General features: G+C 39.5%; 2 protein-coding genes across 4 annotated transcripts; one reads left to right on the top strand and one right to left on the bottom strand.

Annotated features, from left to right (window-relative positions):
• Window positions 1–32,646: 32,646 nt before the first annotated feature.
• Window positions 32,647–99,141, top strand: EEA1 (early endosome antigen 1). 3 transcript variants are annotated; one of them, XR_008482893.1, is made up of 31 exons: window positions 32,647–32,768; window positions 40,580–40,672; window positions 43,186–43,308; window positions 53,971–54,098; window positions 57,950–58,004; window positions 58,148–58,213; window positions 59,060–59,099; window positions 59,907–60,014; window positions 60,096–60,217; window positions 61,643–61,798; window positions 64,287–64,403; window positions 66,383–66,721; window positions 70,114–70,263; window positions 71,272–71,391; window positions 71,620–71,823; window positions 72,484–72,684; window positions 72,889–73,002; window positions 74,208–74,363; window positions 76,117–76,256; window positions 76,801–77,131; window positions 78,563–78,664; window positions 79,755–79,949; window positions 81,176–81,358; window positions 86,969–87,154; window positions 87,559–87,690; window positions 89,489–89,674; window positions 89,981–90,219; window positions 91,667–91,787; window positions 92,128–92,226; window positions 93,330–94,835; window positions 94,868–99,141. XR_008482893.1 is itself a non-coding variant. In XM_054272799.1 (30 exons), the coding sequence occupies exons 1-30, from the start codon at window positions 32,745–32,747 to the stop codon at window positions 93,450–93,452; spliced, it is 4,353 nt and encodes a 1,450-aa protein (XP_054128774.1). In that variant the 5' UTR covers window positions 32,647–32,744; the 3' UTR covers window positions 93,453–94,861. The 3 variants fall into 3 exon arrangements, 1 of the variants encoding a protein (XP_054128774.1); XR_008482894.1 differs by lacking the exon at window positions 43,186–43,308; XM_054272799.1 differs by lacking the exon at window positions 94,868–99,141 and having other exon boundaries at window positions 93,330–94,861.
• Window positions 99,142–101,942: 2,801 nt separating this feature from the next.
• PLEKHG7 (pleckstrin homology and RhoGEF domain containing G7) lies at window positions 101,943–130,910 on the bottom strand. The gene is made up of 17 exons (XM_054279641.1): window positions 130,206–130,910; window positions 129,017–129,039; window positions 123,585–123,712; window positions 122,279–122,319; window positions 120,667–120,762; window positions 119,525–119,674; window positions 117,430–117,525; window positions 115,746–115,796; window positions 115,093–115,188; window positions 113,688–113,801; window positions 111,864–112,038; window positions 110,367–110,482; window positions 109,506–109,599; window positions 108,963–109,042; window positions 107,522–107,681; window positions 103,554–103,651; window positions 101,943–102,050 (listed from the first exon to the last, which is right to left on the bottom strand). Exons 1-17 carry the CDS (start codon window positions 130,908–130,910, stop codon window positions 101,943–101,945), a joined length of 2,331 nt encoding a protein of 776 aa, XP_054135616.1.
• Between the last annotated feature and the right edge of the window lie 13,269 nt (window positions 130,911–144,179).

Genomic DNA, 144,179 nt, shown 5'->3' with positions numbered 1-144,179 from the left:
CAGGCAGCCTAGGATACTCCAGACCAGGCAGCTTCAGCACTGTGAGACTACCTTGTCCTATTTCCATCAGGGTTTTTCAATGTGCCAGATAAAACAGCCAAACCAAACCTTTGGAAGAAGGCAGAAAATGGAATTTCAGTAAGAAGAGCTATAACCAAATGAAAAGTTTCTGAAAAACAATGAGTTAAACACATGTCTGGGAATTATTTAGCTATTAAAAAAAATAGACCTCAGATTTTGTCTTCATTTTTCTAGAAAGTGTCTGAAGTTTCTTAAGCTGCCTGATGGGAAGCAGTGACCACCTCAGATCCTGTAGGCTACTGTGTCAGGGGAAAATGTAACTATCTTTTATGGAATTATTTCATTCTGCTTTTCATATTACTAGATTGTTTTGGCACTGGGCATGTTTAAATTACATTGATTTCAGAAAACACACAAACAAAAAATCCAAACAAAATTGATTAATTAATTTCAAACCCTTTTATTTGAGAAATAATGTATGAATAAATACTGTCAGATTAATGCAGTATTAGATAAGGAAGAAGAGATTTTTTTTTCATTTGCATTAAATGCTTAGGGCAAGCATTCATGTCTGAGGCAGCCCAGCTGATGAATCCTGTGGTTTCATCCACATCATCAGCCAACCAGGCCACCTAAACTTTTTCTGTAGGTAGCCGAGAGTGAGACCATGAACCAGGCAACCAAAACCACCTGAGTTAAGAGAGTCCTGATCAGCCAGTGAAGGAACTTCCTCTCTGCTGGATATGGTGAGAATTGCATGTTTGTGAAGTGCCTAAAACTGGGTGATGCCAGTTATCCTTCCTATATCCCTTTTTAAACAGCTAATAGATTACCTTGAGTTTTCTCTGAACTGCCATGAAGACACTTTGTGTTGTTTTAATTTCCCAGGAGTATATTTTTATTTCTTTCAGTTTCCTAAATTCTCCTTAGCTAGATTTTATGTGCCATTCCTTGCACCATGATGATTAGATCATCAGAACAACACTTCATGATTTGGCTTATCATAGGTGCATCAAAACTGATGTACACTGGGAAATATTGCTTGCTAAATTTAAACATCAAGGTGAATTGTTATTTACATGCAAGACAGCTTTATTGTTATGATCATTTATTTATTGCACTTCTAGTGTATTGGGAGCTTTGCAGCACATATTTCTGGATGTGCTCTCTGCCCTTTGAATACTGCTACTTTGAAATTCACCTGAGGCTGGTTAATTTACTCTTGAAGCTTGACAGGTGATATTCTTTATCTTTCGAAAGTGAGAAAAACAACATTCACCATTCTTTCTGAGCATCTGGAAAAATGTATATAGCAGGTGTGAGCAATTGCAGTTTCCTTTCTCTGTTAATCACACTGTGTAGGAATATATACAGGTTTTATGATCTGATTGCCTTCTTCATGCAGTATAATTCACCACCACAGGGAGAAATACTGCAGGGAAGGTACTGTGAAAGGTAAAGTATACATTCTTCTTCAAGGTGGTGCATTTATCTGCTCAATAAACCTGGTTCGCTGCTTCCAAGAGCTATAGCCAGGCATTAATAGTGTAATTTGTGTCAGTCCATAGGGGCCTGGCAGCAGAGGAATCAGGACACCTGGCCACTGAGCCAGAGTCATGAGTACAGGCTGTGCTCCAAATGTGTGCTGACAGTGGTTCCCAAGGGATCCTGCTTTAAATGAAGGTGTAGTCATGCAGGCTGGCAAGAGAAAGGTGGGTAGGGATGGTGCCAACAGCCTCATGATGGTCCTTGCTGCTTCTGCATGTTTCTGGGCATATTTTTAATTGTATTCATCCAGGTCTTACTCAGGACTCAGGAAAATGATGGATGTGTTGTAGGTATATACCACTGCCTTCTTACAGATGGACTCAGTGGTAATCAGGAAAATATTCCTGAGTCCCCCAGCAAGGTGCATGGTATGCTTCAGATTGAGAAAGTCTCTGTGCATCAAGGGGAGACAGCCTTAGCTTTCCCAGGGGTAAGATGTAAGAGCAGTGTCCTGGTGTATGGAAAATTTGGGAGAAAACCTTCAAAAGGGTCCCCCCCCCAGAAAGCAACCCAGGCATCCCCTCCCCCCAGCTGGTTCTGGAAGAATTTCCTTGGAGTGAAGTGGAAAAAACCTGTTTATTTAACAGACCAAGCACTCCCCAGCACAAAAAATGAACAATACTGGATGACAAAACTCATTCACTACTCTGAAGAGATGGCAAATTCAGAGTCTCTCCAGTGGGTGGTCACTCTGCTATCAATCCCTCTGGCACTGGGAAAGGCTGCTGCCCAGAGCAGGCCCCAGCAGGCCACAAAGTGTGAGCTCTCGGTGCTCCCTGGGTCCCGGTCCAGAGCAGGTTCAAACAGCTCCAAAAAAAGGGAAAGGAAACCAGTCCAGGGAACTTCTCTGCCTCAGCTAGCTGAGCTAACTAAACACCAACAGAGAGCCATGTTCTGCCCTGTCTGTGCCCAGACACCACTGTGGAGGAGTGAGAGCAGTCTCTGATAACAAAGTCTGTGCTGCTTCTTCTCCCCAACTTCGCTCTCAGAACCAGCCTTGAAGGCACAGAATGTAATGTCCAGCATAAACAGAGCACCCCACTGGGGATACAAGCATCAGAATGTCACCCTAGGACAAGCAGTATATGCTGTAACTCTGCTAACATAGTGGTTATAATTTTCTGGAACATTATTCCAAAACTAACAACAATTCTTAATGTGGTACTGGATATTCTGTTGGGCCCCACTGGATGCAAAGGCATCTAGTCAACCAATAATGTCTTTATTAAGTTCTACTGCACAGATTCAAGGCTTTCTCTTGCTGAAGATGGCCACTTGGTACACCCTTATTTAAATGCACAGGCTGTCCTTGGAGCATGTTATGAAAGCAAAATAGATTAGGAAGATGATATTATTTGCAAACAAACTGAATAATAGTATCAAATCTGGTGGGGTAGCACTGTGCAGTCAGTTGAAACCAAGACTTAATAACTTCTCTGATAAGGGAAAGAGGGTATTCTTCTTAGCTGGCAGTAAACTTCCCTGCCTATATTTTTAGTCTGCTACTGTTTCAGTCTTTAAAAAAGAATTATATCAAGCTCCAGCTCTATTATATGTTTGCGAGCTCCTTGTTAATCTCTTGGGGTCTCTTGGAGCTCTGGATGAGGCTTTGATCTCCACTCCTAGCACAGAGCATCTTCTCCTTTGCTCTGTGCCTGTGCATCTGAGGTGTCCATCAGTCAGGGGCAGTTACATGCTATAGCTCCCAGTCTAGTGAATTATTGAAGAGGGAAGATCCTGCTGCTCTCCCATGCTCTATTCATCCTTCTTCAGGCTGCGTAGTTCCAGCTGTCCTCTTCACTGTCTCTAGATATAACTGTATCTAGATCTAACCTGATTCAACTTGGCAGCACTAAATAAAAACATAATTCCAAAAGAAAAGCAAAGCATGGGGTTTTTAGTGCTTAGTAAGTTGAATTGGCTTTATTGTACAGATAGAGCATCATAAATTGCACAAGAGAGGAGCTGAAGCTCTGTGTGTAGGAAAGGGGAAACAGACAAGGAAGGGGTGAAAATGGTGGAGCAGGACCATTGTGTCTTGAAGCACCCAGCCATTGCTTTAAGCAAACAAATCCTCTCTGTTACACCTCTGGCTGTACTCATATCATCTCAACACCTCTCTGTCTCCAGGCTTCCTTCTGCCCTGTCCATGATGTTCGGCTATTGCCATTTTACAGCAGAAGGCACAATCAGTGGGTCTCTTGACCTGACAAGAAATCGAAGTTAGTTGGGTGACTAGAGGTGAGTGTCTGAATCCCTGGCCATTCCTCCTTATCAGAGGGGGGAACTAATCTTTCATCCTCCCTCTTAATTCCTGCTCTTTTATGGTAACTCTAGTTCTGCTTATGAGCACACAAGAGTATTTTAATACTACACCACAAAGAGAGAGTTTTGGTATCTTTCTCCTGTCCTTTCATACATGAACTATTATAAATAATCTGCTAGCCAGGGGGCAGAATGCAGGTTGCCTTCATGTGTTGCTGCCCTGCTGTAATCTCACTAGTTAGCTGCCAGAATTTTCTAATTTCTAAAATAAATGTGCTAGCACTTGGATATCAAATTGCAAAACCCTGTTGAGCATATTCATATCCAGGAGTGCTACTAATTGAAGTTTTTATTACATTTTTCTTTGTATTCAGGACTACTAACATGAAAAGATATTATGCTGTTTGAAAGCTTGAAGCTAATATACACAAAAGATTAGCTTGCTTCTATATAATAACCATGTGTCACTTAAAAGTCACTGTGCAGACTGTACATGATTCTCAGGGACATGTTTAAAAGCAGTGTAATCAGCTTTCAGTCTGGTCTTTCCCTTTGCATGCATTTAGAGTAGTCAGACAAATATTCTACTCACTGGTCTTGCAGAGCTCACTTTAACTGCTCACTTATACAATCTTGTAGTGGCATGGTACAAAGGCAGAAAACAGCCCATATAACATCTTTAAAAGGAAGTAACACACTGGAGTTAGAATGCTTCTGAATGATGATATATTAAATACATTTGAAATTATCCCAAATAATTTTTAATTATCTACATTTTGGTCAGTAGCCTCTTTGTCTTATGGAGTTCATGCAGACTTGACTGTACTTTCTTTGTTCATGTTCTGGGAGTATTTTTGCAGTATGGAATACTTGGTATCCATAATACAAGCTGTACTAGTTAGCTATGATTAGTTACTTAAGACATTTGTTATTATTTCCATTACCTAATTGGAGGAGAATAATTTATAATTAGCAGGGTGAGTTTGGCTTCCTGAATAAGGCAGTAATTTGTGGGATGGGTCTTAGCAGGAATTGGAATTAGGACATTTTCCCTTTCCTTGATTATACAGGTCTTGTCCTTAGAATCAATCCTGGAAAGTTAAGTTATTCTTGACACTTTAGGTAGGGAATATCTTGATTTTAAATACTGTATTCTATTTTTAAAGGAAGGCAGCTCTGCACTTGACATTTACTGTGAGAAGTGCTGTCAGTACAGTTTGGTTTATGTCAGGATGTGTACAACATGTGCATTGTGTCTATCGCGTACTTGGATAGCTTTGATCTGTGGGCCGTGGCTCTTCAAGTCACCCGTCAGTTTGAACCTGTAATCACTGAGAGAACTGCAGACAGGGGGTAAAGGTTCAGCACAGGGTTCTAGATAAAGCTACTCCTTGCTCTTAAGGTGGCTTTTTGGTACCCTCTGTTCTGTGGTACATGTTGGGGAATGACTTAGGATTTTTGACAGTTAGGAGCCAGGAACTTATTGCTACTCCCACTTTTGGTTGGACTGGAAGTGTCTATAAGGATACATTTAATGTTAAAGTCAGGGTAATGATGAGAGTCAGGAATGGCTGGAGACTTCAGCTTCTGCTGAATTGGTATTGGAATATTATACTCTGGGTAGGAGTGTTATCTTTAACTCTGGACAAATGTCATTAGGTTGTTTAAAATATTATTTCAAGCTTCAGTTTTGGATTAATTTTAGTGAGCTATTCTTTGATGTATAAAGTTTTAGTTCAGTCTGTATTTGGCTTTCAAATTGCATTTGAACTCTGACCAGTAGAAATGAGAGACTGAGGTTGAAATAAAAAGTGACAGGACAGTGCATGGAGCCTCTCATTGGTCAGTGATGAGAGTGAATGTTTGAGTATTGCTTGGAGGGCAGTTTTGACCTCTGATGAGCTTATACAGAAATGGTAAGTTAGATGTTGCAGTGAATTATTTTCAGGAGGTGCTTGCTACTCTTCATGGATTACACAGACCGACTGGTGTGATCTGGTTTCTGACTCAGGTGTCTGCATTAAATGGATGCTGCTAGATGGAATTAATCAGGCCTTTTTATTTTTTTTTTAATGTTGGCAGTAGCACTAATGAGGATCAATTGCCTTAATTTTCAGCAATCTAGTCCTTATCTGGAATTTACTCAGATTGTTTTGGTCAGTGATTGATCTTCTTGTCAGTTATTTTAAATCATGTTTTGAGTCCTTTTGGCAAATATGGAAATACTGTGAAGATGAGAAACCTGGAGTGAAGGTAGGTTAGTTCATTCCAGCTTTGTTCAGGCTTGATCTAATTCTGAAGCAAACACTTTTCCACAAAATGTTGGGTGGAGACATCCCAAATTCTGTAGCTCAGCCAGTCTGGCTACTCCTGTTGGAAAATTTTATTTCTTTCATTCTTCTGTTCAGGTCAACTTTCTGCTTGTTTCTTCTTTCTGACACATGTACAGACTCACCTGGTTCCTATGCATTTGATAGAGTATTCCCAACAAGTTCAGGTGTGTGAAAATATTCAATAAGCAATACTTAATCACCCTGCCCCACACCTGAAAAGGAAATTGTAGTGGTGAAGAGGTTTGAACAGGAATTGAATCTTCCTTCTCTGAAGGCTGGTATTAACACAGAATTCATTAATCTGCAGCTCTGGCTCAGGCAGGCATTTTCATTGCTCTTTCCCCCTCCTTTCCCTTCATCCTCTTGGCTGCTTGTCCTTGTCTGGCTCTTCCTCCACCATGATTGTGAATATGACTACAGAATATGTTGGACTGAGGAACTGCTCTGGAGAGAAAAAAATATTATTATATTGGTGGTACAGATTATATTTCAGCTGATTCACTTCCTTAGGAGACTACACAAATGTTTGTGCTGGGAGGACACTGTGAGAACCAGGACTGGAGGTGGAGTAGGAATGGCTTCAGCTGGCAAAAGCCCAGACTGCTGCCAAAGCCTCAGTCCCAGGAAAGTGCTGTGAAAGCAAAGGCAAAGCTGATCAAGTGGCCAGATATGGTGTTGGCAGTGGATCTACTTGGAGCAGGGTGTTGGACTAGGTGAGCTCCAGAGGTCCTTTCCAACCTTAATTATTTTGTGGTTCTATGATTCAAACTTAAATCCTTTCCCTCCATCAGGCATTTGCATGCATTTCATTCAGCACAAATACTAAGCTAAGCTAAGATCAAAACTGTTCAACAGAGATAGAGGCCTTCTCAACATTTGGTATGCTCAACACTGTAAAAAACAGATCACATCCACACAAATTTTATTTATTAAGAAGAACTTTTCTTTATTCTTTTCTGCCTTATTGCACTATGTAGGCTGTTGAATTTTGATTTGTTACAATTTTTTAGTTGTAAATGTTGTGAAAGCTGAAAGGGTGATATCTAGGTACAAACAGCAGGTAACCCTGTACCTGCACCCCTGTCAAATTTTCTGTGATACCCATGCCTGTTCTTACCGTAGCCAATGACAAAGTAGGCAGTGCCTTATGTGGTATGGGACTATCCTTGAAAGCTCTGGTATCATCTCTCAAGGTCAGGGCCACAGTGTAGTGGTAGTAGGTTGTATAGTGATGTTGAACATATACATGTTTCATTCTTCCTTGCCATGAAGCTGTTGCTGACAGCCCTTTTTCTTTCCAGGTGTGTGGCCTCATGTGCAAAATGCAGAGGGAGCAAAAGAGAAGGCAGCACCACTCTAGCTGCAGTAATGCAGATACCAAAGTGTGTGTCCCTGGTGTGTCCCCTGGGATTCCAACTCTGTCAGCCCCTACTATTTTCCAATGAGATGTTGTCCAAAAAGACCACAACATACTGCACAAAGAGATCCAAGGCCAAAAAAGGAGTACTTTGTCCAGGGCTCAAAGAGATGTACCATGCTTTTTCAGCAACCTGCATAATATCAACTAAATAAACCCCATAAAATTCTTTTTAGTATGCATGAAAGTAAAAACAGGACATGTAATGCTAAAATGTAAATACAATGTGTATTATTTTGCTGTGTGGTTTGCTGCCTCATGTGGCTCTGCTTCCAGGTGTTCCAGGCGGTGGGAGAAGATCCTGTGTACTGACCAGCCCCTGCCTCCCTTGAGTGGGGTGAGCCAGGCTGTAGTCACAGCACCTCCACTTGTCAGTGATGTCACTGGTGAGGCAAAGCAATCCTGAAGGACAACTTGCTCTTTTAAAGGAAGGCAGGGAGCCATTGCACATTTAATGTTGGCATGATACATACTGATTATTTGAGCTGGAGTGGGCAAAATACCTTAGGCCTGTTGCTCAGGCTTTATGAGTTTATCTGGGTATTTCCGATAGCTTGGTGTCCCCAGCTCTGTGCCTCACCCAAGATGTGCAAGGTGCCTCTGAGTCAGCTGCTGCATCACCTCAATTTACATCATGGTTGTGGTCTGGAGCGTAATAGGGCTGATTCATGTTGATTCATCAGCAGCTCAAATCTCTATACAGTCCATGCTGGACAGAAAGCTGGGCATTATTTTTCTCCTTTCATCCTATCTGAGGTATTCCTACTCTTCACCACTCTTTGCCCTTAGCCAAGATTGACAATGGGGAGATTCAGCGTTCTGCAGTAAATTGCTAGAAGTTCTTCCTTCTCCTGCCCCACCCTCACCTCCCCCTCATTTCAACTGATTGTCTTCAGTAGCAAAAGCACAGTATCAGATGGGTCCTGCTGTGCTGCCAACCTGGGCATGTCTGCAGGAGGCTGCCCCTTCAGTTCTTGATAGCTCATTGAGGCAAGTATTTGGCAATTTTCTCTCCTTTGCCATTTTTTTTCTCCCCTAACTCAACTGGGTCCTAATCTGTTCTTGTGCCTTTTAACTTCATGTAGAACTGAAGAACATTATGACACAACTAGATTAAAAGTATTGCAAAATGCTCCTATATTTTCTGCACAGCAGCTGTGGACAAAACTCACAAAATAATATGTTATTATGAGATGCAGGGAAAAATAATACCAGTTTATACAGGTATATAATAATAATATAATAATATAATATACAGGTATAATATAATAATATAATAATAATACAGGCTGCTTCCTTGCTACTGTGAATACTCCTTTCTGACCCCCTGAGGATCTCTACAGGGCAGAGGCACCCTAAGCATTTCTCTAGCTCACCTCACCACTTTCCTCCTTCACCCTATACCCAGCCTTTCATTCCCACCCCTGCTTCATCCTGCTGGCTTTGTCCCTGCAACAGTGTGCCAGGAAGTGGATTGAATCCTCTTGCTGAAATGACCAAAGCTGAAGGGAACTTAATTTCTGAGGTTTATTTATACTCCTGATGGCTGCACCAGGACAGCACCATCATCCAGTTATCAGGCAGTGCCTGGCAGAAAAAGTGGCTCTGGCTGGATGGGAACCTCTCTGGTGGCTTTGTCTTTTAGAAGGCTGAGTTTCGTGGAGCTGCTCCTGCCTGACAAGGGCCTGTCAAAGGAGCTTCAGTGTAATAAGAGTAGGGGATCTCAAGAGGATTGGCTCAATGAGGCCTTGAAGAGGTGGTGGGGCAGGGTGAGAAAATGGGAAGATAGGTGGAAATGAGGGTATGAAAACTCAGTGCATCCAGACAAGGCTGGGAGTGCTGTCAGAATGGAGATAGGGTTAGAGGAAGCTTTACTGGGGAGGGAGAAAGCTGAGCATCAGATCAAGTAGAGGGGTGTTGATGGGGAATGTCATATTTTCCTAGACAGGTATAGATAGAAAAAGCTCTGACACACTTCCAAGCGTGGAGATGAGCTCATGTGCCTGAAAATCTGTCTGGTTCCTGTCCCTTTAATTTAATAAAAATAAGGCCTGCCCTTGCAAATATTGCCTTGGTCACATTCTCAGGCCGTCACAGCTCCAAAAGCCACGTGAATACAACCAGAAGTAGAGACAGAATGATGGCAGTTGGTGGAAAAATTCAAAGACAATTCTTCTTGCCAGCTTTCCTGAGGATGTGTTAAAAACAGGCCTCTAACTTCCTTAAGCAGTCTCTGCCCAGCAGTAGATTTTACATTCTCTGGGTTCCCAGAGTTCAAACACTTTTAATGTCTAAAAATGCTCACCTTGCAGTTCTATAGCTGAGTGCCTCTTGGCTTTCATCAAAATTAGCAGAGCTACCCAAATAGTAGATGTGATGAGGAAGAGTCCTTTTCTGTTACCTTTCTGCACATTTTCCCCTGATCCTTAGTGCCTAATGCTAAGTATGGCCAGCATTTGTGTCAGAGCTCTGTCCCTAGGCTTGCCATGGCACAGGCACTCTGTGGAGGAAGTCCCCTAGCCTATGGTAACACACAGACCTCGTGCTTTGGGTTAGTGAAGGGTAAGCAATGATATAAAATTGCAGGGAGGATCACTGGTTTGCAATCTCTCCAGGAAATTGTAATGTTCACTTAGACACTATCCTTAGCCTGAATATGTTAAGCCCCTGGTGAAAAGATAGCCACAATTTAAGTTAATTGTACAGTTACTGGAAACAATAAGAGTTCTCTTTGTAGGCAATCCTCCCATTCATGGCATCAGCTGGTTTTGTATCCCCACTATCTCACACCACAAACTAGTGGGGAGAAAACAGTAATTCTTGACTCTCTTTTTTAGGTGGAGGAGGCAACATTTTTGCCTTCTGTGCAAATTCATTTTCCCACAAGCTTGGATTTAACTGCAATTTTCAAGTGTCTCACAAATGATTATCACATGGGTCCTGAGAAATATCAGCAAAGGAACTGTCATTTTATTGCAAAGAACGAAAACAAGACACAAAAGAAGTGAAACTGAGGGACTTGGTGTCAGGACTTTCTGTCTTTAGTTTAAGGCTTAGTTTGTTAAAAACTGTTAAATAGGGAGCTGTTTTCAAAAGGCTTTTTGGTAAAATGCAATCCAATGGTAATGCTTCCATGTTTTTCTCTCCCATTTACACCACAGGGCTGTGGAATAGGTAATCAGGCAGCATTCTGTCTCACCAGTCCTTGAATCCTGAGAAAGGGAAAGAGAAATAGGCTGTTTGCCTCTGAAGTGCTAAGTTGCCTCCAAAGGATCCTTAGCTTGTCATTAATAGGAGAATGCTCTTCTTCAAATGGAAGCAACTGTTTTGGACTTTATGGACTTGGGCACCAATACTGGCAAGAGTTAGATATTGCTGTGCAAAGAACTTTTCCCTGGGCATTCAGAAGGAATTTTCAATAGCTCTGCATGTTTACTCCCCAAAGCAGGAATTTCTATGTGCTTTCTGTGGACAAATGCTGGTGAAAGCAGATGCCAAACCATGGCACCACATAAAGGCCAGAAAAACTGCTTAAAAAACCAGATTGTTCCTCTTCCCTTTTCTCAGTCAGTCATCCCTATTCTTATGGAAACCTTCTTACAACTGCAGCATAAGCATTTGTATGACTTTGTGGGGAACTATATTGCAAAAATTGCACATTTTTTCCCAGGGGCTGTTTTTCATCTGGATCAGTTCCTTGATCTGGTTAACCATGCAGCCACACAAATATTTATGATGGCACAGTACAAGAGATGATCTGGGAGAAATTGTGGGAGTGGGAGAAAGTGGGGAATGCTTTATTGGTAATCATGTTCACTTAAAAGAATACCAAACTGTAGCTTAAAGAAGAAAGGAATAGAAGTGGGATGACACATCTGAGAAGGGAGTTGAGGCATGTGCATTATTCTTCAGAAATGAAAACACAGCTTCAAATATCAAATGGTGTCATTACAGGGGGTGAATATCAGCTGACACAGCCATTTCCAAAAGTTGCAGTCTGCAGGCAGGGAGACTTTTCAGTGTTTCAGTCTGTCTGAAATGTCACTTTGAGGGAGCTGGGAAACAGAAGATCCAAAGGGCTGCAAAAGTAGTGATCTGCATGTAGATAACCCTGTGCCTCCATGTAATCCACAAGATCTGAAGTGTGATGCTATGTGAGATTGTTTCGGATAAATACGCTGGTATCTCTGTGTGTTTGTGGGTGTGCACAGATGGGTTCTTGCATGGTGTTCTTCTCCTGCTCTTCTCCTGTTCTTCTCCTCCTTTATTGTAGGTTTCTTTTGAACTGGTTTGTCCAGAAGAGCATGGCACACAGATTTATTTACTGCTATTTTCTTAGGAAGGTGTGCTACTTGCAGCGCTCTTCTGGGCCCTGCACTTTGCAGTGGCACAATAGCCTGTCAAGTCCTCACAGAAAGATGACGTGGCCCCTTGTTCCATGTTGCTGGTGTTCATCCTAACTTCTGTCACTTGCCACTTGGGCTTGTGTGGCTTTGGGAAAGGACCCTCTCTCTACCTGCCCATACCCACCCAAACTGACCTTGCTGAGCCTTTGATGGCCTCTGACATTTGCTTAAATATGTCTCAGTTTTATGCCAAAATATCTTAGTTCCAGTGCATTCAGGTTGAGAGGAGAGAAATTGAATAAATGTTATTTCCTGCTTCCTGAGACTCTACTGCATTTTATAAAACCCTTCAGAGACAATTCCTACCCAGAATGGAGCTCACAACATGCTTCAGCATTATTAAGCTAAAGCAGTTGCCAAGTCTATTCAGAGCCTTATAGCTATATGTGTGCTGAAACGCCTTCCTGGACAGAGGTCCAAAATACTGGGCTATGTCAATGCTGCAGTTTCAGCTCCCAGTTTGTATCTTTTCTTCTTCTACAGGACCCAAGGTATAACTTAGACACATCCAAGCTAATTTTGGACATGTTAACTCAGTTGCCTACAGCAGTCTAAGGAGCAAGGAGTTAATTAAAAATGTCCTGTCAAAAAAATCAAGGTAGATTAAGCAGCAAGGAGCTCCATGGTGCTGCAAGTTTATGACTGTTCCTGGTCCAAAACACAAAAGATTGGTTCTTTTCAAACAGTACAGTATTTTGAGGGCTGTCATACCTTTACATTGTGAGGAACTATGCTTCTTGAATACTGCTGAAATCAGTATTCTCTGTTTACACCCGCCTTTTAAGAGATTTTCTAGCCCACTGCTGCATAGTCTCACTCTCATAGTTGTACACAAGGTAAGAGAAGGGGTTTCTCTCTGTAGTCAGTGTTGTGGCAGGATGGACTATGTTCAAGTACTTTGATTCCAGACTAAATGCCAAGTCTGGTTTAGCCTGGAATGTCTTGTGTTAGTGTTTCCAGGGACACATGAACCAGTTCCCTTCAGAAATGTTTTTTAATGAATGAAGTTCTGAATATCCAAGTGACACTTCATTATTCACAGCTACTTTATTTCAGTAGATGCTGTTTCAGTCAGTATCTCCCTAGCTTCTAAGTGAATAATGTCATTATACCTTCACTTCTTCAGAGGCTCTCAGGATCAAAGATGTCAGCTACACTGTGATCTTCATTAGAAGGGAAAGACAACAGGGACAGGGCTGGCTCATACAGTGAAAAAAGATATTTTAAACTCTTTGTCTCTTCAGACCATAATAATAGAACAGTGACTCTCACTGGGTAATGGATGCAGGGTAAGAAGCTGAACAGGGCTGAAATCAGACAATTTGGTATTTTTCTTCTTTAGTGCATGGGGAAGGTGATTTCCAGATCATTACAAATGCTTTGTTGCCCCCACATTTAACTACATTGTAGGAAATCTGATGGGAAGAATGACCTTGGAATAGGTTTACAGTTCCAGCTGCTGCAAATTTAAGGGCAGGGTTGTTGGCTTATAAAGCTATGAGTGAAAAAGAAGCAAAAGTTAATCAATTGCAGGACTAGAAATATGAACAACCTTTTTAGTACTAATGTTGCATCTCTGCATAATTATATCAGGGCCCTGAGGGCACCCCCATTTCTGACTAGCCTTGCCCAGCCCTCTGGGGCTCCCCCCACACTGCCTACAGCCCAGGATCCCGTGTCAGCCCCCTGGGCTGTTGGTGTCTGCCCCAGATGCTTCAGCAGAGGCACTCTCCAGCTGCCCACAGCCCTGCTCAGCTGTGAGTGCCCCAGGCTAGGACCACCACAGGCCTATGTCCCCACAGAGTTACCCAGTGTCTGGGGCTGGGACTCTCTTGACTTTCCTGGTGCCTCCCCAGCAGCTCTGTTTTGCCATCTCTCATGGCAAGACCTCAGACTTTGCAGGGCCCTGACAGTCAGGTTGCCTTTGCTGGAATTCAGCCAGCACCTTTCTGAGGGCTTTTTTCCTGGTGCTTTGTCAGATACATGAATACATCTCAGCTGACTAAAAATATTCTTATCTATTATTCAATAATCTCTTCATCTTTCACCTTGCTGCTGGGTTGCTTTGTAAAACTTTAACAATAAGCTCATTTGATTGAAGTGGAGATAAGGAGTCAGCTCATAAGCGCAGATTTTTGCTGGAGAATGACCTGTGAAGCCCATGTGTATTTGGCCTGTCTGCTTGTTTCAAGACCTACAAACCCTACTGTAGGTAGTGCCCTAAGAAGGGTACTTGTTTATTTCCACAGGCATTTCAACTATGTAACATAGGACAAACATATTCTTTAACCTTTATTTAAAAATATCTACTACAAAAGCACTGAGCTCTAATACCCAGGAATAGCAAATGAGCTATTTACCAATATGAAGCAATGCTCTAAACAGAGTATTTTCATCACCATATTTTTTTTATTTGAATGGTTCTCTTTTAATCAGAATATTTGGTGAATGTATTTGACAATGTTGCCTTAAAGAGTTTATGACAGCCACATGTTTGGGGCTGGAAGAGGGGGAGGAAGGGAAGGTTACTAATGTGAGAAGATTGCAGACCACAACAACCCCCTTTCCTTCTTGTCCTGTGTTGGCTATTATGACACAGTTCTGGTTTTGGAAATATGTGGTTTCTATTTTTGCTCCTGAAAAAAAAGAAAAGGAATATATTTTTCAACAACATTGTGATAAGAAACTGTCATTGTCCAGCATGCACATGTGCATGCACTACGCACAGGTGGTGTGAGAATGTCTGTTTTGTGAACACCTTGTTCAGGAGCGATAAGGGAAGCCCATCTCTAACCCAGGCCATGGCAGTATGTGTGCTCTGAAACACTTGTCCTACGAACCTCAGAAACCTACAGATACTACAAAGTATCTGAGGGCTTGCCCCAGTACAGATTGGTGGATATCTGTCACCTTCTGCTACTTTTGTCACTGGTGTGATAGGTGTGATAGCAGTGGCTTTTCCATGCTTACTGAGGAATCTCTTCCACTTGAGATATCCCTCCAGGTTTCCTGTGTAAGCAGTACTGAAAAATAAACTATCTATTTTCTCAGGACTTCCTGGAATGATGGTCCCAAAGGAAGAGAGGGTTAAAAGCATTTTTTAAAAAAGACTTGCTAATTAAAAATGAATTAAAAATATCTTATTAAACTTCTTTAGCCTTAGCTATACTGAGAAAATATACTGATCTAGCACATAACTTGTTGTGAAAGTTGTGTTTAATATTCTAGGAGCATGTCACAAATTTCTGTCCTTGCTCATTCCAAGGACAAAATGATGTTTAACAAAATGATAAAAAATAATTTTACCTCATATATTTTAACACTGCATTTTCCTTGTATAGTGTTGAGCTTAGTTATTCTAATTTTGTCTTCAGTAATGTGTTTCTAATTTTGTTGTTGTGGCTGTTGTTCCCTAAGGATATTTGGTAATGAGATTCAGCATTTAAAAAAATGCTTAGATGTAAAAGACTTCTAATAATGAAATCAATGAAAAGAGTATTTCTAACTAGAAATCCTGAATACTTTATCATTAATACATGAAAAGTTGCTACTGTTTGTTGGGTACTGAGTTTTTAATTTCTGGTGCATGTAACCACTTAATTCTCCTGGGCATATTCTGTGCACATCTGGAAATCTTCATTCAAAGGGGTCAGTTGACATGTTTTCCACCAAAGTGTATGTCAGATGTGCTGAAATCCACAGGAAACCTTTTAAAACAAGAAGGCTGTGTAGCCAGTACAGTGTTATGGCTTTATGACCAAGAAGCTGGTTTAATTTGGAAGCAACAGCAGAAATCTCCTTTGAGATAGAAATAAGTGCAATTTTTCTTTCACTTACCTGGAAAAGTTGGTTTACTCCAGATCTGGAAGGAGGCATGTATGGCTAGGCAGGATTCAGGAACTTTCCAACAGTGGCTGTGTGCAAAGGTGATCCATATCTTGCTATATATTTTGCTTTCTCAGAAGATGGATTTTTCTCCTGGAGGAACTCCTCTCCATGCTTCCTTGTTGACAGCAGCTTGTCTGCTCTACCCTGTCTCCCCAGCATTTTTATCTGAACCATTGAGGCCATCTGGAGGTAAAAGGAAAGTCCCAGACCAAGAACTTTGGGATGGCCAGTGCTCACTTTCCCTAATGGCCACAGCATCAGCAAAGAAGAATCAGCAAAGGTGTCAGAGTGGTCTACACTCGCAGATTTCTTCATTGACATACCTGTAGATTACTCAAATAGGATAATGTGTTAAAAAAAGGATTATCTTTCTGGGTCTTGTTTTCCAAATATCAGCCCAGAGCAAGTTTTTAGAGCTGATATACAATAGCCTGAGAGAAGTACTTATGGTAGAAATTCTGCCAGCTCTTTATTGCCAGCAGCACCATGGCCACTTAGTCACTGGGGGACTTTGTTGTCAAGATGACTCTTTCTTTTGCAAATGACAGTGTGTTTGGGCAACACTGTTTGGTGCTTCTAAGAGTAGGGGCTCTGTGCAGGTTGGTGGTTAGCCAAGCCCACAGCTCCTGGGTGCCAATGTCTCCATGCAGCTCTGCCAGGAACAATAAGGGTGGGTGCTCAGGCAGCACTTTTCATCTTCAGGTGAGTTCACAGAGGGTGTGGGACCCAGATGCACTCACTGTGGGCTGCCACTGCACTCCAGTGGCAGCTCCTCTGTGGCTCCAGGCAGGAATGATCCTGGTGGTACATGGGACACATGCTGCCTGTCACTCCACATGTTGCTTGGAGAAAAAGCAGCACGTGCCCTAAGGCAGGACATGCAGCACAGCCCAGCTCAGGCAATCACTGCTGTTCATGGCTGCTGCCACATCATGCCTGCCTGGAGACAGGACTTCTCTATCAGACTAAATAGGTGAAAATATCTTTATTCAGATATTTTTAATGGAAACACACCCATGAAACATAAGGCTTCCTAAATCCTTTTCACCACTCTGTGTGTGACCGTGGGGAATTTTCTAGCTCTTTTTGATCTTGATTTAATTTCCCAGACTTGGAGCACTACTGGTAAAGAATACCAAATATGTAAAATTATATTGTGTGTCTGAGTAGCATTTAGTGTCCTCATGGAAAAAATGTTGACATGGCAAGCTCGTGACAGGGCACTCTGCCTTTGTGGAACTGCTGGACAGCCTTTCTGTGGACATGCCCTTAGGAGATGTTCAGAAACAATGGTCTCACATGCTGGTATGGACAGAAGCTATCAAGAATTTGGATAAAAAGGCAAATGTATTTACTGAGCCATTCTTGGTAACATAACAGCTTGCACGGTAATCTATTTGTTATAATTGGCCTGATTTAGCAGCAGGTTATGTTCAGCACATAATGAATAAAAACCCATGAAAAATAATATTGTGATCTAAGACCACTGAGCTTTAGCTAACATGGTACATTGCCTGCTTTCAGTTAGGCTCAATTCAATGAAAATTAGTGCCAGTTGTGTTTCATTAGTGCACCAAAAAGAGAGCTGTGTTGTTGTTTTCCAGAAAGTTGCTGAATCACATCACTATGCAGAGTATATTCCTCAAATGGCCTTTCTCTAATGATGGAAAGAAAAAAAAAAAAAACAAAACTAAAAAGAAAGCAGCAGCAAACCTATAATAAAAGTCAAATGATGAACCATATTATGAGAAAAAGTAATAGTATCCTTTTATTTTATTATATTTCTCATGCTGCATTGCCTTGGAGTTGAAGGGCATAGTGTATTCCTTTTCTCTTTTACTGCTGCATGGCTTGTGCTTAACTATTTATGTTGCAGTGCTAAGACCTGCTCTTGCTCCCTGGGAGAAACACACTAAAGTATGATTAGACCTAAGTGCATGGCAGGGAAAGCTTTTAGTACAATTTTTTATGTATAAATATTGCATACTTTATACCCATCCTTAGACTTTCACCAAAAGATAAGTTATCTGATACACTCTGGTGGCCAGTCTTTCTACAAGGACTCACCGATGCAACATGGTGAATAATGCATGTGTGTTTGGCATGTATTGTGCTCTGTTTTTTATTTCTGATTGTTATTTTTAATTTAGGAATGCATGTACTGATCGATCAAGCTGTGAACAGGTGTTTTTAGCTGCTAGTCCTTTGGTCTCTAAGACTGAAACTGGGTTGGTTTAATAACACCCAGTTTCTGTTAAACTTTCTTTTTCATCACAGCTCTCTATCTGTTAAAAAAAGAAAAAGATCTTATCCTCTGTTTTTTTTGGACTATAATAAACGCAGTAAGGTAGAGGTTTTTGGTACAGATTTGTGTCATGCTCAGCAAACACAAACCTGTCTAGCATGGGCCTTCTGGGCTTTACAGCCATACAAATAACTTCCAGCTTTCTGGACCTTCAGTACAGGTATACATGGCTTAAAGACTTAAACATTTTTGTGTATGCACATGTGAATTCAAATACACATAATGTTCAGTTCAGTCACATAGCCTCTACGGACAATAACTAACTATGACATTTATGCATATTCTATCTTCTAAATTGGCTCTGCTTAATACTGCTTCTCTTATGTTGTCTGTGACATGGTTAGCCTTTTTTCAGCTTTCTTTTTTTTTCAGTTTTCTTTTTTTTCAGTTTTTCTTTTCGTTCAACAGGAAATGCCAGGCTTTTCTGATGGCATCTTTCCTTTTCTTCTGGGCACTACTCTGTTACTTTGGCTATAGGTGTTGGAAGATGAAATTCTACTCAACTTCCAGGCAAACAAATCTCCATCCTGCAATGTGCAGGGAAGCTGCTGAAATGCTGGGACAGAGACCGGGGGAAACACTAAGAAATTCCTGACTCCCTGTAGGGCACGAAGTGTGCACACAAAGAAGAGGGAGGAGGAAGATGGTAGGTGTGAACCTGCAGCTCTCCTGCCCAAGCCCTGAGAGGCAGCTCTGGTGCTGCTCCCCCTGTTTGCAGGGCAACTGCTCTGGCCCTTGCGTAGGGCTCTGCTTCTTAAGACATTTTCCTCCTCTACATTTCTATTTCCTTTCTCACAGGGTCATCCCTTAAGGTTGTAAATTCCTCTTGCTGAGGAAAAGAAGGCGGCCTGCTCCCTCTATAGGCTTCTCTGGTTGTTGCTTTCATGAACCAGCCATCCAGGGGAACAGAGCTGCATGCTTTTGAAGACTGTCAAAAACGCTGAAGTGAGATGTATTTTGCATTTATTTTAAATTTAGAGATGGTTTTTGTGTGTGTAAATGGGTGTGAATATGCATCTATGTGTGTATGCAGGTGCATGTATATGTACATATCCCCACATACACTCTCTAACACCCATGTATATAGCTACTTTTGCTGCAAAAGTCACATATGGAGCTGTTTTACTGTTTAATTTTAGTCTTTTTTTAGAGCAGGTGCATGATCCTTTTATGTGAACTTGCTGTTTGTTAATGGTTTATGACAACAACCTCCTGACTGCATCTTACCCTTATTAATTGGAGAGACACCATCTGAGCCAGCAATTCCATGAACTCAGGCACGCTCCCTCCCCAGTGTCCTCTATCCCAACTGCCTTTCTCTCCTCTCTGTCCCAGGACTTTGCCTCCTCAGCTGCACCAGCACTGCCATTTCTGGCATTGTTCTGGTAAGAAAAGCAACCTGTATTAAGAACAACTCTGTAAACAAAAAGCCTACTTGTAATTTGAATCAGCTCAGTGACCTGATTTACAGCACAAACCTAAAAAGAGTTGCAGAGAAGCAGGAGTGTGAAGAAGCAGTCGGAGGCAAGGCAGGGATGGGAGACAGACATTCCCAAGCTGTCCTTGCAGCTGAGTCCCCCTTGTGTATAACTACAGCTGCCACTGTACCTTTGCTCTCGCACAGATATCAAAGGGAATTCCCCTGCACTGCCTGAAGTTAGACTTTAGGGAAAAACTGACACATTGGTGAGTTATATATTAACCATTCTAGAGAGTGGCAGTGTGACAAGGCAGTGAGTTACTGATAAAAAAAAAATAGCAACATTTCCATTATGCAGAGCATGGGTAATAGCTCCTAGGAAAAAACAACCCAGCTCTTTCCACTAAATTATACTATTTTCAATTCTTCCATACTTTCTGAAATATGAATATATTGTTCAGATGTTTTCAATGCTGCCTCTGGCTGTTTCTTGTGGGTTGCTGAGGGGAGAAGGCAGGAAATGTTTTAGCTAAAATGATGCAGCTATTTCCAAGGAAGTGTCAGCAGAGTAGCATACAAGATTTCAGGAGTTACAGAAAAAAAAAAAAAATTGTAGCAGTCATTCAACACTGTGCTCAGTTTTCCTTCCCAAGGTCTGACCTTGCTCTATGTTCAGCATTATCAGAGATCTGCTGCAATGAAGTTTAGGTTCTTATGTCTCATAGGACACAAATTAATTGCTTTAACTTAAGTTTAAAAGCAGAACCTTGCCAGAGATGACAAATGGGAGTATTATATATCGCCAGTTAAATGACTAATGTTTTATTTGTCTTTGAAGTTTCTGGTGAAAGCTGAAGCATAATGGTGAAAGAGAAAATAATTTAAGTTACATAACACCTCACATATGGAATTAATAATGCTCTGGTTTTATGTGAAACACATTGCTCTTCAGTGGTTATATACATATATATATATATATATATATATATATCTGTCTAATGAAGATGATTCCATTTGGTGTTCTAATATGTGCTGTGCATTTATTCAGGAGATTTAAACTTTTTGACTGAAGATGAGAATTTTTTTTATAGAAGATCCTTCTTTTGGTCAATGTATTCCACTATTTAATGAAAAGAACCCCGTCCATGTTTCAAGTCAATTGTTTGGTTTTCAAGACACATTTTTTGACTTTCAAAACCACAAAAATGATCCTTGCTTTAGATCAAAACGACATCTTTTTGAACTAAAAAAAAACCAAAAACAAAAAACCAAAAAAACCAACCAACCCCCCCCCCCCCCCCCTTTTTTTTTCCCAAACCGCTTCTTATTTCAGGAGTAAAATATTTCTTTAAAGTTGTATGTTTGGAATTTAATTGCATGGAATTTATGTAGTCAAGGCTTTAAGCACACTCACACAATGAATAATTTAACCACAATCCCTGAAGTCTTTTTATCAGGAACTCAGCTAGACAGGCACTTAGAGAGACCCTTTTTCTATTCCCAATACTATGGGAAGTATACTCTGCACTTGACAAGGTGAAATAAAAAGGAATTCAGATAACAAAAGGATGGTATAAAATACTAATGCACACAAGAGAGTTGAGAGTAGGCCATGTTCAGGGCAGGATATTGCTCAAGTGTGTTTGGGAAGGGAAGTACTGAGAGAGATTTCCTCTCCACCCCTCAGATGTGCTGACCTCTTCATTTGGGTCAGGGTTGCCCTGGCATGTGGAGGCTGCATCTCCTTTCATCCCACCCTGTACCTCTTGAAGAAAACAGAGGCATGAGTAAGGGAGATGAATGATTTTGGTTAAATAGCCGGTGCTGGCTGCCAAGGAGACAGCCTGTGACAGAGGAGAAGAGCAGTGAAAGGCAAAAAAGGGTAATCAGGATAAGGTCAAAAGAAAGGCTAAGCCAAACCAGAGAGAGAACCATTTAGGTAAAGACTTAGCCTAGAGATGAGTGAAGCAGAGTTTCAACGGGATTGATAAAATCCAGGATACAAGTGTACTTAGGAATAGTGTGATTGTTGTTTGGATGCAAGGGCACTGTGTGTATACTACCATTGCAGATACTGACCATCTCTAGGCTGGTGCCAGAGGTCTGTCACATACACCAATTTGGAATCCCTGCCAGTTTTCTGAGTACAGTGTGTCCAGATGATTATTACAAGTCTGCAGTAAGAGGCACGCAAATTATGCTTGTATCTGATATTCAGACACCAAGAAAAGGACAAAGAAATGCAGGTCTTTTATGTGACAATTTTGATCAGTCTTATCAGGGGAAAAAAAATAGCTTTGTACTTGCCCATAAAATAAACAGCTGTTGTGATTCAAATACAAAAACGTCAGTTTCTGCTTGTTAGAAATGTTTTGCATACAGTCTTTGGCAACATCAGTTCTCCTCACAGGAAGAAGACTATAAGACAACCCAGCATTACTTTTAGATGCCATCACACTATAGAATTGCACCACCAGGATGTTGCAAAGAATGCCTTACAATGCAGAGCTACCCAAACCTAACAAGGCTTGGGAGTGATGCATTTGTTACTGTATGCATGAGCTCATCTTCAAAGGAAGATTAGCATTAGCTAACTTAGTATGATAGAAAGGGAGGAGTTGGTTTAAAATTCATTTCAGCAACAATAAGGTTGAATAAAATTTCATTATTTTCATTATCCTCTTTGCCAGTTCTGCATGTAAGTGTTCATTTTATTTCAGCAGAGACAATTGCCACAAAAATCAGGACAAACTAATTTCTCAGGTATGTGCCAAAGCAACATCAGAATGTGGTGTGCAGAGCAGTTGGTATGTCTGTTTGGGCTGCTCAGTTGGGCCATGAAGATCATGCTTTGGGCTGGGGGCAGGCACCTGTGACTGAAGGGCAGAGGAAGGAGCTGCCAGTAGCTGCCAGCAGTTCTGGTGTCAGACTCATGCAGAGCATGACTAAAACAATGCCACTTCTGAATACAAAATTCCCCCATTTCTTTCTTGCCCTAGTGAGAAGAGCTCTGCAGATGTGGAGACAGGGACAAAAGCAGCCAGTATTTCCTCTCTTTGTACATGCTAGTCAGCCAGTCAGTTCATGGGGCACTAGCTCATCTCTCTGGCTTCTGAACTGAGAAAAGAAGATGCTCCTCTTCCAAGTAACTAATGAATCATCCCTTTTAGTACATAGCATGCATGACTGCATTGTTAAAAGCAGTCTTAATCACTCACTGAGAAAAATGTTATTGATCATTTCTCCCTTTTTGTTGTTAAGTGGAAGCCTTGGGAGTTGTGACTCACAGCCCATGTGCTGTGGCAAGACCAGAAAGACTTTAGTAGATTTTTAGATAATGGTAGGAGCCCTCTGCATCTTATTCCTCACATCTTCCTAGTATAGCTATAATTTGGAAAAATGGTAGATTTCTTAGTTTTATATTATTCTAAAAATCACTGTTTTGCAGATGGTTTTGGCCTGAACTTTACTCAAAATTCAACTAAGAGAAGGATTTGTGGCAGGCAACTGACTTGTGGCAGGGGATAGAGCAAAACAGCTTCTGGGCTGGAGGAAGCCCACCTCCCCCAATGTGTCTTTAGCTCTGTAGTGGTGTTGGACATGTTGTGCATACAGCACTTCACCCTGGTTTATGAGCATAGGACTATGTCAACAGAACAGTGAAATAAGGAAAAAAAAAGTAGTAAGAGTAAATTGGAAGGTTCTTGACAGCTTCCTGGAAAGAGAATGAATGGGTCTGAGGTAAGAAATAGTCTTGTTTACTTGGAATTGCCAAAGGCAGAGAAAAGTGAATAAGTAAAATGTTTTCAATGTGATGTGGGAAAAAATGTATCTGTAGCTATTTTAAATGTAGACAGATATACTGATTGACACACTTGTGTATTAACTGCATTAAAAATACTAGGGTGAAAGATTATTATCAATGCCAAATGATAAAGTTTTCAACTGGTGCAGGATGCCATAGTTAAGACAGTCCATACCCTCTTAAATCAGTCTTTCCATGTTTGTATGTCTATTCTATGAGGATAATACAGCTGTATTCTATTATTGCATCCAACTTATTTAATTGAACTAGGCACTTGTTCATTCCTCCACAAAAGCAAAAGAAGCTACAGGGCCTCCATGGAGGATGAGGAGTAAGACATGTGGGGACATTTCTAGTGGTGAGTGATTGAAGCATGGCTGTTGTTGTAAATTTTTTTCTGTTATTTCTCCTAAATGACCTTTCTCATTCATTCTGAACAGAGAGCTTTCCTACATGTCCCTCCATGACACTATATTACATATTGCTGGACAGCAGGTCCTCTGCTCTCCCACCAGTGCCTTCCTTAGCTTCGGGAAAGGGGAACCAACCTCTGCTATGAGCAGACACTTGAGAGGCAGGGGTAAGAGGGGTAAAAAGGCACCCAGCTAGTAATTGATTGTGTAATGATACTAAAACCCATGCATTACAAGACTTCATGTTTGACTCTAGCTGGGAGCAAAGGTGATGTAAAATAATGTATGATAATAGTTTTCTTTCAGCATCTTTGCCTAGCACTGGATAAGTAGCTTTTTGTTTCTTGGGCTGCTATTGTTGGAAAAAGTATTGCCATCAGATGTAGGTCTTAAAAATATCCTTTGATATATGGAAAGGAAATGGGATTTCTTTTGAGACAGAATTTTGCCCCCCTGGTGCATTGCTGGATGAATGTGGTCACTTGATGGAAGCATGCTGCCGTGGTGGAACAGCTCTTGGGATCTGTCCCTGTGTCAGCTCAGCTCTCAGAGAATTTCAGAAATCCTTGTGGAGCAAGCAGATGTTCCCAGTGGTATCACAAAGAAAGAGCAGACAAGAAGACATTTGAGAAGGAGGGCATACTAAAGACCATAGCAAAACTTCATTTAGCATCTTCAAGGGAGGATTCAGTGAGAGCAGAGATTTAGAGTAAGCCTTGCTGGGGGACAGCCCTGGAGAAAAGCTGAGAAGCTCCAGAGGCCTCCCCAGCCATCACAGGCTGTTGGTGGGGATTCATGTTTTGTGTGATGACCCTACAGATGCAGAGAAGTGTAACTTGTAGAGCTCAAATCGCAACCATCCTCTGAATAGGATCTAAAAGATCCTAAAAATTCAGAGAGAAGCAAATATTAACTGTACAAAATTCTAACTTTTACATAGTTTTGTCTTGGGAGGAAATAGCCTGGGCCTTGACAGGTGAAAGGGGACAGACCTGATATAATAATCTGTAACAATTTTTGCAAAGATAGTTATAGTAGTCAGCACTTGTTCTTTGTGAGCAGCAGACATCAGGAAACCAATATCTTTAATAAGAAACAGCAATTTGAATTTCTGACTGTGACTTCAGTTTGAAGTCTCTTTAATACTCTTAAAATATATTTCAGTTTAATAACCTCATTCAGCATCAATTTTTGCTTGGATCGGAGAGCACCTTTTATTATCTGCTATTTCTTACATTTATAAGAATAGTACTTAAACATCAAAGGAACCATAAAAAAATAAGCTGTTTGGATCACTTCAGTAAATTGCTTATTGCTACTAATTGCCCACCACTTCATAAAATCCCTTTCTGTTTCATGGCTCTTCCTTGCAAAGCGCTGGTGAGCCTGAGATAACTCCATATCTGGTATCTCAATATTTAAAGTATAAGATTGTTACCCTCAATTCATTTTTCCCTTCCTTTTCCCATGTATTTCTAAGTCTCAGGTCTCCTTGTGAAACTTCAGAGCCAGGCCATTGCATTGTGCACTGGAGAATTCCCACTGGTTCCCATACTCAACCATGTCTATGGTTATGGTCTCATACACCTCTCTGACAGGAACACCTCATGCTATCCACCTTTCCATGCCAACAGAGCCTCAAGCTGTGTTTCTGCCTAACAGGAGCACCCATCCTTAATGGGAATCAAAAGTCAGGATGACCAAAAAAGCCCTGCTCAGTCATGAACCATGTGTAGTGGGTTTTCTCTTCCTGTAGTATAGACTGGAATATTGGTTTCAAAACCATACTGGGATCAGGTCCCACTGTGTGCAAGAGAGCCAAGACTCCAATGTTCAATTTTGGGAGATTTCTTTGAATATCTTGAAACACTGAATGCCTCCTCATTTCTTTTTCTGCCTTGGGCCATGCTACAACATGGATGTTCTGTACAAATTATTGTGACCATAATATTTCTGGGCAGCTGGGAAATGATGTAGAAGGAGATGATCCTCACTTCCTTCCTAAAGACAAATGACATTTTAACCTTTGTATTTTTGCAACTATACTGCCAGAATCTGGGAATACATTACACAAGCTTAAAATTTTAAGATTTTCAGTCAAATCAGTATTGTCCAAATCAGTATTGTCCAATTGTCTCTATATTTGATCAGAAATGTCTAATATGAATAAAATGCCCTAACTTCAAAGAGTACACTTCATTTTCCATTTCTTGATCATTCAAATCACCTGGCAAACTCACCAAGAGGTTTTGGTGCCCTAAACACATTTTCTAGTCAGGTAGTTAAACCACCACTGAGACATTTTTTAGGTTGGATGATTTTATTTGCTTTTGTAGTATTAAATCTTAAAAAAAAAATCTTTATATGATGCTCTTCTTGCTTCTTTGGTTTTAAAACTTTTTCAGGCAGACATGGTCCATGCTAAAACCTTCTACAATACATATCCAGTTTTGGGTGAGCCATTTCAGTGCCGAGCTGGAAGTTAGGAGTGAATATTTATTTTTGGAGCAGATAGATCAGTGGCATTGCTCTTACTCATCTAAGAGAAGAGAGGTATAGAGGCCAGGCTGGGGTTACATGGCTTGGCAAATAGGATGTCAGAGTACTTAACTGTAGATCAGAAAAGCTACCAGCACAAGCAGCACAATTCAGGTGTTTTGCAAATTTATTCTACCTAACAAAATGTATTAATATTGTTTTAAAGCAGTTAATGTCTTCTGGCCAGCTTTATAATGGATTTGATGTGGAAGATTTTTTGCCTGAAATCAACTTGCAGTCAACAGAAAGTATAAAACTGCTTTAACACTATAACCCACACTCTTCTTAGCTTAGATGATACAGAAATTCAGTGGTGCATGTGTATTTGTTCCAGATTAAATCTGTATTGTTAGTTGACCCAGTAATGCATCTAGCTGTCATTAATTGAAAGGAGCATCAGCTGTTGAATGGCTGATCCTTGATAACTGTGTAACCATGTGGCATTTCATCATGTCACAGGAAGTGCATTTCTTACTTTTTCCTTCACTGATACCCAGTGCCTCTTTGCCCTAGGCTTTGGTACATGCATTTTATTTTCCATTAATAAATTAGATGGTTTGGGTTTTCTCTTTTGCTTCAGTATTTTGTGAAATTGCAAATTGTACCTGCTCTATGCCAGAAGATGAGTGAAAGGTCCTGCTCTTTACTTTTTTAATACAAACATTTTAGCTAACAAAAAAAAAAAAAAAGAAAAAAAAAAGAAAAAAGAAAAAAAAAAGAAAAAAAAGCTTAACTGAGAAAGATTTTTAATCCTCCTTTGTTTATATCCAAGATCCTTCCTTGTGTCTAAGTCATTACTACAGTTGCTTCATGGACAGGTTTGGCTAGTACTGCAAGAAAATCAAGGGCTGGCCAGCCAGCATTTTGCAGTGTGCACTTAGTTGTACACCTTAAAAATAGCATTTTAATTCCTAGATGCAGTACACATTAAAATACAAATCTGGATGGCTTTGAGAGGTTATCTTTATAATAACAGATATCATTAAGCATTATGGGATTAGTGTAATGCTGTGGGTCTATTTGTTTACTGTTAACATCCTTGTATAGTTAAAATTAAGCCTCTTTATTTAGCAGCCTGTATTCTGACAATTTAAAAATGTTTAACTGAATTGCTGATGCAACACATGTACACAGTGACTCTCAATAAAGCCAACATTTATTGCATTTACTTACATAGAAGGCCATGAACAAATAGTGCATTAATGTTCAGAGAGAGGGAGGACAGTGTTTGAAGCAGTGCTCCATGGACCTTTATATTTAAAAAAAAACCAACCAACCAAACAAAATAACCCAAGCAAAAGCTTGTTGTTGCACTTGGTTAGATTTGTGTTTGAAAAAAACCAACCCATGTCAGACCTTCAGCAGTTTTTGCAGTTATGCAGAAGGGTGACCAAAATTATGTCCTTAACTATAATCATTAAATCTTCATACACTGAAAAGTTATTTAGTTTCTGATTTCCTAGTTTCTGCTGTAACTGGGAAAGGACTACTAAAGTTAATTTTAATAACCATTAATACTAGCATGCAAATGATCACTATTTCCCCTACTTCTTTCATTTGGCATTTAAACCATTTTGCTTAAAAATCTTTGAAATAGTCTCAAACATGCCTAGACTGATTGAAATGAATAAGTTTGTTTCTAAGACGAGGGAAAGAGAAGCGACATATGTATATTAGCACATCCCAAGGTGAACAGATAACCCCAAAGAATCTGTTATTCAAAATATTTTAATTTTACTCTGCAGTGAAATTCCACAAAGGCCCTTTCTTTTTCCCTTTGACCCATTTTCTGTGCCATTTACTGGAAAGTACCCAGGCAAATTGCCAACAATTCCTAACGTCTCTGGAGTAATGGGATCAGAACGGCCATGGTATCACCACAGCTTTTTATGGTAGAATTAGAAAATGTTTCTTTTGTGGCAGGCTTTCAACTTTATGCAGAATAATTTCTTAGCTGAGGCATTTGGCTAAGAGTGCTCTGCATGACAGATTTTGGTTATATTAATATGAGGTTTATTTTTTGCATTAACTTATACATATTTGCGACTTAAGCTCCCTTGCATGCTGCTGGGCTTTCTCTAGTTCCAGTGCCTGCCTCTCCAGCTACTCCAGCAAAGCCACATGACATATGCTACACAGGGGTTCAGTATTGAGGTGGATGGAAAAGGAATCAGTGACTGAAGCAATTTTTTCATTGATAAAAGAGATAATTTTGTTATTCTGTCCTTAATTAGGGTTTCTTAAGGGAGAGCTGTGCAAATTTTCCAACATTCTGTAATATTAGAATGAAGTCATGACTTGGAGCTCTTGGATTTGTTATCGATGCTAGCCATGCAACCTTTATTAGTACACACACTCATTACTCATGCAAGCAATTGCACTGACTTGAAAGAGGCTCTCTGTAGCACAGGAACCAGCCTTGAGTCACCAGCTCTTTCTTAGAGACATCACCACAGAGTCAGCCAGGTTCTGAAGCAGCTGAGCAAACACACTCTCTATAATACATGCAGAGTTCCCTCTGGCCAGTACTGGTGCTCTGGCCAGCTCCTCACTACCGTGAGTGAAGAATTGGAGAGCTGTTATTTTAAACTGTAGTGAGAAGGGAATGGGTCAGGAACTATTGGTGATTAGTTCAAGCATAGACTGAAACTACCCTATGTGCTGCTAAATAGCCCTGCCTTCAGCTGAAAATACATTTTTGCTCAAATCTGCACTTGATAAATTTTCCAAATTTTGTCATACACCTTTCATAGAGTCATTGAAGTTTGTAAAGACCTGCAATATCATTAAGTCCAACCTTTGACCAAATATCTCCATGTAAATCATATTCTTTTATGAATCATATTCTTTTAACAAACTGTTCAACTTGAAAGGAGAGAGCTTCAGCAAAAGATATGGGTAAATTTGAAAGCTCCTTACTGAAAGTATATGGAACAGCACACAGTGACAGTCAAAAGTGTACAGTTGAAGAGCTAAGAAAAAGAAAAAACACCAGAGGCTGATATCAGGATACTTAAAAATAACATCTTGAAAAAAATGGGATACTTTTCCAGCGCAGCACATCTTGAACCAAAGGAGCTTGTGACCATGCCATTTTGAGGTCGGGAATTTTATATGACTGAAAATAGTCATCTGTATGAACCCTGAAAACATGTAGGACAATAAATAGCCCAGAAACTTGTAGGCTGTAAGTATAAGGAAGCATATGTACTGTGCATATACCACATGTGTTCCTTGCCATTTTCTACCAAATGACAGTGGTTCCTTGTAGCCCTCAGCTGGGGTAGAAGATTGTGTGAACACCAATTTTTGTGAACCATGATCCAGACATCATTGCTTTTTATTTGACTATATGCATAGCCATTAAAAACAAACAACTCCCTGAAGTCCCAACAAAACCCTGAAGCTATCTATTGGAAAATCTGAGAAGTGCTGGTGCACACTGGGCCATCCTGAAAGCTGCTTGTACAGTCGGCTGATTTCAGTTCTGTCCTGAAAAAAAATAAGCTGGCTTTGACAGATACACAAGCGTTTGTTGTAGTTCAGACTCAGCCTCAGCTTGTGTTTAAAGGAAGAGCTGGTTTCCAGCTGGTTTTGGAAAATCTTGGCTGTGATTGTATTCTGAGACTTTCTACCAACAATTGACTTTTTAGAAAGGCACCTTCTAACCCTCTTGTCACCAAACCCTTAACAGAGCTTGGATGAAATGAAAGTTTACAGCTCCCATGCCTGAGGACACAGCCTATTTACCAACAGCCAAAGATTCTATCGAATTTTAGGAGAGCGCATGATATGAATTCATAGATATTACTATACACACAATAGTTAAAACCAAGGACTTCCATATAAGTGGGACAGATTTAATTTTTTCCCCCTAGATCCCTGCCCCAAGGATGAGTTTTTATGTACATTCTCTGGTATGTAAAAGCAGCCACACTGCAGTCTTTCCTTGCAGCCAGGATTCAATAGGGTCTCTCTTCTCCCTGGCTAACTATTTAAATTTGTAGGAACTTTGTATCTTTGAGCCTTATCTGACTCTGTTGTATTTGAAATTGGCCCACAGATTAACAAGTTACTGAGGGAGTGATATTTCGACAGGGAGACATGTGCATGTGTTCTAGCATCCAGACAAGGAAAGGATCATGTATTTCCTTTCAAGTCTTGCTGAGAAAAGCCTCCTCTGATATAAGACTGTTGACTAGTGTCCTCAAATCACTATCATCTTCCTCTGAGCACTCAGGAATTGCTAACCTAGAAGAGTAAAATACATTCTACAAAGATGGGTTGGTCAAGTTACTCAGGCCTGGCAAATCAAGCAGTCTGGCGGTTTTTTGTGTAGGCTGTCACTCTTGTTGAAATTTCTATAAAACTTGCAGTCATTTCTGTTTAGATTCAGAGTAAGTATCTATGGTCTGCCTAAATATTTAAAGATCTGTACAGCTGTACAAAACCAATCTTATTCCCATTATTAATCCCAAGTACAAAACTCCAAAGACCCTACCTGCCAAATTTCAAAGCCATTTTGTACTATGGACACATAAAAATGATGTCATGGGTGTGACCAAACTCACCACTCAGCTGAAGCCATTACCAAGTGTGTGTGTTCTCTTAATGCGCCTCAGTTGTGGATCCAATGACATGAACATGAAACATACTGGAACCTGTAGCTGGAGCAAACTGAGTGCAGTCACATAACACTGCCATGCGTGAAGCCTCCAGCTGTGGCAGCCAAATTCTTCTGGTCATGTGCTCACAACTCACGCCATGTGTGAGGATTTTAGAGTACTTAGAAATGTCAGCCTCTGGGTGGAAAAATGTTTTTGATCTTTACAGCACAACTGGTGCTCTGCTGCGATATTTGTTCTAGCCGGCACAATTAGCCATCGACCAAGTTTATTATTTACTCATGACCCTTTGCCTGGCATCCAACATGTGAAAATTGCAGCTTTTTGACAGAAAGGGGAATTGTAACTTGTTGAATTACATATTCTAGAGGGTACAGGTATTCCAGTAACTCTCCTGTCATGGCTGATGTAGGGTTTTGTCTCAGCACCTACGGATACTGATTCTTTCTCAGTTAAACTTGTCAGGAAAATTAATCCATAAACACCAGAGGTTTATGTGCAAAAAGGAGACCGAGGAGTCCTGTAACTTTATTCAAATAAAGGGAGAGATCATGGAGCATTACTCACGGTGCCTCTCAAAATTTTTGGGGACACAGCTCCTCCTTTTTATCCTAATTTCCTGGCTGCATTTTCTCTCTGTCTTTCTCCATTGGCTGAGGTACTTGAGAGGTACACACTCCCTAAGACACTGAATAGCTAAGATGCTGACTACCTAAGTGTATACCACCCTCCTGTTTTTCTTTTTCCTTGTGTCTTTTTTTTTCTTCAAATCTAGAGATTTAGCAGTCTTAAGTGAGTAACAGTCTGTGTCAATTAATGGAATGTGTACGGAATTTATGGTCTCCCTACCATCAGGCTCACAGTTTGTTTGTAAAGATACTTCTTTCTACCTCCTTTCAACCTGATGCTTTTTTGCACCCTTTTCTTTTTCTTTTTTTTTTTTTTTTAATAGGTGTGTGTTTGTGTGAGTAAAATGTTCTTTTCTAATATTTAAAAAACACCTAATGGGTCATACCACAAGGTCGTCTTTTCAGCTGAGGGCTTGAAGCAAGGAGCTGCTTCATCAGAATTAAATTTGAGGTTAATTATCCAAACAAGTTCACTTCAACAATCCTCCTTGAACGCTCATTTGTCAGTACTTTCCGTGCCGCACGAGTGATAAAGTAACACAGGGCTGCATTTGCGCTCTGCTTCCTCCAGTGAGCCCTCAGCCGCAAGCTCAAACTACAGCCCTTGTCCTTCTCTCGGCCGATGCCAGATTGATGCCAGTAGCAAGGGGCCCGCAGCTGTCGGGAGCCTGGGGCGGCCCCCGAGGGGAGAACGGGCGAGGGCCGGGGGCAGAGACCCCGCCGCGCCCGCCCTGCCCTCGGCAGCCAGGACAGGGCAGCGGAGACCCCGGGCACTGCGCAGGGACAGACCGAGAGCTGCGGCGCTGGGCCCGGTGCGGCGGGAAGGAGCGGGGCCCGGGCCCCGCGGAGCGATCAGGGCGCAGACCCGGTCCCGTCCCGTCCCGTCCCGGGAGCAGCCCCCGGCACATCGCGCACTCCTATCCCGCTTTGCCTCCCCCGCTCCTCGCGGGGCGGCGGCTGCCCCTTCCCGGCGGGACCCGCCCCTCCCCGGGGCGGAGCGCGGCGGCTGCCCCGCCTCCCCGGCCGCGGCGGCTGTCACGGGGCGAGCGGGCCGCACCGGGCTCCTGCGGGGCCCCGCGGCTTCCCTTCGGCCTGGCCGCGGCTGCCCGGCGGCATCCGCGCTCTACCACCATGCTCAGGCGGATTCTGCAGCGGGTAAGGCAGCGAGGCCCGCCCCAGCGGCGAGGGCGGTGTGCCATGCCGGTGCCGCGCCGGTGTCGCTTCCTGGTGCCGGCCGGGCTCGGAGCTGCGCTCCCTGCGGCAGAGCCGGAGCCACGGGCCCTGTCCGGCCCGTCCTGCGGCGCAGGGTGCGGGTTAGGGCCGTCGCGGCCCCGGAGGCCGTGAGTTTGTCCGCCCCCGTCCTCTCGCTGGGGGACGGCCCGAGCCCCGACGGGACAGGACGGGCCGGGCCCGCCGTCGCGGCTGGGGGCGGCGTCGCGCCCCGGGCTGGGCGGAGGTGCTGGCGGCGGGCGGTTCCCGCGGCCCGGCCTGTCGGAGGGGCGAGGGGCGGCCCTGGCCGGCGTGGCTCCTTTCCGTAGCGCGGCGGCGTCTCCGCCCGCCGCCTGCGCCCGTCGCCGCGGCCGCCCGCTCATAGGGCAGGATAAAGGGAAGCCCGGCCTGGGGAGAGCCGCCGTCGGGACCTGCGGTGATTTCCTCGGGGGCTGGCAGGCAGCAGGCTCTTAACGCCGTCCGGCCGCCTCCCGTGTTTTAGGAGCCGGCTTTTCCGGCAGCTCTGCCGGGCTTGCGAAGCCAAGTTGTGCCACTCGTTCATGAAACCCTTCTGGCTTGCCCAGATCCCCGCACCGGTGCTGGTCCCCTTGCAGTTGGCCTGCGGCTCGGGGGGCGCTCCGGGAGGCGCTGTTGCGGGGCAGGTGCCGGCGCGGTGCCGGCTCCATGCGGCCGCGGGCTCGGCGGGGAATGAGCCCAAAAGGGGTGAGTCACGGCGGCGGGGGGCAGGCAGCGCTCCACATCCCGCACCGGCAGGGAACCGGGTCCGTGACACGCAGGAGGCGCTCACGGATAGAGCGAAAACCAGCTGCTCTCCCCGTTTTATCCGCTGTTGCTTCCAAAGCGTGCTGTCTGTGTAACACGTCTGCGAAAGTGTTTCGTTGGAAACGCTGGCTTGCTCTCCTTATCTGCCTTACAAAGAAGCCTTGTTACAAGAATGAGAGTTAGGGGAAATAAAGTAAGCATACCACCAACTTTTTCAGTGTAAAACATTTCTCAGGTTATTTTTCAGTCGTAGACCCTGAGCAGGTGAAGATCTTGTGAAGATCTTGGTCTATTTGGAGCTTCGTGTTTACAAGGGAGAACTTCCTTCCTGAAGCTTAATGGGAAGCCCTGCTAACAAGCAGGGAAACTTAGTACGGACCTAATTAAGTATTGGCAGCAGTTAACTGGGTGTTTATTGATTCTGAGAAACACCGGGCCATCAAGGAAGGCTTCTGTAAAAGAGGAAAAAGCTTCATACAGTGCCAAAGGATATTTGCCCCTAAGTAGGAATTCTGCTAAACACATCTTATTAACATCTAAAGTCAATGCAAAAGTTTCTGTGTGAGAAACCGACATCTTTTCCTAAAAGATTGAACAAATAGTTCTGCAGTTGCTCCTGAAAATTACAAGATTATTGTCAAGAAAGGTGAAACAGACTTCTTTCTGCCTCAAATTTAAATAGAGAAATGCCAAGATTTTTTTGAAGGTGTTAACCTTTAATTGCCGAAAATAACTAGATTTTTAAAAATTCACCTCATACTAAAAAGGGCTTTAGGCACTTTGTAAAAATTGTGATTGCATGCACAACCTTGTACATACGTACCATTTTGACTTGCACTCTGGTTGGCAAACTGTGAAAAATACTTCTGCTGTACTTTGATATTAAAAATGAACTTTGGGTATATGTCAGATATTTTAATAAAGAACATAATTATTAATATCTTTCATGTGTCTTGTGCAGTAATTTGAAGGACAAGGAACCTCCACTTGACCATTTGATTGTCCATCATTTGTATAGCTGGCAAAAAACTCCTGCCTTTCTGTCACTGAAACATAGTTTCTTGTGTATCTATTTGGTTTGTTATATGCTTATAGGTGATGTCACTCTAGCCAGAGAGCTGGTCATCTTGAGTTATAAAAGCATGTTTTTTGAAAAAGGAATTCTTTATTACATTCCTTTTTGTTGTAACTCAGCTGGCTGACAAGCTGCAAAGGAGGAAGACAACAAAGATATAGTTTATAGTTTCTGATTCCTGAAGTTTCTAAACATCAAATGTTTATTTTTTATACTACTTCTCTACCTTGATCACCTTTCTGTTTCATCCCCAGTTGTAATTTCTGTTTTTAAAAGCATCTTCACTGTGACTTTGAATGACATATTGTCAAAATAGAAAGTATTATATACTAAACATTACTTATTTGGCTTTTGAGGTTAGTATCTCCATGCTGTCTTCAACTAGCTTCTCATTTTACATCTTTTCCCTACAAGCTTCTAAATTTTTTTACAAGTTTCTAAATTTTATGTATGTTTTCAACATGACATCTCAGAGATCCACCTGTGTTGCATGTTTGCACCATAACACCCCCTTTGGTATGTTGTTGTCACTTCCTGGTTTCATGCATTGTTCATCATACTGATCTAGAAAAAGGTAGTTTTTCCCAAAGGCATCTGCATGGAATGTCTGAGATGCACCTTTCCTGCTCAAATAATTTGAGTGGTAGCCTTTTCTTTATTGTGTTCAACTTTGATGCCCTCTGTGGGCATTGTGTCATCTCTCTGTTGTTAATCTGCTATGGGACAGTGGCAGTTGCCTCTGGCCTGTTAAAGCAGAGCTCATTGCTTGTATTGGCAAGGAGGAGGCATTTATTTTCAGCTGGTAGAAAACTGATTACTTTGACCTCCTTCTGAGCCTTCTTCCCATTGCTCATAATTTTTTAGTGGGCAACTCATCCATTGGAGCAGTGTGACTTTTGCATTAGTTTTTGTCTCCATTATTTGTCTTTAACAGTCTACAACTGTTGGCTACTCTGCTCTGTTGGGTGCTCTCTGCTCTTCTATTGCTTTCTGTTTCTAGCTAATGCTCGAGTTCTTGGTCTTGAGATCTTGCTGTCTGGGGGAGAGCAGGGCTTTGCAGGCATTTCTGTAGCTCAGGTAGTAGAGTCACCTTTTCTCTTACTCCAGGCTCAGGCACAGAGGTATTTACTTGTCTGAAATCATTGCATCTCATGCTTGACTTATAGTTTTCTTTTCACATTTATAAGTGCAGGGCTCACTAGATAGCGTATTTACTTGGATAGATGCTGAACTGCAGCTGTGCCTCTGCTCTCTCCTCAAAGGGAGCGTGTGCCTCTTCCTGGGCACAAAGTGTGCTTGTGTAAAACTGATGGCATGATGAGAAAGAAAAGTTTTATGCCCTCTGAAGTCAGGAGTAATTTCATTTTTCAGAGTCATAAAGTAGCGTCACACTGCTTTAGAAGTAAATGGTGATACTGTTCTGTATGGCAAGATACACTGTTCTGAGCACCGAGAGTTCTTTGGCAACAAGGGCTTTGGCCCTCTTACCTTCTCATTTTTGTGCCTTGTTTGTTGCTTCAGGACCTTTTTATGGTTGTAGTAGTACCCTTATAGTCATATTTAAATCTGTGCTGGAAAAACTGTTAAATCTGTATTTTTTTCACATTTTCTCAAGGCTTTACGTATTTTTTCAAAGGTTTTAATTTATTCTGAATTTAAAATTGCTGAAAAGAGTCTTCTGACTGAAAGGAATGTAGCTATAGACGGATAAAAGACTATGCAAAAATGACACAGTAGTGGTCCATATTTATACTCCCTCATATTAAAGCATTAACTCACTCATTATATAATTTTCTATCCCTTTTCAGAAAACAAGCTGTAATCATTGTCATAATTTTTGTTGTTAATGATGTTTCTTTATATTAGCTTGCAGTTTTGAGAAAACATAGAGAACAGCATGATGAAGTTTAGCATATTACTTCTACAACTCTAGGGCTAGCAGTAGAAACACAGGCTTCTCTGCAGAGTAAACAGATATAATTGAGCTAGGAGAGAACTATGCTGGATCAAAGACTAACTTTGCATTAGTCTTTCAACTCTGGGTATGCCTTCAGATGTCAAATGCTGCTTTTATAACTATAGATACACAGAAGCCTGTGTGGAAATTTTCTTTTTCTCTGGGATTAGTAAGTAATTTATTTGCTCCCCTGTATAGGCCATCTGAAAACAAAGAACATCATTCTGAGTCTTTTCATAGATCACAAAGTCCAAACTGTTCAATGTGTGTGATTCTTTTTTGTTTAATGGAATGTGATACCACAGTAGTATGTGAGCATAGCATGACTGTGTGTGTGAACCCATTTGATGATGCAGTGATCAATAAAAAAAACACCTTTGCAATGTCCCATTCTTTATTTGGTAGGTGAAGGATATTTAAATTACATTACAACCTTGGAAGATAAATTAATTTTGTTTTTGATCTTGGCTTCCTTAACATTCTTTTAATTTTTTATTTAATTTTTTGTATCCATTTTGCAAATGGATACTATGAACTATAATTTGAAAGTTACTTAATGACCTCTTTCCTTCTCACTCTTCTTTCCCATGCATGGCACTCACCAGTAAATGTCACCGTTTGTACTAAGCTTTCTAAATCTAGCTTGGAATTATGCTTTCTCTTTTCAAGAGCACACATTGATTTTTGAAAGCTTAAAGGATTTTACCAGGTACTTTGTAATAACTTCTGTCATACAATGTATGCAATAAGACATGCCATCCAGTGCTTATTAGTGTGATTATAGCATGTCTGAAGTGTTTCATAAAGCAAGTACTTTAAGCAACCATGGAGTAATAACAGTGTACAGTGGAGTAATAACAGAAGAGCTTGCAACCTGGAGGATGTAATAATCTCAAATTTGTAGTGCTAGAACTAGCAAAACTTAATGTGCAAATCTCATTGCAAAATGGAGTCAACTCTGGGGTGAAATGGGATGGGCAATTAAAAATGTGCAGTAGTGTTGGATAAGGAGTTACGATATGAGGTGAAGAAAATTTTATGTTAATTGTTACAGAAGATTCTTGGTTTTGGGACAAATTCATTCATTAGGTATGCTGAAAGTGTATGTTCAGATATTGCAAAAGTGGAGGTAGATGCTGCCTGTCTAAAGACACAGTTGGACCATCTCTTAGTGCCACTGAAACATTAGGTGCAGTATTGTAACTTACCTGTCTTCCTGGGAGACCTGGCTTCAACTTACCATTTGTTTTAGATACTATTCTTCTGACTGTCAATGGAACACAACCCACATGTGTCATTCATGGAGTTCCTTACCTTGCATTTCAAAGCTTTCCTGCAGGATGTGTGTTTCTGTGGGCAGCACTTCTTAACGCTACTGAACAGTTGGGACAGGAAGGGAGCTCAGGAGCTCCCTGGTCTGAGCAGTTAGCAGGATCAGCTTGGAGGTCAAGAGCAAGTTGCTCAGGCCTATCTCATACTGGAAAAGCTGTTCTTTACATCCAGTAGGAATCTCTCATTACAGTTTTTGTGTCTGGACTTCCCACTGTGGTCTTCCCAAGCTTAGACCAGCTTGGCTTCCTCTGTTTGATGGCCTCTTCATGAGTGGTGATGTGACTGCTGTTTGGCACTCCCAAAGCTGTCTCTACTTCCAGGCTGAGCTGGCTCTGTTGCCTCAGCTTCTCACATGGGTCAGATGCTTCATCCCCAGATGTGTTGGTGGCCTTTTGCTAAACTCATGTTTATCAGTGTTCTCCCTGGACTGGGAGAGCAGTATCTGATGTGCTCCACTGGCTGCTGGCCAGTGGGGAGTGATCACTTCCTTTGATCAGCTGGCTGCGCTCCTTGTTAGCACAGTCCAGGCTCCTGGCAGCCGTCTCTGCAGACAGGGCACGCTGCAGGCTCCTGTTTGGCGTGCTGGCTGACACAAGGCCTCAGTCCTTTTCAGCAGAGAGACCTCTGTTACTGCCAGGAGTTCTCCTTCCCTGGCACAGGATTCTGCATTTGTCCCTGTTGAATTGCATAGGGTTCCCCTTGGGCTGTTTCTTCTGGCATTTCTAGGTCCCTCTGAGTGGCAGCCTTGCCCTTGAGTGTATCAGCTGGTCCTCTCAGTTTGATGTCACGTGGAAGCCTGAGGAGTGTGCACCTGTGGTCCATGCTGGGATGCACCTTGTTTAGTGTCTGTACCAGTAACCCTGGGAGGAAGTACCAATGCCTTCACTTTGACATATTTTGTATGTGTATGGTATGTCTGCTTACCCCCTTTTTTGCCTCTCCTATTATTACCTTGCAGAGCTTGCATTGCCTTGCCTATTCCTTTTGTATGCTGTGCTAGAAGGAAGTGGTGTTCATACTTTCTTTAGAAATACAATACAGCTAGAGTGAAAAAGCCATGGAGTAGGAAAACCAGAGTATGTTGATCACATAACTGATAACTTCAGAGAAGGCTGGAATAAGGAGAGATGGTTGTCTTCTCTTACTGTCACCAGGCCCCATAGCTTAGTGCTTCACTCCTCACTTCCCTTTGGCCAGTCTTCAGAGCCTTTCCTAAACTAAAGTGTATATCACTGGGAATTAAGTCCTTAATCAGTAAACTTGACCTGTTTATGACATATTTTTTAGATTTGATTAAAAGTAAAAGGCTTTGTTATCTTTGTTATCTTTGTTATCTGTGAAAGTTGAAAATAAAACATCTTTTTAAAACAAAGCAGGAAAATATACTTAATATTCAAAGAATGTGAATAATGTGTTCAGATTTCTTATAATAGGTTATATAACTGATTTGTCTTCAAAAAAAGGAACTATTTGAGCAAGAGAATTCTTTTCCAGATAAGATTTTGGAGGCACCAAGATCAAGAAACTAAAATTCTGTCCCTCTCTCTGTAGATTTCAATCCATATATTTAAATTCTTTATCCTCTTATATTAAAATATAAAATCCTTTATAGCATTACAAGTATTTCCAGATGGGCCAAAATACAGCCATAGCATTACTTTATTCCATTTGAGATTGTCATACTGGAGCTAGATAATGAACTTTTTGTCCTTTGTTGAAACTAGGATTGCATATACATATTGAGATAATTTTTTAATGATGTTTCCTTTGAGAATGCTTACTCTTCTGCATCAGTTAAGCAGTGACATTCTGGAGATGAGTAAGAGAAATTAAAACAAATTTAAATCAAAGCTATACTTAAATAAGGATTATAAGATACAATCCATCTACTCAGATTTTGAATCATGTAGTATTTAAATTTTATTCGCTTATTTTATCTAAGTCTCTAATTTCAAATCAATGCTGTAGTTTTGATTTTCAGCCTATTCATAGAATATGTCTTTATAGGTTGTCTTACTGATTAGCATGTTTTAACTTTACCACAGGCTTGATTATTACTTTTATTTTTTCCAATCAAGACAGTGTACCTGCTTGGGTGCTTGTTGGATCAACAGGGTTCTCAAACTTCAGTTTTCTGTCTTTCATATATTTAAGGGCTTGTCCATAATGTAGACAAGTTGTCAAGAAAGTAGGATAATACTAATTTACTACTAATGAAAGTTTTTAGATGGTAATTTCTACTGTTTTCCTGTAGGATACAGTGACCTAATTTAACATCACCGAGAGTAATACAACGGCAGAATTTAGCCAAATTTTTTGTTTTGTTGTGAGCATTCATGAGAGGAAGTGGTTTAAAATCCTGGCCTTTGCTTCTGGTATCTGCTTGGATTTTTATGAATGGAGAGTATTGGATAGAAGCTTTTTTTGAAGTGTTATGCTGAAAGTTATATAATTACTTGTCAACCTGTTCACTTCTTGTGGAGGGAAAATACCTCTGGATTCCAGCAAGTATAAGAGAGGCCTTTGCACAGGATATGTAGTGTGCTTTATTAAATATTTATTAAGTATTAAAATGTAGACTCTCACTTTTGTCTTGCCCATCTGTTTCAGACTCCAGGTAGAGGTGGGTCTCAGAGCTCGGATTCGGATTCATCTGCCACGCCTGGAAATGCCGTGGACGTGAACAACGACGGCTCCTCAGAGGTACTGTGCACATTCACGGGGCTGGTGTCTTAAATCTTGGATGCTGCTTCCATGGAGCTGTTGGAGTAACTTTTGATGCCCTTCTTAAATATCAGGTTGCAAATGTCATATTCTAAAAATTGTTTGTTATTTAAATAAAAAAAGAAGACCGGGCCATGTTTATATGTAACTATTAATTAGGCTTATCTATCCAAGTAATCACAAGCAATTCTTCCTGTAATTCTAGAGATGAATTATTAAAATTAAAGCAATGAGATGTAAGCTTAAGACTCCTTGTTAATAAATCTTTAATGAGAGCTGCAAAAAACAAGGATTGACATTTTATCATGCTTGTACTTCAGTTTCACCTTGCTTCTGCTAAGCTATAATGTATACTGGAAACCTCTTCCTTCATGTGAAGTATCAAATATATTGAATTTTATTTGGTAGGTAAATGTATTTGGAGTATAAATCCTATCAGTGTTTCATGTGTTTCATGTGCTGCATGCCATACTTAATCAGCAGAATAAGTTGTTATTCTTGCTGCAATCCCACATTTTAATGTCTTTGTATTTACAGTGTTGTCTGTCATTAACTCTGAAAAATGCAAACTGACTTCACTGGCTGTTGAAGCTCATTTGTGCTAATGTAGCCTGATTACCTATCTTGGACATGTTTTGAGCTTAACATACATACACAGTGCAGGGTTAATTACCCCTATTGCAACATTAAATGGAGCAAAGTGCCCTTTATTACACTGAGTAAAATGTGTGATGATTCAAATACTCCAGTATCTGATACAAGATAAGAGAAACTTTCACTGTGCTGTTTAAAATCCTATCTGTGCATCTGCTTATTTCTACTTTCTTAATGCCTTATTGCAGTCAATGTAATCAGACATTCCATAATATTTTGCTGCATGTTCTACATGTCACACATTTTTGAGTCCTAGTCTGTTTTGTGTGCATATTTAACAATCCCTGAAGCAAATAAATATTCTTAAATTGAAAACTAAAAATCTTACTACTTTCGTAGTTGATTAAGGCATAAAAACATGCAATGAGATGATTTCTCCTTTCTAAAGTTTGGTTGAAATGATACAGTTCTGTTAATATGAGTGCAGCATCGCTGACTGTACAGCTTGTGGGTGCCATAGGGTACCTCAGTACTAACGGAGCGGTGTTTTCGTGGCATGGGATGAGCTTTCAGTGTGGTGATGTGCCTGCACTATTGCCCCATTGGCTCTTCTTTCTACTGAGTTGAAACTGGGTCAGACCAAAGGCTGCCTTGTCACTCTTGACATGCATTTGTTACATAAAGAAAAGTAAATTCCATCATTACTTGCATTGGGTATTATCCTTAGCATTGAATTCTGAAGTCTGTTTGAAACTGAGCTCCGAACCTGGTGATGGGTTTTTAAATTCACATGTAACACTACTCGAATCTGTTAGCCTTCCTTTTCCCTCAAAGCTTCCCTGAGGTCTTGTCTCTCCTGGAGCTTCTCTTCAGGAGCACTATAGTTGGTCTCTGCAGAATGTTTGCTGTTTGTTTTATCATGATATTCCACATTATTCTGCAGTCAGAAGTCCATTAACTTGTTTTCACTTCAGTTTCTTGGCTAGATTTTCTAATTTGTATTGCTGCAAGATTCAAATGGAGAATAATTGCGAAATCTGTGCAGATTTGTATATTTCCTTTCTCCTCAAGCCTGGTTGAAATAAATCCTGATTTTTGAGAATTGTAGTATGAAACAGAAGGAGTGGGAAAGTCTGAATTCAGACTGCTCAAACTGCTCAAGAAGAGGTAAAAATTTGCTCATGTCCTGTCTGTCACCATATTGGCACTTCAGGTCCCAGGCAGACCTATAATGAAGTCTTTTATTCACTGTGCAATATGCCCAGGGAGGAAACATTTGAGTTTCTCTTACCTTTGCAGCTTAGGTCCCAGTGCAACTGTCAACAGTACAGGGTTGCTAAATATTCCATGCATGCAGTGAGTCTGCCAGTGAGATGGTGCTTTCCTTAGTATAATGTAACTGTGTTAACTAGACAGGTTTGCCTCAGCCTCTCCTGCTGCTGTTGCAAACTTGCTTATTAATTTATAGAGGCATTTCTGCAGTCTCACTGCACCACTCCTCCCTCTTTGTCTGAAACATCTGAGCACCCTTATGGGAGACCTTGTGATGAGGTGACTTAATGCCTTGTAATGCTTCATTCACGATATTTTATGCAGCTTGTTTCTCTGTCACATGAAGAGGCACCAGGAGTGTAAGGAAAACACATAGTGGTATGCAGCATGGTCCTAGTTTCTAGGGCATGTTTTAGATTTATTTATTTTCATGTCCTTAATAACTCTTCCTTCTTGCTTTCTCTATGGTATTGCTATGGTTTTTAAAAATTCTCTCTCCAAAAGGAAAACAGACTTTGCTTTTGGTGACTGTAGAGAGCTTTCAACATAAGAATTCAAACTTTTGATTCCAGATCTGCATTTTTTTGTCTTTAATAGTTTCTTATAAACAAATATGCATTTCACAGGGCTTCATCTGTCCATTGTGTATGAAAGTGTGTGTAACTCCCACTGATCTGTCTGAACATTACCAGAGTGAGCACACTGGGACAGAAGGAAGACAGGAGCTTCGTGACCTCCCAGCTACTAGTGTGGGTCTTGTTTATTTTGTTTAAATAGCTTTGGTGATGGGCTGCTTTAAATGAATGACATATTTTCCTGGTGTCAGCCTTTTAAATTGTTTCTTTTGATTCCTTGCTTAAACAAAATTTGATCTCATGTGCATGATTCCAAAGTATACATTCACCAGAAGAATTAATTCATGTCTAGTTTTGTGGTTTGCAGTTGTCTGTCACATGAAATATTTGCAGTATTAGAAGACTTGCATCACTGATATATACACTTCTCTTTTTAAACTACTTTTGCTTGATTTTCTTATTAAAAAGACTGTTTCCTTATTTGATTGTCTTCACATCAAATTCAGTATCATGATAAACATGGTGTTGGATCAGGCACATCCTTTGTGAAAAAAAGTGTTTTGAGTTCTTATTAGCTAACTTTTTTAAAAAGTGGATTTTTAGTGCAAGATAGGTACATTGGGTAAAGGGAACAGAGGGTGGTAATATAAAAAACTCAGAAACTTCTCTTTTTGAACATGTTTAAGAGCTTATGTATTGCAGCAAAATTATAAAATAATTAGGAAAAAAATTTAATAGATAATCTTACTAGATTTTTTTATGCCCCCAAGAAAATGTAAATGCTGTTTCAGTTAATAGATGTAAATTGTAGTGCATTTCTGAATTCTTCCAATTGTGCAGTGTAAAACTCACACTTAAAACAAAATACATGGTTTTATCCAGAACTAGAAGAAGTTAGAGTCTAGAAGTTAAGAACCTCCGGCTGCACAAGGCTGTCTGATTCTTTTTGCTGCAAACCTTGAGAGAGTAGATTGGACTTCTGGGGGTAGGCAGCTTGCTATGCACTGAACGGGTTTGTATAGAGGGGAAGTTTTCCATTGCTTCTGCCAATGTTACTTTTGCTGAGTTTTGAAATCTAAGTGTTTATTGTAGGATGTGTGTGTGATGTGATTTTATTGGGTTTGGTGTTGTATTTGCTAGGTAGTGCCTTTTTCCTTCCTTATACTTGATGTGTAGTTACACTGTCTTTTTGAAGGGAAAACTTAAAATTGTTGGATGTTATTCCCAAAAATGATGAAAGGAGTCAATACATTGATTATTCTAGAGATAGCTTGAGATGTCATTTCAAGTGTGAAGTGTCAGCTGATAAAGTGAGGAAGATCTGTGGTAAGACTGACCTGTGCTGCTCTCTTGGAGTGGTGTGGGACCTCTCAGAGCCAAGGCAACTTGAGTGTGGCTTTTGATGGACTCCTCACTGCCTCTTGTTGAAGCAGAGGCTGTCAGTCGTGCTCTGTTGTGGTCAAGTCAACTTCTTATTTTCTTTATTATCTGGTCACGATGCAAGTGCTGTACTTGAATAAGCTGTGGCATTCCTGATGTGATGGTGTCAGTAGGTTGTGGCATGTGAGCCATCAGAGGTGGTTTGATTACCTGAAGAAGTTACTGTTTTATTTAAGCTGCTTGTGCTTAGCATATTTCATGGAGTTGACTGCTGGGTTTTTGCCCACTTTGAGTTTTTGTTTTTCCACTGACTTTTTGTCAGTTCCTTGGTCAGTACTTTTCCCTTGAAGAACTGATTACAGCTTTTAACTTGATAAATCTATGTATTGAGTGTAGCACTTGAAACACAAATTCACTTGTTTCTAACTGTTGCTCTTTCCTGTTGCTAAAGCTGTGTTTCTTTGTACTGTTGTTCAGTAAATATCTGTAAGAGGTGAGAAACAAAGAAAATATATGTGGGGGGTTTTTTTCAGTTTGATCTTTTATTATGTGAGAATGCCTAGAAGCATTGAAAAAGTGGGGAATTCTGTTAATAACTATAGTCAATACTAGTATGAAAAGTTTAACATGTTTGACTGCTGAGACGTCAACAAGCAAGCTGATTGTTTGCTGCTGGGAAATAATAGTTTGCATTTGTAGCAAACACATAGAAAAAGCAACACAGCCAGGCTGTCACACCTCATTCAGTCTCTGCACTTTCTGGGACAGCGTTATAACAATGATAAAACGTTATCAGTGTCATCTTATGTAGCAGACATATGAAACATTTCTCAGTCTGCCTTATTTAAACTGTTAATATTTAGTGGCATTTCTTGTGATTAGTACTGTGGATAGTACATAGTACTGGGAAGAGTTCAATTACCTTTTGTTGGAAAGAGTGCTGAAGAAGCTTGTGAGTTCAGGATTTTTGCTAGTGAACTCTCCTTTAGCAAGGACATAGGATGTGTTGCAAGGCCAGTGTTTAGATACACTTTGTGAGACCTGAAGAACTGTTACACAGTTAACATAAGCCTTTGTACCTTGCTTCAGATTTTACATATAGTTTCTTTGCTAGCTCTCATTCCATTGGTACACCTATCAGCTGATGAAAATTTTAGCAAGTGCCCCTGTGTTCTCCTTGCTTTTCCTTCCTCTATGCCCTCCATGCAGTGAGAATTGTCTTTGTTTTTCAGTAACAAGCATTCTCAACATGCAGTGTCCTGTTGTGGGAAAGGTTTCTTGCCACTCACCTGTAGCCTGATTTATGGCCATCTTCTTGAGCAGCTCTCTGCAGCCCTCTTTTGCAAAGTAGGGGTTGAAACCTATGATAACTGGTGAAAATGTCAGTGTAATACTTCCCCTGTCCCCCAAGGTGTGATGAAGCCTTGCTTTGAAATACAGTGGCCTATTCAGCTGCAGGAGTAACCACCAAAGTGTTGGCAAATGTCTGTCCATGTATAGCCAACTTAGGCAAACAAATAATGTATGAAAGTCCCACACGTTGGCAAGTTCCCAAACATTGTTTCCCAACTTCATGTATACAGTGGTGTCCCTAACAAAAGCTCTGTGGTGGCTTCTGTTTTGTTTTCTTTTCTTTGAAAGGAATGATACATTTCTAAACTGTGTCCTGCATTTCCTGACAGTCTCTGTTGGACGTTCAGATGATCTAAACAGTGAGTCAGTACAGAGGCATAGTTTGAGACCTCCTGTGCTGTTTTTATCTGAGGCATCCAAAGCAACCACTGAATGATACCCCTGCAGCATTAGAATATGGCGTCTGTTAATATCTGTTGTCTTATCCACCATTGGGCTAAATCTAAGGCAATTTCCAGACACTTCTTTTGAGTAGTCTTCATAAATTTCCAGACTTTTGGTAGGAATGTATTTCTTGGCTAGTACAAGCAAGATATGACCTTGATGTTTTCTGAATAGGCTTTTCATAGCAGAATTACAGAGAATGTAAATTGGCATAGTAGTTGTGCAAAAATGTGTGGTTTTAAAGTCAGTCTTTTAAAAGATCACATTCTTTATGTTTTTTCCCCCTGATTGTCTCTTATTGTGGATGCAATTGATTGACTCTTTTGTTTCTGTGCGTGCCCTTGGAGTGTTGCAGACTGTTATTGCACAGAACATCATGTCAATGCTTTAAAGCTGATATTTTATTCTCTTTCAGTTGCTTCTCAAATTAGGTTGTGGTGCCTGTTTTCACCTCAACAGTACTCGCCTGCTTTGCACAAGAACAAAAATTATTGATTGAGTTATATTAGTATATTAACTCCCTTCAACATCTGAACAGTATTAAGAGAATGAAGAATTAGAGATACTGATTTGATTTGACTTGGCCATGGAATATGACTTTTTAAGAAATAGAGATCCCACTGGATTAGAATTTCTAACTGATGACAATGTTGTAGTCTTGCAGGTTGTGACACAAATTTTGTCTTACTGATCAATAGCAGTAAAAACATAAGACAACTGAACTAGAAATTATGTTGGTTCTATTCTTCTCAGGAAGAATCCAGCTTCTTTTCTAGGAAGAAATAAATTCTACATTCTGGTATAAAATACTACATAAATACATCTTTGCTCTCCTTGTCCAGAAGTTTAAATACTTGTAAAATTGAAATGGACTGCAGGTCTTAATTATACTCAACATGACCTTTTAACCTAATTTTCTAATGATTAAATAGAGATGTTATCTGAGAAAGCCACTGTCATCTTATTGTTTACATAAACACAGAGGGAAGGGTTTTATTTGGTGAAAGACATGAAAAATGTCAACTGTATTTTCTTTTTAGCAATATATAAAAGGAGTGACCTAATTTTTTTATTCTTTAGCTTAAAATGTGTCATGATTTTTTAAATCAATATGTAGGCCTTCTGAAATAAATTATGAAATGTAGTCTTGCCCTTGCTGTCTAGGCAGACTGTTTAAGCTGCTTCTGAGAACTTCCTGAGGATTCAGTTCATTGCTTTGATATATATTTGGAAAATACGATCTAGAAGCTACTTGATACATCTTTCAGCTCTGAAATATCACTTATGTTTCTCTCCACTGGCCCTAAATATATAGTTTCTGATCTTCCATCATGTAAAATGTTTCATCCTTTAAATCACTGTATAACTGGGGAATATCTGGGTTTTAGCTTGGACTTACTGTTTGAGTGCTGGTGAAGATGTGTATCTTATATTGAGGAAAATTGTGGAGGTTCATCTACAGTGGAAGAAACATGTATGGTGAGCTTACTTTCAGTTTTCTAAACATGCTGGACTTTATTCACAGCATACAGCTTATTGTACAGTACAGCTGTGTGACAGTAAGTCTGTGTTCTGAGAGATGGACAGACATAGGTCGTGGCCAGAAGGTGTTGCAGCCCTGGGCTTCAATCACTGCTGTTGGCCTTTTGGTCATGCAGCTCACTGGAAACAGGCTGTAGCTAGGAATGCTGGCCTGGTATTTCTGGAAGGCCAATAGTGAAACTTAGATACTTAAATCTATTTAAACTTAAAGCCTAGTCCTGTGAATGCCAAGCATGTTAAAGTGCATCCTGGGTTTTGGTTTGGGCTAAGCTGTCCTATAGCATGTATATAGTGGAATAGTCACGAATGTTTTCCATATGGTAAAGTGTCAGTTATCCTGAAATGGTTCTCTGGGGTTGTGAGGTCAAGGTGTGGACTTTTTTGGTTTGGTGTTTTTTGTTTTGTTTTGTTCTGTTTTGTTTTGTTTACCATAGTTCTTAAATATTTTCCAAGAATGGAAAACAGTGAAGCAGTGAAGTTCCATGGTTCCCTAAGCTTGACCCATGTTGTAAGTGCTGGAATAAAAATACAAGATGTTGCAGGAGCTTTGTTTGTATTAGTAAATGCAGCTCTGTGCTATATGAAGCTATTTGTGCTATATGGCTCTCTACCACACACAGCTGTAGATCAGCAGCAAGTGTAGCATCCTAAATAGGAGTACTTATTCAATTCTGTGCAGTTTTAAAATGGGATTGACTTCACTATCATCTAGATCATCTTCTAGATATTGCTAGAAGGTGCTAAGGAAGCTGAGTTGCTATGGCTGTGACTTTAAAACTTAAATAAGGTGCCTTGTTTCTTGGATTCTAAGGACCTGAGCACAGCTGAATTCCATCCTGTAAAAATTGTTTTGCCCATGGGACTGTCCTTCAACCGTCCTCCAGTTTTAATTTGTGAAAGAGGAACTTTGGGTAAAGTAAGCTGTGCTCTCACTCATTAACTAATTAAGGCAAGGTTTCATATTGGCTCTAAAAGACCATTTCATTAAAGCTTAGGGCAAAAGGAGAGCAGTTGGCAGAAGAAGAGAGATTGAAAGCATCTGTATGGAGGTGTCTGAGTTACAGTTACTGATGATGGAGCCCTGGGAGGTGTAATGCTGACCCTACCTAAGGTATGCACATCTGTTCAGTCAGGTGACTGCTTTCTTGCTCCATTAACTGTGTTGAATAGCTCTGCATTGGTAGTGATTGGGGAGTGGACAACTACATGTAAATGCTGGGGTTTTTTAAACCTCAGTTGGGAGCCTTCAGCTAATGAAAAAAAATCATTAAAAGTAAGACAATATTCTGAAAAAGCTGACATTTTTGAAATACTTCTTTACACAGCCAACCCCATCACCCCTAGTTCTACAGAGCAATATAAGAAGACAGAAACCCAGGAACCTTTCAGTCCTACACATTCATTTTCCTGTTACATGATTTTAAACTGGGAATAGTTTATGTGAGGATTAGGAGGACTCTATGGTAGCCTGCAGTTGGTCTGGTTATCCACTTGTCTTCCTGTGGGTCTGTGCCCTGCTTTTGCTGGGCACTGTGTTTCAATGTTGTAGGTCAAAGTTCTTCCAATAGTTAATAGCTCTGTAAATTATTTTAGTACAAAAAAACCCCAAATCCCACGCTAGTTTTTGTAGTGACATTTTCCTTCTAGTGTTGCTTTTAGTATCCTGGCATACTTCCCAAAGAATGCTATCTTAATGATTCATACAAATATTAATGTTACCAGAAAGAAATAATTTACCTTGAATGGCTTTAAGGAGATAGAGCACTGAGAAGCTTAACATTATCAAGCTTGAAAATAAATCTCAACTATTAGAGGAGATAAGTAGTTTTTTGTTCTTTGGGCTTATTTGTAAGTCTACCTTGAGAAAGGTAGGTAAAAAAAATCTTCTGGTGCTTTCATGGAGCCTGAGATCTTTAGTGAAATTTGGCATTATAACTCAAGCTGAGGCAAGATGCTTTCCTACAAAACATCTATGTAGCAGTTTCTGTTCTGCTCTGAGTGAAACCCATGTGTTTTGGAGTCTTTGCACTGAGGAAGGCCTGTCCCACTACAAACAGCATGGTACTCTGGTGGTGCTTGATGCTTGGCATGGCCCATGGGCCTCCTGAAAGAAGAATGTTTCCTGTGGGACCAGAAAATTGGGATTTGAAGTTTAGCATCTCACTCATTCTCATTGGAATGCCTGGACTATTGGGTCAGGGTCTGTTTTGAGCTGTAAATTGTGTGCTGTCTCCTAGTTGTTTGTTTGTACATGTATATTGGAGTTTGGTTTGAATGCCTTTTTAAAAAAATTGTTCTTTCTGTGCATGGCTTCAGAAATTCTGTGGTGATCTCAATAACTTCTTGCTGATAAAAACTAGTGCATGTAGTTGTGGATTATGTTTTGTTTTCTGTGAAACTGTCAGGCAGCTGCAAAAGTCCTTGAATTCAATATTCTTGGTGAGAAGATATAAAAACAAACCCAAGTAATCATCATTTAACTTCTTTTAGGCTCTTTTCTTTCTGTGTAAAGTGAAAGATAAACCCAACCAGAAACTTCAGCTAGGGAATCATGAGTTACAGTGCAGCACTGAAGGGGCTGTAAGTGGTGTCTTTGCTTTTATTAAATGAAAAATGAAATACCTTTTGCTTCTCTGTGGCTGTGCTTTATGCAAAGTAATCCCTAAGTACATGTTAAAAGGAAACCAAAATTCAAGATACTTTCAACTTGCTTCTTCTGTAAAGGAGTCTGTTAGTTAAGGTATCCATCCAGGTGCAGGCTTACTGGCAAGGATGCCTCAGCTCCTCCCCTAGGCTCTGATGACACCTCTTGGTTGTAGCTGCTCCATCTCCTCTTTATCCAAGACAGCTGTGGTCCTGATGTAGGAATATGTTGGACCTGATGTAAATTCCTGCAAGCTGACAGAAATGTTTACTGAATTTAAGCATCTCAGACTATCAGATTTCTTCCCTTCTTCTTACATGATTGTCTTTAGAATAATAAAATACACTTTTGAACATATTTAGAGTTCATCTCAAGATGATACTGAGAGATGTTTTAATTTGGCTGTATTTAATTTTAATTTTTTTTAAGAGATAAAGTTAGTGATCCACCAACCCAGTTTCCCAAACAAGATTGTCACTGGGGCTGATAGTTACAGATCCAGGAAACTTAAATGCTTCTACCTGTTACTGACTGCTGCCTGAAGGATCCTGATGATTCTGATTTTCCTACTGTAAAGGCAACTGAATTGGTGCTGCTGACATCAGAGTTGACATTGGATATTATCAGTCTGTGAGGTGCAGCTGATTCCTGGGTTTGTGCAGTTTCAGGCTGTGATGTATGAGTGCTAGTTGCCTGTGTTTTTAGGAGCTGGTGTTCCTGTCCACCTCTGTACAGGAAAGATGACATTTTCCATGGCAAGGGCACCTTGTTGCTGAAGGGTGATGGCTCACTGTGTTAGAGCCTGTGTGTCAGACCTCCAGCAAAAGCTGCATTAGCATAAGGCTGCATGTGAGAGCTGACTCCAAGTGTCCCCCAAAACTGAGGCCAGCCACAATCATGACAGTGCTGGTGGAGAGCCTGTGGCTGGTGGGTGATGCTTGCTTTATCTCTGCTTGTATGGGAGGAAGGCAGTTTCTAAAAAGAAGAGGAGGAGGTTTTGTCCATGTTTCCCATCTGGCAGTGACAGTATGCCTGTCTCCCCAGAGCTCCCATCCACCCTGCAGGCTCACAACTGCAGCACATTCCTTTTGCTCAGCAGCTCTGCTCTGCCTCTGGCTGCTTGTCCTTGTGGACCTCGCCTTCAAATCTGCCTCTCTGCCTGCCTGGAAATCTTGGCTGGCTTTGCCCAATAATTGAGATGAACGATTGCTGTCCCCCTGGGCTAATTGCACATGTAATCTATTCTTTCCTCTTCTCTAGGGCTCCTATTTGCATAGAATAAACCCCAAGCACAATAAAACCACAAAAAAGAAACCCAAGCAAAAAAACCAGATTTTGCTGTTTAAATGAAAAGAGATAAAGGGCAAAAGGAAGGAGAGGCCAGAGCAATTTTCTGCACTCATTCTTTCTAGATGCACTTACTGGAACTGTGAGGAACACATGCTTTTCTCTATGAACAGCAGACCTTCCCATCACTGGGAAACTAAACACAACACTGAGAACTGCTTAGTAGAGTTTCATCCTGAAAGGATGATGTTGTGCTGTCGTTGCACTGTCATTGTATGAAATTGACTTCTTTCTGTATAAAGCTTACCAGGAGAAAACCCAATCCTATATTTTGGGACCCCCTGTAACCACAGAGGGTTGGCTGTGTGCCAAGCAAATCCCTCTGGTTCTTGCACTCAGAGTGACTCTCACTGGCATCCTATGCTAATTGTATCAGATAAACATTACTGGGAACATAGTAGCTGAACAAATTCTGTACCTATACTTATATATTAGTTTACTTGGTTTAATCTAGAGTGAAACTGTGCTGATTAACTCTGCAAATAAATAAATGGTTCTTAAGGTTTGATGCCTGTTTCCTGCTTAGGAAAGAGTACTCTGTTTTGTTTGGTCTAGTTGTGACAAAACTAGTTTTCCATATGATATGTGGTGGACCTGACAAGCAATTGTATTTAGTAATTAATTTCTGAAGCACAAATAAATAGTAGAAGTTATGAAGGCTCTGTTTAGAACTGGGGTAATGAAGTCTCTGTTTAGAACTGGGGTTACATTTGAGTAGCTGAACATGGTAGTTTTACATAGGTTAAAACGATGTAAATGTTGTTGAATTCCTAGTGACTTGTGAAACAAAATACTATGAATGCCAAATTAATAAATGAGTGCTGTTTGTGGTTGTCAACATATGCATTCATTATGTTCACTTTGTCCTAATATTTAAATCTGTTAGCATCCAGGTACAAATTTAAGAGCAGAAGAGTGCCAAAAGTCTTCATGTGTACTCCATAACTCATGGAGTTCACTGTGCTAAGTGAAGTGTGATAATCCCATTTAGAGGAGTACTCTCATCTTGGATGCTGGAGAGCCTTGGTTTAATGTTGGCGTACACTACAGTTTGTAGCGGCATAAGAAACTTAAGGATAACATATAAATGTAAAAATACATATTTGAAATGAGTTAAAGGGACAGGGGGCCTTAAAACAGTTAAAGACAGGCATCCCACTTACATGAGGTCCCTTTTGCACTGCTTGGAATTACAGGGAGTCTTTAATGTGAGACGAGGTTTTTAGCTCTTACTCTGGGAATGTCTCAGTGTCACTGCTGTTATGGGCTGAAGTGTGGATGGGAACTGGGCTCAGAGTTGGCATGATAACCACATGAGTGAGGAGTCAGTGTGTAGTCCAGCACTCAACACCTGATGTAATAAATGGAGAAAAATTTGGTGGATGGTACTTCTGGTAAGTGGCAGCTTGAACACTCCATGAATGTTTAGAGATGCATAAAGAGGAACATAACACTGTTTGCATTTGTGGGCTAATGGGTAGAATGACGGCATTGATCTGCTAAATTTCCACTCTGGTAAGCTTGTATGTATGCTGGAAAGAAATTTGAGGATTTATGATTCTTAAGGCTGTAGAGATACGATTTTTTTGATGTGGTATTTATTTGAATGGCATTTACCAATTAATTATATGAAAGGTAAAAAGTGATTCTTAGTTGTCTGGCCCATATTAAAATCAGTAGTTTCAATATGTAGATAGTTGGTTTATTAATAACTGTGCTTTAGAGTGGATAGTTATATCTCCTTTTTAAAGACCAAACTCCAGATGCTACCTTCTATTTGGAATAAGAATGTGATTTTATGAAAAGTTGTGTGGAAAATTGCTTTGTTGGAGGAGGGGGAAGGAATTGCAGAACAGTCTTTTTTGTTTTGCTAAGTAAAATTTTGTTGCTGGTATGTAATACTGTTGGGGGAAAAACTCACTGAATAATGGAATGTGCCTTTTGCAGGCATTTTCTAACATTTTAATTACAAAAACTCTTATTACAGCATGAAAGAATTAATATGAATCTTTGAAATTGCTTTTACTACTTAAATGCGCAAACAAAATTTATGGTTCTATATAAAAATAAGAAGGAAAAGAAATGTATTTCATTTTTTTTTTGTTTGTTTTTCCTTTTTGTAATAGGGCTTTATTTGTCCTCTCTGTATGAAGTCTCATGGATCAGCAGAGGAGCTGTTCAAGCACTATGAAGCAGTTCATAATTCTGGCATTGATTCAAGTCACAGAGGGGAAGGTCATCTGTCACCAGAAAGGTGAAACAGTACTCATTTGTGCATTTGTGCCTTTGTGCTGGTGTTGAGCTGCTTCTAGTTACACTGAAGGTTTTATTAATTTGAATTTATGCAGTCAAGTGTTTAAATGTTCATGTCCCATTCCCAACTAGAATTAAAAGGCATCTTGTAGCTTACGTTGTCTGATACTGATCTGACAGTAGGTGAAAATCAGATACATATGTTTATGGTATTAAGCCACCTGTTTCTGATTCTGCATACAATTCAGCATTATAGACCAGAATGATTTTTACAAGTGTGGCAGAAAAAAATATGGGTTTCTCCTAATTTTAACACAGAGCTGAAATATCATCATGGGAGAGTGGAGAGGACAACCCTAAAGATAGGGAAGAAACCCAATTTTGTCCCTAGTTAATTAGGGTATTTACTGGGGAATTACAATATCAGTATTTGCCTGAATAGCTTCCCTAATTACCTAGTTATTTGCAAATCTGAGAAGTTTCTTTGTGTGCCAGTAAGTCTCCTTCTGTGTTTCAGAAAATCCATGCTGATTTTCAGAAATCTTAACTAGTTTATTGAATTTTTTTTGGTCCAAACTGTATTATTAAATGCATCCCTAGGAAGAATATCAGGTTGTTTCTTTTCTGAGAGCAGTGGTATGTAGCAGGAATTGATAATGTGAAACTTTATCTAGAAATATTAACTGAGTAGTCTCAGTTGCTTTGGGAAGGTTTTTCTTGGGCGTAACATTTTTATGGGTTTCCCCTTGCTTCCTGCTAATTCCTTTTCTGTTCAGTGCTTGTTTTGTGCTGCTGTAAAGAGCAGTCCATGCTGCTGTTTTGTCACATTCCCCTGGTTTGTACACAGGAGATTCAGAGCGAGCAGCATGGAGGTACATAGAACATGACCCTGTGGCTTCTGCTGATCCTGGGGAGTAAACAGTTCAAATGTTTTCTCACAAGCAGAAATATAGGACAAAATGACAAATAATTACATTGAAAGAAATACATATATTTGTGTAACTAACTCAAGAGAGGCTGACTCTTTGGTGAAAAAAGAGTGTGGAAGATAACATGTTTCAGTTGTTATCCAAATGCATATCTGTATTTGATCTGACCAAAGCTGGCAAGCCAGTACTGAGCAAAGCTGGCAAGCCAGTAGGAGCCAGCATTAGCAGAGGTCTTGGATGACTCTTTCCTCATGGATAGCTGCCTTTTCTCTCAGTTGCTGCATCAAAATTGAGGCTTTATACAGGATAAAGTGATAGGGTACTAATGAAGTCATATTGGGCTTCTGATGTGCACATTTATTCAATAATGACTATGCTTTTTATGCCTGATTTAAGTCTTTTTGGAATAATTAAACTTGGACCTGAAGTGATAGTTTTGTAGGATAATAGCATTCATGTGGGAGAATTATTGGTCATAACTATATTGTTTATATAGTTTATGAAATTCTTATTTTTATGCCTGCAAATTTCCAAAGTCAGCCAGATGTTGGCTGGTGAAATTTAGTTATTTTTCCCTGGCTCCTGACAGTTTAAGGACAAGTAGTTTTGTTTTCTCTCACATAATTGAAAAAGTGGATGGGGTCTGGGAGTTTAGATGGAATAAAGGGAGTCTGGTGAGAGCCATTGTGTAACACATGAGCTACATTTTCCTATTAGTGTGGCATTCTTTAATGCTACTCATTTGCTTGTTTCCTTGAGAAAACTCTCATTCAACATAAATATGTTTTTCCATGCCTTGGAATTCCATATTAAAGAAATATTGTAGCCTGCAGCACGGAGCCACCCCACTTGTTCTCCATGTGTGAAGCTTATGTGCAATTCTTAGGACCAAGAATGGGAGGTGAAATTCCATATGTAGTCAATAGAAAAAGTTAAGTACTGGGAATTGCACAGTTTTCTCTTCCTCCCACTCCCCAGTAAATGATGATGAATAAGTTTCAAGAGTAAATCATGTAAATCCCCCAGTGTGATTCAGCAAGGCCATCAGAACTCAATACTAGGGTGGAGGCCCTGGCGTTACAAGTGGGAAACTGAGTGGACCATAATGAAAAGGCACTAAGGATTTTCCAGTTGGTAGTCTCAGATGTGCTGAGAGGAGGAAGGATTGTCACAGTGCTAGCAGAAAAGGAGATTTGGTGAGGATTTGGATGATGGGAAGAAAAGCAAAGTTACAGTGCCTGTAGCAATGACTTACACTAAATCCGCTCAAACCATCCCCCCACCCCCTCCAACCATGTACTTTCCACTGGTTAAACTAAATTCAGGTTTCATTTTAGAATGGTTTAGCAAAATTTTATTGGGAATATCAAGGCAACTACTGTAGAAGGCCCCTTACATTGCAAACTCATTCCTTTCTCCTCCCTTATCTCTTCTACCTTATCTCTACTACAAACTAGCTTTATACAACTCAAACCCTTTGATGTATTGTGAAGACCAGGGCATATTAAATGCTTTGGTATTGCAGGTGTGGTATATGTTCAGTCCAACTTCAATACAGCTGACAGTTCCACCTGCTTTTTTATTTATAATCTTAGATCTGAGTCTTAGCTCATTGGCTTGTACTGATGAGAAAGTGGCTCCCTCTTCTCCACCCACAGCCAGGTTTTGGAATGCAGCTACACCTGCCTCAGTAAAGTTGTATTTGCAAACCTCCAGTAAATCCGTCACATAGGCAGAATAATGTGTACATAACAAAATTTTCCTCTGAAAAAAGCAAATCTCCCAATATCCCATGTTTGTTTTGTCATTAAAACTGGTCCACCTTGGAGTTCTTGCTCCACTGGTTCAAATGCATGTTTCACTTGCTACTTGATGACTCTGACCCTGACTGGTGAGGAATAAATTCAATCTACATTAACATATTAACATCAGTTTTAACATCAGAATTTATTCCTCACCAGTTTAGCTACGGAATAACTTGTTTTGGTGGTTTATTTTCTACTAAGTATGAGATAATTTCAAAGAACATCTGTGGAGGAGGGGATAATGCACACCAGCAGCAATAAAATTATATGGTATAAAACTGAGAGGATTTTTTGGCACTGGTACCCTGACATATATATTCTGTGTAACCCTTAGTGTTGCCACTGTACAAACAGTAAGAAAAAATATTTTTACATTATTTTAATGACCCTTGTGTTCTTGATTTGGAGTGGCTGTATCTCAGTAATGCAACATTATTCTTGTGTGTATAGTTGTGCAACTCTGTAAGGAGACCTGTGATTTTGAAGGATTCTGTGTGAATCAATTACTAATAGTTATAGCCTTGGATTGTGTGTTCTTGTATGGCTGGAGGCTTGAGCATGAAATTTGAGAATTTAAAATTCTAAGGCTTTAAATATTCAGATCATTAAGTGAATATGTCTGTGGGGCATACCAAATTGCTGTGTGGATGAAAAATTATGTAACTGCATATTTCAGGAGTAAGATAGTATGCTGTTGCTTAACAGTAGTCCATGATATGGAAAGTGAAGGAGAAGAAACCTGTCCTTTTTTTAACAAAGGCATGCAAACCTGTTAAATGTTCCAATGCATAGCTTTGTCATTCTGAACTCATGTGGTTGAGCTGATGCACTGATTTAGATTTACATTCTGTTCTCATGAGACTTTTTATTCTTATCTATTTCTTTACTTATCCATTTAATATGTTTAGCATTTTTCAGGAGATGTGCAAAGTGATATTAATCTTTGTTCTAAGTTTAAAAAAACCTCTAAAAATAAATATTTATAATTATGTAAGTTACATTTATGTAGTACATGGCTATCAGTCTGATTACTTAACATGCATTACAACTTGTATGTAATTGACAAAATGTAACCACCGTGTATTCATTTTCTCCACTCTGTGGATATATTTATTCAGAGATGAAGTATCACTGCTCCGACAAGAAGTCCAGGACTTGCAAGCTTCACTGAAGGTTGGAAATGTATTTTACTTGCACTTGGTTCTTTGTTTCAAATTGAAGTGTTCCACTGTCTTGAGCAACCAAATTTATAGTCTCTCTCCCCATCTTCTTTTTTTTTTTTTTTTTTTTTTTTTTTTTATCATTTTCCCCCTTAGGAGGAGAGATGGTATTCAGAAGAGCTGAAGAAAGAATTAGAGAAATTGCAGGGGCAGCGGCAGCAAGTAATTGCTTTAAAATACTTGAAGCAGGTTTATCGTCAGCATTGACATTGAAGATTAAAACCTTTTTTGTAAGGCACGTGGCCTGATTTAGTTAGTTCTGTAATTTAAATATTGACGTGTTCTTGCAAGCAAAGCTAGTTATCTCTACACAATGTAACTGTGTATATAAATGTATATATGGAAATGTAAAGAACAAAGTCAGAATAGATAATGATTCTTCCATACTACTCACTCCAAGTTCAGTTCAGACTTTTACTTCTGTTGAGCTTATTCAGAACTCTGTTTATTAAAGAAAGTAAATTGAATGTGGTGTTTCATCTTTTATGAAAAAAGGCTATGGAGTCCTTGTAAAGAACTTTTGGAAAACAGCAGTGGTGTTTCATAGGTATCCAGCTGAGCTCAAAAAATAATGCAAGGCAAATTGTGGTGTATTATGCCCTAAAGGAAGCTTGCTTTTTTTATTACTATGAGCTGCTTAGATGTGGGATAGTTACAAACCTCAGAAATTGCTTTCTGTCAAAGCTCCCTCTCAGGATGTTCTTGATGTCTGTAACCTCTGTTTTTAGGACAGATTTCTATATAGAGGAAGGGGAGGGGGAGGGTATTCTTTCTGGAGCCTTATGAGTGGAAACCTTAATAGTGTAGTGATATATGAAATGAAAAGTCATCTTGGCCTTTTCCAGTCTTCCAAATATAAGTGTTTGAATTCAGGTATTTTTATACTGCTGTGCAGTATTTGAGCACAGAAGTCCTTGTTTCCCTGTCTTTTCCAAAAAATGGATGAACTTTGGAAGTAGTAGTTTTTATTCCTACTGTCTAATGGTGCATTTATTCTGTTTTCTTAAGGAATCTAAATCTGATGGATTGACAACAGCTACATCTACAGGTGGCTAACATTTTATTATAATAATTTCTGCACTGCTTTGGAATTTAGTTTGGTTTAGCTTTTAGGTAAATTAGCACTTTTGGTAAATTAAAGAGCTAGAAAGCTGGAATCTTACAATTACTGGCAAAAAGTTAATTGTAAGATCTATTAAGAGCTATTTATGTTAAGCAGTGGTCTGGGGAAATGTTCCAAGGGCTCAGGGTTTGAAATTTTTAGAAGCAAAACAGGAGTTCTGAATCTGAAAGCAGTTCTCATGAGGCATCTGGAATGCTTCTTTAATAATTTCATATATTGACTCAGTGAGCACTACTACAGCACTATACTATATCAACTCTAGCATTTTTCAGTGATGGTCTTATGGAGTGTTTTTCTGTGCTCATTGCTAGCAGAGAAAACAGTGAATTTTTGTTTGTTTTGATGACCCATAATTTTTGGTCCGTTTTTCTCCATGAGGCTCTCACAGAATAAAATTTTCCCTATTTGTACATAAACTATCTGACTGATATTGATTAAAGGTTTTAATTACAGTTCAGGGCTTGGAGTTTAACATCATGTCACAGTGATCTGCAGGGCTATTTGTGACCAGTGAAAAGCAATATGTACTTAATCCTGCAGAGTACTCAGCTAGTGACAGTGACATCATGCTTGCAGATATTTAACTTCAGTAAAGTTGTTCACTTTGCTAAGATGATTGGATGTTTAGGGATTTTGGTTTACATATTCACCTCTCATGGTTAGTTATGGGCATGAGGAACTGTATTGTCCTAATTCTTCTAGAAAATAATACTGTTCTTTTTATGGAAATAGAATCATTAGAACGGCAACTAGAAGAGATCCAAGTAGAAAATTTTAACATTAAGCAAATGAAAGACTTATTTGAGCAAAAAGCAGCACAACTGGCCACTGAAATTGTGGGTAAGTGTATTAGCATGAGATCTGATTCTCTTCTTGTGCAATTTGTGAAAGGGATCATTTATTCAACTTCTTTCTTACTAGATCTTAAATCAAAGTATGATGAAGAAATCAGCCTTCGGGAAGGTGCAGAACAGAAGGTGACAAACCTGAGACAAGAACTGCAGAAAGAGAGAAGTACAGTAGAAGACTTAAAGACAGAGCTGGTATTCACATCACATTAATGTTTTTGTTGTTTTCAAGTCAAGGGAGGCGTTTATTTAAATGCTTGCAAACACAGTTTTAAAGTAGTCAAACTCTGTTGAACTTGAAGATGTCTGCTTGTGGGCTGAAAAAATTCAGAGTACATTGTTTTTGATCTGCATTTTCAGTGTTTTTCCAGTGAGAAATTATATGTTGTTTCTGACATGTATTAAAATCCACCCTGCATTATGTTGTAGTCTTCTCATTTGATGCTCTATCATTCAGCATTTCTGCAGTATATTACACATATAGATGTGCTGCACAGACCTGAACTTGGAGCATGCCATTGCTGACTTCAAAATCTATCTTTAGGTCACTTTTTCCATGAGGTGTTATGCTCTGACTGTCCTTGGGCAGCTGGATTTTTAAGAAGTGCCCAGAGAGGTGTTTTGTGACATGGTGGCTGAAAATCTGGCAGCTGTCATCATCATGCCTATGTTAATCTTGTCCCTCTTGTGCTTGGCTGATAATACCAATGTGTGTGTATTCCAGGATTTGGGCTCCTGATGACTTTTATATTCAGCTATGGCTCCAGGGAGCAATCCCAGTGACTCAGCAAGTTGGGCCACTTCTAAAGCAGTAATGCAAGGAATTTCCTAGTTTCTCACACTCAGCTACTGTTTAGACTCTGGAGGAAAGTAGGACTTGTTTATCTCCCTTCTTCCCTGTAGCTGACTGCCCTCAAGGGCCTATTGGCCTTGCCCAAATGCTGGACCTATCCATTCCTCCCTGTTCAGTTGCTTCTTGTGTTGCCTTTTCCTTATCATTTATTTTGTTCCTTTTATATTCTAAAGATGCCAACACTCCTTTTCTCTGCTTTCTTTAGTGCTCCTAGATGCCACCCCTCTCCTTTCCCTCCATCCTGTTTCATGCTGAGGGATTTTTTGGTGCTTGAGATGCAATTACCAACAGATTTTGCCTGTGGGTTTGGTATGAGCCCCATCTGATAGCACCTTCAAGACGCTGCCTTCAGCTGCCCTTTTGTTTTGTCTGTGGTGATTTTCTGAAATAATTCTGGAAGACAGGGGCAGTATCCTGTATCTAGCCATCTACCTACATAAAAGTCACAAAAATTAAATCTTTGAGACAATTTTTGTTTTATCAGATTTGGTTGAGATCAATCAGCAAGTTCAAAATTTAGCAGACAAAGCCTAAAAACTAGCCCTTAAATCCTGTTTTCTTTGGGAATTATAAGAACTTCTCTGGTTTTTTGCTATTTTTTTGGGGGAGGCTTTTTATCTCTTTTTTATTTATTAAGCCTAGCTGTAATACTGTATATGTCACCTTGTCTATAAGTGGATTATTTGATAGATTTTTAGAAATGCCATTGACTCTGGAAGCGTGTCTGCCATTGTGATGTTTGTTGCTCACTGTTCCCATCTTTTCAGCTACAAAGGCCTGGTGTGGAAGATGTGGCTGTCCTGAAAAAGGAGCTGGTCCAAGTTCAAACACTGATGGATAAAATGACGCTGGAACGTGAAAGAGAATCTGAAAAGCTGAAAGATGAGTGCAAGCACTTGCAGGCTGAGCAGGCTAACTCTGAGGTACAATAATCATGCATTATAATAGTAATAATCATACATAAAGATGTGTGTTCTAGCTTTGCTGCGATTATCATGTGAAAATGGAAAATAATAACTAATCATAATGAAAAAGCATATTTCATTATGATTAATTATTTCATTATGATTATTAATCATAATGGAAAAGCATTTAATATAATCTTCTCACTTCTTCAAAAGTTTTGGTTATTCTGCTCTTCCATCAGTTACAACTTCCACTTCCATAACATGCAGAAGAAAAGGGAGGCAGCATCTCAGATTTGGATCTTTAAGGATATCTTCACTCCTCAAACTGTCTCAAACAGCTCCTGGCTAAAACACAATTTTGCTAATTGTTACTCATAAGAAAATAAGAATTGGAAGTCCTTCATGGCCACATTGGCTGCAGTGCTTGACATAAATGTTTGGCCATGTTTCATCTCAGCTTTGCTCTTCAAGAACACATCAAGGACTGAAAGTTCAAAGTGGTTTATACACCATTCTTGGCTGATTTTACAGGCTGGCTGAGAATATGCATATTAATATTGGTTTCAAAGTAAATATCTTTAAAATAAGGTAAATGCTCAGTATGGGTGAAAATAACAAAAATCATATTAGCCCTATATGAGCATCTTCAAATACTGCAGGAGAGGGATGTGAAGAGCAGCGTAGTCTACAATTGTCACCTAAATCTGCTGGGTGTTTATATCTTTTTCAGAGCTGTTTCTGAAACGAGCATCTGTGTCTTTCACATGAATATTCATACTGAGCGGTTCCTTTCATCTTTAGTTTTTCACTATAGTTGCTCCTGCATTGTGAATGTGTAATGAAAACAGCTGCACTGCTTTGGAGCTAAGCATTGCTATTGAATCTCTCTGCTTATTGGGATTTGTTTCAGTATCTTATAAATCTTCAATAAATGAAGCAGCTAGGGTTGATTGTTATCTTGAGTGCCCAAAGAAGTAAACAAAATTAGTAGCCTAAATTGAGGGTAAATTTAATAAAGCCAGGACTAGTGTTTTTTTTGTTTGAGGTTTTTTTTTCCCTCCCACTAAGCAAAGGCATTAGAAACACTGCAATATTTATAAAACAAATTTGAGGAAGTGTGCAGCTTTTGCAACTGCTTCTTTCCATCTTTCATCCATCCATTTTATCCTTCTGCTTTCTAATAGAGACACTTAAATTTGAGGTAATTTTTTTTCGAAGCATTTAATTTTCATAGCAAATTTCTGTCATATCAAGACAATTTCAAGATGTTATTAAACAGATGCATTCCTGGTTTTTTAATGGTTCATTATTCATACAGACTCATCAGCAAGAAAATACCAGGGCTGAATATTTACCCAGGATATATTTCCCTGTTAAGAAAGAAATGTGAGATTGTCTTACTGAATTGTGAACAAGAAATGGATCTTTATGCATTTAAATTATGATTCTAGTTGGAAAGGCTGCAGTGGTGTCCTTTGTAAGCTACCTGCACATTTTCTGCATTATATTGTCTCGGTATGAAATAACCATACTGTTTTCTGATAACACCCTGGAATGTTTGGTCAAAAAAGACCAATCCAAGGATATGTTTTAGCTAACAGCTCTGTTATGAGACAGCATGGTGAGGCACAGAGTTACAGACAGTCAGTAAACTATATGCACTATATGCAAATTGTTCTTATGTTCTCTTTGGTGTTCCTTTTTCTCTAGGAAGGTTGTAAATTGGATGGTCATTGTCTATTGCTTCTGTTCTGCTTTAGTTCACTTTTGGATTCAGTGTTTATGCATTTGTGCTGAAATCTCTGCTTATGGGAACAATGGGAAAGAAAGCTTCTTCATAAAAGGTCACTGCTATATAGTATATTTGAAATGAGTGCATTAATACACAACATGTTTTAGGGTAGCTATGCCCTAAAGTGCTTTTCTTGTTTTTTTCCATTACTGTATTCAAATACTGTGCGGTCATTGATATATTTTGTTCTGTACTGATCCTGTTTAATGGGGTAGTATTGTTCCTCTGATTATGCTGACCTGCAGGGTTGATGTGTCCAAAAGTCACACACCAAGTTTGCATCAAATGCCAGATGCTCTTGCTTCTAGAGCCTTTTCCAGCGCATTTCCCTTCCTAGAGGGGCCAAGATTTTGGCCATGTAACTGCAATGACTTGGAAAGGTTTCACCTTTGGCTAGAACTGTGATAATTATCAATGGATAATCTGTTATGATTTTCATCAGTTTTGGGTTCAAGCTGGCATTTGCTGGCATTTTGGATTGAGTCAGATTTTTGTCTTCCAGAACAGGATATAAATAAGTCTCAGCTGGGAAATTACACTCAGTGAATCTTCTGATGGTGCTTTGAGCTTAGTTTACTGGTGATTTTTTTCCCTAGGCATTTTATTTGTATAGAAAATGTATTTTTATTTTACTACCAGACATCTTTCTTTTGTTGGATTATGCATGGAAAGCTTTGTTTTAAATGTGGATTTTTCTGTTTGTCTTTTCAGGCTACTATTAACCAATTAAGAGCTGAACTTGCCAAAGGACCTCAGGAAGTAGCTGTGTATGTTCAGGAGCTGCAAAAACTTCAAAGTTCAGTTAAAGAGCTAGAACAGAAGAATCAGGTGAGAATGTTATTATTTCCTATGCTTGTCAGCTCACATTAAGATGGAACCACATCACACAATGCCATTGGAAACACTGAAGACTATCTTCTTGCAGAAGTTGAGAATTCATTTGCCATTTTGTTTAACAATTGGATTGCTATAATGTGCAAGCAAACAGCATATTTTAATGATCATCATACCCTACAACTGAAATTCTTTAGGTTGCTATGATTGCAAATTTTTAATAGCTGTAGTTCATGCTTACCTATCATTAAGCAGAATTGCCATCTCACACATTAAAAGTAGTACCCCTGGAAATAATACATTTGCATAAAAATCATATTTGAAAGATATTCTCAGTTCTCTTTGTTGGTTTTCTAGTTTCTTAGCTTTTAGATTATACTTTCATCATATTTTTCAGGCCATTTACTGGCATAATGAATGGTAGAAAATGGAAATTAATTCCAGAAATTTCTCAACTTACATTCTTTGAGAGCTGTTACCAGAGCTTTTGAGCTTGCTGCATTTTGTATTTGTGTTTAGAAGTCATGTATTGTGGGGGTAAAAATGGAACTAAAGGGGGACAGGAAGCAAGGACAAAGATGTGTACTGCTTCATGTTGCATGTAACACTGGATATGAACTGGATATAACATACACGCCTTTACTAGGAACCTTGTCAGCCTTGGAAAAAGGAAAGGGCAGGGACAAAACAGAGTGTATTTGATGTAATCTAATATTAAAACATTTGCAAAAAATATAAGAGGGTGAAATTAAAATTTGGTAAATTAAACTACCTTTAGCAGGATGACTCTGTTTGGCTCACTAAATCAAGAATAGAACTGAAAAGTAAGAGTTGTCATGCTGTAATTTTCCGTAGACCAGCAACAATGAATCAAGCTTTTGGCAGAAGTGCTGCTACACAATATAGAGCCCTTTCCTGAATCTATTGGTATTTCATTAACAATGAGGAGTGAAACAGATTGATGCATAAGATAACCACACATTAAGAGAGAGTCCTCTGCCATGTCAGGTTAATGCCAAACACCACCTGAGGAACTGGAAGAAGAGAAGTGGCAGTGAGCTACTTTTCCTCTTACAGTTTTAGTGACTTAAAGCAGTTTGCAGCCATCTCTTAATGCAGCTTTTTGTAAGGTGGTATCCATAAGAATTATGTGCTAGCTATGGAATTTTGGCCCTGGAGGAGTTGGACCTAGAACTGGAAAAGGTAAGACTAGCTTACAGAAGGAGAAATTGCTTCCACTTTGAACAGTGTGTCATCCTTGAAAAATCTATCAGGGAGGAGTCATTAATTCATGATAGAGCACATTAAATGGAGAATATATAGAATATAATACATTTGATATGAACATTGGTTTATAATCCAGTTGCAGTGTGAGAAGATATTTCTGTGCATTGATAGGAAATTTTTCAAGCTCATGTACAACCTCAAGAAAGAAAGCTGTTTCTTATATTTTCAGGAGCTATACTGAGAAAAACAGAGGTATATATAAGTATATAGGATCAGTTTTCTGAGCTCAGCTGGAGCTCTCTCTCTGTCATTTTTAAAGCACAATAATTATGGGGCTTGGCTTGCCTTGCAGAGGCCAGTAAGGGCCTGTAGCCCAGAAGATAGCTAGCGTGGAAAACTTTTCAACTTTTCCCCAAGCAATTGCAGTTGGAATTAAGTTGGTTTGAACATTCAGGGAAAACAAATTAGTTTTCAGGATACAGAAATAGAGTTTGTGGTGTGTACTCAGTAAGAGGAAGTAAATTTATGTGAGAATATGAAAAACATTATTTCGAGTTGAAACTGAGTGCTGTATGGGCTTTAGAACCAATGTGTGTAATACAAGATACAGGTTAATATTTTCTTTAATACTGTTTTTGAACAAGCTCTTCACTGTTCAGCATCAACACTTACAAAGAAATTTGAATAATATGTTGAACAGCTGCAAACAGAATTGTACTTGAATTGCTGTGTAACTCTCTTCACAGAGTCTAACTGAGAAGCTGCTGAAGAAAGAACAGGACTACACCCAGCTGGAAGAAAAACACAATGAAGTATCTGTGAGTAAGAAGAATGTGCAGGCAAGTTTTCACCAGAAGGACCTGGACTGCCAACAGCTTCAGGCAAAGCTGTCTGCTTCTGAAGCCTCGATACAGAGACTGCAGACAGAGCTAAGTGAGAAGGCAGAAGCAAGCCAGAAGCTTAAAGAGGAGTTATCTGAAGTAGAAACAAAGTACCAGCATCTCAAGGCAGAATGTAAACAGCTCCAGCAGCAGAGGGAGGAAAAAGAGCAGCATGGCCTGCAACTCCAAAGCGAGCTCAGTCAGGTAAGTTTCCTTAAGCCCATGATGGTCTAGGAGTGGTTCCTTAAAACCATCTCATAAGTTAAAAAAACCTGCATATTTAAATGTAAATGCATATTTCTCATGAACATGCACTTACATTTCCTTATTTGAAGGAGAGCAATTAACCAGCACTTGCATTTTACTACTCTGTAGGAAGTCTGAGAAAAGCAAGTCTTGGTTTTACATTAGAACTGAACAGTGCTTGATTTAAGTGTGAGTAGTGAATGTAGTAGGGAATACCTAGTGGGAAAAGCCAGGGTAATGTGAAATTTTGATATTGCTTCCTTAGTGTTTCTCCCCAAACAATTTCTCTTTATGTTGCTGATAGCTGGGAAAGCATCCGGAGCATACATCCCCCCCCTACCAGAACCTATTATTCTGCTGAGTCAAATGACTTAGAGAAGTAGGACTTTCATATAACATTGAGCATTTTGAAACTTGAGGTTGGTTGAATTCAGTTTATCTTTTTTTGCAGAGTAATGTGTTAGACTGGAGAAATATGTGTGTATCAGTAATCATGTCCAGACTTGAGATGTAAAAAATTATATCTTTATTTGTTAGTATGACATACTTCATTTTAATCTTGCTAAAGCTTATTTATGTTAAAGTGAGTGTTTCTGAGTTTTCAACCCTTTGTAAAATCTGAAACATATCAAGTTGCAAGCTCCTTATGTATAGTTTATCTTGGAAGAACTGTGACTTGGCTGAGCCACATTTATGTGTGTATTACATCCCCAGAATGTCCTTCCTTCTCCCATCAGTCTTCTGTCAGGATGAGAGGAGATAATTGTGTTAGTTATCTGCATTTGGTGAAACTGCCTGGACAATAGAATCATAGCCAAGAGGTTGAGCTGAAATCTGTCTTCAGCCTCAGAGGACATTTTCAAGATGGATTTTTGGGGTGGGAAAATTAAGGAGGAGGATGGTGAGTAAAGCATTGCTGAATGAATTCCTATGATAGGAAATGGAGGCATGACATATTCTCTGGTGATACCATTGGGAAGGAAGACAACCTAACAAGCCACTGAACTTCAGGATTTGTTTTAGAATTGTATGGTAAAAGAATAGTGCAGGAAAAAAAATCCTTTGTACCTGGTATAAAAGAAAAGAAAAGCTAAGCATAAACATATTCTCTTTTTTCTTCCTACAAAGGAGAGTTCATTTACTATTCCAATGAAAAGACTAAATTCCTCATATTTATTCACTTGGTACTTCACTGGGGTTACCTTTTTATGCATGTAGCCCATTAGCTTATATTTAGCATTATGAATTCTTTTTATGGAGGTATGTATAGAGTTGTTTGGTCAAATCACATTTTTTAAGAATTCTTGTCATCTTCTCAAAATTCATTTGAATGAGTGCGTATCTGCTTAAGTTTGTACATGTTAGAATTGGGGTGATGTGGAAGAAGTGATATCAATGGAAGAAACTTCAGTTATAATGTGGTTCCAGCACAGCAGTAGGAGAAGGGTGTGGATGAGAGAGTATGGACTCCTTCAGTTTTGAAGAAGTGTTAATTGCTACTAAATTTTGTTGAGAAATTTGAATCTACTTGATTGTATCTTTAAAAGTCTAGATATTTTCTCATGATTTTTTTTTTTGCATTCTGTAGCATAGGTTAATCCTGGATTTTATGGTCCCTTTTACTTAAATGTCACCTTAAACTTCCTGAAAAATACTTAACCATGTCTGCAAATAAAAGTAGCTAGTGTAAAATATTGTTACTGATTGCTCTCTTTCCAAACATTTTCTCCCAGTATCAGCATAAGAATGGACAGTTAATAGTTATCTTCTTGCACCCTTTCTTCAATAGGTTTTTTCCTACAGTTCTTGTTTGTATTTTTAGTGAGGGGGAAATATTTATAATTTGGTGATCCTGCAAATAAAGACAAATGTTCTTAGTTACTGTGAGATATGGTCTCTTTCCTCATCCTATCCTCCCTCTTCTATCTCTTCTTTAACTGTACAGTCACTGTTAGCAGTCACCATCTTGGCCATATGCCAAACAGCTTTCCACTCATGATTTTTGTGGTTGTGTGGAGATAATTTAGTTTGATTTTTTTAAGGAGGTAAGTAATAGATACATTTATTTCTCTGTCTCCAAACCCTTTAAACTTTTGCGATTTTTGATAAATTGAGCTAAATTTTGACACATGGCCCAAAGGACTTCAGTGTTAAATTCTTTGGGAAACAGGCAGCAGGAGAGAGGCTTCACTCCAACTTAACACCTGGGTGGAAAGTGTAATGGTATCACAATTACTGTTCCTTTTTCTGCTCTGCTGGGCAGCCAGTTGGTCAAACAGTGATTGCTTGCAGTGAACAGTAAAATTGGGCTGCCTTTTGCATAGATATTAGTAGGGATTTAAGGGAAGCATGAGGAAGGTTTAGGGGTATTGAAGGGACGACCTGGAGTTAAAAAGTGAATGGTTCAAGGGCCTTGGACATAAATGCATAGGAGGAGCAAGCTTCATTCACAGCTTTCCCACAACCTATGGAAAGTTCTTGCTGTGCTGCATGGTCCGATCCTTTCTCTGGTTTTGCACTGAGTTAACACGTCATTGTGTCCTTGAACATGTTCATGTAGAAGTAGGCAGGAGGCAACCCAGGACCTATAGCAGCAGTTTCATGTAGAGTCAGCTGATTTTATGAAAAGAGCTTTTTAGAACAGTGAATTGTAAAAGGTCATCCTTGCACTTTGAAGATGGTGCAGTACTGCTTTTGATGACCGTTAAAATCATGAAGCAGGTTTGTGTCCAGCTGGAAGAGCACATCCACCTACTTACTCTTTGCTGCTGGAAAGTGCTGGACTATAAGCCACCAAAGCTGCCGTGTACCCTACACTGACTGTTCATGTATCTGTTCAGTGCAGAGAATGAATGCCATTGATGTAGCCAGCTCAAACTAAAAATTACACTCTTAATATTCTAGCAGAACAGCGTATTGTGGGAGGCAGTGGAGCAGGTAAAGGCAGGGTGTTTCAGCTACTGGATCTACAGGAGTCAGCTGGTGAACTGGATAAGCCAAGATGGCTCAAAGCATCATTATTTTACACAACAGTCCTTATGCTTTTGAAGGACCACTCTCTTTCTGTTAAATCTCTGTGACTTGTTTTGAAGGGCTCCTGTAGATAAATGAGGATGTTTCTGGGTCCTTGCAACTCACTTTTTAAAATATTTCTTCTTGCCTGTGCTGTTGATGCTGTTTTTTTAACATGATTTGTGTTTCTGAGGTGTATGAGGTACATACATGACTTCAGGAGGCCATGGACTTGTTTTGGTCTGGGTTATGAAAACTTCACATAAACATTGCACGAAATGAGTCTGTATCACTGTTGGCTAAGGAATGACTGAAGACTGGGTGACTCTTTTTTGCAGTTGCACAGTAAACTCCTAGAAACAGAGCGGCAGCTGGGGGAAGCGCACGGGCGGCTCAAGGAACAGAGGCAGCTGTCCAGTGAGAAACTGATGGACAGAGAGCAGCAGGTGGCTGACCTGCAGCTAAAACTTTCTCGTGCTGAAGAGCAGGTAGGGCTTTTTATGCAGATTCTATAGTTTGTTCTCTATGAATATGATATGTCTCTACACACACTTGTGGTGATAGTGCAGTTTATGAAGTTTGTTTTCATGGGAATATCTTTTGACTAATACTGTCAAGGACTTACAGTAAAATTATCAAAATCTGCTTAGACACTGCTTGTCTTCACAGATGTATGTGTGTTTGTGGTGCTTAACAAATAAAAATTGTTCATTTTGCACTTATGAGCTTTGTCTAAGGGTCTTGTGAAAAAATAACTTAGGTGCACAAAGGCCCATATAGGTAGTTTTGTATGTAGATATTTTTTTAAGATAAAGCCCTACATGAAGAAAAAGTAAGCGTGGTACAGCAGGTCATTGATAGTTAATAATCAGTGTGGGTTGGATGGGCAGAAAACACTTGTTTTATTAATTTTTATTTGTTTTAATGAATATCTTGTATATGTTGCTGATTTTCTGCTGGCTGTAGGGGGATTGGCCAAATATCTGAGTGGTATGTTGTCAAAGCTTTAAACTTTTCTGTAGCTAATTTGCAAAGCCTTGACTAGTATAGAAGTGGAGATACTGCTAAACTGAAGTTGCTACTAAAATAATGACTGACAGTTGCTACTGAAATTGCCAAAAAAAGTAATAATAATGTTGTTTTACAGGTATCTTTATTATCAGTCATGTTACATCTTAACAACTATTGCAAAAAAATACTAAAAATTTCTTATGTTTTAGATTATTTGAGAGCTAAATTACATGCATCTGATAATTCTTTTATAGTTCTTGCTTGTGATATAGAATCTCACCAATTAATTGTAATGAATGCTTTGATTAGATTTTGATCTAGTGTTACAGATTTTTGTTTTTATACAAGTTTTTAAAAATCCATGTTTACACTAAAATAGTTTATAGTTAGAGTGAACATTGAGTACAACTGGTATACTGAGTGGTGCTTTTTTTCCACTTATTAGTCTGGTTTGTTTGGTATTTGGTTTTGGGCTTTTTTTTCAGCTAAAGGAAAAAGCAGCAAATTCCACAGAATTGCAACATCAATTAGAAAAGGCAAAGCAGCAGCACCAGGAGCAGCAGACCCTTCAGCAAAATACAACAGCAAAACTACGAGAAGCCCAGGTAATGTAGTTATGTTTCCTCATGTGAAAGTGGGTTCCAGGGTTTCATTATGCTAAATACTTCTTCTTTCTAAAAGTGGCTTGCAGGAATTATATTAGTTTCAAGAAATTTACTTCTAAATCTGGACTAGAATATAGGGAAGGTGTTTGATAAATTTATCCATTATTTTATGCATTAGGCCCAATTTTTAAGGTCCTTATAAATAAACACTATTATCTTCTTGTCTAGAATGATCTGGAGCAAGTTCTACGACAAATTGGAGATAAGGACCAAAAAATTCAAAATCTTGAGGCTTTGCTTCAAAAAAGTAAGGACAACATCTCTCTGCTAGAAAAGGAAAGAGAGGACTTATATGCAAAAATTCAAGCTGGTGAAGGAGAAACTGCAGTTCTTAACCAGCTACAAGAGAAAAACCATGCATTACAAATACAGGTAAGAATGTCAAGATCTGGTTCTTTTCATTCATTCTTATTTTGGAATCTTGTTTCCTTTTTTTTCTGCCTCATCAGATATGGCAATAATCTTTTCTATACTAGTCCATTACTTTAAACTTGCTTTAAAGATCTTATTGTAAATTTCACATGACATGTGCTTTAGTGACTTCCATGCTATCAGCATAGGGAAAGGAATAACTAGATATTTCATTTGTACATATGCTATAATATGTACTTACAAATAGTCATACACATAACTTTATATATTTATTTGTATATGTGTATGCTTGTAAAAAACTATAAATATAACTATATGTAAATAAAAATAATACATACATTTGTTTCACTCATTTTAAAAAGAGGTTTGATTCCAGCTTTCAACACCAAAATTCAGTTTAGCCTGCATCTGTTGTCTCCTTAGTATTTTGTTTCTGTTACAGTAAGGCCAAATTGACAATTCTCTTTTGCTTCTATTTTCAGCTGGTAACCTATTTAAACTCTGGTGTTGTAAACAATATAGCTTTACTGTAATGGTTCAGGAAAAGAAATGTGATAGCATTGAGTCTCCAGAGCCGTAATAAGACACACTAAAATTAAGTTTTTACTTCCTTGGCCATGGTGTTCCAGCCTTCTCATGTTGTTTGCTTTTCCACTGCAGGTAACTCAGCTGACAGAAAAGCTGAAAAATCAATCAGAAAGTCATAAACAAGCCCAAGAGAATTTGCATGAACAAGTGCAGGAACAAAAGGCACACCTAAGAGCTGCTCAAGATCGTGTGCTTTCCCTAGAAACAAACATCACTGAACTAACCAGTCAGTTAAATGAAAGTAAAGAGAAAGTGTCACAACTTGATGTGCAGGTAATGGATCTCTGTATTTTATGGTGATGAAAAATTCTGGTTGTGATTTCCCATTTGGGAAAAGGGGAATTTTTCTACAAGGAAATATATGCACTAACACATGAATACTGCTGATTTTACTATTAAACTTACTGATGGCTATCAAAAAACTAGAATGAGCTGTGGTAAAACAGATGTTTTAGTGAAGTACAATATATCTTTCAGGTAAAAGCAAAGACAGAATTGCTACTTTCAGCAGAAGCATCAAAAGCTGCTCAGAGAGCAGATCTACAGAACCATCTGGACACTGCCCAGAATGCACTGCAAGATAAACAACAGGTATTAAGCGACACATAAATTTTCTATGTTACCTAAAAACTACTTAAAAGCCTAAGAATAGTCTGTTTACAAACTCAATGAACATATGAATAAGCATTGGGAAATGATAATTTAGGATATTTTAACCATGTGGCATGCATTCAATCCTTTTGCTGCTCTGGAGCAGATATGTTTCGCAGTGCAAGGAATTTACTTGGGAGTCTGCTTCTTGCTGTAGGGTTATTCTTCAGAATCTAAGCTTTCCTTAGGCATTCTGGAGGTATTATTCAATTCCTGTGTGTATGCTATGAAGAAAAGATTGTAGAATGCCCTTACTAGAAGCAAAAACTCCTAACTCTTACTGCTGACTCAGATAAATTTCCTATCAGCTGCTGGTACTCAAAAAGAATTCTCTATGGGCCAAAAGGCTGGTGATAAAATTACATGTTTTTTAATGTGTTTTAATACTAGGGAAGCATTTTACCATATGTTGAATCAAATATTTGCATAGTTAAAATCAGTGCTGCTGTGGTCTTCATGGAAACATTACCAGCAGATATTAATATAGCACCATTTTGTAGCATGGGAATGTAATTAGTCACTGTAAACAGGAGACAACTTTTTGCAGCCATTAAAGAATTAATTAATAACCAAATACATCAGCTTGGTTGGGGAACAGTGAACTTCGATGTACCTGTTGTCATAGTGGTTACTAGGTGAATGTGTTTGTGTCTCTTGCAGCATTTATTTGTTTTGTGTTGGACAAAATGTTTTGAAATCATCCCTGGTATGTGGGGAACTGAGCATTTCCATATTATTGGCTTTCCTCTTTGATGGTTAATTTCATGACAAAGAAAGACATCAAAAATTTTATCTCAGTTTTTTAATGTCATTTGCTAGTTACTGCTGTACTAATTTGAGGATCTAGCACCTTTATTATCTACAATTCCTTTTCATTTACAACTTCAAACACCTTTGTTAACATTTAGCTCAGAGCCTGTAAGGTTTGAGAGAATATTGAGGCTTTAAAAGAATTTTTTCAGTGAAACAGAGGGAATTTGTGCATGTGTATGTGTTTCTCCTTTCAGTATCCTGCCCCTCAGAATAAAAAATAAATATTATTTTCCTTTTTAATTTGAACACATTAGATCATTTAAAGCATATGTGACATTAGTAATTTTTGAAGTTACTTAAAAAGTAACAACCTTTTATTTTGTTTTACCCAGGAGTTAAATAAGGTCAGTGCTCAGTTGGATCAGGTGACAGCTAAGCTGAATGACAAGCAGGAGTACTGTACTCAGCTGGAAGCCAATCTTAAAGAGTACAAAGAAAAATGCCTTTCTTTAGAACAGAAAATTGAAGAACTAGAGGCACAGCTTAAGGTTTGTATTGAACATAATATCTGGACCTACAGAAACTGATCTCTGCTGTTAGGCAGCATGTGGTAAAAGCTATGCTCAAATTAGGGGGGAAGGATTATAGCAGTATCACTATTGTGGGTTTTCTTTCTCACTGATATTTCCTGATTCACCATTTAATCCTGTTCTCTTCTTCCATGCTAGTATCTCACATTAAGAAGGTAGGTCTATGACACTGCCACTATTGTGTCATTTTCCTGTGTGTGTGCTTCTACCAACCTTTCTGCTACCTGGAAATTTTTATGAGGGAACATGAATATATCCCAAAATTTGAGTTTTCAAGTCGAACTTGCACACTTTAAAAGCACTAGCAGGGAATATGTGTTACATTGGCTAGCCTGGCTTTACACTGCCTGTCTGGTTTAATTTATTTCTGAAGCCTTTCAGTAGGTTTTTTAGCAAGATTTATCACTCTTTGATCTCTTAACTTGATCTGGAGTTTTGCATTCCACTTCTGAAATCAGTTTTAATTTTAAAGTCCACATAATTGTGGCAGAAGTTTTGCAGAACTTCATGGTGTTTTGATATACTAGTATTTTCAGTTAAGGACATGGATTAGTCCTGATGCTTGAGAGCTTTAAAATTTAGGAGAGACCTTAGACCTTTCTTCACTATTTAAAAAAAATCTTGGTAGTCAAAATTTGTAACACACAAAAGCATATGATTCAGGGATCATGGGAGCCATGCAGAACTGGTTTTGCAGTGTTGTCTGTCTCTTCTGAGGGAGGTTGGTAGTCTTTTTGCTCAAGACTGAGTTGGGTGTTTTTCCTAGCTTTTGTGCTCTATAGAAGAGAATGAAGATTGTTTTCCCTGCAGGAAATTTTAAATCCAATGCTATTAAAAATTAAAGCTGTCATGCATTTAATTGTCAGCATAATTATTTTGTTCTTGCATCTCTTCTTTTGGACACTGGGTTTTTTTCTTGCCTACTTTGATTTGTGTTTTTAGTTTTCATTCTTTTGCTGAAGTTTCACAAGTAGCCAATGGACACAAATGCTTGGGAGAAATACAGAGCATGCTTGTGTATGGTTTTATGGGGTTCCTGGTAGCTGAAGTGTGAAACTGAGCAGGGTTGTTGATGCTGTCAACAGGAATGCAATTCTATGTAAAGTCTTGGCATCATCACCATTCTTTGAGATTATTCCAGTTGAATATGTGGCATTTAAAAAAAATTGAAAACAAAAAGCCCTCAGGAAATTTTATGGAGAAACTTGGCCACTTTGTTTTGTGGCCTCTGTGTGAAAGCAGAAGTGCCTGTAAAACAGTCAGTATGTTGAAGAGTCTAAATAGTGCCCATTTACTGAAGGCTCCTGTGTTCTTTATATTCCATGTGAGTGAAAAAGTAGCTTTGGAAAAAAACAGAAGAAAAACCTCTTCCAGGCAAGCACAGAATTTCTTCACCACTTTAGTTTGTGTATTTGCTTCTGCTGTAAAACTTTTTGTCTATTACTTTGCAATAAAACGCCTGCTTGGCCTTCTATTTAGAGATGCTTTTAGAGTGTTTTACCACAATAGTTCAATTCTGGAGGAGCAGGTGATTAGCAGGAACTAAACAGTGAACGATAAATTGCGAAGTAATGAAACAGATGATATGTGAGAGTTGTCACTGCTTTCTACAGTTAATGCACTCACAGACTAGATGACTTTGCTTTTTATTGCTATTTTTATTTTGTTGGTTGTGTTCTGATGGCTCTATCTTTTTATTTTTCTCCCTCAGAAACTTGAAGGTGACATTCTTGATGCTAGAGCAAGTAAAGAGCAAGCTCTTCAGGAGTTACAGCAAAAGCAACATCAGAACAAAGAATTAGATCTCCGGACAGCAGAACTGAGTAAACAACTTGAAGCAGCAAGAGAAGCGTATGCATTTCCTGTGTTATAGTACTTTTCAAAGTCAGACATAAAACTGAGGCAGTTTGGACTAGAGTTGAAATTTTCTGCTTCTCTCCTGTGATTTCAAAAAGTCGTAAATAAGTGCTGTGTCCCCTCTGCTACAAGAACTGTGTTGTATCTCATGTGTTGTCTTTCACTCCATCTGCCATGTTGTCTCACAGGAGTCACTGACTGCTGTGATTCGCTACCCTTCTTCATTTTATTCACTGTGCTTGTTGTCAGCTAAATGGCTGAACAGTTTGATGTAGTGAGGTCCATCTTGAAATATCTATACCTCTGTAACCTTTTTCAAATACAAATTTGTGATTTTTGCATAAGCAGCAAAGGGGTAGTTTCTCTTCATGATAGTTGAGGAAGAAGGAACCATCTCAAAACTAGTTTCTGAAATTGCTGTTTTGTCTTAACTGGAGAGATGTAATGGCCATGGGTGAAAATAGAGACATTTAAGGATACAAAAGAATCCGTGAAAAAGAACTTTAAAAAAATATGTTTTATCCTTTTGTATTTGCAGGATGTCTAATGCTCAACTGGATTTGCAGAAGAAATCTGAGGCCCTTGACCAAGCAAATCAACAAATTAAAAAGCAGGAGGCAGAAAAGGCCAGTCTCAAACAAAACCTTGAGAAATCAAATCAAGATACAAGTAAACAGCTCAAGGAACTTGATTGTAAAATGCAAGCAGCCACATCAGAGCTGCAACAAGTGAAGTTAGAGAAGGACACTCTATTAAAGGACCTTACACATACCAAAGATAAGCTCTCAAAAAGCTCTGAATCCTTCAAAAAAAGAAAGGAGGAATTAGAAAACGAAATTAAAAAAGGAAAAGCAGCTATGGCAGAAATGGTTAGTAGATTCTTTAGTTAGGCATTAAGTTTGGTGTATATCTGATAAAATGACTTTGCTTTCTGTTTGAAAACAGTGTATGATGTTCAACATATGATGAAAATGCATGAATATTTAGTACTGTGAGGAAGACCAAATTGTGATTTTTAGTAGTTCATACATGTTTCCCACCTTAAATTTTTGCCTAGATATTTACAGTGGTAAGCATCAGTCATATCACATAACAGAATCCTTTCTTCTTCCTGCACACCTTTGACATAATGAAGAAACTAAATGGAGATGACAAATGGTGGTGAAACAGTTTGATGGCAAACATTCCCTTTTAAAAAATGCATCAGCTGTATTATAACAACACAAAGTTTTAGAACCTTTGCTAAAATGCTGTTGTATTGAAGGAGTTATTTTTCTGAGGCCATTTTAATTCCCTTTCTGAAGTCTTCGTATATAGAACTTCCTGTGTGTTTGTCTGGACATGCTGGAAAGCTGCAGGCAGAGAGTAACATCATCTGTCATTTGGGGAATGCCTAGCTTAAGGTATTATTGGAGTACTAGAACTATTTGAATTTCAGAAAGGTCTTAAAAGTAACAGTATAACAAGTACTTGACCACCAGAGCAACCTATTATGGTAAAGAAAGTAAACTATTACTAGGGTTAAGATACACCTTTTTCTTACCTCTTCTGCCTTGGTGATATGAATGGGCACTGTATGAATACAGTTGTTCTGACAGCGTTGTCTCAGATGTGGCAAGGGCTGTCTTCCTCATACTCTTCCCATCTTACATGTCACCATTTTCCAGAGCCATTCAGAGCTGCTTTTATTCTGATCTCCTCCTAGTTAAAAAGAACATTTTTCTCTTATTCATTCAGCTTTTGAAGGAAAGCTCTTTTCTTTGCTTTTCTTAGTAACTGCTGTTTAAAGATTTGTTTCTCCTAAAAACTTGAAGGATTTTCTCTCCAGTTTAGATTTAAAGACAGTAGTCCAGATTCTGCTTCTAGTTATGGAGTCTTTTAGAGGCTCTCCATTGCTTAATTATGTAGTATTTGGATTTAACATATGGTTGCATATGCATGGAGGTCTGCGAATTTACTTGCTTGTGAGTTTTAGAACATGAAGGAATTTTAGATCCTGAGCGAGACCAATGAGCCCACTACTTCATCAAGAAGGAGAAGCTTCAAACAGGGAGGCTATCCCTAATCAGAGAAACTCTGGCACCTGGCTGAGTTTATTAGTATAGGGCATCTAATGTGTGCCTTAGATTTGCCCCTTAAAGTTTTGACAGGTTTTGAGCTGAAAGTGTCTGCAGTTGAGAATGCAAGATTTTTCATTGGAAATGAAAGCGGTATTTTTCAGAATGTGGAACTCCTGCAAAAATGCTCCATACACAGTCGTAGAAGCTAACAGGAATATTTCCTTGTCTTATGTTTTTTAGGAAAAGTCTTGCCAAGAGTTAAAACACCAACTTCAGATACAAACAGAGTCTGTAGCTAAAGAGAGGAATGAATTGAAAAACTCACTGGAGAAAAAAGAGGTGGTAAGTTGTCTGCTTAGTTTCAAAAATCTAAAAACCAATAATAATAAATGTTTAAAAGATTGATTTTCAGTCTCACCTGCTGGGACTGATAAGAGACAAAGATGTTTCAGTTCTCAAATTGTATACTATCTTTGGCACTGAAATAAGGTGATACTAAAACTTTCCTAGAGGGTAATGTGAAGCTTTAAAATATAAAAAGCTTTTCAGTGGAGCTTTTCAGTGCTCCACATACCGTGGCAGGGGATTTTAGCTCTTCAGGTTTTTTCATTAGTGAAATGGTTATGTGGTATTACTGTGTCCTCATTTTTTCGTTTTTCTATTTCCTTACAATAAAAGTTGTTATTCATATCCTTACATCTACTTTATTCTTATTTATTCTCAGGCTTATTCAGTATGTTCTCAGTGTAGTTGGCAGGACATTTTCAGATATCCTTGAAGGATTGAATTGCTTTTTCAAACTTGTGTAAGTCGCTTGTGACTATCTAAGGACCAAATGTACTTCTTTTTCAAAGATAGCATTCAGACCATGCAGTGCAGCTGGCAGCCTGAAGGACACATCTGCTTTCATGGATTTCTTTACCTAAGGCATCTTCTGTTCCCTAAAGGAATCAGAAAAGATTTGATCAATGGACATAGTTTGATAGACTGTGATGGACACTTACTGTCTGAAAGAGGTTTGGGGGTGTGCAGGTGTGATGGTAATTGCTCTGTGACTATTGCTGCTCCTTCCCTGGCTCCTCACTCGTTCAGCTGAAGTGCTGTGGTGCTCAGTGGAGAGTGCAGAAGGATGAGCTTGGTGTGTGCTACAGTTGGCAGCAGGAGAGCCCAAGTCACTGCTGGTGTGAGAAAACTTGCCTGATCTTAATTTAGAGTGGATAAAAAAGACTGCTGTTGATCTCTGGGTAGTAAATTTGGAATAACAGATTATTTTAATGTGTTATGGCAGTTCTTAAAATCTGCTTGCCAGTGTTCAACCACATAGCTATGAAACAGCAGTGGCACTGTGGGATGGTCTGGTTCTGTGAACAGCATGTACAAAAAGTGATTTAAATTTAAATTACATACAGTTACTTAATGTTTTTGAATATAGATTTCTAAGCAGTTGTCTGTAGACCTTGATTCAGCAAGAGCACAAGTACTGGAAATCCAGGGTCTTCTGAAGGAAAAAGAAAAAAGTGAGCAACATCTCCAGGGAAAGCTGAGAGAGTTAAAAGAATCTTTTGAGCAGAAGAAAAAACATAGTGAAACATTGCAAGCTGAATTAAAAACTGCCCTTTTAGAAAAGGTAAGACTGTCCTTTCTTACTCTTACAAGAAAATGAATGTAAATTCCTCTGATAAATATTGAAGCTTTTATGTCAATAACTTTGTGATAAACTCTGTTTGCTGTAGTCTTGTTGGAAATGGTAAGTTCAGGATATCGAAGTGAGGTCTTCAGATGCTGTTGGAGATAAAAACAACAACATCAACAGCAATAATGAAAAGAACCAGTGCTGAAATATCAATTCCATAGGAATTGAATTTTAGTGAAGGGATAAAATAACATAGATTGAATGTGGGTTTTTTGCTCAGGAACAAAGCAAAAGCTGCCTTTTTCTTATAAAGCAGTAGAATTTCGTGAGAGTATTTTTAGACAAACTCTGCAGTGTTTTAAAATGTCCATGCCAGTTTTAAACCAAGCCTTCTCATATTATACCAAAATTATCTGAGTGACAGTGTAAAACTCATAAACCATAATGGGAAGAGTTCAAATGTCTTACAACATTAGAGAATGTTGTGCTGTGTGTCATGCACTGTTAAATGTGGCTCCAGCTTTGGCTGCCTAATGCTCCATGTTCATATTTGTGCTTTAGACAGCCTGTGGAAACATTAGGTCTTGGTGTTGTGGTTTAACCCAGCCATCAACTCAGCACCACAGAGCTGCTGGTGCTTGGGAAGACAAACACCATCACTCCACACTCCCTCCTCCCTTCTTCTGCCAGCTTCATAAGCTGGGCATGATGTCCTATGGTATGGAATTTCCCTTTGGTCAGCGGGATCAGCTGTCCTGGCTGTGCCCTCTCCAAACTCTTGTGCACCTCCAGATTTCTTGCTCATAGGGTGGTGTGAGAAGCAGGAAAGGCCTTGGCTCTGTGTAACTGCTGCTAAGCAGTGGCTAAAACATTCCTGTCACAACAACACTGTTCCCACCACAAATCCAAAACACAGCCCCCATACTAACTACTATGAAGAAAACTCTACCTCAGCCAAAACCAGCACACTTGGAAACATTATTCCAATTTTTATTGTTTTGTCTTAATGTGTTTCACTTTGTCTTTTGTAGTGAATTAAACTTTGTTGTTAAATAAGGTATAAAACATTACTGTAAAATCACAAATATCAAGTTACTGAACTGTTATTCCATAAGAAGAACAAAATTCTCTTCTTGCAGTAGAAATACATTTTATTGAAATGCTTAAGCCAACATTACTGTCTGTAACTTTAACTAAAACTTTCTATGCTTATGTTTCAGGCAGAGCTGGAGAATAAACTACAACAGCAGTCCATTTTGTCAGCACAGGAGCTTAAAGCAGAGAAAGGCAAGCTAGCAGATTTACAGAAGGCCCATGATAAACATAAAGAAAACATGGAGAAGCTGCAGCTGGATCTTTATGGCAAAGAGTCTGAGCTGCTGGCAACCAGGCAAGACCTTAAGGTACTTGCAGTCATTTTAATGTCATATGTAAATTAGCAGGTGTTAATATCTATTTTGAAGACCAAGAAACAATGCAAGAACTATATAAGTGAAAAAAAATCTTCTGCTATATACAGTATTTAGTGCTGTTTAATCCCTTCTCCTGAGACAAAAGAAATTCTGAAACTAATTTAAAGGCAAGCTTTAAAGATTTGCCAGTTTACCTGAAATACCCTTGCATTTCTGCAGCAGCAAAGTGAAGAGTGATTTGGTTTCATATTCATTAGGGTGATTTTTTTAATGTTGCTTTTTCTTGTTATATACTTTCAACTAATTGAAAGTGTATAACTACTTGTTATGTAGCTTTCAACTAATTTAAATAGCATAGCTAATTAGGGCAAGGTCTGCCAGCATGTGAGTAACTGCTATCTTCCAGATGATTTAACTAGAATATTCCTGGCTGATGGTAGATGTTAGGAGATGTCAAACTTATAGAAACAGTAGGCTTATGGACCTACCTGGAATACAAGTGCAAAAATTTACTTCTTGAAGTTTTTGGTATTCCTGAAGTTACCTGGTTTTGTATTAGTGTGCAGTGCCTTCAAAGAGGTATTGCTGAGAGTTGAGCCAGTCAGCAAAGGTGTTTTTTGGCCCTTTTTTCTGGCCTTCTGCTTCGTGTCAGTACTAAGGCAATGCCTCAGTTAGTCCCAAGGACATTCTGTGCCCCAAAGACTGAACGCCAGGTTCAGGTTATTTTAAGAAACAGAGAAGTACCTCCTTTACATATAGGCCACTGCAGTTTTATTAGACTTACTCCTCTGTAGTGATAAATTACCTGCCATGTTTCCCTGCAGCTTATTGAAGCTTCACATTCAGTGCACCATGGTTGAATTGCTACATTAAATTGTGGAGAACTTCTGCATGATTAACAAGCAGTGGTGGTTTAAGCATATTCTTTCTTTCAGTTTGTTACTATTGCACATATACATCTGTGAGTTTATTTCCTGCAATGCATTTAAATCACCTTTTGGTAATGGAGTGGCCTGTAGAAGCATTGGATGTGTTCAGTAACAGAGTGGGGGGTTTGGTGTAGTTTTCATTAAGGTATATCACTTGTTGCAAAATAGCTGTGAATAAGTATTGTTATTAAAGCAGTTTGATGACCTCTAGTTCTGTCAAATATAAAATGGGACAGTAAGTGTCTCACATGTATTTAGACCTGATGGGGATCGTAGCAAGAGAGAGGGAGAGCTCTATGCTAAAAGGTAAAATAAGGTGATGGCAATGGGGAAAGAAGATTTTTAAGGTGAACAATCAGGTAACTTGATTTATTGTGTAAGTTTCTGTGGAGCCTAGAGAGGCTGAAGAAGATTTGGGTTCCTAAGTACTGAAGTGGTGTACCAATTTGGAGGCTGTTTGCTTGATTTAAAAATTTTGTAAAAAAATTTTGTAATATATTAATTAGGATTACTGAGGTCTGATTGATGCCACTTTTTTTTTTTTTTTTTTTTTTTCCTGGAAGGGGGAAAAGGTGGGGAACTGAACTTTAATCATGGTTGTGCTACCTCAGTACAACATTAAACTACAGAAGCAGTGATAACTTGTCAGGATCCAGGACATCCCTCTGGCTGTCCTGAGCAGCCAAGACCCCTGTCAGGGGTCTCAGAGACCCTGGCACAGAGCCCAGAATGCCTGTGGTTTTGATTATGACCCATGGAGCAAATTACCAACCTTAGATGAAGATCTGCAAGCCATTACAAATTAAGTAGAATGATAGTGAAAAAGTAGGTTTTGGGGTTTTTAGAATGGAGATTAAGGGAGGCAAGATGGAGGGATCTGGGCGTGTCCAGTCTCTCCTTCTTCTTGGCCTCCACCTTCTGCTGTGCTGTTGGCACTTACAGATTGGTTTAGAGTAGCAGCTCGCTGTCTAACATAGGTGATAGGTGTTGGAAAGTAATTGTAAACATTGTACACGTAGTTTTTAGTATAAAGATATAACACTGCCCCGGGGGCAGGCAGTGCACCTGGAACTGTCCTGCTGAGTGGACCTCGGCAGGGCAGGAGTAAGAATTTTATAGATAAGATACAATAAACAACCTTGAGACCAAGAAATGAAGAGCCCTGACTCCTTCTTCAAGCGCTGGGCTGGGAAAAGAGACTTTTGAACTCTTCTCGGGGTCACTCTGACAAGCTAAAGATCCTGACAATAACTTGTCTTAGAAGACCTCAAAAGCAAATACACATTCAGACAGCCTCAGAGTAAAAATGTTAATCTTGAGAGATGAGTATCAAAATGCCACTGAAGAACTTTGTAGTAGAATTTCACAGCCTATTCAAAATCAGTTGACTGCATGATGTTTTGCCTTGGGCAAGTTACTTATTAAAAGTAGCTCATTTGACCCAGAGCTGTGTGTTTTGTGTGAAGTTTGTAACCAAAGCTGATGGGCAGACTGAGCTTTAGATTTGCCTTAATCTTCTCAGTAGGCAGCAGTAGAAGTTTCTAAAACTTGGGTGTCTTTCAGAGCAGGATTTTTAGCAGAGTTACGACCTCCCTGCAGAGCTGTTGAGTCAGCACTGTCAGGAGCCCAGCATTGTCCAGAAGAGGCATGGGGGGTTTGAATGGAAAACCGAGCCACGCTCACGTGGTGTGGCACCATGCTGGTGGCGGGGCCGAGGGCGGTGAGAGGCTCTGGGTGCTGGGCTGGGCACGGAGCACCATCTGCCGGCATGTGTCGGGAAAGGCGCTGCTGGCACCCGCGGCTCGGCTCCGGCTGCGGGCGGAGTGAGCCCGGCAAGGGGATGAGCGCTGCGGGCAGCTTCGCAGCTGCGCGCCGGCTCCTCAGCACAGCCCCGAGCCATGGAGCTGTGGCCAGGTGCGGCCGTGCAGCTCTGAGTCCTGCACAGGACAGGGACAAGTGCTATCATAAAAAAACCCAACAAAAAACCAAAACAAACAAAACACCCAAACAAAAACCCCCAAAACTGGAGTGGGAATGTAGTTATAATTTTATGATACTATTTGCTGCAAATCTACTTTGGATTAAAAATGTCTCTAACGGTAACTTTCACACATGCTTTCGTCTTTGGGACTGGAAAAAGAAATAAGATTTGAGTGTTTGTTAAAGCCATAGTTTTTGATAAAAAAGAATATATATAATTGAAAAAGAATACCACTAAATAATTTTTGTATATACACACACATATTTATATAAGTATCAGTATATATTTTTATAAATAATACTTATTTATAAAAAGGTATATTCACACTTTTTTTGTGTGTGTGTGTGCAAAGAAGGCATTTTTTATATAGAAGAGTTAATAAAAATACACAAACTGGTATTTTTGCCTCGATTTTGACTTAGTGCGAGAATATTTTCTGTGAATCTGATCTCCTGAGCTCTGCCAAATATTCTTGAGTTTTGGCATTTGTGCTTTTTGTAGTCAGTCCTGGTTTCTTCTGTGTTTTCAAAAGAATGTTTCTTTGTCTTCAGTGTTGGCATTGCTGACAGCATGTATTCAGTGAATGTTCTGGAACAAAATTCATACTTGCCAGACCTTGGTTGTGTAAGTCAGAAGCCTAAGTTGTATACAGTCAGTCTAACTCTTTTTCTTAGGGAATGAAGAGAGATCAGGTTAGCATCTAATTTAATGAATAATTTAATGTTGATCCTTGTGGACTGGGATCAGGGAGCACACAGACTCAGATGCTTTTTTGTGCACTTCATGTAGGTAGAATGAATCGAATCCACCACCCTGCTAGGACCATTTGTGAATCAAACTGTAATTTTAAAATATTTGTATTTATTTAAAGCGTGTACCAGTCAGCTTAGCACTTCTCTTTATTTACACAAATAAGTACTGATTGACCTCTTTTGTTCAGTACCTGTTCCTTGTCTCAGCCTCCGTGTAGATACAATGAGATGATCTGTACAGTGCAGACACTTTGAGGCGTGGGTTGAGAGAGAAGTCACTGTCCACTTCATCAAATTTAATCATCTGGTGTTAGCAAATTTGATGTAACCACATTTTTTCTACTAGAAACAGAATTGAATGAAAGTTGTGGCTTTACTATGTTTCTTTCTAAAACTTCAGAGACTGTTGAAGATGTTATATGATGATGCTAAAATTCCTATACTCCCTCAGTGTTAGGAAGATAATGGTATTCCACTGCACACAGGGTGAGATAATTTTGCTTTCTGAAATACCAACCCTGATACCTTGAAACTGCAGAAGCATCTTGTATTTTTTTTACAAAAAATTCTGAGTCAACACCTTTCAAAGTACTAAGTAGTAAATTCTAATAGCTTAGAAAGCAAGTGAAGTAATTTGCCTGAAAATTGATTTTAAAGCTGGTGTGAGCTTTTTAAGAGTCATGGGGATTCTTGAAAATGCTGTTGAATCAGCAGTATTCCATCACTGCTGTTTCAAATTAAATCTGACTCTACAAGCAAAATACTTTAGATATTACAAAGGAGGGTCATGAGGCATCAGAAATGAATTAGCTTTTAAATCAATATGGGAGTGACTAAAGCATATGCATAATTGAATTAAGTGAAAATTCTGCTTATAGTTCCTCTTAAAACCACTAACCTTCAACAAGAGGTTTGATTAATATTTAAGCAAGAACTTCAAAAAGAGTTGAGTTTTTCTTGGAAGAATTTAAATCCTTACTGTTGCACTGAAGGCAATAAACTTATTAGTAATAATAAATCTCGGCTCATTTTCTATATCATAGCATCAAAAGTTTACATAAATACCAATATTTTGGAGAAGTAGAGGATGAGTTTGTTTACTTGTTTTTTTCCTTGTTGGTTTCAAGTGGAACTAGTCTTTAGCTAAGCTAGAAGGTTTAAAAACTGAAAAAGACCTCCCAAAGTTAGACTTTGTTGTGGGCAAACAGAATGAGCTTGGCTTTGGGTGCAAGTTTTGTATTGTTTCTTGGGATTTTGTGACCTGTTTCAGAGATATAAATCAAAGTTCTTTTTCTAGCTAATGGTGAGAATTAGAAGCAAATAAAGTATCATCTCTGGATTTTGAATGAAAGTTTAAACTTATTGTTTACAATGCTTATGCAGCAGAAACTGTGAAACATTTTATCCGGATATTAGCATTTTTATCCTATACATTTTACTCCAGAATTTTTAAAAATTTTACAGTTGACCTAGTACTAACTTTATTAAGTCATTGGTGGCAAATAGCATTGAATAATTTTTGAAATCTTCAAAGTATAGCTTCACTGCTTCTTAAGTAACAGCTATCTAGAGTTATAGAACAGTTGATTTGCCTAGATAATAAAATTAATTTATGTGAGCAAATTCAAGTGTATTCTCTTTGTGGCAGTCACTTTTTGTTCTTTGCCCTTCTGCCTGTTATCACCTTTTGTCTGTGCAAGGATGCAGGCTGGAATACGTACAGTAAGTTTTTGTTCCTGGAAATTAAGCTGGCATAGTTTCTTTTTACTTTGGGTAACCTTGTAAACTGGAAGTTTCTGTAATTATGCTCTGTCGACATTTGAAGCTAAATGTTGCACACCAGGTAGCAGTTTTTCTACTTGGAAAATGTTTAAGTGGCTGTTTAGTATCTGTAATTTTTATACTGATGGATAACTTGCAGAACTCTCTTTGTGATTAGTCCACAGAAGAAAAACTTGCTCTAGCTCAAGAAGAATTAGTTTCCAGCAGGAATCGAATTGCTAGCAGTAATCAACAGATTCAGGAGCTGAAGAAAGCTCAGTCTGCACTGGAGCAGGATGCATCAAAGAAAGAACAGCAGCTGGGTGAGAAGACCAAAATGCTGCAAGATCTTCAGAATGACAGGGTAAATGCCTCTGCCTTTTGAAATCTCCACACAGGAGATATCACATCCACCCCATGCAGGCACCCTTTATTATTTTCTGATTTGAGAGCATAACACTGTTGTAGTGCATAGCAATAACAGTTCTACTGAACCTCTGGTGAAAAGAGACAGTTGTACTGAATTCGGTTCAGAATATGCTTTCATTTTTCTAGACAGGTGGGAAAACATTATTAGTTTTAAATCTAAAACTGGAATCATGCTGCTAATTGCATTACAAACTATAGATAGATAAATGGCAGCTGTTTCTCCATAGTTACAAAGTTACCAAATAGTTTTTGGGCCCTGAATGTTTTTTGTTTGGTTGGGTTTTTTATTTTGTGAATTTGGAAGAGGTAACTTTTCTTGCACTTCTATTTCTCTTCAAGATTTTGAAAGAAAAAGATTTGGCTAATGAAAAATGTAAAACGGCAGAGCTCCAGGAAATAAGGAACAGACTTGAAAAAGAAAGTGCCAAGCTGGGTGAAGAGCTTAAAGCCTGCAAGCAAGAATTTGAGAAGGTACATTGAGACAAGCTAAGTCTTCTTCATGTGTTTGGTTATGTGATGAGAAATATGTGTCTACTCAGTAGATGTTTTCTGGAATGGCTTTGCAAAGATGGTTACTGTAAATATTGGTAGTACAGGTAAGGGAACCAAAGCTCAGATTTTATTGAGCTCCCTCAGCAATGATGTCTTGGTTGGTGATGAGCCCCAGGGCCTAGTGAGCCAGTAGGCTGCATAACTTGTCTTGGCTTCAGGATGGGTTGTATGTCCTGGCTTTTCTTCAGTTCCACTGTAAATTCACTCTGCATACCCCTGTTTGACTATTCTGAAATGAAAAGTGGTCCAGAAGAATCACAATGGTGAAGTTTTCCACATATTCTAGGCACATCTGGGACTTCTCAAGGATGCATGGTAGAGATGAAATTCTCTTACTGTTGTTTCTTAAAATGTCTTAAAAAGTTACAGTTGGGGAAGCCTCAAAGAAGGCAAATGTCAGGAGCTTCATAAAAGACTAACTCTCTTCCAAAATCATAACAATCAGTTGAGCTCTTTAAAGGTTAAAGGTTGAGAGGATTTAATGAAATAATTTTTAGTCTTCAGTGAAACTAACCGTTTCATGCCACACTCTACATATTCTGGTTTTTTAGTCCCTATAAAAGCTAAATTTCCTAAAAGGCTGCAGTTTGTGTTTTCCATAAGCAGTTATATTTGCATCTGTTAAGCACACTTAGTTTAAATTATTGCACAAGTATAAATACAGGTACAATTCCCTATACATTAATAAAAATAAAAGAAAATAACATGATTGCTTACAGCCTTCAGATGTTCTTTTGTTCTCCATTGTTTAGAAAATGGTCTGTAATTTTTAGGTATAAGTCTGTACTTTGTTTCTCTTGAGCACTCTGTGCTTGGGGAAAGGTATTCTAATTCTTGTTGTTCCTAAAATCTCTATTCTAAAGAATAATATTTATGAAGATGTAAAAGGTGTGCACACCAGTATCAGCTTAATAGTAATGTCTTCATTTCCCTACAAGCAATCAGACTTAGTTAGACTTAATTTAAGCCTCCTAAAGACTTAAATTCTGTTTCCCATCTCCTAGCAAGGAATAGATTTATATGTATCTGTAGGGCATCCTCTTGTTCTGAGGATATGTTCTTTTCACTGTCCTTGGTTTGGTTTTAACTCATATTGTGAATTTTGATTTATGGAAAATGCTCCACCCCTATTATTCTGTTAGAACCTGTACCCTTGACTGTGTAAATGTAAGGAAAATTATTTCTGTTAATTAAATGAACTGTTCTACTTGAGTTCAATTACAGAAGAACAAGTAAAGCCATTATTTACATCATCCCATTTGCTTAAAAGAGAGTAATTTTTTTATACATTGAGGACTAATAGAAACTAACTTTCTTCCATCAGCATTCAGTTTTACATTGTCATTACAAAGTTTTTAACCTCATTATTGCAAACAGAGAGCACTGTGAAGTAAATTTTAGAGCTGTACCTAAAAAATGACAATGAATGCATCTTTTCAAGGAGTGGTAGGAAACAATTCAACAGATCTTCCTCTCTACTTTAGTAGAAACATATATTAAAATTATCTTAAAAATTTAATGTTGATCATAATATAAGTTAAAAATCTTTGATCATGAAAATCAGTGATACTTTACTCTATAAAATCATCCTTTCTTCTAGTGATGAAACTAAAAATTATCACTGTCCTCTCCTAGGAAAGAATTACAATAATTTTAATTTAAATCAATTTACACTTTCAGAGTTGCTACTTTAACTTTGAATTCTATATCCTAACAGGAGGTGACAAATCTCAAGGATGGAAACCAGCTATTGATTCAACAGAAATTAGAACTGCAGGGCAAAATAGATACTGTGAATTCAACTCTGGAACAGGAGAAACAAAAACATCAAGCTGTCAAAGATCAGCTGAAAAAGAGAGAAGAGGAGCTGAAGAAAGAATGTGCTGAAATTGAAGCCAAACTGGTTAGTATATAGAGAGAATGAGACTGCTGTTTTATGAACATGCCTTCGGATTTTTCCAGAGACAGAAAGGATGCAATGGGTTGACTTTAATTTCACTTTACAGGAGCTTTTAAATGACAAGATAAAAAAATCTGTGAGGCATTTAATGGTGTAGGAAAATTCAGTGAGGTGACAGCCTTGTCTAGTAGAGTGTGTTGATTAAAAGTAGTGATTCTATTGCAGTAAGATTCTTTGGCTCAGTTAAATGTAGGGAGTAGGGAACGAATGCTTGGAAGCTTGTTTTTAATTTTCCCATTGTTTTTATAGCACACAGAGAAAAAAGACAAAGAAGAAGAAAAACGGAAACATGAGGAAAAAGAGACCAAGCTCACCATGCAGGTGACAGCCCTGAATGAAAACCTGGCTACCATGAAGAAAGAGTGGCAGAGCAGTCAAAGACGAGTGAGTGAGCTGGAGAAGCAGACAGATGACTTACGTGGGGACAACGCTGTCCTGGAAGCAACAGTCCAGAATAATCAGGATGAGAGAAGAGCCTTGCTGGAGAGGTAAGCTGTGGTCATGACTAAGGAAGTGTAGTTTGAGAAATTAAATGAACTGAGGGTGAAAACTTGAGTTGATTTGCGATTCTATGTTCATGCTTTATTTAAATTTGTATTTGCTCTTAGTTCCTGGGCTGTGGGTGCAGTTTCCAGAGTGCAACTCTCTGTCATCTCTACCAAAGCACAGCAAGAGGTTTTGGGAACCAACTGTGCTCTTTGTGATCATTCTGTAGAAAACAGGGCAGGCTTATCAGGATCTTTACTAATTAACAAAGCTACAGCTCTGTGCTTGCTCTGAAAGATTTATGTCCATCTGTAAGACCCTTCTAAATCCACTGGGCTTCTCTGAGATTTCAGGTGTATAGGCTGTAGCTTCTCATCTGTTGTGTCAACCTTGTGGGGCCGGGCAGGGAGAAGTTCTCTTACCTGAGCTAACTGTCCTTCTCCATCACTGTGAGGTTCCCATGCCTTGATTCAGTTTGAATACATGCCCAAGTCATCCAGAAGCCTGGAAGAGACCCCTTAAGTAACACAGAATTTGCATAGGAAATCCCAGGTGTGCCCACTACTCTGTGTTAGGAGACTGAGTGTAATTGGATTAGATAGACTAAAGTTCACAAAGGAGGCATTTTCTTCCTCCTGAAAAGCTGCAGTTTTATTTTCTCCCATCCTGCTGTTGTCTCTACAATATATTTAAATCTAAGGTAAGCAGAGTGCTTTTCCTTCAGACAGCAGGAGGCCTTGCAAAGCAGCAGGAGCTACTTGAATGCAGTGATTTCCAGGGTAGAAGAAATACCTGTGAGACAGGAAGCTTTCTTTGTCCTTATTTCCTGACATGTTTGGTGAAGGCAGAGGGGAAAACTTCTGTCAGTACTGTCAAGCTTGGTGGTTTGACTTCTGAGCAGTAGACCTTGGAAAAGGATGGGATCAATTCAAGTGAGATCCTCTTTCTTTGGCAATCCCTTGCTGTACTGTGTTGAACTCATCCTGTAGCTGTTTACAGCTTGGCAGAAAAATACCCTTTGAAATTTGGCTTTGAGCAGCTAACTGAGTTTCAGCTGATGGGAGGTGGCCTTGGTAGAAGAAAAAGGTTTCTTTTCTGCCCTATTGCCTGACCTGATCTGCAGCAGCTGGTTTGGGAGAGTGTCCCATTGCACAGGGGTGTTTACCAGGGCTTGCTGTTGAGGGACTGCCTTCAGCACTGTCCCTGGCTTGGGGTGTAACTCCAGGTATTGATAAGCTGCAGATACTTAGGAGCAATGCCAGTATAATCTTTAACTGATTGTTACAACAGAATGTTTTCCTAGTTAAGGCATCCAAGAACTTTTCAGAGTAAGGATTTTTTTGGCTGGATTTTATGCGGGTAAGTTCTCAGACTGACAACTGGCTCAAAGGACACACAGTGTACATTGTCTTAAATGCTTTCAGCTGACTGTTTCTTATTTTGCCTCAGGTGTATAAAAAGTGAGGGAGAAATTGAAAAGCTTCAGGCCAAACTTGTAGAAATGAAGAAAAAGTTGGACAATACAACGGCTGCAATGCAGGAACTTGGCCGAGAAAACCAGTCATTGCAGGTATAATTTGATTTGAAGCTATAAAACCTGTTGATTCTCTGTTTGGGATCTTAGGAGAATTTCAAATTTGTGTCAGTTTGGTGATGGGTTGCCTTTCTAGAGTGAATTAAGGTGTTATGTTTGTGGTGTGTGAGGGTCTGTCTGTGTGTTATTAAATCTGCTTATAGTTTTGAAGCTTAGAAGGTTTCCTCTCTGAATAGCCATAAGCCCTGAGTATCGTGACAGAATTGGTGCTTTTATTTTGCAATAGGTAATGCATGCTGTGGAAATAGAGGGTATTAGAGGAAATAGACATGCAATTTTTAAAAAAGCCTGATTTTTTTTTACATCTTCTGTATAGATCAAACACACACAAGCTCTCAACAGGAAGTGGGCAGAAGACAATGAGGTACAGAATTGTATGGCCTGTGGAAAAGGCTTTTCGGTGACAGTAAGAAGGGTAGGTGTGTTCTACTCTGTGGCTATGGTGTTTTTCTATTTTTATTGTTTCCAAACCCTTGGATTGGATACAGCCTTCAGAAAATGGCCTGAATCGTGCTGTGATTTTCAAGACATCTCAGAATACAGTTATTGTTTAAAGTGCCTTAACATATTAAAAATAATGGCTGTGGAGCTTGCTTTATTCATGATTCTTTTTCCATTTTAGCAGCATCAATTTATAAACAGAGTTAAAATGCTTCAATTCCCAAAGCAAGCAGGCAAAATTACTGTTGTAAGCATATTTACAGAAAATATATTTATAACTGATCTGAACTAGATTTATGGATATATGGAGATATATATATATCTCCATATATCCATATGGAGATATAGATTTATGGGTATAAAAAGAATGTAATTTGGTTGAAATTAGATATGTGTGAAAATATGAGGCATCACTATGATCTGGTGCTTTGTGACTATACATTTGTAAACATGGAGCAGAAGAAACAACTGGATGTGTTTTTGGTCTGGAGTCAGACCTTGCTTGAAATACTGCTATGGTCAGCTAAGATGTTATCATCAATTGGCAGGGTCTGCCATTCATCCAGAGATGAGCACCCCTCCAACAAGTGGCTTTGCAATGAAGTAGATGAGGGATATTTGTGAGGTTCATTTTTGCAGAGCTTCCTGATATAGTCTTAGGTGACTCCCCCTGGCCTGCACTATTTTGGTGATGTTCTTTGGGTAGTCTTTGAACAGAGACTGCTGGATCCTTTGATTCAAGGATAATTCTCAATGTGAAAGCAGGTAATTACGTATAAGAAGAATGTATTTCATGTGACCAGAACAAGCTCAAGAGAACAAATTCAAGAGGAGGATGAACTATTTTCTGTTTTCTGAAACTGAGATATTCTCTTGACTCAGTGAAGCACTTCTGAATGTTTTAATCATATACCCTTTAGAAAGGATTTACTGAAATTACCTTCTCTCTGCTATGTGACTGCCAATTAAAAATTAAGAGTAATTTTTGAAACATGGGAGTTGACTTGACATGATAGTGGTCTCTATTAGTGATCACTGCCACTGATATTCAGCATGTATGTTTCTTCTCTTTTGCAGCATCACTGTAGACAGTGTGGAAATATCTTTTGTGCTGAGTGCTCAGCAAAGAATGCCTTAACTCCTTCTTCCAAGAAGCCTGTCCGAGTCTGTGACACTTGCTTTAATGACTTGCAAGGATAACTGGCTGTCGTGAGTGACAAAGAAAGGTTACACTAAAATTTACTATTTCTGTTGATGCACTTCATTCAGCACTCAGACTACTATTCAGTTTGGACAATGATTGTAACACTTGGCAAAATCTAGTATATTTTAAAATGTTTATTGATACCAAGCAAAACTATTGTATTTTTTCGTGAGACATGGGCTCAGATAATTCATAGCTTACTGACATTCATCATGGAAAGAGCTTTTATGTCTAGATTAGAACTATCCAGTTATTTGTAAATAAAGTTTAAACAGAGGAGTAACAATGTATTTTTTTATCTTTTATTTTTTTGTTCAAGAGAAACGGCATTTATGTGATATTGGAATTTATTCTTGTTTCCTTCAAAGACAAAGGAAGATGCAAACTTGTGAGGATTTTATGTATCAAATGTTGCTGTAAAAACATAACTAATTGTTGCATTTGATTGTGTATCTGATGGTCTTTATAACCCCCTGTGATTTGTTTGGTTTTTTTTCTATCTCTCTGGTTCTTGTTTTTCTTTCTGAAGTTTGAACTCCACAATGAGGGTAATGGCTGGACTCAACTTCAACTCAGTTTATTTGCCCACTTGTATTATCAGCACCCAAGTCCTTATCTAATACAGCACTTGGGTGCTGGAACACCTTTACATGTGCTCTATTGCATAGTTGGTGTGTGAGTGCATCTGTCTTTCTGAGAGAGTTATGTGTGAACAAGTGATGAGACAAAGTTTATCTGGCATTGTAGCAATATTATGCATTACAATATTTCATCCCATAGTGATTGATTTCACGTTTACAAATTTGGTTGACACATTCTAATATTCAAGAAACTCTTACATCATGTTGTTTTGCATTAAAAAGCAAAGAAACAATGCTGGTAGAAGCCTGTAGCACATCTCTGCCCCTGCCCATACCCTGGAAGCATTGAGAGATCACTGCTGTTCTAAGGGACATCCAGACCTTCCAAGCCAGGCATCCAACTGAGAAAAATTATTTTTTGAGACAGCTGTAGTTTTTCTGGCCTTTTCTTCTGTCCCTTCCTCAGCTTTTGGTGGAAGAAGTTGAACTCCTGTAACACCTAACAAACCTCACTTTTCCATTACTCCATCTGACCCCCATTACCAGGGGCTCTGAAGTGTTATGTTAATTGTGTGATTTAGTCTGCTTAGAATGGAAAACTGGCTTTGTTATAAGCCAAATAGTTCTAACAAAGAGGCCAATATGTATGACAATAAATATTTATTCATGCTTTCTGTACTGGGAACAGAAGTTTCTTGTGCAGTTCGTGTAAGCTCCATACTTCTTTTTTGTTGTGATTTTGTTTGCACCTCTTCATTTTTGCTTGCCTGTCTCTAATTTTTCCTTCCTTTCTGTCTGGTATTTCAACCCTTAAGATTATATTTTCTAAGGGTATTTCAAACCCTTAAGATTATATTTTCTAAGCAGGGGTTATGCCTTCCAATATTTAGGAATTTTTTTTTTGTCTTAAATACCCTAATAAATTCTCTACCCCTCAAATGCTTCAGTATCTTACCAATTTTTGCCAGCTGTTCAGAGAAAAAAGTTGTGTCCTGAATTCCTCTACTTCTTTTCTGAGGCAAGGAATCAAATTCTGTCACAATGATGGTAGCTTAGTCATCATTAGGAAGGTTTGTTTGCTTTTATCTAGTTACAGCTCTATATGTGAATGAAGAAGTGTCTTCTTTATAAAAAATGTCTTGATTAACTGTCAAGTGAGGAAACTTCGTCCTTCTACTCCAGAAGTAGTGATCTATATGTTTCATATCCTCTTTCACCTTACCCAGCAAGTTCTACATTTGCACTGTCAAGGAGTTCTGTTAAAATTCAGTTCTTATTTCCCAGAAGACAGCTGAATGATGTGACTTGTTCTTGTCATAGTAGAAGGGTTTGGGTTGCAACTGTGGTTCATACAAAACACTGACCTGTTTTTCTGGTTTGGACTTGAGTTGCTGGCTCAAAAAAGAAAAACAAACTGCTGCAACAATTCCATATGAACAGAGCCTCTGGACTCCCTGTTTCTCCTCATCAGTATAACTGTTTGGCATAAGAATCTTTTGAATAGAAAATATGAACAGAATCTCTGCCTCTGGGATTTTTTTTTCTATTTATTTGTTTACTGAGAGAAACAAAAAAAATTGCTTTATAGTCTTTCTTTGTCTGGCTTTAGAAATGTGGGAAAAGTAGAGATGTGACGGTTGTGCTCCAGCATAGATGCATTCTGCCCTTTTGTGTAACACACAAGAGCCTTGTGCTGTTCTTTGGGTGAATGACAGCCACACAGAACAGGAGGGATTTTGAGCAGGAAGGGAGAAACTTCCCACAGCTGCCTAAGATTAAAACACATGAGGCAGAGGAAGATGGGGATCTTTCAGTGGAACTTGGAAAGTGGTTAGAAGATTCAGTTGTGTTTAGGCATTTTGCTTTTGATTGGGAACATATGAAAGCTCAGGAGTGACTTCTTCAGTGGTAGAAGCTCTGGAAGGAAGCTCTAGAAGCTCTCTTAATTCAGCCTTTTGGGATATCATTGTATAAAGACAAGCAGAGTCACCTTTCTCAGCGGGCTGCTGAAGCAGTGCGGTTGGTTGACTGCAGATCACACCTTGAAGTGGAGCTCTTCAGCTTCAGGGGCAAAACCAGCTTAATTTTTGAAAGTTGCTTTTTGCTGCCTAGTTTATATGAGCAGCTTTTAGAGGAGATGGAAATGCTTTTTGAATGCACATTTGTAGAAAGAAGGATTGTTAAAATCTGGAGGAACAGTGGGGTAGAAACTTTCATGTTTGAGCTTTGATTCTGCAGCAATAGATCATGATTTCCACAGCTTTTCACTGTGAAAAGTGAATTTATGACTCCATGGCTGAGTCTCATGCTCCTTGTTTTGTACTTGTAACTCTTGGTTCTGGTCTGTATTTGTTGACAAGTTGATGGTGGACTGACTCTATAATACTTGGCTTCACTGCCAGGTTGGAATCTGTGTTCAAGCTCAAGAAAATATCCCATAATAAGGGAAACTGAAAGGTGAAAAGCTGTGTATTTACAAATATGCTTGCAGAATCTGTTTTGATGGGCATGTTTCAGTAGGAATGTGGGCTTTTTGTTCCACTGCCTTCTAAGTAACTTGAAAACCAAGTAAAAAGTAAAAAGCCTGGTGACTATTACCACAGTAAAAAAAGGATTCCAGTCAAAACATTTTAATTCACTGATTTTTGAGACTGCAGACACAGAAACAGAGGGGAAAAATAATAAAATGGCAGAAGAGACGGACTCTTGGAACTGGAGAATGCATAGTTATGTGTTTTTACAGCTTCTAGCAATAGGCAGAATGCTCTGATTCCCTGAGGAGTGGCCATTTTAGAGGAAGAGGTGAAAATGATGGCAAAACCAGCACTCAAACCAGTAGGTTTGTGGGATCCTCAAGCAGCTTTTGATTGCTACTCCTTACTGTGGCATCAGGAATGGGACAGTGAAGTGTGGGCTTTGTTCTTGAAACTGTGCCATCTGCAGGATACTCCATCCACATTCAGAATTGCTGCAGGAGCAGAATGTGAGAGACCAACTGCTTCATGGGCAGAAATAAGCTACAGAAGCTTTTGTAAATGTGTAAAGGATGGTCTTACTAAGGGTGGGGAGAGGTTCTTTTAACTTCCTGGAGACAACACCTCTCTTCCCAGTCAAAGACTCACAGTCCCTTGGATTTTTGCCCCACAAATGCCAAATCCTGCTGTTCCACTCTGGCCTTATGTCAGCAGTACATCACACTGGAGACAGGTAGCATTGCAGAGGTCCGTGGCAGGCTTTTGATCTTAGCTGGCTCTCCTTCACTGTTATTTATTTCTTCTCCCCACGTACTCCCTAATGTAATCTTCCCCCTTCTGCAAATGTTGAATGAAGAGGATAAAAGTAATGAGTCACAGTAGGAAAAGTTGCTGTCTGGAGATGAAGAGACAAAAGGAATTTTCTGCTGCAGCTTCCAACAGAGGCAAGAGGTTTAGAGGGATCTCAGTTTTCAGCTGGTTTCACTCTCTGGCACAAATGTCCATGACTGTAGGGTGAAATGTGGGTTTTTGCCTCTGTTTTTGGAAGGTGTCAAGTAACCAAGTTGCCATGGAGTGTGGAACACAAGGTACACAAGAACAATGAGTAACTACTTTTGTTGGCTTTGGGACCATTAGGGTTATTTGTGAACCCTCACTGGAAAAGCTTTTTTATTAGTGAAGCAAGAAGGGATTTGGGAGCAGAAGCATGGAGTAACCTCTCTGTGTTTGTATTACATGAGCCAGAACAACTGAGCTTCTCATGCTAGATGTAAGAGAAATGACATTCATAAAGGAACCTGAAAAACTCAACTGCTTTTCTGGATTATTAAGTGTCAGTTCACCATGGAGTGGAAACAAATGCTTGTTACAAAACTTAAAAATTTTATGGCCAGTACTCAGTGATGGACAGAAAAATATTGGACCTGAAGTTCAAATAGATTCTAAACTATGCCAAGAAGAATGATATTGTGATTTGAGTATGTAGAAACTGATAAATTACTCTTCTAAGTACCACCTCTCCTGCTCTCATATTGTCAGAGACCTAGGAAACAACACTGTCATTTGCACTGTGCATTTTTGGCTGTTTAAGAGAATCTATAGTAAGTGGAATGGCGTCATGTGCATTGCATGTGTTAGCTGTAGTCATTGGACAGCAGGTTTATAATCAGCTGGATTTTTCACTGTATACATTTGGCCCTAAGGAGAACTGCACTCACAGTTCCTTTTTCCAAAAACGCATCATCTGAGACCACATATAACAAAAACCTTGTTAGTCACACACATGTCTTTGTAGAACTTAATTTTAAGATTATAAAATGAGAAAAGAAAGAATTTTACATATTTGCAAGGATCTTGCCAGTTGTCTGTTTCTTTGGTTTTGAAATCTTGACCTCAGCATCCATTTTAGAATGAGTTTAAAACTATTGTCCAACATAGGCACTCCAAAAGGACTAATTGATGTACTTTTCAAAGCCAACTGTAATTGCATGTAAGTCCTGCCATTGAAATTTGGTTTTGTGGTGTTTTTTCTGTTTCTTTTTAAATGGACACTGAATAAAAAAGTTTGCATGTTTAGAGAGAATATTAGATACCACTTAAGTTTCAAATAATGAAGAGTGTAGGTACTAGGTTATGTAATAAACTCTGCATATTGTCTGTAGCTCCCCACATACTACACACTCACTATGCAGTGGATAGAGAAGTGTCTGTGCATTTAAAGACTGATGAAGCCCTGCTACCCCTTTGGATCAATATTGTATGAAAGCAGGAGCCTGGAAGGCACATTTTCCAATTTTCCCTCCCCCTGTGATGGAAACTTAAAACTAAAACCAAATTTGTCTGTATTTTGTGCTTTTTCTTTGGGTAAAGAGGGCTGGGAAAGGATGTTCATTGTTAAATGTCAACAGGTCAGTGCTGGCAGGTCCAGGCCACTGCTGTTGGCTTCATGGCAAAGTCCTCCATTGTACCACGCTGGAGCTTGATTCCTGGCACAAAAGGGATGTTGGAAAGAGCATCTCGCTGGGTTAGCAAATACCAGAACTTTTTATAGTAATATGTCCAAAATGCTGCTTGTATAGAAATAGTCACTTTTGTAAGAAAAGAAAAAAAGTTACAAAAAAAGTCACACCGCCCCAATTTGATGCCATCACATAAGATTTAATTTAAGCTACCTCTCAAATGTGAAATTCAAACATTAGGTAAGTTTAATAAGGTTTTCTCACGGTCATGTTATGTAAAAGTTATAGTGAATGCCAAAATTGCAAAAGTTTATCACCAAAAGGGAAAATAGTTAAGTTTTTTTTTTTTTTAATGTGTATTTGAAATAATCCAACAGTTTCAAGTTATTGTGAACTCTCTTAAATTCTTTTAACTTCTGTAGCTTCAACCTTGCAAACTAGCTGCTGGACAGGAAATAAATTAATAATAAATTAACATCCACAAGCTTTCATAATTAAGGCCTGCTGGGTAAAACCAATTTTGTATGGAGCTTTGTTGTTTGGTTACAGATAGCCTCAGTCACCAAATGTACCATTCACTTGGTCGTGGTTTTTTCCTTCAGTACTCGAGATGTGAACTTGATGAATGGTGTTCTGTAATGGATGCGTGCCACAAATTACATGGTCTCATTTGCCTCTTTTCTGACTTTTAATGATCAGTTTATTATTGCAGATGTGAATATTGTTCATACGGCTTAATTTCTGTATAATTGTATAAAATATAAATGGAAAAAAATATAAGTTTTTACTTGATATTTAGAAGTAATGTATTATAAAAGACTTATGTTGCAGTTTTACTTACAGAGTACTGTACTTCTAAACTGGATCATACCATCTTGGTAGGTGTAGATAGATTTTTTGCATGAGTCTGTTTTGGTTTTATTTCTTTTTAATTGAAGTTTTATTCTCTTAAGTTCTGCTTTCAGTGTTTGTGTTTACTACTTGTGATCATGTAGTTGTGCCTTACATTGTGAAAGAATTTAGTCCAGTGTGCACTGTAATTCTTAAACTCTGTGATCTGGAAGGTGGCTGTGGATTTGAGTGGGAAGGTGACACCATGCATCAACGGGTTCTGTATAAACTATGATGAATTGTTGCTGAAATGTCATTTTTGTTTTCTAATATGTTAAAGGAATGACTATTAATGATAATAAAAAAATTAGACCTTTCTAATAGACCAGGTTATATCATTCAAAACTACCTTGCTCTGTTTCAGACAGCAAAGCTACATTGAAAAGGTGGATATATAGTTTTACAACTATAGATGTACTGTTCTTGTAGATGAACTGTTCTTACACACATGTAAGAGCAAGCTAAATGTTCCAGTTTCTTAGAGTTGCGGGGAGCTGCAGCAAAGGCTTTGACATTCCTGAGAACACAGTAATAATGACTGTTTTTCAAATCTGTTCTTTTCACAGGTTAAATTCAGAGTAGTCTTTTCATTCCCAATAGCTGTGCAAGGCTGCTGAGTATCCCACATTTGGTGAAAGTCCTTCTGTCACTGTGTTCTCACATCACAGTCGATGCAGCTGGACAATTGGCATAACTGGAAAACTCAAAAAGTGGCACTTGTTTTATTTTTTAGACCAATAAAGGTCTCACTTGTGAAATGGAAAGCTCTTTCAGGGTGGAACTGTGTTGCAGAGAGAAGCCAGATGGTTAATGTGGGAGATCAGTCCTGAGCCACTAATGAATTATGGAGGCATAACCAAACAACCCATGTTTAGCTATTGAAGCAGGGGCTCTGTGTGGATATGGAGAAAGATGGACAAGAGAGGTCTCCTCTGAAATTGGGTTTGAATTGGGAAGTCAATTTCTCCCTCAGCTCCTTCCTGAGGTATGTTTCCCTTGACACCACAGAAGAGCCTGTTGAGCTTGCATCTCCAGGCAGACAAGCCTGTGTGTAAATACTGCCTTCCCCTGGGCTGTCCTCCTTGGAGACATGCTGGCCAGGAATGACTGCTTGTCTGCTAAACTGAGTAGACCTGGCTAAAAGTTGCTTTGTTAAAAAGTATCCAAAGTGAAATACCCTCTCCCTTCTGCCAGCACATAAAGCACACACCTTAGTCTGTCAGGTGTGGCTCCTCTGGGCTTGAAATACCTTTGTCCTGTCAGCACTGGTTTCAGGATGCTCTGAGGTTCTGGTAAGCCTTTGGTGTGGTGCAGTGTGCAGCTGAACATGGGATCAGGAGATGGAGCACAGCTGTGTCAGCCAAGTTGTGGCAAGGCATTGGCAGCTTGTGTAATGCCCTGGTGCAGATCTGTCTGCACTCTGCTCTGCCCTCCTGCTTCACACATCCCCCCCTTGGCATGGAACCTTATGGCTGTTCCTTTCCCAGGAAGGAAAAACTTGCCCATGATAGGCACAGGGGAAGAGCAGGAATTTGTGTATCACAGTGGCCAGGCTGCATCTGGACAGCACTGGACCAGGTAAGTGCATACATATGTATACATTTATCCACACACTCAGTATTAATGCAAAAATCATCTTGGGATATTATAGGTTACTGGGTAGAGACACATAAATATCAGAAGCTATGGCTACACAATTCTAATTTAATGAAATTTATTAAAACAGTTTCAATGATGCAATAACCCTTCTAAACTTCTCTGGTGAATGAATTGTCCTTACCAACATAGGGGTTTTTTCCCTGTTATGCTTTCTAGGAAATGACAAGCTCTATTAAAACTTCCTTGGGTGGCAAGAACCTTCCCTAGGTGAAGCAAGGAGCATCTAGGAGTGACACATTTGTTGCATGGCTCATTCCTCTCCTCCAATTTATTCCTACATGATGTGGTCTATGCACCATACTTTTGTCAAGTCAGAAATTTGTTAGCTTCAGAGACATAAGACATTGTATTTATATTATAAAATAACTATATTATCACCACAATAATCTTCCACTGGCTCTATCAGTGCAATGCTGACATTATTAAATTTCAGAGGATTCACTGGGAAAGCAGAAAGCAGTTCTTTTCTTGGTTTCATGTTGTGTGGTGTAATTGGAGACTGCTGGTTCTATCTGTGACATCCATGCTTTCTGTAACAAGAAAAAATATTTGTAAACCAAGACAACCTAAAAATTTTCCAGTAAGTAAGATGCATAAACATCCAGAGCCTTTAGTTTTATTTAGCCTCTCTTCAGGCTTGTGCTCATAATTGCTGAAGGAAACATGAATTATCCCACAACTGAGACTCTCCCAGTTGTTCAGGCCACTGCATGCTGCTGGAATCTGTGTCTGAGGCCAGGGATTTCCAGCAAATGCATCTATTTTTGGTTGGAAGGTAGGATTTTAATGCTCTGTTTGTAATGGTGAAGTTTGTTACAGGCTATTTCACCCCTTTCTTGTGATGTTTATTCATCAGCTTAATGCTGTCCCTGCAGTTGGGTTCCTCATTTTTTTGATTACGACAGCTCCTGTTCTATCAGCATCACAAGTTCTGTCTTCTCCAAGATCTGCCATGTGCTGCCAACTGAATTTCAGTTTCTGTTATCATGCTGACAGCATTCAGGTTTATGTTTGCTGTCATCCAGGTATGAGGACAGGGAATGATGTAGAGATAATTTCAAATATGTAACTTCCTTCTCTCCAGATAGTCTGGTGACAGAAGTTGAGTTGTCTCTGAATTGCTATGATTAAACATTGGACTAACCCTAAGAGGATTTATCCTTTGGACTAAAACCTTTAAAGGGCCCTTTCAACCCAAACTATTCTGTGATTCTATGACATTGAGAAGATGGTAGCCCTGGTATGAAGGCAGTTTTGGAAAAAGAAGGTCCTATTTCAGTAACAGGAGAAAGTAATGACTTCTTGAGTGGATAGCTATTCCAAGTACCAGCCAGTGACTAGAAAATGGAAAGAATTCACTCAGTGTTTCTTTTAGAACAAGTCTACCACCATTTACTTGTAAGAATTAGTATTTGTGGTTATCAAATTTCTGTGCATTAGGTATTAGAGAAGGAAATTCAACTTACATGAGAAAGCAAAATACTGTGAAGTGCCCGACACACTTTCAGATGTTATACACACTGCTGTTACTAGTAATGTGACATGGTGTGAAAATGAGGGGTAAATTTATGTAACAGTGGAATTAATCATACCATCTGTTCAGTCTGAAATGGCAAAATGCATGTTTTGAATAGATGAGCATGAGACAGTTTTCTGATTTGAGTACTAGTGCATGTGAGTTGGGTGTAGGGGGGGATTGTTTTGGTGTTGACTGCTCTAGAGGGGCTGACCGTCTTCTGTGACACAAGAAATGGATATTTTTTTTTTTTCAATCAGAATTGATAATGTTTTTCAGCAAGAATATGCCCTGCTAACCACCCTGATAGAAAACTGGAACATGTTCAGCAGCAAAAATTCTGTAACAAATATGTGAGCCAGAGCACTGGGGTGTTATTTTGTTTTGTTTTAGTTTTGGTCAAGTGTCACAACTGTAAGAGATTCTTATCACAGCATGACCACTTTTAGGCTGCCACCCTCCTTTAGGGAAAGCATAGTTGGGTAATTAGAGAAGAAAAAAAAGATGTGTTACCTACCTTGGCAGTCTCTGTCTGAGCTTGTAGCAAGAAGAGTGCTATGCACTGCCGATACCTGTTCTCATGCTGAATTAGAAAAGCATTCCGCAGGCTGAAGACTGTGGAAAATGTAAAAAAGTGATATAAATGCACCTCAGACAACTGTCAGTCCAGTTTTATATCCAATTTTTTCATTGTTTATGATCAAAGAAATGATATATGTAAGCATCTTTTTTTATTTCTAAAAGGGCAATTGCACCCTCATAGGGTGAGTTAATTTTGTTGTGTAGGAAGCTTTCTTATTTCAAAATGTAAATTCTACTTGCATTTTTTAAATTTTAATTGCTTCATCATTGTGCAGCTAAGGTGCTTTTGAGTCTACCTGAGCATCATTAAGAAATATTTCCCTTCAAAGTGGCCTAAATCATAACTGAAGTTAAAGAAAAACAAATATCAAAAAAAGAAGTCCTGTTTTATTTAAGTCTGTATTATGGCTGGCACATGGGGAAGTGGCTGGTGCTGTCTTTGGGTTCTTCTTGGGTCTGAGCTGGTGCTCCTGGGGATGCCCAGGCATAGTGCCTCTGTTCCCTGCCACACTTTTGTTCATGAGGGTGACTGTGAGCATCATGTAGTGCATTTCTCTGCAAGGGGACAAAGTGACACCAATGTCACACATCTGGAATAAAGGGGGAGGTTAATCAGAAAGAATGTTGCTGCTTACAACCTTTAGAGCTGGGTTCCTACTATTGTATTTACACGTAAAGTTATATCTCTTGTCATGGTGTTTGCAGGTAGTTCTCCTTTTAGGGTACCTTCCTGGTGTTATGAACTCACCATTTTATCTTCTATTCCTTCACTAATGCATAGGCGGCTTTGGAAAAGAATTATCAGCCTGCTGCCAAAAGGATATTTGTAGGATATTGCAACATATATTTTTTTTCTAATACTTGCATTGAGCTTTGTTTATTTTCAAAGTGATGTCAGCCTTCAGCAAACTAACAAAAGCAAAAGTACTTGCTAGATCAAAAATCAGGATTTCATTTTTGATTAATGTGATGGATCATATGACCTTTCTGAGAACATGCTAACTAATCTTTTAGTGCCGCCAGTAATAAAAGTCTCTTTGAGAGTGCAGATAAATTGGCAATGTTCCCCAAGGTCACACATTCCAGACAATATTAAATATTTTTCTTTCTCCTGCAATGGGATATTTTCTGTTGACATTGGAATGTTTGCTTGTTGTTTTACAAAGAATGGTGGGAATCCAAATTGCAATCTCCCTACAGTAATTTTTCTCACTGTTTTTATTGTACCAATAAGACCCCCAAGGGGTCCTGTCTTAGGATGGGGCTTCCAAGGTCTTATGAGACTACAAGTGAGTAACACTTACCATGGCTACAGCTCTAGTAAAGCTGGTAAGAATATATGGGAGAGAAGTCAAGCAATGAGGCCAAGGGTGCAGGGAAGGGTCATAACCAGTGGACAGAGCCTAGGCTGGAATGCCAAAGGCAGCTTTTTCTATTCTGATGATTGCAGCTGGATCACAGAGATAGAAAGACCCTGGTTAGGAATCTCTATGGGAAATGCTGGCTTGGGAAAAAAAAAGTCCAGAAATGTTATTTCCATCTCCATTATGGTTTTTATGGCAAATCTATTAGGTGCAAACTGGAGGGTGACTGCACTGCCTTCTCCAGCACCCGAGGAGCTGTTGGCCTTGCATTTGCATTCAGCCTGGGCTTACATGGGATGTGGGGCTGCCCTCCCCTCCAACCTGCAGGCAAGAGGTGGCTGGTACTTTTACTCCATTTCTACTGGTTTGGTAGGGGAGCTAATTAGGCAGGCAGACAGTGCCTGGAACATGTTTTAAAAAAAGGTTATTATTCTTTGTGTTCATCCCCTTATCTTGTCTTTAGTAATTTGCCTTTTATTGCCTACCTTTATATCCTCTCAGCATTGATGCTGAATGCTAAATAGTCTGGGTGAATGTATTTCAAAGTTATCATAAATTTTACAGACTCTAGGTTGATTTTCCTTATCTGTTGCTTTCTCACAGAGCACTGTAGCTCCCTAAGCTCTTCTTTTCAATCTTTAAGATAGGACGACCCTGGAGCCCAGAGATTTGTATTTCTTTTCATTCTCTTTGATATAGGAGTCTCCTGTGATCTTGGCAGTGTTAGACTGAATCAATGAATCCTTAAGGCTGGAAAAGACCTCCAAAATCATTGAGTCCAACCTTTGACTGAACCACCATGTCAGCTAGACCACAGCCCTAAGTGCCACCTCCAGTCATTTCTTGAACACTTCCAGGGGTGCTGACTCCACCACCTCCCTGGGCAGCCTGTTCCAATCCTTAACCACCCATTCTGTGAAAATATTCTGGTGTCCATCCTGAACCTCTCCTGGTGCAGCTTAAGGCCATTTCCTTTTGTGCCATCGCTGCTTGCCTGGGAGTAGAGGCCATCTCCCACCTGGCTACAGCCTCTTTTCAGGTGGTTATAGGGAGTGATGATATCACCCCTTTTCTCCATGCTAAACATCCCCAGATTCCTCCTTTTAGGACTTACTCTTGAGACCCTTCCCAAGCTTCACTGCTCCTCTCTGGGCACACTCTGGATTTTCAATGTATTTTTGTAGAGAGTGGCCTGGAACTGGACACAGAATTTGAGCTGTGGTCTCACCAGTGCCAAGTACAGATCTCTTCCCTGGTCCTGCTGGTCACATTATTGTTCATACTGGCCAGGATGCCATTGGGCTGCTTGGCCACCTGGGCACACACTGGCTCATGTTCAGCTGGCCGTCAACCAGCACCCCAGGTCCTTTTTCTCTGGGCTGCTTTCCAGCCCAGGCTCATAATGCTGCCTGGTGGTGTTGTGACTGAAGTGCAGCACACAGCACTTCACCTTACTGAATCTCTTGCACTTGGCCTCAGCCCATTGATGCAGCCTGTCTAGATCCCTCTGCAGAGCCTTCCTACCTCCCACTGGATCAACACTCCCACCCAAATTAATGCCATGTGTGGCTTAAAGCTTCCCTTTCTCCCCTCATCCAGGTCTTTTATGAAGGTGTTAAACAGGACCAGCACCAATACTGAGCCCCGGGGAGCATCACTAGTGACTGGCCACCAAGGGGATGTGGCATCATTCACCACCAGGGTGAGGTGTGTGGGAGCCTGCTGCGTCACAGGCTCAGACCAAGGGGAGGCCTGATGGTGCATGCCTGCTCCCTGACCCAAAATCTGATTTTGGTGACTTCAGGAACCTTGTTTTGGCAGGGTAAGGCTGGTCACTCTCTGTGGCAGTCAGCCCTCCTTCACTCCACACCCAACTGCACAGCAGCAAGGATAGGAGAAGTATTCCCCAGTGATGCATTTGGATGTCTGAGAGCGAGGAAGCATTGATGTGTGCTGGGTGATTTCCATCCTCTCAGGAGCTGGTGGAGATGTGAGTAGGAGCAGTAGCAGGAGGTAAATCTCCTCTCCAGCCTCCTTGAGAATGGCTGCTGTGTTATGTGGGAGGATATCTGGGAGAACAATGTAGTGGTGCAGCTGAAAAAATGTTGCAAAGCTAGTTGGGGACTGAAAATGTTCTTGGGGTGAACTGAAAGATTTGGGGTTTGAGATACCCTTGGTTTGAGAGACCATGTTAGGACAGTTAGGAAAGGGAACACTTGGCTTGTGAGAAAGAAATCGTTGGAGTCTTGCTGCCTCCTTTGGGGTGAATGGATAGTATGTGACAGTCACTGGTGTGTGTGAGTCACTGCTGGCAGCAGGGGCTGCGGGCTGTGGAGTCTGAGGCAGCAGCTCATGCCTCCCAGCAGGAGCAGAGCTGTGAAGCCAGGCAGGGCTGAGGCACCAGTGTTTGCACTCCAGGCGTCTGGGGGTGGTTTGTGGGCAAACAGCAGCTTGTCCTTATGCTGCCACACACACAGTGCATTGACATGGTGTTGATGAAGGCGTTCATAACAGGCATGGTGTGCATGCAGGCACTTACCTGTAACTTGGATGGGTTCAACATTTTTCAGTATGAGTCTGTCTAGTGGGATGGGCTGGTCTAGGACTGTGCAAAATCCCCCCTCTCTTATGAAGGACTGCAGCTCAGGAGTGAGGGAAGGACAGACGGGGATTAAGCTGGTGTCTGAGCCTCCATATTTCTGGGAATAGAAATGAAGTTGGTTAGCAGGTTGTCTGCCATCTGCTCATGAGGTATAGGCACTAAACAACTCTAAATTATGTGCTTTCTCTTATCAAGGATACACAGAGATCTTATTTGCCTGAGGAATCTTGGAAAAACTGAGTGGTACCTGGAGCTCTCCTGCAAGGTCACACTTTGCATTAAAAAGCTAAAAAAGAAATACAATACAAGTCCACAAGCAGAAGACAGTCATAGGCATTCCAAAAGTATTTTCCCCCTTTCCCTCCTTATTTTAATAGCAGGTTTTTTTCTCCTTTCCTTGGGGGTAAGTTTCCTTATCTCTCCTCATGCATATGCACAGGACAGATTCCCTGGAGCTCCAGATGAGTTGCAGTCCTTCACAGAAGGTTCTCCAACACATGTCCCTGGGACAGCCCTCAAAGAGATTTGCCTAAGGGTACCAGGTCCCTTGAATTTCTGCTTCCCTCACCAACCTCGTTGCTAAGGGATGGTGCTGCAAGTCTAAAACATCTCACTGCATGCTTTCTTTATCTCCTTTCTCTCTAAAGCAGAACACCTGCTTCTTTAAAAAAAAAAAAAACCAAAAAACCTTGGAGATTATCGTAGGTTCATTTAGACTCAGTTTACATCAGTTGCATAGACTTAATTAGCTAAATGCACTCCTACACTGGAGCTTTAGGAATTTCAGGTCGTCTAGTTCTTCTGTTGGTGTCTAAATAGAGATATTTATCATCTATAGAACTCTATGGCATAATCATTCATCAAGAAACGTTTTCTTAAAATGAGTAATTATATTTCAATTTCAAACTTGGGGAAATCAAGGCAAAGAGAGGACAACAAGCAGTACAGCCAACCTTATATAATTTTTGCCTTTCCCTGTTTTTTTCCTTTAAGTTTTTTTTCTTCTTTCTGTCAGTTCTGATATTTCTGGGATAAAAAATTCTCAGGTTGCAGGGCCTGCTATAAAAAGCCTTACATTCCTGAAACTTTTCTGAGCTTTAGGAATCCAACTCATCAGAACAACATCAGGAAGATATTAAGGTCTTGTAATGTAAATTCTGCCAGTAATAGTGTTCCTGTACCATGCTGAGCCTAGAAGCAGGCTTTTGAATCAGTGTTTTGGTTTGCTAGTCACATAAGGAGGTATCAGCTGTTCTTCATGCTGATTAGTCATCTTGTATTTTTATAATTAGATCAATCTTCCAAAGGACATTCAAAAGCCATCCAAAAGTTAAAAAATGTAACAACTGCAACCATGTATATCTCTAGACATTATTACCTTTTTGTTACGTTTAATTTTGGTAATTAGTAGGAAATCATCAAATAAAAAGAGGTAGACATCAAGGAGCCTTGTGCTTTCTGAGAAGAAAAACAAAAAATCAGTTTTATGGTGTGATAATTTTAAGGAATTGCTACTTCTAAGATGAGGCACATCTATGAATCACTGCACCTTCCAGAATGCTTTTAACAAAGAAGCCTTGGCTCCAGTATAGTTCACAACTACTTGTCCTCCAGTGTGCATTCTCAAATGCACTAAATCATACGTCTCAGTCATTTTGGCTACTAAATTTGTACCTTGTAGCAGCTGCCTCATTCTGATATAACAACTCCTTGCTTGCAAGGAAAAGGGACAATAAACAATCATACAGACTATCATCCTATTGGCAGCTTGGTATCTCAGTCTCTCTCTAATAAACTAAATGGTTGCTTTTACCTTCCTGCACCTGCCCAAATGCTGTTGCAGAGGTTCATTCTAGACCTGCCATAACAATGTATAATTCTGTTAAGCTATCGCTGGACATCAGGAGATCAGGGACATTACCTGCTAGCATCAGCTTCCCTTCATGAAGGAGAAGTCTGTTCGCTGAAGACAAAATGTTTTCACTGCTGTTTTCTCTTAAGTTTTGCTTCAAACACTTGACCCAAAAAAAGAGAGAGAGAAAGAGAATGGGGGAATCATGCATAATGGATGATGAACAGGGAAGCAACCAGCAGCTAAACAAGATGAGCATTTGTGTGTTCTTACCTCAGGCTAAGTACATCACACAGCTGATAACTGAGCATGCCTGTGTTTCTTCAACAGTGCTATTGCTTAACTGTCTTTATGCTTTTGAAATGTTAAGCTGGGTTTTACTTTTCCAAATTGAGTTTAATGGTGTTTGCAGCCCTGTATGTGAACAGACATAATCCTTGAGGTGGGGCCCACTTGGTGATGTTACAATAGTGCTGCTTAAAATCTGTCTGGGTAGGTACGGCAAAAATGTGCACACCCAGGTATGCTGTGTGATTTTTTGTAATGCATTTTAAGTGTAAATGGGAAGTTCTTTGGCTCAGCTTGAGAAGTGAAAGAGGCAAATCATTTCTACTTTATTGAATGCTGGTAATACATCTATCCCATTTCCTTCTGTCCCCTAAAAGCAAATATGATAGAGTCCCCCTGGACTGTATCATTGCCCTCTCCTGGATGTGGAGAGCAGCCCCTGCTGCCATCCAAGGCACTGTGTGTGTTCAGCTACAGCACTTGCAGTGCCCAGGCTGCAGCTGCCTCTGTTAGAGCAGAGCCATCCCCACTAGCTAGAACACAGTCAAGCAGCCAGCTTTAGACCACACTAGGAAGACAGACAGGAAACTAAACCCTCCTCTAGAAAAAAAACCAAACAAACCTCTTTTAAAATCTGCTTACCTCTGGAACAAAGAACCTTTTGTCACGATCCCAGACCTGAGGCCAAATTATGACCTCTTGCAGCTGCCTGAACTTCTGAAAGTTATCCAACCACTTGACTTTTCCTTCCAGATCCCCTGAAATGTGTGAAACACCAGTTACTGCCAGGGCTGGCAAAAGCAGTCCTGTTTCTAGAAGATGCTGAATACCAATTTTCTCCTGTGAAAGCTGAAGTACCTCACATGTGAGGCCCCCGATGAAATCTTGATCTCATTGTAAAAAATGCCTAAACTCTACTTAGATCAGCAAGGACAGAATTTCAATTCATGCATTCAAAGATGCTTAAATTCACTGCTAAATGAAAAGATTGTGTTTACTAATCTGTCTGGGGAACAGGAAATCATATAAAACTCAATTGAACTGTAATCTTAAAAATGTGTTCAAAAAAAGTCCTGTCATCCTAAACTGTCTGGTATAGTGAGAGAAAAAATATTTTTCATTATATAGAGCCTGATAAAAAGACTGTTGAAATTAATGAGAATTAATTTCAGAGGAAGTGTTGCCAGAAGTGATTGACGTGGGGGTCCCTCAAAATGTGAAAAATGGGGACTGTGTCTTTGCTGATTCAAAGCCATTATGGGCAAAGCTTTAATGGACCTGCAACTGAAATTTCAAGTCTTTGGGTGGAGTGATATTGCAGATAATGGTTTCAGATAATGGTTTTCACATACCTCCCCACCAGAAGGGGAGTGCTTGGACTACAACTGTTTATTATGTTACTGGTTCACTGATCAAAACTTGTCAGGTGTCTGTGAGTAAAGAGGGGTCACCCTTCTGTCTTTGGTTTCCTTCATCCAGAGGTGTCTAATTTCTGGAAGGACCTATTTATTCTGCCAGTAATACTCTCCAGACATCTCATGGTCTTTTGGGGCCACACCTAAAACTGCTGTCCTTATATATGTTAAATATAGAAATATTATATATTTTTAAAAATTCAGGAAAAAAATTAATATCTGGACCAGCCTCTTGTTTTATGCAATAAATAATAATCTGTAGCTGAGACAACTTTACATAGTAGGACCTGTCATTAGTGAAAGGTCATGGACATAACATTCCCCTTGTGAGAGAAAATTTATCCTATTAAGGATCAGCCCTAAAAAAATCCTCCTTAGACATAAATCCAACTGAAAGACTTCTTTGTTTGGGATCTTTCTTGATGTGGTTCAATTTGAGATCTGCTTTTAATTTTTTGCCTGTCACTGCAGATGATTCTAAGAAAATAGAGGTGACTCTCTGATTTGGGAGTCCTGTGACATTGCTCAGAGAGGCTTTGACAGCACAAGGTGGCCCAAATCATTCCCTACAGAATGAGGGTCAGGATTGTAGGAAGGTACTCACATCCTTGTTGCTTTTCTGCAGAGACACTTTACCAATTCACACGTCAAAGGACAGGCAAAAAAAGCCATGTAACTTTCTAATTTCTAACTGCATACTTGACTTCTAACCTTTGTTACTTACTTATAGACTTTTCCACCTTCTCTTTAAGTGACTGGATAAAACTTTTCTCTGTTTCATCAGTGCTCCTCTTCCAGATGTTGTTGAGGAGGAGGGGATACCGTGTCAGTCGATGCAGAGGAGCAACCAGCAGCTCTGGCAGATGCAGCCTCTTGCACTGTTCATTTTGTTCACACCACTGCTGAAGACAAGGAAAATGTGCCTTAGGCTTCAGCTTCCTTCTGGCTAGGAGGTAGCAAAGAGTTTTCTGCATCATTAGCTGATTGTAACGAGACAGGGACTAATGAAAGATAAGTTTCTCAGTAAGAACAGGGGCACTATAAAATCTCTTGTCATAGTTTAACCCAGCAAGTATCTAAACCACACAGCCACTCATTCACTCTTCACTCCTTCCTGTGGGATGGGGAAGAGAAATGGGAAATAAAAAATAAAGTTTGTAGTTTGAGATAAAGGCAGTTTAATAGAATGGAAACAGAAGGGAAAAAAACAACAGAATATACAAATCAAGTGGTGCACAATGCTCACCACCCACTGGTCCATGCCCAGCCAGTCCCAGAGCAGAGGCCCCCCCAGTCAGCTTTCCCTCTAGTTTATGTACTGAGCATGACATCATATGGTATGGAATACCCCTTGGGTCACTTGGGGTCACCTGCTGTGGCTGTGTCCCCTCCCAACTTCTTGTCCCACCAGAGTCCTCACTGGTGGTGGTGAGAGATAGAAAAGTCCTTGATTTAATGCAAACTGCCTAGCAACAAGTAAACATCAGTGTGTTATCAGGATTACTCTCATCTTAAAGGCAAACCACAACATTACACCAGCTACTAGGAACAAAATTAACAGTATCCCAGCCAAGCCAAGGACAGCTCTCCACAGGGTAAGTTGCATTGCCTCTCCAGACTGAGTTTCTGCATTGCTGCTTAGCATTCCAGATGCTGTGGCCATGCTGTCATATCCAGTAAGGCTCTTATTTATCTGCTGTTTTAATTTTCTCAGGTCTTCCTGAGAAAATTAACCTGAGTTAGGTTTGAAAGCCACCTCATCTTTTGGGGTCACTGCTACTTGCCAGTGGGGAACGGTTTTCCTATATGTGAATGTATGCAATGTGAAACCCCAAGGCCCAAGCTGCAGAACTTGCCTGCCACAAAAAGATGTCCTTCCAGTTTTGGGCTGCCTGCGAGAAAAGCCCACTACTTGAGGTTTCTCTTTCTAAACCTGTAATATTGAAGATTAATCTTAAGTATTTACAAGACACACTGGTCTGCTAGTGATGTCAGAAAGAGCAGAGCCTGAGATCCCCACCCCTGCACTGCTGGTGTCAGCAAAGACAAAACCTATTGTAGCGCTGCAACTTGATAAAGAGTCCAGTGAGTGCTCTTTCCAACCTTAGATGGAGGTAAATTCTCCCTTACAGATCTTTTGCCAAAGTAAGACATTTGAAATTGATTTTTGTGTTAGTTTTTTTTTTCTTGTAAACCATTTCACTTTGTTAAGGTGGAGGTGATTGAGTCAAGAGATTATGTGCAAAACACATGAAAGATGCTAGTAGTTTGTATTTTCTGCCTGCAAAAAGGCAGCCCAGCTCTTCCCCCCTTATCTGTTCTAAATTACAGGTAGGGACTTTCACACACGCAGGTGAACATACACTCAGAAAGGTGACTTCCAATCAGTGATATGCTCTGCAGTTCAAAAAAATCCATGTGAAATGCTGTCTACACAGTTTTGATTCTAATAAACATTCCTAGTTTGCTGTTAAAATCCTGTCATAAGGTAGGAAGGCTGAAGACAACAACAACACGAACAGCAGTAACAATAAAACCATCACTTTACCTTCAGGTAGATGCCAAAATCTTCTCTCTGTCTCAGCTTTTCCAAGTAGAAGACAGCAGAGGTATAATTAAGGCAATAAATCTGGTGTGTCTGACAGAGGTCACCCTGGAAAAACTGCAGAAAAGGTTTGGAAATTTATTAAGAAAGAAAAATGACAAAGAGAGAAACAGGAGTTTTGGGGTTGTAATGCGCATGTTATATGAGATTTCCCTGTACCTAGGAAAATGGGAAAAGAGGGAATTAAAAAAGTAAAGGGCAGTTTAAACAGCAATAAAACTGTAAAGTAGTAAAAATGCCACAACAATGCTTTAGTAATGTATAGGAGTACAGTTTTAACAGATCTACAGAGGTGTGACACATTCTTAGACTTTGTTCTCATTAGAAATAAATGATGTTGAAATTCATATGGAAGTTGAAAATGATACCCACTATTTCTGAAACAGCTTTGATGACTTCATGTAGCATGGCATCATATCTGAGCATGTTATTTCTAAATAACAGGATAGCCTCATTTACATTGGAGATGTTGAATGTCATGCATGATGAAATGCAGCTTTGTCTGGGATTTTGTCTACACAAACATTATCAATAAGAGCACCTGGAGTCAGAGCTCACAGGGGCAAGAAACCAAGCTCTAGCCTGAATGACTCCATTAAAAATCTTAACACTGAGGCAGGGTCTTCTGGTATTTCCCAGAAGTTTTCTAATGGCCTCTACTGCTAGGGAAGGTTCTGTCAATCAATGGATTTTCTATCTTGATTAATATTTCCAGCTTTACAGGCATTGGGAAGTTGAGCAGGAATTAGAGCTCCTGCAGACTGCTGTTCAGACAAATGCCTTGTTTCCCACACAGACTGACCAAGAGGGTTGCAGGGTAGGCAGGGCTTGGCAGTGGCAGGACAGCTGTGGCTGCATCTCTCTCTTGCTTGACACAGGCCAAAGTCTAATTTCAGTGTCAATGAGCTCTTAATTAAGCAATTATAAACACTTGTGGGTCTGGTCAGTGGAGTAAAGGAGGATTGGTGTGAAGGAGTAGAAGGAGGCAGTGATGGGACTGGGGTCTGGTTTCAGGGAAATATCTTCCACAGGGTGGGAAGCTTGCCTCTGACAGTGGAAAAATCTCCTCAGAGTCTGGGCTGCTGTTCTCCAGGAAGGGAAAATATTTCCACACTTGATTCCACATACAGAGCACCTTTCCATGACTTCTTCAAATATGCCAATGAATAGAAATATAAACATCCTTCGAATAGGAACAACCTGAGGCTGAGACCAAACTGCTGGTGACAGATGGCATGGGCTGGACAGAACCTGATGGCTCTGGAGCTGTGATATGTATGTGATATGTATGCCCTGATAAATGGTCTGTTGCTTGTGTTTAAAGCAAGAATACTGCTAATTATGTTACCATTCTGAGTATGGGGTTGAAATCCATAGGAGAGTCTGACTTGCTGATGTGCTTCTTCACAGTTTCAAAAAATGTTTTCAGAAAACTGAGACTTATCTAAGTAAGGGGAAGAAAATAAAGATAAATTAGCATCAGTGATCTGAAGTTAAGATTAATTCCACTGTCAGCTTTATTTTCCATCCCTGGTCTCTCTAAATGCTCCAAGCTAATAGGTGCCAATACCTATCTCTACCATTGCCAGAATTGTCTTCAGAATTATGCCCAGAATGCTTGAACTAGTTAGAAGCTAAGAAAAATCTATATAAAGACCCACTTATTTTGTGAAAATGCCTGATGACAGAAGCTTTGAAACAAGATTAGTTAGTCCATTAAATTTGTTTTAGGGTAGCAGCTGTATTTAACATGGATTGACATAAAAATGACAGTGGGTAAATGGCATCTGCTGGAAAACAGTGATAGTGTGTGACAGAGTTGTGACAGTTAAGGAAGCCTTCACAGTCCATGAGGAAGACACCATCATGATTTTCATGATTTCAAATATGTGAGTTTTTGTAGTATTTTATAGATACTTCCTTCACCTTCAATTGAATGAAATAAACTCATATTCCCCATAAGTTAACTCTACATGTTTATATGGATTTCAAAATGCCTACCTTATCAGTCAGATGGGGCTGCAAGCTTGCTCCTAAGCCCACACCTTCATCCTGAACACACAAGTTTCACTATTCACACAGTTCTCACACAAATTCATGACTGGGCTAAGCTGTTTGCCAAATGTTAGGCCGGACGGGCACCTCAATCTGCTGGGATACTGCTACAGACTGTAGTAGCTGCCATCTGCTTTGTTTGGTGATTTATGGGGACAAGGATGCTTATAGGATGATGCTCATTCTTTAATTTTGACCTTTACAATTTTACAGCATGCATTTTTTCATGGATTCGGCCTGCTGTCAAGAGGATATGCATACTGTAAAAAAAAAGGCACCAAAGGCATTGAGAACAGCTTCATTCTCCTATGTTTAATCATTTATTTAAAGTATGCATAACAGATGGTCATTTATTATCCTCATCAATAAGGACCACAAAATAAGAAATTAAAGCAGGACATTTCTTTATGATAATTATCTCAAGACATGACCAAGCTCCAGCCAAGCTCAAAGCTAAGTGAAACACAGTGATATATCCCACTCTCTTCCTTGAACAAGAACAAGGCAATCAACAGCCACACATCTGCTGAACTCTAGCAGTTATCTGCATGTAAAGTCTTAATCACAGTGAGCCAAAGGTGAAACCTGTCAGCTAAAAATCTTTTTCCTTGTATCTCCAAACCTACTGATTGGTCATTCAGCAGCTCACCAGGTGTGAGGTCTGTGACTGAGCAGCAGTACCTTGCTCATGTGTTTGAGTTCTGGCTAATTGTCCCTGCTTTGAAGACCTTTCCCAGTTTTCTTGTTTTGGCTAAAAAGGGAGAGATTCAGTACTAAGGCAAGGGAATTACATTAAGTGAAATAAATGGAACCCAGCAGCTGATTTAGGGCATGTGATTTGATTGTGAGTAGTTTTTCAATTAAGGCAGCTGCAGAGTTCTTTCCAAAGTTCTCTTTCTAGTGAAGGGTGAAGTGTCCTGTAAAAGGTCCTCAAGCTAAGAAAAATTGTTTTGTTTCCAAAGTAATGTAAAAGCTATGTTTGACTTAGGGGTTCTTAACTTTCAGGAGCTGAAAATGGTCTCCCAGCAACTGGCCAAAAGCAGCAAAGAGCTGGAGCGCATCACAGCCAAGCCCTGTGGCCTCCCTCTCCTGGACAGAGCAGAGTAAGTAGCACATGAACATGGGAGAGATCCTTACATATGTGCAAAGGGAAACCTCAGCTGGAGAGAGGGGATCAGCATTTTGTTTTACCTTGCTCTTTTGGAGTGGCATGATAGACAGCAAAGTCTTTCTGCCCATCTGCTTGCAAAAGAGGCCTTGTTATGTAGTTATTTTGCCATGCTTTCTGTTTTGGTGTAGGGATTGGGTAGTTTCTCTTCATCTCTTTTAAAAGGTTGCTGCTTATGAGAATTAGTCTCAAACTTGTGTTTGCTTCAGGAACAACTGCCAAATGAGCTCTCCCCCATGTTTAAAATGCCATGTATCTTCGGCTGGAGATACAAGAGAATGATTTGCACTTTTGGTATTTGACTCTCACTGATATACCACATAGAAAAGAGGAAAAGGTGGAATGTTTGAACAAAGTTCCAAATGTGAGCATTGAAACTAAATAGAAGCTTTTGGTTTGTTGTATTCTTTTACTGGGCTGATTGATTTCTGATCTAAGTAACAGTTCTCTTTTTCTACTCACCTTGTTTAACTCCTCTAAGTTTGCAAAAAGTCTCCACAAATCCACATCCAAGAGAAATTCATTACTCTGGAGGTATTTTAGAGTGTTCATAAATATCTTTAAAATCAAAACAAATTCATGTTAATTACTGTTTGTGCCAATTCAATAATTTTTTATTCCACTCTGAAAATAATATTTTAACTCAAATTAATGAAAGGATTATTTGATTTAGGGAGGGCAGAAGATGGCATTGTGAGAAAAGTTTCCTGATCTGGCTGAAGGTTCAATATTGTGCAGAAGAGGGTATGAATGATGTCTCTGGGGTTTCTCTGTGGTTACCATGGAGGCAGCTGTGTCCCTGCTGTGCCCTTGGGCAGCAGAGGGGCAAATGAGCCCCCTGCAGATCCCTGTGTGAAGGACTCAGTAACATCAGAGTCACAGTTACAGATTTTTCTGACCTTTCTCAATGCTCTCCTTCCTACCCCATGCAACTGCTGCTATCTAAATTGTTTAGAGTTACTATGAGGAAAAAAGATATTCTTGGATTAAGGTAAGTAGCAGTCCTGTGGAGGTTTTTAATCTCTTTGGATTGTTTTATTAGCCTGTATTCAGTGAGAATTGTGTGTGTATTTATCGGCTGTTTAAGATTTTATATTTTTTAAGCTGATTGAGCTGTACTGAATCTTACCTAAATCTGAAAAAGTCTTAAAATTTATAGGTTACCAAGTAGATTTTTTTTTTGTTTATGTGTATAAAGCCTAATGAAAAAACCTGTCCCCCAGGCGCCAAGACTGAATAACTAGTGAGAGTGTTTGTTTAGCCTTGTCTAATTCTTTAGTTACCATGACCTGGTTGTCCTGAGAGCTTAAAGTGGATTTATGGTGGTCTAAAAGCTCCCTGTGGAGATTCATTAAAATCAAAGGAATATTTCTGTACTTGGGGGTAACCAGGTATCTTTAAAACTGGTTACCCAAATGCAATGGGTTCTTTGTTTAGCAGGAGAGTTTGGGAAGGTGGCATGGACTGAACAGTTCATCATTCATGGGCCATGCAGGGCTGGCTGAGGCTTCTCTGTGGGCTCCTGCATCAGACTCACAAGGAGCCTGCATACCTGCTGTTACCATCATTCTTCACAGTATTCACCACCTTTTAAACTTTTCAGGTTTCTAAACAAATTGTATAGAAAGAAGGATGCTCTTCTCCTGCCTTGAACCAATAGCTGGTCCTGCTATCCCATTTTCTGTCCCTTCCTGTTCTGCCCCACCAAGGAGAAATTCAGCCCACTCCTCTATTTATTTCCTTTACTTTGCAGTAGTTATTGTATTATCCAGGATAACTTCCCAGTAACATGGAAAATGATTTACAAATCTTTTTTCTTTGACTTAATAAGAAATCAGGAATTGTCTGTGCCAAGTAAGAGAAACTTTATAAGAAAATGTTTGTGGAAGCTTCCCTCCTTTTGAATGGATACATTCACTTTTGCTGTGTGGTGAATATAAATAGTGCAGCTATTCTTGTAACAGTCTGTAATATTGCTGTCCATATTTAAACTCTTAAAATTCACTCAATTGGAGGTAATACAGAGTTTTTGGGAGTGGAGTTGTTTTCAGTATACTTGTTTTCATGTAATATTAAAATTACAGGTCTGCTGAATTCTGAGGTTTTCATGCTCCAGTCAGGATAATCTAACCCCAGATCTATATGAAGTTAAATGACAAATATAATATTACAATAACATTAGCAATAACGTTATTAGCAATAAAAAACATTAGCAATTGGAATAGTCCAGTACAGAAATAAGTGTTTGCATCATGGCTTCAGTGCAGTGTTTGCTAGAGAATGGAATATCAGTTGAATATCCTGGAAGGCTCTGCAGTCAGATGGTAATTGCAAAGCATTAGATTGCATCACTCAAAAGTCATGTTAAAAGAGATACCATCATAAAGTCAGAAAAGGGAGCTATGGAAACAGGATGAGCAGGCAAGGTGGGAGGAAAAGCAGGTGCTTAAGTCATTCCCCCACCAGACCTCTAATGAGAAGTTTGAGGAGGCTTTGTGTCCATCACAGCAGAACAAATAATGTTTCATTATTTTTGCAAAGTGAAATCTGACATTACCATCTTGAGAACCAGCAAATGATCCAGAAAGTAAGTGCATTCACTTGTGAAAAGTTCCCACACTGCTGCTTCTTTTTTCACTTCTAACTGGCTCTTGACATCTTTCTGCTCAGTCTGTTGCTCATTTAGAAATTCATGCCAAGATTTACTCTATGGATTGAAGAAGAAAGAAAAAATTGTTGCTTCAGGCATTATGAAAGGAACCTATATCCTATTGACTGTGTAAATTTCATCTACCAGTATTAGCTATTTTTCTTCTGAAGGCTTAAAAGTTCCATTAAAATATTTTAAACCCCACCATTCTCCTCTAAAATGCTTACAATATAAACTCACTGAAGTTGAAAGCAACACAATGTGATACTTTATGTTTAGGTATGTTGTATCAATTAGTGGGCAGCTTGCAAATGCTAAGGAATGTGATCTGTTGTGCTGCTCTTAGGTGGATGATATCTTCTTATTTTCTGGATGATAAAATCAAGGTACCAAAGGAATTGGTCTTTATAGTCACTTGGAAATTGTGGTGGCCATGATCACATTATGGGCCTGCTCCAAAGTCAGATGTCCATATACAAATTAGGCACTGGCAGAAGCCCTCAGCAATGTTGTGTGGGGAGCTGTAGGGAACAGCCTGCTGTGAGAAGCAAAAGGTTTGGTCAGAGAGGGGATGGTGTTATGTGGTTAGGGGCCAGAAGCCTTGTTTGTCTGGAGCCAAACCTTGGTGTTGGCACTGACCTGCAGGTGGCTGCCTCTGAACACAGCAATGGGGTGGCTGTGTCCCGTTTGGCATCTCTCTGATGCTGTAGATTCTTTCCTCTGCTTTTCTAGCACCTGTAGGTACTGCTGAGAGAGTTGCCTTGAGATGTTTTACTGAAGAGGATACTTCCCTGATCTAGGGCAGTCTGGATCCTTGGCAAAATCCAGGTGATTTCGAGGTCCCTTGCTAATCTACAATGACCCTCAGTTTCCCACTTGCCACTCCATTTGTCATTTTGACAAAAATATACCATATACTTCTGCATTAATTTGACAGAAAGGTCTCATATCCAGATTGATGAACTGAAAAATGTTATCTTATAAAGAACACAGAATTGCTCCTTCCATCCTTGAGTATCCTTGATAGAGTATACTGAGCATTTTGATACCTTAAAGCAGAAAAACTCATCTGGGCAGCAGTCTGTGATCTTAACAGTAGAAAGACAACTTTCCAGATCAGATGCTTGCTTCTGTTTGTCTTTACCCTGTGGAATGACAAGAAACCCCCTGATTCATACAGTGTTTTAAAGACTGTTTAGAAGTTTACCCCTCTTGCCCTAATCCTTAAGGAGTTTGCCCTCAAATGAGTGATTTCTCTGTATTTCCAGGCTCTTCTACACAGAGACAAGGCAGTGATGGCAGGTTTCTTTGTAGCTGTGGGTGGGGTGTGCAAATGCCTCAGGTTTGGATGTGTAAGACATTGGTAACAGGCAAAGGGCTACTCTTGGAAGACGGAACAAATGGAATGTTTTGCTTCCCTTAGCATTGTCAGAGATAGGGGACAACAGATTCAAATTTGCAATCCCGTCATAGATGTACAACTTTATGTGTTTATTCTTTTATTTTTAATTTTTTGAGCTACACATTGAAAAAGGTCCCTTGGTCATCTGCAGAGTTGTGTCTGTAAAATGAGCTTTCAGAAAGTTAAAAGAACAGCACAAGTTTGTGTGAAGGACCATGAAATAAAAAAAAATGCTGTTGTTTCTGCTTTATTCATTCAGGCCTTGTAAAAAATTTAAACATTCTTTATCAACTCTAATTTAGTGCTGTGGGCACAGACTTTTAAGGTGTTTGCCTAAGTTTTATCTGTTCTCTGGAACAGTATATTCCCACTTCATGGATTTCCATTGTCTGAACTTTAGGCACTAAACTCATGCCAATTTTGAAATATGTCTTTGATTATAATATTTGAAACTTAATGTTTAAGTTCAGCCCCTAATTTTGAAAGATAGATTGAAATGGGGCAGAAAATATAATGCAGTTAACATATATGCACACTGAACCCAGTGTAACAGCAAACGAATCTTCATGAATTAAATTTTATGGCATTTAATAGTCTTAGAAATCACTTTTGTCTAAATATCAGATGTTTTTTATTGCAGATTTAAAATATTTTATTGAATTTAAGAATGCTCAGGTTTAGGTCAAGCTCCTTCAAATGCTATGCAACTACTCTCAAATGAAGAGGGAGTTCTTGTACATATAAACCTGAGTACTTGCATTGGTTCTGTATGCACAAACTATTCTTTGATAAAATTCAAAAAGTACTGAGAAGGGGCTGTTCTTAATTACATGATTAGGGAGAAAAAGTTGTCAAGACATTTGTAAATAATTTTTGAATGCTGAACAGTACATAGAAAGGAAATTCAGATACCTTAGTAAGTAAAAGTTTTCATAAATGGAAAAGACAAGGAAAAATTCACCGAGCTGTGCTTGTGCCAAGAACACCTCTCCTGCCACCCCCCCACTGGGAAGGGAAGCCGTGGCTCTGACTGTGTCTTCATGTGCATCTCATGCAATGGCTGCACTGGAGCCACCCAGTCTTCATTGCAGGTTAATGTGCAGGCAGTCCCAGGGAGGGCTGAGACACCTCTGAGCTCAGCTCACCTGCTGGCTGCCTTTCTCCAAGGGCAAGAAAGTAAAGAAGCTACTGGTACCCAGGTTAGTTGTGGGAAAAGGCAAGTCAGCGCAAGGAAAAACAAAATGGTAAAAAATACTCACGACTCCTCTTTTGGCAAATGGCCACCTTGACTTTTTGGACTCTAATGGGTAAAACAAATGTTATCAATAAGGAAACAAGTAGATAAAAAAGAAAACTATTTTTTATATATGCAGCTTGATAGACTATACTCTACTTGGCTCATATTTAATACTTGAGTTTAGAGAGTTTGTGCACCAGACTTAAAACCCAATAAACTTGTTGGGTTCCTCCCAGCAAGAACTATGACTGTCTGTGGTGGGATCTTGGATGGTGCTGAATGCTCCTACTTGTTGCAGGTGATCACTGTGTGATTGCTGTGATCATTATGTGATTCTTTACCTGGGAAAACCATCATAACTCAAGTAAATTTTTGAAGATGTTGTTTTAAAGCAAGAATTAGTCTACGTCTTCTCATCATGATAAGTTGGAGTTATGCAGGTATTTAAGTCTCCAGTGAATAAATAATCCTATGAGCCCGAATTCTCAGATCTGTCATGGGGCTGGCACAGTGAGGCAGAGTTTGATTTGTGGTCCCTGGTGAGGCAGAGGGAAAGGTGGGGATCTAGATTTAGAAGTGTACTGGTGACTTGTGAGGAACTACTGTGTCCAGCAAGAAATCTGAAAAGGTTTTCTTTATGTGGCACCCATCTTCAGGTGTGTGTCAGGGAATCACAGTCCAAACTTTGTGTTTCTGTATTTTGAAGGTCTTAGAATGGCTGGCTTATTTGCTGTAATGAAAATGCTGGTTGTGACCTTGGCTGACTTGCTTGTTGAGAAACTTTTGATCTCTGGCCACCAGGATCTCCTTCAATCACACCATACTGTATTCTACAATAGCTATTTGTGGAAATTGCTAGCAGGTCTGCATTTCAGTTTTGGAATGTCTTGTGAGCAACCTCTGGCCATAAGTTGGGTTTGCTGCCCTTGTGATCAGAACACCACTGCAAAGGGCAGCATGGGCTGCTCTTCTCTTTGCTTGAAGCTGTGGAGGTAGGAAATTGTACCTCAGCTGCTTCCAGATGGAGATCCTGGCCTGAGCTCTGGTAGCTTCTAGCCTGTGGAGGAGCAATGTGATCTGTGTCCTACCCTCTCATCTACTTGAATTTTGCATTCAACAGTAAAAACAGGGAAAAAAAAAGAAAAGAGGAATTTTAAAACTGGCAATGAAGTTAGTTTGGTGTGGGGTAACAGGATCCCCCACAGAGGCTGCACCACCTCATGTTCTCATAGCATATTGCACACTTCATCCTCCCTCCCATCCCATGTGCACACGTGTTCCAGTCCCACTTTTCTGGGCTTGGAGGAGCAATCCCCGCTGTGTCTGACCTGCAGTGAGCAGGAAGGATGAGCAGGGCAGGTAGTCCATGGCACTGTCTGACACCAGCAGGTCTCCAGGGAACACCTCGAGGCCCGGCAGGCTCACCACCAGGGAGCTGCGCCTGCGCTCGGCCGGTCTGTGGGACACAACAACAGCAAATGGCATCTGTGTCCATGGAGGCTGCAGGGAACTCCTGCTGAGCCAGGGGGGAATCAGCTAAAAAACCAAAGCCCAGCAGCTATGACATCATGTGCTGAAAGAACAATGAGCAGAGAATTTCAGTGACAGCAAATACCTACTTGAGTTTCAAACTCCACATTGTTGCTGAGATCAAGGTTCTTATGGTCATGGTGTGCTTCAGATAATAAGTAGATAGAGCATTTAAATATTTAAAATTCCTGGTTTCTCCTGACGTTAGACAAAAAGTGAGTGGGGATTTTAGAATCTATGTTTTGGCAGTGGAGTTTAATGGAGCAATTAAATACTATTTTTAGCTGATATGTGTCTTGTTACTTTTAGCCTTCCTGTAGCTCAGGTGATTTCAAGAAAAGACAGCACACTAGTGAAACAGTTAAAATGTTGGATTTTGAAAAAATTTTTTAACCTTTTGGCTAGTTTGTACTATTTTCTTTGTTAGTATTTTTGGCATTTTTTCCTGCTATTTCAGATATTTTGAATGTAACATGACTCAGTGGTCCTACTGATCGAAAAATGTCTCTTTCCAACTATTGTTGTTCCTAATGGAGAGCATTGTCCAGAATCTAGATCCATGAAGAAAAGTGGCACAGACATTCTGTATCCAGCAGCGTGTTTGTGCCACAGGCTGCTTGCATTCACATACAGAAACTGTTGGTGCATGTTAAAAACCTTTTCTATTTTGCTACTATCACAGTGATACCTAATGAATTGTGTTAGCATGTGCTGCAGAGGGACTGCTGTCTGCAGCTGCTGCTGTGCTGCCTTCAGTACATGAATGCTGCATTAGGGCTCAAAGGGTCAGTAACTTAGTAGCTGAGGGAGGAGGCACAAAGTACATTGCACATTTATATAAATTCTATTTTTCAGTCACCACTTATTGTGCATGGTATTTTTGGTCAGTTAAGCATGATTCTTACTGAGATCTTTTTTTGTCTAGGCAGTTCTCTAACTGTGAATTTCTAGCCACTTGCCACACTTGGTGTGAAACCTGGCAGGTATATTTTTTCCTTTAAGTCTATGAATAGTTACTTGACAGCTTATCATCTGACAGATGAGCTCTGAGGTGGAGAACTGGGATTTGATATGTATGGTAAGACAAGGAGATTGTGCCTTTTTTATGACCTGACAGTGATACTGCTTGCAATTGCCTTAACTAAGCAATTGAATGGTCTAGATGAGAGCTGCTCCTAGCAAGAGAGAGGTCTGCAGTCTATCAGATGGGCCAGGCATGGGACTTTAACACTTGAGCCATGGACCTATAAGGGCTTAAAAACTACATCTTGAGGAGGTTACAGTGTGAAATGCAGGAGTTCTTTGGAAGTTTCTCTGCTAGTCCTACTGAATGGAGATCATGGAATTTATTTATTTGGCTTTAGAGTTTACAATGAAACTCTGTGGTTTCTCATGAAATTGGACCCTCAGTATGTGGTTGAGAGCTTTAATGGGTGTGGGGTCTGTTCCCTGGCTGTCTACAAGCCCATACCACTGCAAGGGAGAGGAGTGCCTTCCTGAGATGTGCACTGAGTGCTACCCAATGCAACTCTTCAGTGTTGGTAATGATTGTATTAAGATGCCACTGAACCCTCTAGTGATTCCATGGTGCAATCTTTTGGGCAGCTGGGCTATTGTACAAGTCAGGTGCTGCAATATAGTACAAGGATAATCCTCAAAGGTGTTATTACTGTACCAGGAAATTCAGGAGGTTTACTTCAGGTTGGCTTCACAGTAAAATTTTGCCAGTGTATTATTGATTTTTAAAGAATCTAGACTACTACTATTTTCACAATATATTTGAAGCTGCAGGCTAGTGGCTTATGAAGACTAATAATGGAAGCACAGAGTCAGTATAACTGAATTAAATGGCATTATGTATCCAGATCCAAAAGGCCTTGAACTTCAGGCACACATATCACTAAACAAGCTCTTCACACATGAGCCTGTGAAATGTGGGGGTATGGCAGGGCCACTGGGGTGTCTGTCTACAATTTACCTTAGCAATCTCATGTGCCAGGGCTGCTTAATGGCTTACCTGTCTAAACTACATAGTCATGCTTCAGAGATGGAAGCACAGGTATCTGGTTTCCTGCCCTGACCCTGAAGCCTGAAGATGTATTACATACATCAGATGCTTCTGCTGTTTTTTGGTTTTTTTTTTCCTTGAGAAATTAAGTTACTGAAGTTCTGCGTAGTTAAATTTACTAGGTTTTAAGTCTGCAATATCTTAGCATCTTCTCATGCCTTCAGGCTCTGTAGCTTTGCCTTTTTCTTTATTTTTTGCTTGTTTCACTTCCTGAGGGCAGAGGACTGCAGTGACGGAATGAAAGAAATGCTTATGCTTTAGGGACAAGCTCAGGCATTTGAATTATTACAGATGACATCTCCCCATTCTTAAAATCCCCTTTTTTTTTTTTTAAAGCATGATTATGTCATGGATTTAGATGGGAAAGTTATGGAAAATTATTAAAGACATTGAAGCAGATCATGGTCTGGAAAAATAAATATCCTGAGTATGTATTTATTTCTAAGCCACAGGAAGTGTCTTCATATGTCCCTAATCTTAGCCTAGCTAGCTATCCCAGGGAACAGACATCTATACAGATCACCTCACTTAAGCAGCAGATATATTACTTAAAGGACTATCTACTAGATGTGAATAAAAGCAACAGAGGATTTTTTATAATATAATTTATAATTTTATAGTATAATTTATGGATAATATTTACTGAGGTAAATATTGTAGGGTGCTCACAGTACTGAGAAAATTGCCAGGCAGTGACACACTTTCCCAAGCTGCTCAGGGAGGGTGTTTGGACTCCCTGATTCAAAAAGTTAGCATGGAACATGACCTATTGCCAAAAGTAAACTATTTCTGTGATTGCATGAGAAGTTAGGTTTAGTATGATTGTTGCCATCCTGTGCAATCTGCTCCAGGATGACCCTGCTTGAGCAGAGAGGCTGTAACAGAGAAGCCACTGTGGTCCTTCCCAACCTTACCCACTCTGTGATTCTGTGATGCTGTGACGCTTTACAGCTGTGTGAGTCACTAAAAGAGGAATGGGAGTATTTTAAGATAGATGAGCCCAGCTCCTTCAAGGCATTTAATATGAGCTGTCTTGGCAGTTACTGTGAAGATTCTTCATTAGCTGATTTGCTGTAGGAAATAGTGCAGTGCAGTTTTCCACCCAGCCTCTGATAATGCTGAATAGTGCAAGGAGAAAAGGAGATCAGAGTAAACTTGAGGTTTTGTTTATCAATGTTTTCTTCCATGGCAGTGTTTGTTTGGCATCTCACCTTCTCTCCACCACATATATATATATCTATCTGTGCTGCCCCTCTTGCCCTTTTTGTTTATTTATTTTGGATGATTCTTTATAAACAGCATCAGCTCAGCAAGTTGCCATGCTGACAGGGATGTGCTGGCATTCTTGACTGAGGACTGTGTGGGAGAAGGCTGTTCAAAATGAGTGCATTAAAGATGTTTTTTGAAAGTACAGCTTGGCAGTGTGGAGAAGAGATGTTCATTAAAACTGAATGACAAAGGCATGATTTTACCCAGGACAATATGCAAGTCAGTCTCGGAGAAGAGGTGCCAACTGTCCTAATGTGCTTCTAGATGGAGAAAATAATCTGACATGTGAACAGTTTTTGCTGGCTGTGATAAGAAGGGATTAGCTGTTAAGAAGTTAGACTAATGATCTTAATGAAGGAGGAGCTCAACACAGGCTTAACCCAGACCTTGGACCAAATTAGATTTGACAAAAAGTGTTTAAAGCGAAACTGGTGAATTTTAAAATACATTTTTGCACATTCTAATATTTATCCAGATAGAATTCATAATACATCATCCCAACCACCTTTTGACAGTTTTTCCAGCTGATTCCTATGGAAAAATCTTGGTTTGTTTCCTTGGGTTGTGGTTTCTTGATTTTAAAAGGCGTCTGGATAGAAGTCCAAAGCCAGTACCCTAGCTGGCATATATTTACTTCCTTCCTGAAGCCACTGTAGGCAAACAGCACCAAGAGAAGGTATGTACACTAAATGTTCAGTGTTCTCCTATTAAACCATTGGTAGATGGTTTCAGTATCTTCAATTTCCCCTCTGAAGTTTGTTACATATCACAAAAATCTTCATGGTGACAGTGAGATATGTTTATGTATTCCTTGTTTGAGTTGGATCAGACCAGACTTTTCCCACAAAAAGTGTAGATTAACTTGTTTTCACATCCAGATAAAAAAGGTATTTCCCTCCCCTTCTCTCTCCATCTCCATTGTAAATTCAAAATGCTAAAGGGTGGGTTGGAAATTGCACCAGTTCAGAATATCCAGGTGGTCTCTTCTTTAGTGAACATGTAATTTCAAAGGCATGCACACATCTCTTGAATCTCCTCTAGGGAACTGCATTGTGTAAGGACTCCTAGACTTTATCAGTCTGCTCCAAACCGCCCAGTCTCAAATATCCTTGAGGGGACCATGCAGTAAAGTGAGCACTACTTCATCAATGAGAGAGGGGTCAGTATTAATAGAGGAACTATCTACTGCTTCCTTGTTGTGTGGGGAGAAAATAAAACTTCCCTTCCCTTCTGTAAGCATTTGAACATCTTAAGGAAATATATCTTAATAAAAATAATTTCTAATAGCACTTTTACTTTATGATAATTGTTTAGAAGACCTTGACACAGTTCACTGCACAGGTATATGGTATGCAACGCTCTGTCTTGTCTGCCCTAATTTATAAAATCCACATATTCTATGTACTCTTCTTAGTTTGTAGGATTAATAATCCCCCTCTCCAGCAGCAGTCCTAGATCTTCTTAGCTTATGTATAAGAACAATATTGAGCTGTTCTCCTACCTCCTTTGCTCCCTTTTCCCTTCTACAAACTTTTGAAGAATGTCACTCAAGATTATGAGATATTTCACATTCCTCAAGCTGAAGTTTGACCCTGCTAAGCCAAGCGATCGGCCCTTTTGGCAGTTGGTTCCAGGTGCAAAGCTCCCCAATGATCCGGATGAAATATTGTGTGAAATGTAGCTAAACATGCTAGGGAGAGAGCCACCTTTGAAAGAAAATCTCATTAGAAAGTTTAGTGAGCTGGTGACAAGCATTTCACATAGCAAATCTACAAACTAAGGTTGAGTTATGTATATATGACTCAATGTTCAGTTTTGTCCTAGAGTGAAGCAAATTCATTAAAAATGTAGGAGAGTCAAGCTTAGAATCAGATAAAATAAATATATGCATACCTTTGCATGGGCAGTCCACTCTCCTGAAACAAAGTGAATATTCTTAGTTAGTTGGTGAGAAAGCAAGCAAGCAATCTGACTTTTTGTGAAAAAGGAGTTCATTTGTAAAGGGAAATGTACTAATAATAGTGTAATAGGCTTGGGCATAGGCTAATTAATTTCACTGTTGTGGAGCAAGGAGAACTGATTTGATATCCAGAATGTTTTCTATATTTGAAGGGGGTGGGGGGAGGAGAAAAATAGCTTTTGGTTTATAGTGCAAAGCTAATGGCTAGTGAAGAACTCTACACCTATTTGACACCATCCACCCTCAGGAAACTGTGTGTGTAGGTGCTTTGCATAAGGACAGAGCTGAGCATGTGTGCCTCTGCACACAGGGGAAGGTCTTTGAGAGCAGATCCATAGTACACCTAGCTTGTACAGAAAGCCTCTCCTTTTGTCCTTGTGGAGAATTTAATTGTAGTTTCCTGCCCTTGAAAGATGCAGGGCTGGCTCCTCCCTTGCTTATTTCTCTTTACTGATTCTGACACTCACTGGGCCAGGGTTTTTTTTTTTTTTCAGAGGACATTGCACAATTGCTTCTTTGTTTATGGAGCTGGACATAAAAAGGGAGGGTGGCAACTGAGTGGCAGAGCTAGGTAAGCTGAAATAAATAAAGGGAATTGTACCTCTTCCTTTGGTAGCAGCAGACCTTAAATTTGACTCAACCAACTTAATTCTTGGTTTTATTAGGGTTAGTAATGCCATTCAGTAAAACAGACAGGAAACTTCCCTGTCTTAGGAATAATCCTGCTGAAGGGTTAAAGAGCTAAAGTAAAGGGTTGAAAGAAAATAGCCTTCTAAAAACCAGTCCTAAACAGGATCAATTACTTAGTCTTATTCTTCCATATCCACCACCCTGGCCCACCAGAATGAATGGGCAGAGATGGGAAAGAGTGGCCCTGTACGGGAGTGGACTAAGCTAGCCTGGTCACCATGAGGAAAGGCTGGAGCTGCTGTCTCTTACTGATCTGGAAAGAAAAATCTCCCTTCCTGTCAAGTGTAGAAGCTGGACTGCTGTATTAGAGGATCACGACCCAACATGCAGTTCAGGTTAAGAACTGGGGTTTTGTTTGTGCATTGGTTCATGATGGACTGACACTGAATATGAAAGACTGAAAAAGAGGTTAGATCCTCCTGTTCCTCTTACCTGGACGCCTGCCCACAGTGTAGGGCTCGGGCGGGGTAGTCTCGTAGGAAGTGTAGCCGAGTTGGCTCTCCAAGAGTTTCTGGGTGGCTCATTGGGACTGTCATTGCTGAGAGGATTCTCTTTGCTGGGAAGCTTTGATCTGAGTAGGTCAGACTCTGGAACTGCTGTAGTTCTCTCAGACTTGGCTTTGGATGACAGTAATTTTGCATGGACACAAGAAGGCAGCGATAATGAAGAAATTGTAACGCACCGAGGCGGACTCTTACAAATGTGGTGGAGAGAGCCAGTGTATTCCTTTTGATTTCCCAGCTGAGCTGTGTCAGAACAGTCCTGAAATGACAGTGCTTGTGAGGCAGAGGCCATCCTGAGGCGCCTTAAAGTTGGAGAAGTGGAAATTCTGGCCCGAGCGTGGCGGTCGAACTGGAAAGACGCATGGTGGATCCCATTGCACTCCTCTGCAGGAAGCCTCAGAAGTGAAGACTCTGTGTAACCTTGTTGGAGAATGTAGTCCCCAGGAGGCGAGGTGGTGTCCATACAAACTGGTACTGTCTGCATCTCAGAGGAGCTGAAGACATCTTCTGGGCGGCTGGTTTCAGACCAAGCAGCGTTTTCCTTATGGAGATCGGCTTCCCTGTCTGGAGGTTCCACGCTGGTGCAGGTTTCTTTGACCAGGTCTGGGGAATAATCAGAGCTTTGTTGTTGCATTCTTAATTTGCATGAAGATTTATATCTATGTGTACCTAGGAAACATGATCAGAAACAGTCCTTACAAACTTGCCACATGAATTTTTAAATGGGAAAATATGCAAATGGAAAAGATATCCAAACAAAACAAGGCAGATATGTGTGCTAGCAGAGAAATGATTACCTTTGCATTGAATCCTGCTCGAATGCAGGTTTTGAGAGGTTCAGGACCCAATTTTGGCAAGCTGATTAAACAGCTGCTAACTTGGAGTGTGCCAGCAGTGTCAGCATCAGTCAGTAGAACTAATTAGATGGTGAAGAGTAACTGAGTTCAGCAACTCTGCTCCTCTGGCACTGCCGCCGCCTGATTTCCGGCTGCCACTCCCCCATCGATAAATGGGATTGTAGCGCTGCTGTAGGTGGGATAAGAATGAAGTGACTTGCTCTCAGACTTGCTGCAGAATTCTTTGTGTACAAGTACTAATTTCTTGCTGAATTCTTAAGCAAATACAAATTTAATACTTAAGTAAGGTATGTCTCATCACTCTTGCTTTCTTTTCAGCCTAAAAGGACTTTGTAGTAAACATGATGTATATGTTGTAATCAAATAATGAAGAAATTTATTTATATTAGTAACTTATCTGTTGATTCATCAGTAAAAAGTCTTAGGTTCTTTGATTCATGAAGCTTTAACATATTTTCATGTTTAGTCTTACTAAAACTGGACTGACATTTCAAGTAATAAGATTATGAATTCAACCTCTTTAACTTCTTTGCTGAGTAGAATCTTAAATATGTTCATAATTGCTAGCTTATTTGGGGAACTGTCATTTATTAGAATTAGTTTATTCAAACCTATGTTGAATTTCTTGAATTATTGAATATCACACATTGAATATCCTTTTTAAAATCTAATTATATAGTTCCATCAGATTGATTTACAAAGTGATTAGAAAAAGTTAATTTATCAAGTCTGCCAGTCAAAGCATTGCTTTTTCCAAAACCTTCAGAAGATGATCATTCAGATTCTAACAGAGAGAAAAGCATATCTACATGATAGAAATGGCTTCTTTCACAACTCTAGAGAACAGCCACAAATATATTAGCATCTATTAATTTCTCTCTAGTGGATAAGAACTAATTAACACATATGCTTATTAAAAATCTCGTTTAATATGCTGCAGAATGATAAAGAAAAACTGTTACTATTTTCCTCTTTTCAAAGAAGATATTGCATACCATTGCTCTGAGATTTGCTGTTATTGCTTTTTAATATTTCAAGACATTTATTTTTGTGATGTGTAATCACATCTCATTGATTGTTGTTTGGCAATCATTCTCACTGGTTTTTTTTAAATTTTTTTTTATTATTTTTTCTTGGTAATCCTCTCTTCTCCAGGCAGAATTTTGCAAGCTGGCATGCAGTTTCCAGATATTCATGTGAACAGTGATCTCTTCCACAAGCAGAAAAGTTTAAAGACATCTTTTGTGGAAGTCTTAAAAATAGGACCATTTTTTGCTTTTCAGTTTAGCAAGCTTTATTTTAAAGAAGTAAAAATTTACATATTTATTTTTGGGTATTTCTATGTTCCTTTTGTGGCTAGAATTTCTCTGCAGTAAAATATTTGCAAAGACAATAAATACATAATTTAAAAAAGTGCAGAAATACACCATGCGCATGCAGAAAAAATATATGATCAAACTTACCAAGATAGCCAATTGAATATGTCACATCCTTTTGAATCAAATTTCCAACAAGTCCTTGATTAATTGATAGCTAGTCTTAACAGTAGCATTTTGTCTCTTAAAGCCTCCTTACTGAATGCTGGTATAGGGAACATGCTTTTTCTTGTAGATTTATTTCCAGGGGACTTGTTTATGAGAAAATGGCTTCAGGACCAATGCCCCTAAACAAAGGTAACATGATCCATTGGATTAAATGTCCTGCCTTTTATATTTCTGGACTTTTCACGTTGCGAAAATTTGGGAAGACAGATCTCATGCAAGCATATAATAATTTGCAAGAGCAGATAAAATGCACCACTCCTCCAACAATCTTTTTTTACCCCCTCTTGTTTTCATTCATTCATTCAGCTGGATCTAACTATGCATTGCTCATCTTTCATGGAAGTATAATAGTTGTCTATCCCTTGTTTATATTATTCATGATTAGTTTTTAATTTTAACAAGTGTGCTAAATAGTTAAGTAATTTTGAACACGGACTTTAGTACCAGAATATTTGAGAATTCATCCAAACATTGATAATTCATTGTTTTGTTGTATTGTAGAACTGATTGGAAAATATCAGAATTGATTAAGGCATATGAATTGAAAGTAAAACCTGGGAAAAGATTATTTATTTGATAGATAACTTGTGAGGAAGCACTAACGTCAACAAATGTTCAACTCTCTTGTGTAATTAAGGCACATTTTAAGAGGGCTTAGTGAACTTGAAATGTTTGCTTGAAATGTAGAAACCGTTGCAGTACAATGCTTTCAATTTCTGTAAAGGTTTTTTTGTCAAAACTCATCCACAAACCAAATCAAGATATCCCTAAACTGGTGTAAGTGCCTTTGATTTTACATAGCACTGGATGTGACTGTGGATTGAGGGAGGATTATTCTAAAAGAAAAAGTGAGAAAACAAACTAAGATTTTTGGCTTCAATTTGTTTTTCTTCTGTAGATCACATGAAAATATGATCTATACAGGAAAAACAAATTGAAGCCAAAAATACTCCTTAATAATTGCTATTAAAAGAAAATATTTTTAAAATGCTATGAAGTTTCCCATGGAAAGATTGCCTTTGAAAGGATTTAGGAACATTTGCTCAGCCAGTGGTACTGGATGGAGCAAAGACTGCAAATTTACAATGGAAAAGGTACCTCATTTTGAAGAAAAAGAAAAGCCAAAAATTAAAGATTGGAATTGATACAGAAATAGCCCTTCCTGGACTGCAGGGCACTGTATTGTTTTGCAAATTGATTTTAGTGGGTATAAATATGAGCATTTGGAAATCATGTTATTAAGGGGGAAAAAAGCTGCTATTTTGAAAGAAATAGTCTATGCTTGCATAGTGTAAACCAAACTCCCTGAACCCAAAACCAATTGCAAACTGGATAGCATTTAATTTTAAAAAAAGCTATTCCAGGGAGTAATGAAAGATGTTATTCACAATTCACTTATATATTACTTTGAAGGCAGCTTTGTTACAGGGGAGTAGAATAAAGTGATAGAATTGGACTAATGTAGAGTCAAACACCAACAACATTTCATGGTGTCTGTGTAATTATTATTTGAGCAGCAGAGCTTCAAAGCAGAAGGGATTAGGCTTTTGAAAGGTTATCCTCAACAGAAAATCACAAACAAACAATAAATCCAAGGGAAATCAAACACAAAGGCTGACATTAACTGCTAAACAGCGGGAAATGCCACAGTTCAGCCTGGCTGTGTCATTGTGCTGCTGCTTTTTCCTGTGCATTATCTCACAGGCTGAAGTGAGATGCCTGAAGTCCCTCAAACAGAATCTATCAGATGTAATGACCTCACACAGATACAAACCTAGGTATGTGTTCACTATTTCTCACCAACATGTCTGTAGCCAGTGACAAATTTGTGGTTATCAGGTGGATATAAGAATGCATTCAAGTGATGACTAAGAGAACTGGTAAAATAAAAGTCATATCTCCATCATCTCAAGAGCCACAAAGAACTCTGCAAGGGGATCTCAGATCTGGAATAGAGACTGAATGCTCATGTGGAGGAGTATAAAAAATATGTCTGGACACAGCAAATTAACACATCTTTTCCTAGAAATGTGAAATCCAAGTGGAATGTGAAATGGAAGCATGAAGTCCTGTCTCTAATGGAGACCAGTAGTTGAGATTTCAGAGCTGGCCTCCAGCTGGGACCACTTGAGATTTACAGGTAATATTCACCTGTCTCTCAAGTCTTGCAGCCACTGCTGACACCTCCTGCCATGCTGGTCTGTTGCTGTTACATTAATTTTTGGCAGGCTGCACAAGGTCCCCATAGCTGAATCTCTTATCTTTCCTGTTTGTCTGATAAGCCCTGCCATAGCCTGAGCTCCAAGACTCGGGTAACTATAGCAGAAGCATCTGAGTGTTTATGTGCCTATGTATGGAAGGGAAGAAAAAGAGAAGAGAAAATTCCAGAAAAGGACAGCCCTCTGGGCAACCAAAGGATCATCTCAGAGAGACAAAAGGGGAAGATGAAAATTAAATCAGTTAACTTCCAGAGACAGAAGGGATAACTGTCTTCTTCCTATAGATTTACAGGTGAAGGGACAGGTATGTCTCATTTCTAAAATGAGTTTTGGATCCAGACACAAAGTTCTGCTTTGCTTGCAGCCCTATACTGTCTCCTGACTAAAGAATGAAGCAGAACAGCTGCTTTGTGTTAATCAGCAGTTGTAGTGTCCCAGTATGTGATGTGATTTCTAGCTCTGCTTTCTATCTATGCAATCTAAATTCTTTTTGGAGCCTAGAAACTGTCCATAGCACCATCCCATTGTGCTGTTTCCCTCACCTATTGTTCTAGGCAGATCAGAGTGGGTGGGATTTTCTGGGATTTGTGCGAGATTCATGGTGTGTTATAAGTCCTGGCATGGGGCAGGGGCTTTCTGAGGTATAGTGGTGGCAGTCCAAGTTTCTGCTCTCCTTAGCCTTGTTCCTCATAGCTGGGTCTGCATGAAGCATGCTTGAGGAGCAGAGAGGACTCATGTATGCAACAGCACCTGGGAGAGGGTAGGGGGAGGTAGCTGAGCTGTTTTGTAGGACAGCTGTAGTGAGAAGGCAGGGAGAGAACACTTACAGACAGACTGGGAACTAAGGGAAACAGGAACTCCTAGCAGCAGTAGCTGTGCTAATCATCCCTGTTCTGAAAAAACTGCCTGCAGGAAAATCTATCCTTCAGCCATGTACTCATTCTCTCTTTTATTCTGAGTGTCTTTGATGGAGCAAAGGTACTCCAGCAAGGGCTGGGGGGGCATGGGAGCAGGCTTACAGGGCTGAGGAAAGAAACACTCACTTTTCCTCTGATATGATCGTTCTGTGTAAGCTGCAAAAAACTGGACAGCTTCATCCAGTGCCCTATGACTTTTCAACAAACACATGTCAACTTCATATATTGCTTAACATAAATTTCTGCATGTGGTACTGCAGCCAGATTTTACATTTTTTGTAACTGGTTTCAGTGTAAACTAACAGGAATAAACAGCTGAATGAAACTTTTTGAGGTAGTGTAGAAGTACCTTACTGAAATTTAGATGAAAACTTTCATTGGCACAGTTCTTTCTGCCTTCCAGCTCCTGACAGTACAAAGTGCTAGATTGAAGATTTTGCCTGTTTGTGAGATTCTGTGTGCTCAGAATAAAAAATTGGATGAGGAAAAAAAAAATCAATGTTTCATGTGAAGGCATGTGTTTGTTTCAATGGGGAACTTGTAAAGAATGTTAGGAGTAATTCCAGGAATTTGGAGGTGGGTCAGTGTGATCTACATCCCTTCTTGTCATCCTTTCCCGCTGCCACATAGGACTCTACATTTTCCTAGAAAACCAGTTTTGGTCTCAGTTACTTGGCTTGCCAGCTGTATTTCCATTTTCCTCCTGTCACAGAGACAGATTTAGAGAGAGTGGGTTGTAGTTACTCTCACTATAGAGAATTGTGGAGGTCTGGTTGATGCAAGCAGTGTAAAAATGCAGTCAAGGGCTGGGAGCATTCACAGATGGGAAGGTGCGGATGAGAGATTTGCTTTGTCATGGATGGAGGCAGTGTGCAGAGGAGTATCAGAGCCAGAAGTACCACCCTTCATTGCTGCAAATCCTCCCCACACCATTTGGTGGTCAGATGCTCTCCAGCAGCTTTATTCTTGTTCCTGGACAGAAGAGGGAGTGCTTCTTCTCAAAAGACATGGGGCATTTACTTCACCAGATACTTTTTCCAGCAAATCAGTGGTTAGGGGGTCTGGGGGCAACTAAGTTGCCTGGGAGGATAGGGGAATTTGGCACACTACTCAGCAGAGGATGTACCAGGCCCAAGGGAACTGTTTATACCTTGGTTTATCTTGGTAAGCCAGGGGGAAATGCTCTTTCAAACATGTTAAAATTCACTAAAGCTTTAGTGAGAAAAACAGTCTGGATAACCAGATGTTTGGACTGAGTAAACAGGGTTAACTCTGGCAGTCAGTAATTAGCTGTTATAGGACAAGAACAGACAGTCTGATCACAATAGAAATAATAATATGCTGATCTTTTCTGGTTTTGTGTCCCACCCTTCTGTGACTGCCTGCTTGTTCCCCAGAGATATCAAACCTTGACCACAGCAGTTAGAAATGTGGTTTAAACAGCTGTCATTTTGCATCCTGCTGGCTGTTTAGCTCCCTTTCATCTTCTGTCCCAGATGCAGGACTCTTTTCATGAATGATGTACTTGCATAGCCCCTCTGCTTGAAATACTGACTGTTCTTCCTGAACAAGTGTTATGTAAGACAAGAAACCAACTGCCGACCCAATAGTAGTTAAACATATTGTCAAACACTTTTGTTTGTTGATGTTTGTTTATTGTTAAATACTGGCAGCTGAGCAGCCATTGTCCATGCTGATGTGGGTGAATCTAAACAGGCACAATGGGCTGCTCTGTGACCATACATTTTCTCTTGTGTTTTCTTTTTCACTGGCAAGTTTAAACAATATAGAGCTGTATCAGTCCCAAACCCTAAATAAAGGATTAAGAATTTAACAAAGAAATACTTCTAACTCTTGTAAGGGAAAGCAGCTGAACGTCATTCCTGTAATTAAGTGAATGACTGGTCATAGAATAATGCTATGGCCTGAATTGGCAGGGACTTTAAAGATCATCTTCTCCCAATCCCCTGCTATGGGCAGGGACACCTTCCACTAGACCAGGCTGCTCAGGGTCCCATCCAAGCTGGCCTTGAACCCTCCCTGTGGGGCATTCACAGCTTCTCTGGGCAACCTGTTCCAGTACCTCACCACCCTCACACTAAAGAATTTCTTCTTAGTATCCAATCTAACCCTACTGTCTTTCAGTCTTAAGCCATTCCCCCTTGTCCTATAGACTTCTAACTTTCTGAATTTACTGACAGAAGTAGGATAAAATACCGGTCTTCTAGAAGTTTTACTGATGGCTACCATCAAACAAGTCTGATTCAAAGACCTCCTAAGGCACAGTTCCTATGCCAGCCCTTCCAGACAGGCTTTTCCAATTGAACACCTTCATGGCTGTGGCACAGTCAAAGGCTTGCTGGGATCAGATGACAGCAGTTGGATTTCTCATGGATTTATAGTCCAAATCCATACTGCACCACCTTGATATTGTGATATTGATGGGTATTTTACCCGTGAGTGTGGGTGAGTTTTCTCTCTGCAGTGTGAAAGGGACATCTTCAGTTTTAACAACTGTTTAGTAGGTTTTATTATGCCCATGTTCTGCATGGTGTTTGGATGAGCCCTGCTAGCTTGATAGTGCTGCCACTGAGGAGAACACCTCAATTACTTCTCCTTTACCCTTAAGGATGCTTAAATGAATCCATCTTTAATGTCATCCTGGTATTTGAACTCGTAGTAGTTTTTTTCAGGCTCTAGAATGAGGCCATTGAGCATTTCTGTGAATGCATACATGGGGTTCTTCAGACTAGGAGAGATTCAAATAAACATGTTTCCTTATTACAAATTTAGGAGTCCCAAAATCAACTGAGACCTAAAGAGTGACAGAATGGAAGATGTCCTGGGAAACAAAGTGTGATAATCTCTCTATGACTGTTATCTTTCTTGCTTATATACAAGAGGGGTATCAGACTTAGGTGATCCTAGCCCTTTTTAGATTTAAAAAGGCATATGTCTTGCTTTTTGCTTTTGTAACAAAAGGGGAGGACAAAGAACAGAGGGGAACAATAAAGAAAGGAAATTAAACAAAATGAAGGAAGGAAAGGCTGGTAACAAATACAGCAGGAGTAAGAGGGGAGCTGCCTTCCAACTTCTCCTTGTCCAGCAGAAATCTTAACATGTTCCCATGACTGCCTAAAGCACAGAATTTCCTTGTTAGATATAATAGTAGAAGAAAGACGTTTCTTATAATGAGCAAAGAGTTAATATGTTAGTGGGAAGTTGTTACAGACCTCAAAATCAAAGTGGTAATTCAGAGTATACATATTTAATTCATATTATTTGATTTAACCTTTTTTTTAATTGCTGCAGCAGCACTGTGACAAACCCTGCACATAATGCCTTGAGGACAGGCTGCAGTGGCTGAAGTCAGTGGAGCCTTGAGAGAAGCATAGTGCCTCTGTCAAGCACATTAATCTAGCTCATTTTGATCACTTTGGGTAGCAACCATCATAAATGTCTGAAAAGAGTCTTTATCATGCTCAGGGAGTGAAGTAACTACTTCATCCATTTATCATACTAGATGAAGCTCTACAGCTTCCATTCTTTCGCGCTGGGAATACAGGGACTGCCAACACTGTTAATCCACCACCATTTCATAATGCTCATATGAACTGTTTGATGGTGATGGAATTAATGGAACCTCTTCTCACCAATCCATATTACCACCCCAGGATAATTTCTAATTTACTAAAGACTGTCTGATGGTCACATTGTCTATTATATTAAAGAAGTCCATGGCAATGGCATGGCATGGCAACCTTGAAAATCCTCAAGAAATTTATAACTAACTCGGCACCATACTAAGCAGTTAAGTTGATATTTTAATCATTTTACTGATTTCAACAGGTCTGAAGGTAAAAGTATGTGTTGTCCTAAAAGAAATGTTGTGATTTGAGTGGTGGCCAAAGTTTTGAGATCAAGTCTGAGCCTTAATTCAGTGCTTTCCTACCTCCTTCAGTTTATGGACCTTTGAATTTTGGCCCACGGAGAAATAAAACCTTTTGAAAACTTTAAATATACAGTTCATTACAAAAGAGGTATGCTTTCTTAAAAATGTGCTCTTTTAAAAAATCTAGTTTTGTGAGCAGCTTGGAAATAGTTCACAGGACTTTGAGAGATCTGCACATCAGAAGCTGAAAGTCCAAAGCTACAGGTTTAAAACATAAAGAATGTTGATCAGTGAGCCATCACAGAAGGGACAACATTATCTAGTAATGAGGAATAGAGAGCAAACTTTTTATAATGGTAGCCACTCTAATATATCCTAATTAACTATTTTCTTTTAACATCATTCTGCAAGGTCAAATATTTACTGCAGAAGAGTTTGCCATCTCTTTTCTTGGCTTGTGTGTGTGCTGCTGTGCAGTGATTTCTTCACAGGGAAAGGTAATGTCTGTGGAGCTACCAGAGGACAGATTTTCTCCAGCACTGATTTTGTACGTTGTTCAAGAGCAAGACCAATCCTGACATTGCATATGATTTATTCAGTGGGTAGGAAAGTTGTCTGCAGCAGGTGGATTTATTCCAAACTCTAAGAAGGTAGAGCACTGTAGGAATTTTTTCGTTGCTTGGATGTGTGTAAAAGGCATTTGCAATATTTGATTTGTAGCCCAAGAGTAGGATAAGAATCTCTCTGGCTTCTCAAGAAATCCCATTTTTCATGGTGTAACCGTAAAATTTGCTGCTAGCTGGCGAGGACAAATTTCAAATAAAATACTAATTTTCTTCTCCTTGTAAACTCTTAAACCATTTGTAAAATATTACATATTTATTCACATATTCACACACATCTTCCTGAAGGTTTTTGTCCTTGTTTATTTTCTGTACAATGTTTTATTTTTGTTGCTGTTTAAATCTGTGAGATATGAGATATTCATGCTTTTTGTTCAACACAAGGTGGCAGTAAGACATTGTCCGGTGTCATACAATGGCTTGGGTCCTTGTTTTCCCTCCTGTTTACTTAGCCTTCAGACAACAAAAGCCCTCCTAATGAATGAGCATTGAAAGCAGAAGAGGGTGTAAGAACAACGATTTAAAAGGTGCACAGATAAAGCGAATGCTCCAGATAAGATCCCAACTGATTTGTTGCATTATAGTAAGCTGTATTTTATCATACTGTGGACACTTTCACAAAATGCTATACTGGTCTCTTTTTTCCCCTCTGCTGTTATTGTTTTCTTAAAATTTACACATTAAATAAAGGCTGCTATTGCGAAGGTAGAAATTCATGTGTTTTTCAAGTTGTCACTTAAAAGTAACCCAGTATTGGTTGAGATTCTACATGTTGGAAGGGACAAAGCTTTCTACCTCAGTTCTTGGTTGTCTGGAAAACTCCCCAGTGTTGTTGTGGTGAGCTGTAGCTGCAGTGATGGACTCCTTTTCAAAATGAAGCAAGAGGGAGAAGAAAAGAGCACCGTGCCAGAGTATTCCACTGGCAATATTAAGAGAGGCTTTTTCCTTGCTTTGGTTGGGTATAGGTCATATGCTGACAATCCTGAGTGCAGAGCAGCAAGTGGCAAATGTGGCTGCTGTTTCTTTTATTACTGGTACTCGTATTCCAGCAGGCTCAAAGCAGATTCAAAGCATGGCTGGGATACTGGATTTGCTGATATGATTAAAATTCATCCTTGTGGGATAAGCTCTGGTATTTTAGGTCCATATTACTCCCAGCTTCCCAGAATGCTCTGAAGCATTTGTGCATCATGTTTCTGACTAGATGTTTGCCTGAGATGGAGTTCTGGTAGCATGACCCCAACGTCCCAGGGCCACTGGGTTTGTCTGTGGCCTCTGTACACAGAGCACATTGTTGGGAGCAAAACAGAAATCATAGATCCTCTGTACACAGCAGCACATTGCTGAGAACAAAACAGAAATCATAGATGTTTCAGACAAGCTGATGGAATGGAAACTCTGCCTCCTCGTTTCACAAGCTATGCACGTGTGGTTTGTTTTCCAAGAACTGGCTGGCAGAGATCATATTATTTTGTTTTCCATCAGAATGATTCACTTATAGCTTCTAAAAGCCAGTCCCATGTTGATACTGTGAACTCCTGTGCACGTGAATCACTCACACACAACTTGGAATATGCATCCTTTAGTATCTATCCAAAATCTATTAGCTTTCTGATGTTATGAAATAATAAATATTATTATAAATACTAATATAAATACTGTTAAATAGCAATGTAGGCCTACTTCTTCTCCTGCTTACCCCTTCCAGTTTTGCCCTTGAATGCTTGCCATCTGGAGATGAATTATGGACTTTGAGACTACACAAAATAATGCAGTTTTCAGGAAGAAAATTCCCTACTGTATAATCTTGATTTTAGGCTAATGGATCTCATAATGAAGAATAACCCCTACAGAGCAAAGTGGTGTTTGCACTATTCTCAATGTCTGATTTATGCATGACCACAGGGTTTGGTGTAATAAAATGATATGCTCTAAAACTTATCATATTCTTTGGCTATGTATGACTACTCGAGATAATAAAAGAGAGGGTCACAGGGACTCTTTTGGGAGTCTTCTTATGATTCAGCTATTGTCCAAGGACTTTTAGCTAAATGTTTTGTGTGAGTTTCATGATTCTGCATCAAGGAAGTGTTGAAATACTGTTATTATGTGCTGTGCTGGTAGTTGGGTGTCCTTTTATAGGACTAAAGATAAAATGCTCTAATAGTTTGCTGCTAAGTTATAATTATTTGCAGAGCATAGAGACTTCTACTTCAAAATATATCTGCGGTTTGCTTGGATGGAAGTCCAACAAGTATGATACTGCTCAAGATGTGACTCTTCTAAACATGAAACAGGGACTCCACTGTAAAGGAATCTTCTCTGAAAATCTCTGTCTACTCGTGAGGTCCTTCTAAGACAGTTTTAGTATCTGGTGACATTCTTTTGAAGTTTCTATATTACCTTTATTTTGATCATATGCCACCAACCATACCATTGATTTGAGTTTGTAAGCCTGAAATAACAGTGCATTTTTGACACCCTCATATTACATTGGAATGGCTGAAGCTCTAGTAAACAGAGCTATTACACTGAATGCCCAAGGGAGAGACATGGAAAAAAAAAATTAGTAGCATGCTCCAAGAAAGAAATTTGAGGTCAAAGAGTTTTCATGGGAGGCAAACTACGCAGCTGGGATTATCCTGGCTAATTGTGGGTTACAAAATACCTCTTGAGAATTTATTATGGCCAGTTGCTGTATTAGCTTTCCTTTTCTACATCTGTTTGTGGGTGTGGACAGCACTCTGGAGCGACCCTTTCCTTGAAGGCTTTTTGTACAAGAACAGGGGTGAGAGGCTGGGACAGGCTGTCTGAAGGGACTTGCTGTGCTGTTCGTGCCTTGCTGGACACGTTCACACAGACAGCAGCCAGGATCTCTGCCTTTGGCCTTCTCCACACACTGGGCAGCTCTCTGGCATGAAATGAACCATGCTTTGTACACACATGACAGACAACATGCATTCTCATTCTCTGCTGAGAAGCAGTATAAGTTCAGGGTTGAAGACACTTTGACGAATTTGAAAGCAAGTAAGGTTGATAAACAAGGACATCCTGTCAGTGAAGTGTTTTTTACTTTCTGCTTCCAATTGATACACACAGTCCCATATTTTTTCATACAAACAAGTGATTTCCAGATCTTTTCCCAGTCCTATTAAAACTGTGGTTTTAGCTGGGTCAGGACTCGAGCATCTGTAGTTAAGATTTGTTGTGCAGTTTCAAGGCAAACCAGTCTGAAAAGCTTTATGTCTTAAATACTAGTAATTTTGGGGACCATATAAAAATTATACCTCTTTCTTTTCTGAGTATCCAATTAAATAGCTTATGTGGTACAAAGTCTGGACTAGAGTATGCCTGTTATGTTTACTGTGACATTCTCTTCTTGTACACAGAGGCAAGACTTCTCTTTCAGGAGGCAGAATTGTGAACAACAAGCAGCTGAATAGTGGGATGATGGTGCTTTTTGGGAAACAGTTACTACTCTGATTTATAATTCTGTATTACAGAAAGGATCCAGGTGTTGCAGATTCAAACTTTAGTCAGTGGTTATCCATGCCTCCACGCAGAGAAAAGGACAAAATTTTTGAGTGTATCCTAAATGAAAATTGAAGAGGTTGTGATGAGTTTTTCTTCTTACAGTAGGTTAAGAAGCCAAATATAGCCTGAGGAAGTGGAGAAAGACAGATTTTGGAGCAGTGCAGATCCTGGTATTTAATCAATCCAGGATTACAAAAGAGATTTTGTAAAGTGAATTGTAAAAATTTAGCATACCATGAGCTGCATGCTCCTCTTATATCATCAGCTGTTCAGAAGCTCATTACCCATCCCTGAAGGCTGGACTAATTTTCCCTGTG

Source organism: Melozone crissalis, unplaced genomic scaffold (assembly GCF_028551555.1).
Source record: "Melozone crissalis strain CALT ecotype California unplaced genomic scaffold, PUWL_Pcris_2 ptg000004l_1, whole genome shotgun sequence".
Taxonomy (NCBI): Eukaryota; Metazoa; Chordata; class Aves; order Passeriformes; family Passerellidae; genus Melozone; species Melozone crissalis.
This window is presented reverse-complemented; position numbering and strand designations above follow the sequence as displayed.

Coding starts and splice junctions, on each gene's coding strand:
- EEA1 (XM_054272799.1), top strand. CDS start 32,745: ATGCTCAGGCGGATTCTGCAGCGG. Junction 71,824..72,483: donor ACCATGCATTACAAATACAG/GTAAGAATGTCA, acceptor TTTCCACTGCAG/GTAACTCAGCTGACAGAAAA. Junction 73,003..74,207: donor CACTGCAAGATAAACAACAG/GTATTAAGCGAC, acceptor TGTTTTACCCAG/GAGTTAAATAAGGTCAGTGC.
- PLEKHG7 (XM_054279641.1), bottom strand. CDS start 130,910: ATGCAACAACAAAGCTCTGATTATTCCCCAGACCTGGTCAAAGAAACC. Junction 122,320..123,584: donor ATCCTTCCTGCTCACTGCAG/GTCAGACACAGC, acceptor TTTACCCATTAG/AGTCCAAAAAGTCAAGGTGG. Junction 107,682..108,962: donor AAATTAAACGTAACAAAAAG/GTAATAATGTCT, acceptor TTCTATTCCCAG/AAATATGGAGGCTCAGACAC.